General features: G+C 37.2%; 3 protein-coding genes across 10 annotated transcripts; 2 read left to right on the forward strand and 1 right to left on the reverse strand.

Annotated features, from left to right (window-relative positions):
• Positions 1–3,207: 3,207 nt before the first annotated feature.
• On the forward strand, positions 3,208–41,407 carry LOC149818026 (oligoribonuclease-like). Of its 4 annotated transcripts, none has more exons than XM_089985074.1 (9): positions 3,208–3,358; positions 3,657–3,772; positions 5,161–5,277; positions 14,567–14,643; positions 35,679–35,760; positions 35,902–35,957; positions 37,781–37,870; positions 38,694–38,784; positions 40,481–40,688. In XM_089985074.1, the coding sequence occupies exons 2-9, from the start codon at positions 3,670–3,672 to the stop codon at positions 40,594–40,596; spliced, it is 732 nt and encodes a 243-aa protein (XP_089841200.1). In that variant the 5' UTR covers positions 3,208–3,358; positions 3,657–3,669; the 3' UTR covers positions 40,597–40,688. The 4 variants fall into 4 exon arrangements, 2 of the variants coding, with proteins under 2 accessions (XP_089841200.1, XP_089841201.1); XR_016427275.1 differs by lacking the exon at positions 3,208–3,358 and adding an exon at positions 41,090–41,407 and having other exon boundaries at positions 3,511–3,772; positions 40,481–40,865; XR_016427276.1 differs by lacking the exon at positions 3,208–3,358 and adding an exon at positions 41,090–41,407 and having other exon boundaries at positions 3,511–3,772; positions 40,481–40,785.
• Positions 41,408–44,121: 2,714 nt separating this feature from the next.
• LOC149818027 (protein FMP32, mitochondrial-like) lies at positions 44,122–48,054 on the forward strand. The gene is made up of 7 exons (XM_089985314.1): positions 44,122–44,517; positions 44,680–44,811; positions 44,963–45,022; positions 46,946–47,022; positions 47,100–47,156; positions 47,510–47,576; positions 47,688–48,054. Exons 1-7 carry the CDS (start codon positions 44,356–44,358, stop codon positions 47,805–47,807), a joined length of 675 nt encoding a protein of 224 aa, XP_089841440.1. The 5' UTR covers positions 44,122–44,355; the 3' UTR covers positions 47,808–48,054.
• A 350-nt stretch (positions 48,055–48,404) lies between these two features.
• LOC149818028 (uncharacterized) lies at positions 48,405–111,865 on the reverse strand. 5 transcript variants are annotated; one of them, XR_016427279.1, is made up of 7 exons: positions 111,483–111,865; positions 108,579–108,748; positions 103,213–103,282; positions 102,762–102,834; positions 102,631–102,685; positions 102,463–102,533; positions 48,405–48,540 (listed from the first exon to the last, which is right to left on the reverse strand). XR_016427279.1 is itself a non-coding variant. In XM_089985080.1 (6 exons), the coding sequence occupies exons 1-6, from the start codon at positions 111,640–111,642 to the stop codon at positions 102,519–102,521; spliced, it is 543 nt and encodes a 180-aa protein (XP_089841206.1). In that variant the 5' UTR covers positions 111,643–111,865; the 3' UTR covers positions 102,375–102,518. The 5 variants fall into 5 exon arrangements, 3 of the variants coding, with proteins under 3 accessions (XP_089841206.1, XP_089841205.1, XP_089841204.1); XR_016427277.1 differs by having other exon boundaries at positions 102,463–102,685; XM_089985080.1 differs by lacking the exon at positions 48,405–48,540 and having other exon boundaries at positions 102,375–102,533.
• Between the last annotated feature and the right edge of the window lie 15,453 nt (positions 111,866–127,318).

Raw genomic sequence — 127,318 nt, forward strand, 5'->3', positions numbered from 1 at the left:
GCTTGGGTTAGAACGACCCCTACCAGTTATACAATTATACCATTAGATTTTGAACCTGCAACATCCCAACATAAGGTGACGTGCACTAGCTTAGGGATGGCAGTGGGGTGGGGCAGGAGACAAGGTCTCCACCCCCGCCCCGCCTCAAGATTAGAACCTCCATCCCCGGTGGGGATGGGTTTTAACATCCACCCCCGCCTTCATCCCCGTTTCATGTCCTCCATCCCCGGTTCAAACAAAGATGAGGCAGGGATCATGGCAGGGATGGGAAAAGGGTACGTCCATCCCCGAACGGGGATGGATTTTAACCTTTGCCCGCCTCCATCCCGGTTTCATACCCTTCATCCCCAGTCCAAACGGGGTGAGGCGGGGCGGGGCCCCGCTTTCCCCCGGTCCACTGCCATCCCTAACAAGCTGCTCTTATCAGACAAGCGGAGCCTTCTTGCTACCTCTTATTACAGGGTGACTGTGAAAGCGATGCTTATATACAGGTATTGTTACTGTCCCGCACGGTTGTGGGTTTGCCAAAAATTCTATGCCCGTGACTGTTACAATTACTTTTCATGTGTTATAGCTAAAAAGATAGCGGATCAGGACAAGTAATCGGTCGGGAGTGCCTTGGATGTTGTTCTTTCACGTGATGAACGTCAACCAAATACCGTGGCTTGTTAATTTGCTGCTTCGATGGGTTCCACGATCTATTTCAAGGCCATCCATTAACAACTATGGTGCGGAGAAAGAATGGCTGAAAATAAAGCAAAAAAAAAAAAAACCCAACTTTACCAATTGGGGTTTCCCGTGGTTGTTGGTAGGAGCTGTCAATTCACGTCTCCCTTTGGTGGAAAGTTGCAGGTCCAAAACTGAACGGTACCTTGAATAATAACGGGGGAGGGAGGGGGGTTAATCAGTCCTTGAGTCCACAAACATACTTGGTTGCTTTCTTGCGAACAAATTTGAGCGCTTCAAGGTCCGAAATTTGATAGTGTATTCTACCAGATTCATATTTCGTTGCGTAATGAAAAATATATACTGCTTACATCAGCATAATATATTGTTTTTTTTGTAAAACCTCTAAATGAGGCAGACTACCTAACGCCAGTCTGCCTTTCCAAACAAAACATGGTCTTTGGGACTGAAGGGCGGCAACCTGAACATTTCAAACACTTTCCAACCAACCCATGGTTAAACGGAGCAGTTCCAGTGATTTTGGCCCAAGTACTTAACAAAATACTCAGGCCACACAAAATCACATTGTTGGTAGTCTTTTTGAATAAAATTGAACACATACATGGATTTGTCGTGATTTATTCACTTTTTTAAACCAAAGAAAAAAATGATGAATTCACAATATTGAACCAATATAGTTAAAAAAAGATTTTTTTACATGAGGAGCTATTTAGACAAGAGTTTTAAATTTGCGTTTTCCAACAAATTCTCAATTGGTTTCTTTTTTTTTTTATAAAAGGTGCACAAAAACATCCCATCAACATTTCAATTTTTTTTTCTTTCAGAGGTGGGTCATGTGTAAGGCAAGGTGGTCATGGCGCCCCGCCCGGGATTTTTCTTGCTTAGGTGAGGGTTTTTCATCATAAAAAAAAAAACAATACAATTTTTTTTATCCTCTTTTTAACAAGAATATAGATAACCCCTCGTGGATTTGAACTTGAGACCTCTTGATCATGACATTGCGACCCACGATATTTGGCAGCACGAGTCGTTGCCAACTTGTCCAAGAAAATTCTGAATCTGACTAATATCGGGCTCCGAACACGTGTATCAGATTTTGAGCAAGTCAGATCCAGGTTTGGTTTTAGCTGATCTCCATCTGACTCCCAATCCAAACCCGGATCTAATTATGTTAGATCCTATTAAATCTAATTGGGCAACCTCCAGATCCAGCCCAAGTCCGACCACTTCACACCCCCATTTTTAATCCTTCTTACCAGATCCAATATGAACACATGTATCTCATTTTCAAATTCAACCTACCTTATTTGGGCATGTTAAGGACAAGCTCAATTTTACAGTTAGTATTTTGGATTTGGATTCAAATTTAAAATCACAACTAACTTGATCCAGACCATTTTCAACTCGTTTACACCCTCCGCTGCTGCGGTTGCTGGCACGGTTGCTAATATCATGTAAAAAAAATGCTAGAAATTGCCTGGCCAATAAAAACACAAACATCGGTAAATATCACAAGTTATATTTCATTTTGTCATAAAATTTAGTTTTTTTCTTAGACTTCCACTCGGGGGAAGCTTTTTTCTTTTGAAAGAATCCATTCGGATAGAAAGTGCTTCCCAATTTACGTGAGTCCCATCGTATGTTTGTTTTTCTACGTAGGAAAGAGACCCTATTTCTTATGAAAGAGTGACCGTTAGTATGGCCGACAGAACCAGCGTGGTTAGGTCTCCGATCTTATGGGCAGTTTCTCCTTTTAAATATATAAATGCTCTCTTATCGCCCAAAAAAACATGAGAATTCAATTTCTCAGGGGATGCCTCAAGTAGGGATCAGTGTTGTGAGAGGCGTACGCCTCAGTACCTGAAGCGTACGCCTCAGAGGCGAGGCGCAAGCTCAAGGTACTGAGGCGTTGCTGTGATGCGCCCCTCATCAACCTGCGACCAGTTGTGACCACCGACCACCGGAGTTGCTGTGCTGCAGATGCTGCTCAGTCTTCTCCGACCACCGGACGACCAGCATATCCCTCGCTTCCGTACCAGCTGGGCGGTGGTCCTTCTCTTACTGCCTCCCCTCCCACCGCTTCACTTCCATTCCAGTTGTGAGAGGCGTACGCCTCAGTACCTGAGGCGTAGGCCTCAGAGGCGAAGCGCAGGCTCAACGCCTCGCTTCGCCTCATCGCATTTAACAACCTTGGTAGGGATGACACTTGACTTGGAGAAAACAAGCCCCGCCCCGCCCCGCCCCGATCCTTCTTTAAGGATGATAGTGGACTGAGAGTAAACAGGATCCCGTCCCGTTTGGATCGAAGATGAAAGACATAAAACAAGGATGAAGGCAGAAATGAAGGTTAAAATCAAGACCCATGCAAGGGTGAAGGAGAGGATAGAAGGCAGGATTTTGAAGGGTGGAGACCTTGTTCCCGCCCCGATCCACTGCCATCCCTACCCTCTAGGAGGAGGGCTAGAATAGATAGAGAAAGAAGTCAAGTAACAACAAAAAAAAAAGAGAAAGGTCTGGTCTTGGGCGGGTAAGTTTTGAACATCACCACCATCGCTACGCACGTGCGGAGGAGGCCGTTTCCGGCCGGCTGTTTCCTACCGCCGCTCGTAGCGTGAGAGCTCACACGCGCGAAAGACTGCGGAAAGGGAAGCCGTGCAGATAAAGCCATCAGGTGATGCCCTCTCTCTCTCTCTCTCTTTATATATATATAGCGACTTAGGGTTTCTTTCTTCCTCAATTGTGATTCTTGATTTTCAATTTTCAATTTTCAATTTTCAAATTTCAAATTTCAAATTTCAATTTTTTTTAATATCTGCGATTGTTGTTGGGTTCGATCAGTGTGGTTCGTTTCCTCCGTTATTTTAGAATTTGTTTTTTGCTAACGATCGAAACTCATTCGGTCTTTCAGCAATTGGATTGAAGGGAGAGACAATTTCCTGTATGTTTTCTTTTTTTTTTTTCGTCCGCAGACTCGTCTATGCGATGAAGAAGCTTTCCAACATCTTTAGCATTCTCAGCTTGGACGCTGAAGACGACAAGGAGCAAACGGCTGTTAGCCCGCCTGCGAATTCACGGAAGAATTCAGGTCTGCTTTTGCTTTCCTTTCTGCTTCTAAGAGTCTTCCTCGCGCTCGCTGTTCTCTTAGAGTTTTTGATGATTAAACATGTGGTGATCGATCGATTCAGAGTTCGGTTGAAATTGAACATCTCTCAAGAATTGATGGTTCGTTTTGCTTGTGATGCCTATGAAATCCCCAAATTGTAATCGTGTTGGGAGCGGAAACTGACAAATGCGTGTTTAGATTTAGCTAGTGTGGAGTACTTAATTCAAAAATCAAGTTATCTCATGATGGGTGCATGTGTCTCTAGCTGCTCGCGCAATTTAGAGGGTTCATCAGCCGTTTATCTCTAAGTGACTGTCTTGTAATCCATGCGTGAATCGTTTCTATGGCCAAGATTCTATGGTTGCTTGTGCAGTGTAATCCTTGCACGGGGTTAGTTCCATGAGCAGCTATAGAAGCACATGTGAAGAATTGTTTCTTTTGCCAGAACTCAGCGTTTGCACGTGAGGAAACTGCCTATCAAATCCAACATTGGTCATGTTTTTTTCCGGTGGCGCATACTCCTGATTTATTTCTTACTTGAAAGACACTATGAAGTACAAGCTTTCTTTTTCGTTCTTTGCGATATTCCTTAGTTCTCACGAAATGGCATCCATCAGTATAACAGGCTCTTTATCTTCAATGTATTGGTTTCCTTGCAAAAAAAGGAAAATTTTAATGGTTAACTAGTGGGAGAAAAGCAAAATTATGAAATGTGACAACAGTGGAAAAGAACTCTAGAAATGGGGTAGTTGCCTATGCTGCACTCCAGTTTTCACTTTAAGTATAAACCACATTTTTGTGCAGGGTAATCAGTGGTAACCACCGTCTGCATGGGAAAACTTATAATTTTGTATCCATAATACAGATAATAACATCAACATTCACAATTTTTTATGTTCAATCTATGGATAAAGGTGCTTCTCATAGTTACTTTAGTAGTTTCTGAAGGCATGAATGTGGAAGAACATTGGTGGAAGGCATAAATTTTTGTTTTCCTTTTTAATGGAAATTTTGTGACATTTGCAATGCGAGATCCTTTATCTTTTTCACTTATGTCAATCTTCTGTTCCTTTGAAGAATTTGATTATGAAGTTGTGGTACCATGCCTTGGAGGATTTGTGTGCTAGTTTTTTCCCTGTTATTATGAGCAGTTGAGGATGCACAACTATATTGAAAATAAATTTCTATCATCCGTACTTGGACTTGGGTGGCACCATTTTAACTTGTCTTGTTAGTATCATATACATGGTTCATCAACTTTTTCATGGCACAGCATATACTTATACACCGTCTCGTGTTCAACAATTTTTGTTTAGAATCATTTGTTGTTAGATTGGCCTCATTTATTGATTCTGTGGATTCGGGTGTAGGAAAGAAAAATTCTGCAAAGGAGCTGATGCCTGAAGCAGATACACAGTGCCCATCAGCAGAAGCGTCGTCAAAAAAATTCAAGTCGCCTCTTGTGTGGATTGACTTGGAAATGACTGGTAAGCCCTTTCTACGTAGTTTTCAAAGCAACATGACCAGAATAATTGAAAGAAGGTAGTAGTTGGTTTGTAGCAACTGTTTGCTTTATTTCATATTAAATCCCCTCTATATGATAAAAGGTATACCACTAAATGTTGTTTTACCTTGTTGGGTCGTGCACAACTCCTAAAGAAATGGCATAGAGATCACAGTGACACGTGTAACATATTTCATCCAGGACTACATAGTGATAAATTTGAAGGTGTTATTTCTTGTGTACTAGTTCATGCCCAACCTCACATCCCTCTTTCCATGCTTCTGATTTAGTGTGTCCCTGAAAAGGAAGGGAAGGGAAGGGAAGGGTTGTGTTTGTGGTAGGTCGCAGTGGCCAGTAGGCTTTGGTTACAGATCTACTTAAAAAAAAACTGTCTTTGGCTGCATGTGAAATTCAGCTAGAATATTCACTAAGGAGCCGCTATGTGTCTGGGTGGACTGTCATTCCTTTTCTATTGATGACTCTCTGCAGATAAAGACCTCACTCTGGTTGTTGACTTTTCATCAGTTAATTGAGAAAGATAGCAACCCTATAGATTGTTGCAGAGCACAAGGCAGTAGGATCACCTCTGGAGACTGAGTAGGAGAGGCATATCATGAGTTAGTATCCCATTCTGCCTCTACACCCATACATGGGGCCTTGTTCTGGCTAGTACTGTAGGTGATGAAATGGATGCTCCTCTATCACTACTAGATTGACCTGCTGTAATAATTCCGTGAACGCATAACAAAGATATGGTGGATACATAAAGTAGACATATATTCAGATCTAAAAATACCATGCCATGTTTAAAAGTCACAATGGCCAAGAGACAAGACTTAAACCTAGCAACTGGAGTGAATCTGAAGAGGGAAAAACCAGTGTTGTAAGTATCATACTGTATCGTATCCGTATCGGGTGTATCATACAATACACCCCTATATCGTACCGCATCGTACGATATAGAGTGTATCCTATGATACACTTTAAGTGCACTTTAAATGAGCCAAATTATTATTTTTTACTTTGAGTTTTAAAGACCTTCCTAGGGATGTTTTCTTCATTTGTATAGAGGCCATTAGAGGGCCCCTCACACCCATAGGAGACTTGAGCGTTTTGGGATCTGATTCTTGCGCAAGGAAGAGGCCTTTGTGGTCTTCTCATGTAAGAGTGCATTTTCATTCAAGGAAGTGAGATAAGGTAAAAAATCATCGTTATTTGCTTCATTTGTATATGATTGAAGTTGAAGGAGGGTAAACTCCATTCTTTTTTTTTATGTTTTTAGAAGATATTACTTTACTTTTAATTTGTTACCCTCAATCCCATTTTTTGTAATCTTAAAACTCAAAATTTATCCCTAAGTATAGTATTGAGCATTGTTTTATATCTTTATAGTAATTGGATTTAATTATCCGTGCTCTAGGAGGTCGATGGGGGGTGGAGGTCTTGGAAGATGCCTTTCAAAGAATCCTGCATTGAAATCTTGGAAGATGCCTATCAAAGAATCATGCATAGAAATATTGTACAACAGTTGAGTCAAAGATATGTTTGAAAGGAATAGTAAAGTGTAACTTTTGTGGTTTTCTAATGCATGGAGGATTGTATAGATTTAAATGTCATGTTGTGGGGCATAACAACTCTACCGTGAAATTATATACATATTGCATTCCTTCTGATATTCGTGTTGAGTTTCTTACTAGTCCTATAAAAGATGATAAAAAAGGGCATGAGTACGTGCAACATTTGTGAGAGAGAAATTGCCACAGGTGGTCCCTGATTTAGAAGATGAAGATGACCCATCATTATCTCAAGCAATTGAACGATTTAATAAACAAAGAAAATCATTGAGCTAAAGTATAGAGGGCATGTGACTTAAAAATGTAAGTTTTGTCAAATATTGCTTCAAAGGGACTTGTACTGCATGCAAGAGCATATTGCAGCAGTTGGTAGAGGAACACCACGATGCCCATTGGCTACAGATGAAGCACGAGCTAAAATGTGTATTGTTATTGTAATGACCCCAACTCATACCTCTTAAAAAGTGCGTTTTTTTTTTAACTATTGCGAAAATATTCTCAGAGACCCGGGGCCTTTATAGTTTCACTCTCAATTGGATAACCAAATACATCATAAGGGATCTTACATTTATCACCTCAAACCATAGCAACTCATTATTTATTAATTATGAAAGAAAGAGTGTTTAAATAATAATTGCAAGAGACATATCAGAGTTATTTAAATGACATAAAAGTAAATAAAGAAAAACTGAGTCACGCTGTCCCTCTGTGAATTGTCTAACAAAAGTGTGACACTCGTAGCTCCCCAGAAGCTAGTCACTTCACTGATCCCTTGCGGTTGTGAAAAACCACAGAAGTAGGGTGTCAGAACTAAAATCCTGAGTACACGTACCTCTAATGAAACAAATGAGCAACAAGAATACAAATAAAAATTCATGTAATAACTTATAGGTATGCAATTATGACAAATTAATAATTCGATTAAACATTCATATAATAGAGACAATTATTAAGCATGGAGAAACATTTAATAAATAACAGAGATCACAATTTAAGCAATACAATCTTTTAACATGCATTAGAGAACAACATTATGCATTCACCAACATTTTACAGTTAAAAGAACATGTAAACATGCATGATCTAATGCATAATAGGAATATGCATGGCTTCAGTGCAATGCATGAGCAAATTATTATCTTTTATTAGTTTTTTTTATATGCATGTCTCTATTAAATGCATATAATTTAAGTTTTTTTTTTAATTACCGTTGCACGCAGATATACCAAATGGGTAAAATTTTTCCTTAGGTCAAGTAGGGTTTTTAGGGTAACTTAACACACAATTTATATTTTATTACTGGGTTCCGCACTTAGCCCTCGACCGAATCACTTTCAGAACATTAGATCTCCACATCTAATATCGGGACACTAAGGACCTCTACATTCAATAATGTCACTTTCTTGGTATACCAAAACAACAACAACTGTGTCTACACACCACCCCCAGGTAAAGTGACAGACTCTCCCTAAAAGTGTGGTCATGAGAAAGAACCACATTTCGGGTTCAGGGGTAACAATATAACGCACACGAAGTTTTTGTATCCTCGTGGTCTCCCAAAATCGAATCTCTAAGATTCTCATTCTTCTGATAGGAGATCTCAGAACGTATATTACACTGTTCTTATTCATTATATTTTTATTAAAATTCAATTATTAAGTTTTGCATTTCGGCATGAAAAAGCAAAGACAAAAGCTCGCATCTACCCCTGCGAGAGCCATCACGGGACTCCCGCCCGTGGAAACATACAGAACAGTGCAATACAATACAATAAAAATAAATATGATTTTTGCGATGCATTTAAAAGTAAATAAAGAATGAGCATCTAGTGCTCAAGGCTCTCCAGGCCTGCGATGATCCACTTGTATCATCGATGCACTATATGCAAAAACCAAAGCAATAGGCCATTTATGACACAAATCACATGTTCCAAATGCATATTCATATATACAAACCTTTATCATGCGTATGAAACAAAAATATTCATAAGCATGTGTTTACTTAATTCATATGCAAATAGGTCAAGTGTATTCTTTCATTAGCATACACGTATCCATGCCTATGTCACAGGGATTCAGCTAGCAGGGTGCCGCACCCGCGTCGATGCAACTCGACACGGGTGCGGGTGCGGCACCGGGTGCGGTCAACCCGACCCTGGGTGCGTTGACCGCACCCAGGGTCATTTGTGTCCAATTCTTTTAATAAAAAAAAATTGTGTCCAATTTTTTTTATTAAAAAAAATTTATTTCGGGGGGCGCTGCCTGCCCCCCAAAGACCCTCCGCTAGGGGCGCCCCCCCTGGACCCCCGCCCGCTGATCACGTAGCGGGACCCGCGCCGGGGGGGGAGCCCCAGGACCCCCCCATTCTGCAAGAGCAAAAACTCTGAATTAGGCTCCACAACTGATCCGCTCGACCTCTCCCCTGCACAAAGAGGGCGCAAGGAAGGGGCTCGACCCCTCCCCTGCACAAATTATATATATATTGCTGCACCCCCGCACCCAAGTTTTTTGAAAGTGCCGCACCCTCGCACCCGCACCCATGTGACATAGATCCACGCCAATGCATGTTTCCTTTGAATATACGTGCTCATGCTCATGAAAGTGCATATTCCCATCAAGTGTGCATATTCATGTCAATTGCATGTTATTAAATTCTGCATATTCTTAGCAATGCATGTTCTTATTAAATTCAGCATAAACATGACAATACATGTTCTCATTAAATTCAGCATAAAATGGCAATACATGTTCTCGTTAATTTCTGCATAAACATAGAAATGTATGTAACTATTTTTGTGCAGTTTTTTTTTCTTTTTGAAATGCACATCTACAGTTAATGCCCTTTTTCTCTTTTTGAAAAGAACATGTACCCAATGCCCATCAATGAGCATACTTGTTAATGCACCGTGAAACTCAAATCACCGATTTAAACCACATACATATACTTATAACTGTAAAATATCTATTCTTAATATATATATATATATATATATATATATATATATATATATAAATTTTTTTTTTTGAAAGGTTTACACCCAGTCGGCTGGGGTCCCAAACAGGCGTAGCTGGGCCTGGCAGGGAGCTGCCAGGCCTGTGCCAGTCCAGCCAAGAGGTTGGACCGAGCCTGGCAAGGCATTGCCAGCCCTAGGCTGGCCCAGCCAGCCCAGCTGAGACACTCGGTTGGGTCTGGCAAACCATGCACAGACCTGGTTCGGGCCTGTGTATGTTCTGCCAGGGCTTTGCAGTCAGCTGAGCCTCCCTCGGCCCAACATCACGCTTTTTTTTTTATACCTATGACCCAGCCAACCCAGTCGGCTGGGTCTGGCACGCAACCAGACTCACTTAGCCGACCAGTCGGCTGGGGCTGACAGTTTAAAACTGTTTTTTTTTAACTGTACCCAGCCAGCAGGCTGGGATGCTACCCCAGCCCAGCCGACTCAGTCGGCTGGGCCTGGCAGTCACCACAGAGGCCCAGCCGGGCCTGTGGGCAATCTGCCAAAGCCTGGCAGTCTGCCCCTACCCAAAGAAGGGCTGTTAAGAGAAACCTTAAACCCCTCTTTTAACGGCCTGCTATGATTTTCTTTTGAACACCAAGATATACCATATGGTTACCATTATACAGGAATATGCATGTTCAGTTTGCATGTAACTACACATGGTATATGTCAAATACATGCATCAACCCAAAAAATTTAACCACAAGTGTATATGCATATTCGAGATTAAGAACTCATGCATATTTGGATTGCTCATGATGACATGCATGCTTATACAAAATTTCTTTCTCATAAATTACACACACTCAATGGCAAAAATAAAAGCATAAGCATACTAATACTCCGTGTGTTTCCAGATTTACATTATTTCTGTGTGATAAATAAACACATATGAAGCGATCTATCACAAGAATACCTACATGTAACAGCCCGCAACATATATCATCCATGGAACTCGTTTTTCTTAAAAATAAACATACACAGAATTTCTTTTTGAAAGGGTGAATAAACATGAAAAACAAATTCATGGAAGAGGATCCTTACATCCTCTTTCATATATGTTAGAGTAGGCATATGAATCTACTCTTTTTTCATGGATTTCCATCTAAATCATGCATGAAAAACCCATCTACACTCGATTTCTCACTTAGATCAAAAGAAGACCCGTACCTTTATGTGAAAAACAAAGAAAACAACTGTGGAAGGAGCGGATGGGCGGGAGAAGAAGACCCTTCTTCTTCCTCCTCCTTCCTCTCTTTTCCTTTCTTCCTCTTTCTCTTCTCTCTCTTTCTTTTCCTTTCTTCCTCTTTCTCTTCTCTCTCTTTCTTTTCCTTTCTTACTTTTTTTTGTGTGTAGAGGATGCCAAGGAGGCCCCCCCCCCCCTCTTCAGCCCTCTTTAGATGGGCTGGAGAGGGTGGGTCCCCTTGGGACCCTCTCCTCTTTCCCTTTTTTTTTCTTTTCAAAATCTTTCAAATTTTCAAAGTTTGCCCTTTTTGAAAACAAGCCCTCTTAGGTAAGGTAAGCATAATGACCCATTTTAGGAAGCCCTAATCATCCCTAATTACAAACTCGGAATTAATAATAATTTAATAATTAATTATTAAGTATTTATTAATTATTAATTGTTTAAAAGTTTCCAAAAATAGTCAAATTGACTAGGAAGACTTTTTATACTTAATTAACTCTAATTTAAAGCTCCTAACTGAATTTAAAGCTTGTAAAAATTGTTGGGCATCGATATGGATCTTGATCCAGATCCAAATCTAACCCCCCAAATCCCAATAGATTTTGGATTGGACCAAATCTAGATTAATACGTATCTTGGATAGAGTCCAGATCCATATTAATTTGGGTCTAACCCATCGGATCCGATCCGATCTAAATCCAGATCCAGTTTAACAAACTACTCTATTTTTTGTAAAAATGCGATTTTCGGGTCAACCGAAACCCGAATTCAGCAAAGTAACATATCGTTGCGCTCGGTATTTCGAGACGAATCCAATGACATATTATACTACTATCAAATTCTGAACCTTACCTGAAAATAACCCAAATTTTGCTCGAATTTAAAGGTCAAAATTAAAACTCTTTCTCATGATTCAATTGACTCACCTTGACCTTGTCGATGAGACCTGGGTCAAGCCCAGACTCAAAGACATCAGTTTAAAAATCGAGACTCAAACGATTTTTCTCCCAGACAGCCAAATTTTTGACAAAATTTTAAAATGACTAAGTGGGGAAAAGCATGATATTACAGTTATAGAAGAATTCAGAAATATGAATATTAGATTTGTAAAAGTATCTCCGATAAGATACAAAGATCAAGACCTTAATATTCTTGATAATAAACCCGGCACAAATGCACAATAAGAACACTTTAGAACACTTGTGCATAAAAGCACAACTCACAAAAACTCACAAATGCACAAAGGCATAAAAATAATGGAATCACTTTATTGAGCACTTGGGCTTTGACTCAAAGCCATGAAGAAATACAAAGGGGAGAACCCCTATTTATAACAACACAAAGGGGGCCTTGGAGGGGCTCCACTAATAGACGTTGGAGCCCCTCCAACGGTCACAAATGTGACCGTTGGAGGGGCCCAACGTCTATGTTAGTGGGCCCCCCAAGGTACCTTTTGGTACTTTACATAAAAGAAATAAAAAAACAAAAAGAAAGAAAAATAAAATAAATTTACAATCACATTCATAAAGTGAATGTGCGTAAAACAGAGGAAAAGACTAAACTACCCCTACGGCTAAACAAATAGAAATATATTATATATATATATATAATAAGTAGATACATATACATATATATTAATATATGTATATGTATTACCTTATATATATAAAATATATATATTACATTATATGATTATGTACATAATTTAACAAGATTATGGGAGCGAGCAACACAAGCAATGACACATGCCCCAAGAGTAGCTGCACAACAATGTTTAATGACATATGTATGTTTAGTTAATCTTATTACATAAATATATTGTATTCTTGTATTCTATGATTTTTTTAGATTTTTAAAGAATTTTTAGTGAAATTTACGATTTTTACAATACGCTACAATACAATATGTATATTGTTTTAGGCCCGATCGATACGAGTTACGATACACTACTTACAACCTTGGGAAAAACTAGCACTAGTTATTGTACTGTAGGTTGTTCTTTTTTAATTCTTTGGCCTCTCTGTTGTTTTAAGTTCATCTTTCTTTTCTTGGAAGCTCTCTATCATCTTCTTCTTAGTATCTTCTCATGACATTTTATTTTATTTTCCTTGTCACATATACGATAACTGAGATCTTCCTTAGAGTGTATATCTGTAGGTAAATAAATTGAGGCCCTAAAGATAACTTTAGCAAATTAGCTACCAGTACTAAAAAAAAGGATATTAGCAATAATGTGACAAATGATCCTGTTTACTTTGCCTTTGTACTCTGAAAGTGCTTTTAGAATGGAGTAATTAACAGCTTCTAAGATATTCTAGTGCAATATTATCAGAACAGGTGAGATATTTATAAATATTTTAGAGAATACCGCGAAAAATGAAACGTATTGTGACCAAAGACTACAGTTCTAGAACAAGAAGTAAAGATGCATGTAGATTTTTTTATAAATACTCTTATTAATGAAGTGCAACTTCAAAGAATTATGAATTTATACTTACCAATCAACTTAAGTAATTGTTCACGACAGTATTTGTTTTGCATGTGGATTGAACATTTGCATTCCACCAATAAGAAAATTTTCTCCATGTTCCTAGCCCTTTAATGCAGATATTAGGAACCTGTTGCTAGTTTCCTGTAAGTGTTCGTTCTGTTTCTTTATTAACAGTGCTCTGTAAGAAATAGTAGCTTGACCAACATTCATCTGCTCATGGGAAATAGGATTTCTTGTGAAATGGTTGTTCTGTTTAGTACAATGAACCAAGGGTTACCAAGGGCTAGCACCTTACTATTTGAGCTGCTACAGCTATGTGTATCCTTTTTGCTGGTGCACCTCTGAGCCATGAACAGGTCTTTTTTGTCAAACCCCAAGCCCTCTGGGATCGGGCCAAGAAACATGTCTTTGCACAGTTTTATATTATGGATTCAGTTAGTTAATAAGACCACAGAAGGCATTCAATGATAAGAAAGACCAAATGTTGATGCCCATATTACTCTGCTGTCATATCAGGTGCCTATTTTTATATGATGTAGCTGTTTGAAAAATCTTCACCTTCTATTACTCTTCTCTCGCTCAAAAAAAAAAAAAAACCTTCACCTTGTATAGAAATGAAGAGGGGACAGCTGAAGGAAATGACATCATTTTAAACTTTGAAGGGAAGTGAAAAGAGGAAGTTATAGAGCTAGCAAAGAGGAGAGTTTAATGGCATCCAACGATAGTTACCACCCTTGAGTGTTTTGTTTCTATAAAAATACCACTAAGTGTTACACAAATGAACCAACCCTTAAAGGATGCAACACACTATTCCTTGATCTTTGAAGAATGACCAGATCCACAATGGTGCCTATCCTTTCAAATTTAAACTACAAGCATGCCTGCATCATTGATATTAATTAGCTGTGCTTTGTCTTAGTTGTCATATTTAATATTATTGAGTGATAGACATTTTGAAGTTGATCAAGTTTTGATTCATGCATTTTTTTTCAATGTGTATAATTTCCTTGCTACTTTTCGTAGGTCTTGATGTTGATGTTGATAGGATTTTGGAGATTGCATGTATTTTAACAGATGGAACATTAACCCATTTGGCTGAGGTAACTTTAACTTTTCTTCCATAAAAAAAGAAAAAAAGGTTCTTGTATTGTTTTGCTTTATTTTACTTGATTTTGCTTTAGGGGGCATGTATTTTAGACGTAAGAAAGAGAAACACAAATCAGACATACATGATAATAGAATCATGTGAAACAGGTTTCATGAGAAATTAGTTTGTGTTTGTTTCATGTTAAATGAGAATTTCACAAAGTTGCTGGGTCCTATGTGCAAAAAATAACCTTTTGCATTTATTACTAGAACTTTATGTGGAAAGGGATGGTGGGAAAGCCCTTATCTAAGGGAAGGGTTGTGATCCTCCTTTCCTATGAAACAACTTGACAAGTGTCACCAAAATGAAAATGTTTCACGATGAGAAAAGGTGCCATTTTCATAGGCCAGCAAACAAATGCCCTCTTATTGCATTATTATCATGTGGAAAAGGATGTATGTGTTTACTATTTGTGGCTATTTATACTTAAGACCATAATTAACTTTCCAATTTCTAGCTTTATCTAGATACTTGGCATCATAGGCGTGTATATTTTTTATCACCAAATCCATGCTTGTTATTTTGAAAATTAGAAATTTTGCATAGAGTAGGGATGCAAGTGCTTGAGAATGTAATGAAACAAAGAAAATGTGAATGCCTCTAAGGGTTACAAGAACATACTAGAGTGCACCAAGACAAAGAGTCACTTATGGGCAAGATGTAAACTCACAAGGAGTCACACAAACACAAGCCACTAAAGGACAACACAACATAAAAAAATAAATATTTTGTATATCACAAATAAGCTTGAGAAAGCAGTATAACAAACAATGGGGAAGATCCCCCTTATATAGAGCCAAAGAGGAGACTCAAGGCTAGACCAACGACTAGTTGGGCTTGTCCCAACAGCTAGAAAACATAAAAAAAATAAAAAATAAAAACTAAAAAGCTAAAAAAAAGGTTTTTACAGAACTATCCCTATTACAAAAGGTATGAAATGAAAAAAATAAAAGGAAAAGAGATGTTTCCAATTCCTAAGGCATTACCTATTACCTGTATATCCTTAATATAATATATAAATATACGATGTACATGTAGTTAAATACATGTACATTAACGCTCTTCAAACTTATGGTGCAAAAACCGAAAGTTTGTCTAGTAGAAAGTGAAACCAAGATGACGAAAGCGCTTTGGTGAAGAAGTCAGCCAACTGATATTCTAAGGTGACGTAGGCAAAGTAAGTCTTGTTAAAAAATTCTTCGCGTACATAGTGACAATCCATTTCTATATGCTTAGCTCTTTCGTGAAATGTATGGTTGTCAGCTGTATATATGACACTCTTATTGTCACAACATAGTCTTGAGGGTGTCTGCAAGTAAACCCCTCATGTATTTAAACAACCTTCTCAACCATACAATCTCTGATGTTGTAGTTATCAACGTGATACCCAGTTTCAGTAGATGACAAAAACACTTTCTGTTGCTTTTTGCACTTCCAAGACACTAGAGAATCACCTGAAAAACACATAAACCAGTAATTGAGCGTCTGTCATTAGGATCTCCTCCCCAATCTGAATCAGAATAAACAATTAACTCAAGAGAGGAGGAGGAAGATAATAAAAAACCTCTAGAAATAGAATTTTTTAAATATCTAATGATTTTGATTACAACACTCATATGAATTGAGGTAGGAGAGTGTTGGAACTGAGTTGCAGTATGAACTGCATGAACAATATCAGGTCGGGTGATAGTTAAATAGGTCAATGTACCAATCATTTGACTATACACAGTGTGATCTTCCAAAGGTGATCCATCATCTTTCTTCATCTTGGCATTGATAACTTCTGGAGTATCCACCATCTTCTCATTAGTAATCCTGGACCTTCCAATAATGTTATTAGCAAACTTGGTTTGAGTTAGCAAATATCTTGGAGGAGAATATGGTACCTCAATTCTTAGAAAAAAATCTAAGAAATCCAAGGTCAATCATTTCAAAATGTTTCTTAAAAATATTTTTAATATGATTAACTCCATGTTTGTCTCCACCTGTGATGATCATATCATTGACATAAAGAAGCTAAATGACTATACTTATATCAGATTTTTTAATAAACATAGCAATGTTAGTATGACAAGATTTAAATTCAAATGTAATCATTACAATACTAAATATATCATACCAGGATTTAGGAGCGTGTTTTAACTCATGCATGGATTTTTTTCAAATGAAGTATCTTTCCCAATGGAATCTCATATCCAGCAAGTGAGTCCATATGAACTTCTTCCATTAATTCCCCATTTGAAATCTCCATTGGTTCCACCCTTGTTATCTTGAGTGGTTCCCATGGACGCCACATTCTTTTCTTCTCTTCCTTTGAATTTTGGGCAATAGGCTTAATGTGCCTTTGTTCACCGTAATTGTGACATATGATCTTCCTCCCATCATCATTGAGAGGCTTCCCGAAATAAGGCTTGGAAAAGTGAGGTGGTATGTAAGTATAGGTGTTGGCCTCGGGTCTAGATACAATCAACACATTATCTTTTGTTTCCTTGGATTCAGACAAATTTTAATCTTGTCTCTTTCATATAAACTTTAGCCAAAACCTCATGTAAGGGAAATGATTTTTCCCTATGAATGATATTCGCCTGAACTTGTTTAAATTCAGGTCTAATGCCTCATAAATTGAAAGAGTTGCTCAAGAATTTGCTTTTTCCTTTGGAGTATCCCAAATAGGTTCAAATTTGGCCATTTGATCTCAAAGCCTCTTGAGAGTACTTTAGTACTCTCTAACGGACTTGTCACCTTGCTTACAATTATAAATCCGATCTCTCAAGTGCCATTTGTGAGCGACATCTTTTTTGGGTATAAGTTTGTTTGACAAACTTTCATGCTTCATCCGCTCTCTCAAATTCAAGTATGTTAGAGCATGGTTCTTCATGCATGCTACCCATGAAAAGGAAGAGAACCTTGGCATGACCAACATCACATTCTTTATAGGCTTTCTTATAATCCAACAAATCATTTTATCTTATTTCCTTTGAGTGTCTATTAGGTTCTCCATCTTTTCCTATTATGGTTTTTGTGAGAATAGGTTGAGGTTTCGGACATATTGCCACAAATCCTTGCTCATTAGGATCATTTTCACTATTGTGGCCCATATGGTGTAGTTACTCCCATCAAACTTGATGGGAACAACGGTGACTACTTCTTTATCGGCCATTGGAGAGAGAAGAGAAAAAAATAAGGAAGAGGAGTGGCTGCTGAAGATTCCACCAAGAGGCTTTCTCACAAGCACGATCTTGAGTCCACATGCTTCCAAGAGCCCAAAACTCTGATACCATGTAATGAAACAAAAAAAAATGTGCACAAAAGAATGCATTTAAGGGCTACAAGAATATACAAGAGTGCACCAAGACAAAGAGCCACTTATGGGCAAGATACAAACTCACAAGTAGTCACACAAATACAAGCCACTAAAGGGTAACACAACATAAAAAATAAATATTTTATATATCACAAATATGATTGAGAAAGCATAACAAACAATGGGAAAGATCTCCCCTTATATAGAGCCAAAGAGGAGCCTCAAGGCTAGACCAACTAGCCGTTGGGCTAGTCCCAACAGCTAGAAAACATAAAAAAAAGGTTTTTACAAAACTGCCCCTAATGGGCAGACCCTATTACAAAAGATATGAAATGACAAAAATGCCGCTAATGGTCACTACCTATTACATGTATATCCTGAACATAAATAAATAAATAAAAAAATATATATATATATATATATATATATATTAGTTAAATACATGTACATTAACAGAGAATAGGGGTGCACAATGAAAAGGTGCAAAAGGATCCGACCCGATCCATGTAAAGATTGTAAAGATTGTGTACAGTATACGTTATACGTCTTTTCCTTTTAATTGGGTCTGGATACACCAGACCCGGATCCATACCTGTGTAGAGTAAAGTTATAAATGAATTGTTTTAGGTCACGATTTCAATACAGAAATCGTGACAGCCACAGACCCCTTCTTGCTTTCTTCTCTTCGTCTCTCTCTCTCTCTCTCTTTCTCAATGCAGGTAGAGGTGGATTTCTAACATGGTATTAGAGCTAAGATCTGTCTAAGGGCAAAAAAAGGTTTCCGACAGGTGCGACAATTGGAGTTTTGAGGTTTTTCGTTCCTCCCCTTTTCTACTCTTCTTCATTTTCTTTCTTCTCTCGTTCTTCCCTTCTTTTCTGAATTTTTCCTGTGTACCCACATCTCACGTGGGCTTGCTTCTCTCTTGGATCTGAGATTCACGTGAATCCTGTTCACCTGAACCCAGACCGTGAAAAATGAGTGGTTGTATTTCACGTGAATCGCTGAAATCGATTCACGTGAAACATCAGACCAATCGCGTGCCCCATTTCAGTTTTTTGTTTGATATTGCCTACTTGACCCCCTTTATTGCTATCGTCTGTTCGATCTCCCTTTGTCCAATCCCCTCCACGCATCTATTTCTACATATTCAAATATATATTTGCTGTGTAGTTTTCTTCCTGTTTCTCTTTTTGCTACTTGTTTGAAAATATATTTAACGTGGGAAAGTTTTTTTTTACGTCAATATGAGTTTTCTGGAGTGCATAGAAAAAGGTTCAGTCTCTCTATTCTCTGAATCTGACAGCCGCAAAAAAAAAAGGTTGAGCATTTCGTGAAAACTCTTGCACTTCGTGAACACTCTTGCTGAATTTCACTCTCTATGGATCCTTATTCCTCTCAATCAAATATTTCTTCAAGTTTTCTCAACCAACTCGTTTCTGAAAAGTTGAATACCTCAAACTTCTTGATTTGGAAGAGACAAATCATTCCTTTCATAAGAAGCCAAGGTCTCTTAGGTCACCTGGATGGAACCACCTCAGTCTCACCAGAATTTGTTCCGAGAGAAGAGAAAGATGATCACGGGGCGAGTTCGGTCGTGTATGTCAAAAATATAGAATTTCTCAATTGGGAAAGGAAAGATCAATCAGTTGTTGCATACATCACCTCAACCCTGTCTCAAGAGGTCCTTGTTGCCATTCCCGACAATTGTACAACACTACAACTCTGGGAACGACTGGTTCAGACGTATTCGCAGGTTTCTCAAGCAAGGATGGTTTTTCTGAAAAGGGAATTTCAGTTGTTAAGAAAAGACCATGACCATCATAGAATATTTGAACAAGATAAAGATCATCACAGATAAGCTTGCAGTTATAGGATGTGCCGTAAGTGACAATGACATGGTGCAACAAACTCTAAGTGGATTGGGATCTGACTACAATACGATAGTCACTTCACTATTGTGCCTTCCTGTTCTTCCTACATTTGATGAGCTACGAGCCAAATTGATCCAGTATGAAATGACTCTGAAGGGATTCTCTGAAGAATCGCACATTCACCCAAATTCTCAAGAAGTTTTTGCCACAGGCTTGATTTATGGTAGAGGACGAGGGCGAGGACGAGGAGGACAAGGGCGAAGTGGATACGGAGGGTGTGGTCTGCATTCCACTCCAAACATGTTAGCCCATGCGCAGGGACCAAGATTCATCCCTACTTGCTTCCTTTGTAATAAAAAGGCGAACTGTTGGCATAATTCAGAGAATAAAGGAAAGGGTCCACAGACAGAAACCAAAAGAAGATTCACAAATACCAGAGACAGTGGAGAGATTAAAGATCTGTTGATATATGCCTTGTCAGAGTTGAAATTGAAGCAGAGTGATAAAGGCACTTGGTTTGTCGACTCAGGGGCAGCAACTTATGTGACAGGCGATGCAGGTAAAATTTCTAACCCTATTCCGTATTTTGGAAAAAGTAAGATTGTCACTGGAGATGGATCCCACCATCCTGTTTCTCATGTTGGAAAAACTGTCATTCCCATGTCATATTCTACTCTTATTCTTTCTGATGTTCTTCATGCTCCTGACATCAAGAAAAATATTGTCTCTGTTTCCAAACTTATTAATGATAATAATGCTTCAGTTGAATTCACCCCCTCCTCTGTGCAGGTTAAGGACCTACGTACGAGGGAAGCATTCGCTGAAGGAAAGAGACGAGGCAATATGTATGTCTTTGAAGAAGCTCCATGTCATGTTGTCCGCCCTATTCATCTGAATTCGAAGCTTTCATTAGAGTCATGTTCATCCTCTTATGCTAATGTTTTTAGTATTTCTGAATGTAATAAGCTATTCTTATGGCATAGTCGATTAGGACATTGTAGGAGTCATTTTATTGAAAAACTTGTCTATAATAATCTCATTCCAAAAGAAAGTCTCAATGGGGATGAGAGCAGTCATAAGTGTTCCAATTGTCTTTCATGCAAGAGTCATGTATTGCCTTTCCATTCCATTAATAAGAGAGTTTCAAAACCTTTTGAAATAATTTGTTCTGATGTATGGGGACCCGCCTCGATTGCCTCTAGATCTAGGAGCAGATATTATCTAATCTTTGTTGATAACTATTCTCGATACACTTGGATATATTTTATAAAAAATAAGTCGGAAGTCTTCTCTTTGTTTCAAAATTTTCTTTCCTTGGTCAAAAATCAATTTTCTGAGTTCATTCAATTTTTTCAATATGATGGAGGTGGGGAATTCTCATCCCGTGATTTTATTTCTTTTTTTTTCCGAAATAACGGAATAGGAAGAAGGTTGTCCTGCCCTTACACCCCTCAACAAAATGGGATTGTTGAACGAAAGCATAGGCATATTGTTGAAAGTGCAATGAGTATGCTTCATGACAATAATCTTCCCATCAACCTATGGACAAAAGCTTTCCATTATGTTGTACATGTGATAAATAGACTGCCTATGGTTGTTATGGAAAATAAGTCTTCTTATCACTGTTTTTTTGAAGCTCATCCTAGTTGTCATGATTTGCGTGTTTTTGGATGTGTTTGCTATGTGCATATTGATCAGTCCCTGGGAAACAAGTTTCAGGACAAGACCCAGAAATGTAGGTTTGTGGGATATGCAGATGACTACAAAGGATATAGGTGTTATGATCCCACCAACAAACGCATCAGAACCTCAAGAAATGTTGTCTTTGATGAACAAAATTTTGATCACGAAGTTGACGCAACGAACATGCCAATTGAAGTTTACTATCCTTGGCTGAGTTCAGAACTTTTTGTTGGCTCCAATGAAACATGTTCCTCAGATTGCGTGCAACAAGAAGAGATGTTTGAGAACACTGGGACGTCGGGATCACATAATGCAGAGAAAGTACCGGGCAGATACAAAGGCATTGTCTATTCTAGACAACATCAAGCCATTCAGATCATGTCTCAGTTGCCAATCCAACTCCTCATGCTCTTGAGGTCAGAAAATCAAACTGCATACGACATCCTATTGACAGGTGGGTTAGCTATAACAACTTCTCCTTGGATTTCAACTCTTTTTAATTGCTCTTAATAAGGAAGATGAGCCCATTATGTACTATCAGGCAACTATTTCTACCAAATGGGTAGCAGCCATGAATGATGAAATGCAAGCCTTGCATGAATGTGGAACTTGAGAAGTTGTTCCCTGACCACCTGACAAAAATGTTGTCGGATGTAAATGGGTCTACAAAATAAAGTCCAAGCTAGATGGAACCATTGAACGATATAAGGCAAGGTTTGTGGCAAAAGGATTCACTCAAGAAGCAGGGCAAGACTATGATGAGACCTTTAGTCCGGTTTTAAGAATGAGAACAATTTAAATTATTATTTCTTTGGCTGTTGAACATGGATGGAAGTTGAGTCAGCTTGATGTGAAAAATGCATTCTTGCATGGAGATTTGAAGGAGGAAGTATACATGGAGCAACCCCCTGGATATCAAGAACAAAATTGTAAAACCCATGTGTGTAGGTTAAATAGAGCTATCTATGGTCTGAAGCAACCATCTCGCTCTTGGTTTGATAGCTTCTCGCTAGAGATTCAGAAACATGGATTTTCACGTTCCATGCTGGACCACTCATTATTTATTTTTAAAAGTCAAACTGTGACCACTCTATTATTAATTTATGTCGATGATATTATCATCACAGGAAACTCTGCAGCCCACATTCAAGAAGGAAAAGACTTACTAGCTCAGAGGTTCAAAATGAAAGATCTTGGAGTTCTACGTTATTTTCTTGGTGTAGAAGTTGATAACCAGGCTCATGGTTTGACACTCACTCAGCATAAGTACACCGTAGACGTTCTCAGCAAGGCAGGCATGAAAGACTGCAAACCTCTAGGAGCTCCGAGTGTGCTTCATCAAAAACTTAGCCCTGATGATGGAGATATGTGTGATGACCCCATCAGGTATCGAAGCATAATAAGAATGTTACAATACCTTACATTCACTAGACCTGACATCGTTTATTCAATCAATCAAGTGTCTCAATTTATGCATGCGCCACGTACTGAACATATGGAAGCGGTCAAGAAGATCCTTAGATATCTGAAAGGGACTATTGGGGATGGATTGATATATTCACCACAGTCATATGGCAAAGATGAGCACGAACTTACTGTATATTGTGATGCAGACTGGGCAGGAGATCCTGACAAACGAAGATCTACATCAGGATATTGTGTCTTCATTGGAAGAAATTTAGTCTCTTGGAGCAGTAGAAAACAAAAGGATATCGCTAGATCAAGCACTGAGGCTGAGTATAGATCCATGGTTGCTGCTAGTGCCGAAGTCACATGGATCAGGCATCTACTAATTGAAGTAGGAGAAAAGATCTCCCACACTACCTTGCTATGTGACGACCAAAGTGCTATCAACACGTCATTCAATCCAGTACATCACAGTCATGCTAAGCACATTGAGATTGACTAACACTTTGTGAGACAGAAGGTTGAAGAAAAAGAGATTGAGCCTGAATTCATCAGTACTGAAAGATAAGTTGCAGACATATTTACCAAAGGGTTAACAAATGATCGTTTTTGGATGCTTAAAGGCAAGTTGTGTTAAAATATGGTGTATATTTATATATATATATATCTATATATATAGATTACGACACATATACATATATATGATATATATATGTCTACGTGTCTATCTATATATATATAAATATATATATATATTTATTTTGTAAAACTCGACAAGGGTATTTTTGTCATTTCACCTGTACACGCATATCATTGATATGCTTTTTCTTTTCTTTCTTTTTCCTTTATTCTTTTTCCTTTTTTTATTTTTTAGCTTTTCTTTTAATCATTTGAGAGGGGTCCACATAGAGTCGTTGGACCCCTCCAACGGTCATAAATATGACCGTTGGAGGGGCTCCAACGACTCTATGGGAGCCCCTCCTTGGGTCCCTTGCTGTGTATAAATAAGGGGCACAACCCCATGTATTTCCTAAGCTTCTTGTGAAGCATTCTATGAAGTGAAGAATATTTTTTACCTCTTTTTGTGCTTGACCACTTTTTGTGGTTTATTTTTGCCCCTTTGTGGCCTCTTGTGTATGTGCGTGCTTCCGTGCTTTCGCTTGAAGACTTTGCCCTTTTCATTGGTCACTTCATTACATGGTATCAGAGCTTGGTTAAGAAGGCTTCATCGGATTCTATCTTGACAAGTAATACCTCTCCTCTCTCTTGTCTTATTAATTTGTTTTTCTAAATGGCCAACAAAGATGCAAAAATCGATCTCTCATTCAAATTGGATGGAACCAATTACCGCATGTGGGCCGCCGCTATGGAGAATAATCTCAAAGGTAAAAATCTTTGGGGTTACGTATGTGGAACCATTCCGGAACCACAATTGAAGTTAACTAAATTTGAAGGAAATGAGGAAAAAGCTTTGAATGAAGAAGAAAAGGAAAAGGCTATTCTTAATTATTCTTCTAAAATGGAAGATTGGGAAAGTGAACATGCTAAAATCTTAGCATGGTTCATGAATAATGTCGAGTTGAAGATTTGTGCAAACCTTGCAAAATTCAAAAAGGCTAATGAAGCATGGTTTTTTATGAAAGGCATGTACACCCAAAGAGACCTTGCTAGGCATTTTTTTCTACAAGAAAAGGTAAGAGTTACCAAGCAAGGTGATATGAGCATTAGAGACTACTATAGTGCCCTATCCTCTTTATGGGATGAACTTGTCCTTCTCGAACCACAATGGGAAGGAAGTGCTATTGCTATGAGGCAAGAGCAAATGGAAAAAGAGAGGTTCTTTCAATTTATTCATGGGCTTCGTCCCGAATTTGAACAACTTAGAGGATCTCTACTTCATAGGGCCTCTACCCCTCTAAGTGATATTTTGGCCGATTTATGTCAAGAAGAAACTCGTTTGGCCTTGAAAAGAGATGTTGAAGTGCATGCCGTGTCTAGACCCGGCAACAATGTAAGAACATATAAACCACCACATTTTTGGAAGAATAATGGTGGTGGAGGAAGAAAAATTATTTGTCATAATTGTAATGAACCGGGCCATATTCGTCCCGATTGCCCTAGATTCAAGAAGAAGGTGGCTTCCGTGGGGGAAACTCCACCAATCATCAATGAAGATTCAAAGAAGGATGGTGACATAAAGGAGTCCATCGCTCATCTAACCGAAACTCTTCAACAATTTATAAAGATGAACGCCTCTACATCATCCTCCTCACCTTCCACTTCCGGTGCCGCCATCTCCTCTTTTCTAGGTATGACCTCTTGGATTCTTGACTCGGGTGCCTCTTTCCATATGACTCCAAATGCATCACTTTTATCAAAACCAAGTCTCAATAAATTTAAATCATATGTATCCACCGCCGATGGAACATCTTTAAATGTTGAAGGTATTGGAAATCTTGAGAAAACTTATGACCAAAACAAAGAATTTTTTGTTCCCAAAATCTGAATTATTCAAAAACTTAATCTAAATCTTTTTTCCGTCTCTCAAATTACCGATTTTGAATGTAATGTCTCGTTTTCACCAACCCATTGCTATGTGCAGGATCTCCGGTCCGGGAAGCGGATTGGGCAAGGCCATAGAAGAGGGGACCTTTACTATATGGATTTTTTGTCTTTGCCATCCAAATCATTTTGTAATCACGTTCAATCCAAAGATATTGAGACTTGACATAAGAGACTTGGACACCCTAGTATTTCCAAGTTGTACCTTTTTCCGTTTTTGGAAAAATTTTGTAATACAAATACATTTACATGCAATGATTGTATTCTTGGAAAAATTCACTCTCTTCCATATTCTCATAGCAATTTTGTGTCAAAAAGGCCTTTTGAACTTGTGCATTCCGATGTATGGGGACTGGCACCCGTTATGTCCAAAGGGGGCTTCTCTTACTATGTTTCTTTTATTGATGATTTTACTAGATATACATGGGTTTACATTATCAAGAATAAATCCGATGTCTTCATTAATTTTAAAGAGTTTCACGCTCTTGTTCAAAATCAATTTCAACACAATATAGACACTTTTAGGTCCGACTCAGGAGGAGAGTACACGTCTAAAGATTTTCAAAATTATTTTAAAACAAATGGAATTTTGCACCAACGATCTTGTCCTAAAACTCCGCAACAAAATGGTCTTGCGGAAAGGAAACATAGACATTTAATCGAAACCACAAGAACTCTTCTTGTGTCTAAAAATGTTCCTAAAAACTTTTGGGCCGAAGCTCTTCTTACCGCAACATATTTTGTGAATCGTATGCCCTCTTCTTCTTTAAAAAATGTTTCACCATTTGAAAAACTTTTTAAAATTACTCCTGATTTTAATAGACTAAGAATCTTTGGATGCAAATGTTTTGTACTTAATCTAGGACAAGATAAGTTGTCATCTAAAGCTATTGAATGTGTGTTCATTGGCTATGGTGAGAATAAAAAAGGCTATAGATGCTATGATATTCGAAACAATAAATTATATGTGTCGAGAAATGTAAACTTTATTGAAGATCAAAATGGTTTCGATATCCACACATCTAAGGAAGACATCGATTATTCTTTTCTATTCGACTTAGCTCCTAGGATTGAGTCTCCTGAGGCAATTACTTGTGATACTAGTTGTGATGGAATTTCACATTATAATGATATACCACAACATGAGAATAATTCCCAAAATGATATAAATGTATATACCCGGCGGATCGGAAATGAACATCAACCTGCTATTGACAGATACTCTCAAGACCTCTCTTTAGAAGAATCTATTGATAACAATCCACCTAGGAGATCTTCTCGTACCAGTAGGCTATTAGACTGGGTATACTTGTGCTTGTACTTAAGGTTTGGATCCGGACCCGGATCCAAACTCCCCTTATGTAATATGTCTAATTGATATTAGACAAACTTGTAAATGCTGTAACTTATTAGGGCTATTTGTGTCATATAGCCATGTATTAGGTCATGTATTATGCTTTACATTATAAGTATTGAAGAGGTCACGATTTTTCCATAATGGAAAAACGTGATTAGTTGCAGCCCATTCACTTTCTCCTTTGCAGCTTCTTGTTCATCAATTCTGGGCTATTCTTACATGGTATCAGAGCGACTTTGATCCAAGGGCTGAAGGTTTTTCCAGCAGGTATGTACCTAAGAGACCTAACTCTCCTTCTTATCTCTCTTCTATTCATTTGCTGTTCTCTTCTATTCTTCTCCAGTTTTCTCTGGATTACGATTTTGCTCTTCAGATCTGTAACTGAGTTGGGTTTGTGCTGAACTAATTTCACGACAACCTTAATTTCACGACAACCCTATTTCTTGCCCCAAATCAGTTTCACGTCTTCTTTGGGTTTGCGTCAAATCCATTTCACGACAACCCTATTTCCTGAAACTGATTTATTCTTGCCCCAAATCAGTTTCACGTCATTTTTTTTTTCTCTTTCTCTGTGTTGCTTTGTTTGATTCTTCTCACGTTACTCTTGCATATCAGGTTTGTTTGTTGGATCGGGTTTTGTTTTCCCAGATCTGTGCATCAGATCCGATAACTGGCTAGAATCAAATCTAAAGTTCCCTTTTAGATTTACCTTTCTCTATCTATCTTCCTTAATCCTTGATTTAGCCTGCTGCCTCTTTACATTTGTTACTGCTGTGTGCAATCTTACGTATGCAACTTTGAAATCAGATTGGATCTGTACACCAGATCTATTATTTCTCGTTCAAGTTAAGTACTCAAGTTAAAAAAACAAAAACGAGACTTACTTGTTGCATCGTGATCTGTCTGCAGATACCTTCATTCTGTTCTACTGATTGCACTTTTCAAAAAAAAAAAAGGTTTAGCCATGGATGCTTCTTCTCAGTCATTTCTCTCATCTAATTTTCTCGGTCAACTCATTTATGAAAAACTTACCAATTCCAATTTCCTGATTTGGAAAAGACAAATTTTTCCTTTTATTAAAAGTCAAGGTCTCTCTGGACATCTCACTGGATCAATCCCAGCTCCTCCAGAATTTATCATACAGGAAGCTAAGAATGTAAATGAGGCTGATCTCATACCACAAATTCCAAATCCTCAATATGAGATTTGGATGAAGAGTGATCAAGCTGCAGTTGCCTTTATCATCTCCACTATCTCTCAAGAAGTATTGGTGGGGATTCCAGATGAATGCTCAGCAAAAGAATTATGGGACAGACTAGTGAAGACGTACTCTCAGATATCAGAAGCTAGAATCTCCTTTCTTCAGCGTGAATTTCAACTCCTGACTAAGGGTTCCTTGTCCGTCATGGAGTACTTGAATAAGGTTAAGATCATCAGTGATCAACTTGCAGTTGTTGGGTATGAAGTGGCAGATAAAGACAAGGTCAGACAAACCTTGAATGGATTGGGACCGGAATTTCATGTTCTCTCGACTTCCTTGTTATGCCTGCCTGATCTACCATCATTTGAAGACTTGCAAGCCAAATTACTTCAATATGAGATGACTCTGAAAGGGATGTCTCATGAGACTGGTGGACAGGTTCTTGCTATTGGGGTTTCTTTTGGCCCGGGACGTGGTGATAATAATTTTGGTGGTGGCAGAGGACGAGGTCGAGGTACTCCAGGGGGACGTGGGCTATTACCTACCCCAAATGCTTCACCTCTCTATAATGTAAAAAACGTACCCACCTGTTATCTTTGCAACAAGCGAGGCCACATTAAAGCCAATTGTTGGCACAATCCGCAGAACAAAGGAAAGTTCCAAAAGGGTGAGAGCTCGTCAGGACGAAAGGAAAACTCTTCAAAGTACGGTGGCGATGTGAAAGAGCTTCTCTTGGCAACACTGTCTGAACTTGATCTGAAGCGTGATGATAAAGGAGTGTGGTATATTGATTCTGGAGCAGCTACTCATGTCACAGGTAATGCGGGTAAATTCTCTACTTCAACTCCCTATTTTGGAAAAAGTAACATCGTTACTGGAGACGGGTCCCACCACCCCATCACCCACATTGGAAATGTTTCTACCCCCTTGCCTAAATCCTCACTTCATCTGTCCAATGTTCTTCATGCCCCAGATATTACAAAAAACATTGTTTCTGTTTCTAAGCTTGTTGATCATACCAATTCTTCTGTTGAATTTACTCCATCTTCTGTTTATGTCAAGGATCTACAAACGAAGGAGACGTTCGCTAGAGGGGAACGCCGGGGAAATATGTATGTCTTCCAAGAGGATCCTTCTACTTGTGTTCAACCTACCTTGAAGACATCTCCTAAGTCTATGTCGTCAAAGAATATTCATGTGTTCAGTTTGCAATCTTCAAATAAATGTAATAAGCCTGATTTTTGGCATTTGCGTCTTGGTCATTGTGGTCGAGTCTTTGTTGAGCGACTAGTGTCTGATGGTCTTATTCCTGAGTCTAGCTTGATTTCTAGACCAGATAATAAAATGTGTTCAAGTTGTCAAATGTGTAAGAGTCATGTTCTTCCTTTTCATCCAATAAATGAGAGAGCTTCAAGGCCTTTTGAAATTGTTTGTTCCGATGTATGGGGATCGGCTCCTAATCCCTCTAATTCTGGTAGCAGATATTATGTTATTTTTATTAATCATTTCTCCCGCTTCACTTGGATATATTTCATGAAGAATAAATCCGAAGTCTTCTCTATTTTTCGTTGTTTTCATGCATTTGTCAAAACTCACTTTTCTTGCAATATTTTACATTTCCAAAGTGATGGTGGGGGGGAATACTCCTCCAGGGATTTTATCAATTACCTCCAAGATAATGGGATAACTCGTAGAGTATCTTGCCCGCATACGCCCCAACAGAATGGAATTGCTGAACGGAAACACCGTCACATTGTGGAAAGCGCTATGAGCATGATGCACGGCAGCCGTACTCCCATAGGACTCTGGACAGAGGCTTTTCACTCTGCTGTTCACCTTATTAATCGTCTGCCCATGAAGCTTTTAGAAAATACATCCCCTTATTTCATCCTATTTGGGAAACATCCTGATTATGATGAATTAAATTTTTTTGGCTGCATGTGTTATGTTCATATTGACTCTTCTTTGCGAAACAAGTTTCAGGTTAAGGCATCAAAGTGTAGGTTTGTCGGATATGCAGATCATCACAAAGGGTACAAGTGTTATGATCCTGACAGCAGACGAATCAAGATATCTAGGAATGTAGTTTTTGATGAAAATGATTTTGGAGAAGGAGAATATGTTTCTGCCCAAACCAATATGAATGCGCTATTTTATGATCCATGGCTCAGTGCAAAGCTATTTCCTGCAACCAACAATGAGTGTTCTTCTTCTTGTGCTCAAGGAACATCCTGTCAAGATGGAAATAGTAGCATACAAGAACTTGAAGTAGAACATCCTCCAGAGATTCACAAGTTTGCTGGGCAAGTTTATAGGAGAAGAGAAAGGGACTCACCTTTGACTCCGGATGATATTGAACAAGAAGAGCCTATGTCATCCAATGACATTACTTCTCCAATTTCTAATCCAGTAGCCATTCCGATCAGACGATCTGAAAGAGCTCGGCATCCCATTGAAAGGTGGGTCAATTATGAGAATTTCACCATGGATTTTCAATTGTTTTTGTCACAGATTGGGAAAGAGACTGAGCCTAGACACTTTCATCAAGCCATTAACTCCAAAACATGGATTCAAGCTATGAATGAAGAGATGGAAGCCTTGTACCAATGTCAAACATGGACAGTTGTCCCCCGACCTCCAGATAAGAATGTTGTTGGGTCACGATGGGTCTACAAAATCAAATACAAACCGGATGAGAGTGTTGAACGATACAAAGCTCGTCTTGTAGCAAAGGGATTCACCCAAGAGTTTGGACAAGACTATGATGAAACTTTTAGTCCAGTTGTCAAAATGGGCACAATTCGCATTGTTCTTTCATTGGCTGTAGATTATGGTTGAAGAATAAGTCAGCTAGATGTGAAGAATGCTTTTCTTCATGGAGATTTGAAGGAAGAAGTATACATGGAACAACCGCCAGGCTATACAGAAGGAGATTCAAAGGAGTATGTATGTAGACTAAATCGAGCACTCTATGGATTGAAACAAGCATCTCGATCTTGGTTTGAGAGTTTCTCCCTAGAAATTCAAAAACATGGTTTTTATCGATCACAATTGGATCACTCCCTTTTTATTCTTCGAGGCAAGGAGTTTACTACCTTCTTGTTGATATATGTTGATGATATAATTATTACAGGAAGCAGTGAGAATCATGTTCAAGAAACTAAAGATCTCCTGAGTCAAAGGTTCAAAATGAAGGACCTTGGAAACCTTCGATACTTTCTTGGAGTAGAGGTGGATAATCAAGGAAATAAACTTACTTTGACCCAACATAAATACACCCTAGATCTGCTAGAAAAGGGTGGAATGCAAGATTGCAAGCCTCTTGCTACTCCTAGTGCGCTTAACCAGAAACTAAGTGTGCAAGACGGAGACTTGTATCATGATCCCACCAAATATCAGAGTCTAGTGGGAATGCTTCAATATCTTACCTTTACCAGGCCTGATATTACATATTCAGTCAATCAAGTTTCCCAATTCATGCATGAGCCAAGGACGGGACATATGGATGCAGTAAAAAGGATACTGAGGTACTTGAAGAGTACTGTTGGAGATGGACTCTTGTACACCAAAAGCAGATCCATGAATACTGCTCATGACATCATTGCTTATTCAGATGCAGACTGGGCCGGGGATCCTGATGATCGAAAGTCAGTTTCAGGGTATTGTATTTTCATTGGTGCCAATCTTGTTTCTTGGAGTAGCAGAAAACAGAAGGCCGTTGCTAGATCTAGCACGGAAGCAGAATATAGAGCGATGGCTGCTGCTACGGCAGAAGTGACATGGACTAGACATTTGTTAACAGAGTTAAAGGAGCCGATTGCTGGTTGCTTTCTTTTGTGTGACAATCAAAGTGCTATTCAAATATCTCTTAATCCTATTCATCACAGCAAGACCAAGCACATTGAGATTGATCAACATTTTATCAGACAGAAGATTGAGGAGAAAGAGATGGAGCCTCATTATATTAGAACAGAAGACCAAGTGGTCGATTTGTTCACCAAAGGACTCACAAAGTGCCGGTTTTGGTTTCTAAAAGGCAAGTTGTCCATGATTCAAAATCATGCACAACTTGAGGGAGGCTATTAGACTGGGTATACTTGTGTTTGTACTTAAGGTTTGGATCCGGACTCAGATCCAAACTCCCCTTATGTAATATGTCTAATTGATATTAGACAAACTTGTAAATGCCCTAACTTATTAGGGCATGTATTATGCTTTACATTATAAGTATTGAAGAGGTCACGATTTTTCCATAATAGAAAAACGTGATTAGTTGCAGCCCATTCACTTTCTCCTTTGCAGCTTCTTGTTCATCAATTCTGGGCTATTCTTACATAGGCCACCACAAAAATTTGTGTCTTATGAATCTTTTTCTCCGAATTATAGGGCCTGTCTCATGTTAATACATTCGTATTATGAACCTACCTCATTCAAGGAAGCTAAAGATTACCCACATTGGATTGAAGCTATGAAAATCGAATTAGAGGCTCTTAACAAGGCCCAAACCTGGAGCATTATTCCTCAACCTTTAGGAAAAAAAGCAATTGGGTGTAGATGGGTATATAAGGTCAAAACCAAATGTGATGGGTCTCTTGAAAGATACAAAGCTCGGTTGGTTGCAAAAGGCTACGCCCAAGAGTATGGGATTGATTATGAAGAAACCTTTGCTCCTGTAGCCAGGATGACTAGTGTTCGAACCCTAATTGCTTTATCATCCATCAAACAATGGCCGATATATCAACTTGATGTTAAAAATGCGTTTTTAAATGGAACTCTGTGTGAAGAAGTTCTTATGGACCCTCCGCCGGGTCTTGAAATTGGGAAAGGTAATATTCTAAAATTAAACAAAGCTCTCTATGGTTTAAAACAAGCACCAAAAGCTTGGTATGATCTTTTTAGCAAAGTAGTTCTTGATAATGGTTTCCCCTCATGTTACACAGATACTGCTTTGTTTGTTAAATCTTCTAATGAATACATAACAATTTTGTTATTATATGTTGATGACATGATTATCACAGGTAATGATAAGAAAGGTATTGATCTTATTAAAAACATTCTTAAGAAAAATTTTGATATGTCTGATCTGGGTTTTCTAAGGTATTTCTTAGGAATTGAAGTTGCATACTCCCCCAAGGGGTATGTCCTATCTCAAATGAAGCTTGCCTCTGACATTATTGCTAAGTCTGGGTTGACAGATGACAAAAGGGTTGAGACTCCAGAAGTGATCAATGCTAAGATGAGAGCCAATGATGACACTCCTTTAGCAGATCCCACGCCTTATCGTCAATTAATTGGATCCTTAACATATTTATCTATCACCAGGCCTGACATTTCACATGCAGTTCATAGTGCAAGCCAATTTCAGACTGCTCCTACTACTATTCACATGGCAGCAGTAATGAGGATTATCAGATACTTAAAAAATTCCATAACTAAGGGAGTATTCTTCTCCTCTCACTTTACTTGCGTATACTGACTCTGATTGGGGAGGTAACCCCGATGATCGTATTTCTACCACAGGTTATTGTGTGTTTCTTGGGGAGTCACTTATCTCATGGAGGTGTAAGAAGCAGTGTAAAGTCTCTCTCTCGTCTACCGAAGCAGAATATCGTGCGATGGCCACTACCACAACTGAGATTATATGGTTAAGAAGCTTACTTAAAGATATGGGTGTCTCATTCTCAACTCCTTCAAAGCTGTGTTGTGACAACAAGAGCTCCATCTATATTGCTAGCAATCACACTTTTCATAAACGAACGAAGCATATTGAGATGGACTGTCATTATGTTTGAGATGAGTTCCTTCGTGGCACCATTCAACTCCCATATGTTCCTACCGAATATCAGTTGGCGGACTTCTTCACCAAAGCCCTGTCTTCGCCTCGCTTCTACTTCCTCCTTAGCAAACTCTCGGTGATTTCACCATGTGTTTGAGGGGGGGTGTTAAAATATGGTGTATATTTATATATATATATCTATATATATAGATTACGACACATATACATATATATGATATATATATATATATATATGTCTACGTGTCTATCTATATATAAATATATATATATATATATATATATATATTTATTTTGTAAAACCCGACAGGGGTATTTCTGTCATTTCACCTATACACGCATATCGTTGATATGTTTTTTCTTTTCTTTCTTTTTCCTTTATTCTTTTTCCTTTTTTTATTTTTTAGCTTTTCTTTTAATCATTTGAGAGGGGTCCACATAGAGTCGTTGGACCCCTCCAACGGTCATAAATATGACCGTTGGAGGGGCTCCAACGACTCTATGGGAGCCCCTCCTTGGGTCCCTTGCTGTGTATAAATAAGGGGCACAGCCCCATGTATTTCCTAAGCTTCTTGTGAAGCATTCTATGAAGTGAAGAATATTTTTTACCTCTTTTTGTGCTTGACCACTTTTTGTGGTTTATTTTTGCCCCTTTGTGGCCTCTTGTGTATATGCGTGCTTCCGTGCTTTCGCTTGAAGACTTTGCCCTTTTCATTGGGCACTTCATTACAAGTTGTTCATGGTTCAAAACCATGATCAACTTGAGGGGGGGTGAAAAAGGTGCAAAAGGATCCGACCCGATCCATGTAAAGATTGTGTATAGTATACGTTATACGTCTTTTCTTTTTAATTGGGTCTAGATACACCAGACTCGGATCCATACCTGTGTAAAGTAAAGTTATAAATGAATTGTTTTAGGTTACGATTTCAATACAGAAATCGTGACAGCCGCAGACCCCTTCTTGCTTTCTTCTCTTCGTCTCTCTCTCCCTCTCTCTCTCTCTCTCTCTCTCTCTCTCTTTCTCAATGCAGGTACATGTGGATTTCTAACACACAATGAGCTAAGCTAGCTCGAGCTCAAACTCATCTTGTTTAAGCTTGACTCGAGGTCATTCGTGAAAGTCAATGAGTCGAGCTTGACCACAAGTCCAAGCACAGTCTACATAAACGGGCCAAACTTGATTAATCTCATGTAAATAGTATCTATAAAATATGTTCAAAAAATAAAACAAAAGCTAGTGTTTCCCTAATGGTAGGGTGTTAGACTTCTCAAAAGATGGTGGGATCGAATCCCCCACCTTTAATGCTTTTCATGGTTTACAATAATTTGGGATTTTTTAGTATGTGTAATAATTTTTTGCGTCACTATAAGCAACATAGCCAGCCTGGCCTAATGGTGACACTCTTTTCTGCTTATTGGAGAGATGGGGGATCGAATCCCACCTCTTCAAAAATATAAATGATAAATTTTTTTTAGAACTACGGTCAAGCTCGTCTCGGCTCGAGCTTGGAACTGAGCTGAGTCTGGACAAGGATGTTCCAGCTTGGCTCCGAGCTCTAGCCGAGCTTGAACAGATGCATTTTTTAGCAAGCTGAGTTCGAACAGCCCAGGCTCAGCTTGAACTCGGCTCGAATGCACCCCTACTTGAGAATTCTGAACCGTACATGCCCTTATTGTCAGATAATGGGTAACCTCTTTTCCGGAAAACTAAGCCCCTAACTACACACACACACACGCATATATATGTATGTATGCATGTATGTGTGTGTGGATTTTAGTTTTTGATGTTAACGTGTTATCTTTTCAGGGACCAGACCTGATAATCCATCAACCAAAGCAATGTCTTGATAATATGGGAGAGTGGTGTCAGAGTCATCATTCTGCTAGTGGTATGCATCCACTTGATCTCAGCTAGCATTATGGGGTCTGCTCACAACCTTATTTTGCCCTTTATGTTATGGTCAGCAATCATTTCCTGTTTGATTCACTGATTATATATTAATAGAGGATTACATTTTTTTCTTTTCCAGGATTAACAGAGAAGGTTCTCCAAAGCGATGTTACTGAAGCAGATGCCGAGACACAGGTTAGCTACAGTTTCTTTTCTCTGTTTTCTTGCATGAAAAACCATTTTATTTAAACAAATTGGTGTTTCAGCTGCTAATATGATGAAAATGTATTTTCCTATGGCTAGAGCATCAATTTATACTTTTATATGTTACATTCTTGATGTCGGAGGTATTCCATCACATCTCTTTTGTACCCATATATCACTTTTTTTTTCTGTTGTTGTCTCGTGAGATTCAGATTCTCATACAAATGAGAGAATGATTCTCATTTGCACTAGCATCCTAACATCAGAAAATGAGATATGAGAAACTGACTCTCATTTGCCTTTACAAATGAGAGTTGTTTTCTCATTTACGTGAGATTCAGAATGGCATCAGGCCTCGTAATTCTGAATCATATGACTCCAAATCAAATTTAATTTGAAGTCACATGGGACCGGCAAAACCAAAAGTACCCTTAAAGGCCACTCGTCTGAGTAAAATGTATCTATTACACCCTTCAAAATGTATCAATTGGGAGCTCATGTGGAGACAAAATAGCATGAAATTGATTTTTTTTTTATATGAACTCTTAAATATCCTTTAGTTATTGTTACCATTAATACTATATGACGCATCATTCATATACGAGTCCTTGTCCCGTATAGTTTTCTAGTTAGACAAAGACACTGTAAAGGAAAGTGAACATGATTGTATCATATGCTAGGATACAGTTCAATAAATTGTAGTATTTAGAGGTTGGTATGGTACAATTCCCCTGCACACAATGTAGCAAATGAGGAATTAGTCTCATTGTTATTAATGATCAAATAATTGAATATTTTGAATAAATCCTGAAATTCAAAACTATCTGTTATTAAATAAAAAACCAGAAGTGAAGATTTTGGTGGATAGGGATCCCATCCTGTACTGGAAAAAGGTGAGTATCATACAGTTGGATGTATTGTATGATATGGTACCATATCGTGTACAGCGCCTTTTTGGCTTTTGAAATGTGAAAATTTACAAGAATGATCTATTTCTGAGATATGATTCTTTTCTTTTTCTTTGTGCTCAAATACAATGTTTGTTTAACTTAAAAAAATTAATTTGTTTTTCTGTATCTTATGATACAGTATGATATAGTATGATAATTCTAATATTCTATATCTTAGACCCTTTCAGTACTCATGATATGCTTATTAGAACCTCAATATAAAGTTCAAAGAAGCAAACAGGTGTATGAGAAATCCCAACTTGAAAACATTAATTGAATGATCATGATGTGAATGTGCACGCACCTATGTCACAGGGATTCGGCTAGCAGGGTGCCGCACCCGCGTCGACGCGACATGGGTGCGGGTGCGGCTAATGCACCCAGGGTCATTTTGGTCTAATTTTTCGGACTTAAAAAAAAATTGCCAAGATTTTTTTTTAATATATGTCACAGGGATTCTCCAACTAGGTGCCGCACCCGCACCCGATGCGGTCAACCTGACCCTGGGTGCAGTCAACGCACCCAGGGTCATTTATGTCCAACTTTTGGACTTTATATATATTTTTGCCACACCCCCACACCCGGTTTTTTTGGAAGTGCCGCATCCCCACACCCGCACCCGCACCCATGTGACATAGGCACGCACACTTCAGCCAAGAGATTATGGCCTTGAATATTAGGAAAGAGAGAATATGGCCTCACTTTAATTGATTTTCATAGTTATTTTCCATGTGAAAGTTGTGACTGACTGGCACGCATTCAGATTGATTTAAACTTTAAAGTTAGTTCTTACCTTTGTAATTGCTTTGCATATTTTTCATCTCCCTGATATTTAGTTTGCAATTTACATATGTGGTTTTGTAGGTTGTAGATTTTCTTAAGAGTCATCTTGGAGGCAGTTACCAGCCACTTCTGGCTGGCAATTCTGTTTATGTAGACTTCCAATTTCTCAAGGTAAAATTATCTGCCTTGTCAACTTTTATTGGTCCATTGTCAAAGTTTTTGACATGATCAAATTAGAGTGTTGATCTTTAGTTCACTTTATGATATATTCAATCAACTTTTTCTCTGAAAAAAATTCATATGTTTATTTCCAGTTGAGTATAGCTGTATAGGTGTGAATCTGAAACTGGCATTAAATAAGATTTTTTTTGTAAATTTTATTATTTTGGTCAGAGTTGTGACATGATGCATTGAGATTAGTCATTCTTACGTTTATGTTTTCTCTTGATTAAAGAAGATGAGCCTGTCATGCACTGCTAATTTGTTTTCTTTTTCTTTTTCTCATGCTTATCTGGATATTTTCTATTCTTGCATCTTGAAGAATCTCTCAAGCACTCAAGTAAAACTTTGGATAGAAAGGAAAATGCAAAGATGACATATGATTAACTTATTTTGGGAAATATTAAAAATATTATCCATCTCCAGCAACCACTACATTTTGAGTTATGTGCCAGCCCCTAGCTTGGAGGCCTGTCATGTGAAAATTGAGACAAGCCATTATATTGCATTTCCGACTGCCTTTTTTTTCCAAGTCAAAGAGGTTTGCTTTAGTAGAACTATTTGTATTCAATCTTTAGCATATCTAGTTTTACTTTGAGTTGCATATTCATGCTAAACAATAATTAGCACCACATCATTGTTTTTTCCATCAACATCCCCTTTTGTCTTTTACAATGTCAGTTGGATAACTACCTATTCTATATTCTTCTAACTGATGCTGAAAACTATGTTTTGAACATCTGCACAATCTAATTGTAGCTTTTCTTTTTCCCAGAAATACATGCCTGATTTGGCTAGTATGTTTTCTCATGTGCTTGTCGATGTCAGCAGTGTGAATGCATTGTGTGTTCGTTGGTATCCTAAAGGTGCAATCTCCATACCATTTTTATATTGCAGTTTATTTTTATTTATTTTGCATGACCTGTGAATAGTTCATAGACCTGCTAGCTGCATGCTTAACTGTTTTTGTATTTCATTTATTCAAGAGTTTCATGGTCAAATCCGAAGGTGTCAATTATTTACTTCATATTTGGTACTTATCTCTTGATAAACTTGACAGTGGAATAGTGGAATAATGTTCTTAGGATATGAAAAGAGTATCATCTGATGCGCCTTTCTTAAGGTGCAGTCATTGGTTCAATGACTTATAAGCTTCTATAAATAGGAGGTTATAGGCAATTTACTACATAAGGTGCCAGATCATCAGCAACTGTTAGCAATATCATTTTTTTTAGAACTTTCCTACTATTATTTTTATTACATCCAGTCATGCCATGTTCATGCCTTTTCAAAAGGATTTCATGGAACTTGATTTTTGATGATTGTTATATTATGCAAACCGTCGTACTACTAAAATTGTCATTTTTATTGCCAAGCCCCCTTAGCCTGCAATATCGTGGTTTGCATTGTGAAAACCAAGACTCCATATCAGTGTAGCCGACTTCTGCAAGGGTGGTATGAAGGATTTTTTTTTTTGTAGGAAGCATAGCCTTTCCTATGAAAGCAGCCGGGGGCCACTGTAGGGGTGTTTGTTTCACCTGTCATGAGAAAAGACCTATTTCATACGAAAATAGGTTGTTTTCTCACCAATCTGGTTGAACTAAACTGGCCATAACAAATAAGTTGGTTGTTTTAGAGTTTGCCTTCTCCTAGATAGACGATTCACCTGTAGGAAACCTGGGGTGGGTCTCTAGATCCTGTCCCAGTAGACTGGGCGATTGTCAAGAGGATTGGGCTAAAGTGTCATCTACTGCTCTAAGATCAACTTCCTTTGTTAATGATGTTATTGTGTTAAGGATGGTTAATCAATGACAGCTGTATTGGCAAATACGAGAGGTTGCTCTTGATCAATCCACTGTGTGAATCAAAGAAGTTTCTGATATTTCAGCTTAGAAAACATATCTTTTATTATCTAGGTTGGCAGGACTGTTGTCGCCTTGTGATTTAACTGATTACCTGCTGGCTGTTTGAAGAGTTGCATTGCTGATATTGTTGACTTTATCCTATATATTTGGATCTGTTTGACAGTGCTAATTGTTGGTTTTATTATGAACATGTTTTGTCACCTTCCTCCTGAAAACCGTCTTTTGAAGATGTCCTACCTATGCAAAAACTTTAAAGTCAGGTTCCTCTCATCTGCATATGACTTAATAAATGTGATGTGGCAAACTTCCATCATTGCCACCAAAAGCAAATCTCTTGAACTATTAAGCGCAGATGAGTTCCATTGTTATAATTCCTGTATTGAATGCGGTAAATTTGTCTATGATTTGCTGCTAAAATCTGGTTCCTCCTTTCCTCAATTTGCAATTTCTTTTGGGTTCTGCAATTTTAGCTGTGCATGTGGTTTCAATTTCCAATTCATCTTGTCTGCTTATGGCATTGGAAATATAATGTGATAAATGCTGCCAATATTTCAACCACTTATGGGTGCAATATACATCCTGTCATTCAAATAAACTGGGTTTTGCTTGTGATGGGACCATCAGTTATTTTTCATGATCTTTTTCTGAAATGTTTGTAGAGTTACATGACAATAGTTCATGTTTTTTGGTTTCTCAGAATATCGAAAGGCACCTAGGAAGCAAAAGAATCATAGAGCCATGGATGACATAAAGGAAAGTATAATGGAACTTAAATACTTTAAGGACAACATTTTCAAAGCATCTAGGCGATGAATGTACGGAGAATCGTAATGTGTAGCTAATGCTTATGTTCAAGCTTGCAAAATATTATTTATCAATGGAATTAGTTTGTCAAATTTTTGTAATTGACCATGTTTACGAACCCACTGGCGCAGCTCCAGCTTGAGAATAATAGGGTGGACAATTGGTCATGGATCATAAATCTATGCCATAAAGATACGGGTATGACCCACAATCGACGTCAAATTATCCATCTAGATAAATAGTTTCATTGGAACTTGGATGCTGGTTAGTGGATCCAGGTACATAAAGTTTCACTGTTTGAGCTCCTGGTGTCTTATTTCATTCTTTTACATATAAATGGTTTCCTTATGCACTTCAGTCTCCCTAGGATTATTGATTATGCACAACAACCCATGGGGCAATCATCTCCAAATTCAGTTTCCCCTTTGGAAATATCGAAGCCAAAAAGAAGGGGGTATTCACATTTCCCATAACCTTTGGCTAATTTCTTTTCCTTGTTCAGGTTTGACCATCATCAAATGCACCTTGCGGCATTCAACGTCATTCTGAATACCATTATGCCACCTTGTTAGGCTATGCAAATGGAGGATATTGGCTACCCTTGTGGGTTCCAAACCCCCTAGTTGAAACTCATTGGAGAGGTTGGATGTGTTCATCATGGTTAAAATAGTCAGGCTCGCCCTTTGAATCATATTATTTTGATGAAAATATGCAATTGTTGAGGGTTGAAAAATCAAGCAAGAACATGTTCCAAAGGTCCAGCTTCTACTAAACCAAACATGTAGATCACATAGAAGAGTCAGATGTGCTAAAAAAAGAATTTTCAGTTTGGAACCCACAAGTAGGAAACATCAACCCCTATGCAAATGGGCCCTTCGCTTATACTTTTTCCATTTTCAAATTACTTAACCTTTTGTAACACACTTCAGTAAGTATAAATGGTGCAAGAATTATTAAGGTGGGACAAGTATGTTTTAGCCTTTACACTTGATTTTTTGGCCTTAGGAATGTGACTACTACATATGTTTCACAAGCTGCTTATTGAACACAGCTTGTGACCTCTCTTTTAAAAAAAAAAACAAGGTAACCGTTGCACCATGTTTGCTCGACCCTAAATAAGAATCAATCTCTTACAATGGTGAGAACGATTCTCATTTGCCCAGTTTCTCACGTGCAAGCAAACATGAAAAAATGGGCAGTAAAAATCAAAATTGCAGTTGGGGTCATTTTACTCACTTCTCATTGGATTGCAAATCACTGTCCATGCTGTTATTCTGAATCATGTGATTTCGAATCACATGAGATGCAAGCGAACGTGCATAAGTGCTCTGCTTTTGTGTTAAAGAGCATATGCAATACATAAATATGTCATGTCTTAAACAAGCTTAAACGGGAGGACCTAATTTTAGAGTTCAGGCTTGGCTTAATTCAGCAAATGAGCGTAAGAGCAGGTTTAAGCTCTGGTCCCTTAAGTAAACGTTTGGACCTTAAGCTGATCTCGAGCTTTTCATGAAAGACTTGCCTTGTTGTACAGCCCCAGTGGACACCCATCCAAAATGAGAGATTTACACAAGCTTCAGATCTTAGAGCCTCATTGCATGAGGTAGGGAAAGGTGAAATTTCACAATATTGAAAAATAATAATAAGTTCAAAGCCATTACAAATGTAGATGGCAAAAGCCTATTGCCACAATAAAGGCTTACATTTGTCTCACTTTGAAAATTTATAAAAAATGACCGAAGTTGGATTCTAGTGGAACTACTTGTCAAATAAAAATTTAATGGGAATTGTCAACAATGAGGATTTATCCTCACCTTCCTGTCCAACAGCACCCTTGCTGCCCAAGTCACGTAACTGAGTTTTTTTCTCTTTTTTTTTTATTGTGCAAAAAAAAAAAAATACGTCATGCTTTTCCCAACAGGGCACCCAGAATAGAGCCTTCAAATGAAATACAAAAGATCGTAACTATGAACATCTAAAAATATTTGTATACGAAAGACATTGTCGAGGCAACTCATGAGTCAATATTGGCGTCAGTTTCATAAGAGAATAAAGCAAATTGCTGCATGAAGATTCAGTATCAATCCTTTTCAATTTCAATTAATTATGGGTAGATAACAGTTTGAAGTTCTCGGCCGTTTCCAAAATATTTTGCTTCCAAGATACAATACAAATCCTTCTTTTCTACTTATACAAACCAATCTATGCACAGTTAGTCGCTTCTATATTCTTTCCTATTTATATTACCATTTGCTACTTCAATTTCTTATGCCTTTGTCGATGAAACTCTGAAGATAATTAATTGCTTCCGAGATGTATCTCTCTCCCTCCTTGGCATCAACTGATAGGTATTTCCAGGATTGGATTTTATTTGATATTCAACCAAATTCAACTTTGTTTAATTGGATTCAATAAACTAAAACCATATCCGATTATAATCGAATTTGAATATGGTTTTAAATTTTTTGCTACTGAATTGGATGGATATCTGAATCCTATTATATGTGAAAAACCGAATTGAGTATTAGCTTTTCTCCATCCGAACTTGAATTCAAATCCGTTTAATCACTATCCAATTAGTTGGATCTGATGTTGATTGCATCCGACCTGAATTCAAACTGTTTACATCCCTATCAACTGATTTGATTACTAGAACTAGTGGTGTATTGAGAAAATATCAGCCATTTATATTATGGGTTGACACCCCTACCTAGGACCCTACATGTTGGAGCACGCTTGCTCCCTGGCCTTTAAGCTCTGTTTGAAAATTGTTAGTCGGGATGGCAGTTTATGCATTTGGTGAAAACTTGGTCAAATTACTTTGGTGGTGGTGGTTTGGAAACATGGCATTGATGAGGTAGTTTATGCATTCTAAAAGGAGATGAGGCCAGCTCCCCTTTGTATTTGCACTCAAATTTTAATTTGGCTGCTGCCGCTTTTCCAAAATGTATAGGCTCCTTTTGACTGCCAAAATATTCCAAGCAAAGCCTTAACTTATTCAGTTGGACCCGGTATCCAACCCAAAGCCTCTATCATGAAGACACCCAGGAGAGGGGGAAGGGCAATCTTGGTAGCATGCAAAACCAGAAAGAAAAGGACCAACCTGGTCAAAACTGTTTTTGGTAAATCTAAAAGAAGAAAAAAAGAAAAAAGTGCCTGAAGTTAACAAAGCCACAAACGAGGCGCATTGGCCGTGCCTATTTTTTGTTGGGCATTGATGACAGAACAGAACACATGCCAACCAACTCACTCTTACGTCGAAAACAATGGGGGGAGATTTGTTAATTAAAGTTGGAAGTTACAGTTTAAGGCCCCCTTCTCTATCAAAGACCCCCTTCTCTATCATTCTCTCTCCCAACAACAAGAAGAAGGTCTCTCTCTCTCTCTCAACGTGGAAAATGACCCACAAGGAAAGCTTCGTCAATTAGAGAGAGAGAGAGAGAGAGAGAGAGAGAGAGAGAGAGAGAGAGAGGAGGGGGAACAAAAGACCTAGAAAGACCTCAAGGAAAGCGTCGTCAATTAAAGAGAGAGAGAGGGGAACAAAAGACCCAGAAAGACCTTGTTGAGAGAGAGAGAGAGAGTATTGGTGATTCCTCTCTCGTTTCCTCAGCTCCCTGTTTCCAAATTGGGGCGCGAGTCGATGAAGAAATCGCCACGGTTCCTCTAATTCCCTGCTTCAGCTGATAGGAGTCTCCTCAGAATCTGTGTTGTCTTTCGGTTAGTTCGTTGTTCGATTAGTGCTTGGTGAGAAGAGAGGATTTGAGGAGGATGGCTGGGGCCATTGCGGTTCGAAGAGCGGTACAACACGCTCTCGCGGCCGCAAATGTAGTGAATTGCAATGTTGGGCATGCTGGGATCGACACTCGGGGAATATCGCAGCTCGCGAAGTCGAACGGGAAGCGGGCGTTCCTGGTCGACACCTTGGCTTTGGTACATTCTGCTCCCTTTGTTTCTTATCACTGTGAATTCTCTCGGAAATTGTATGGAATGGTTTATTTGGTGGTTCTTCAATATTAATTATGGCAGAATTGGGAGATTGATATATAGAATGTTAATGATGGTTTCATATGCATTTTTCGTCTAATTGATCAGGTTAGGACATTAGAAGGGCACGGAGTGCCATCAAAACAAGCCGATGCGATCACCGCAGCGATAACTGAGGTTTTGAATGATAGTTTGGAGAATGTGGCTCAATCCTATGTCTCTAAAGGGGACATGCAGAAGGTTGTTTTTCGGTGTTATCCATGATTAATGCTGTGCAATTTTTCTCTTTTTTTTCTTCTTAAATTGGAAAACTTTGAGCCTATTGTTTGGAGGCTTTCTGACTTTGTTAGTAAATCATGAATGTGTTAATTTGCTACTATTTTTGTGGTAGAGCGAAATGATTCAAGAAGCCAACCTGTCCAAGTTTATATCTGAAATTCAGAGCTCTCAGGTATGATCTTTCTCTCCTGTTTCATCATCTATGTCATCCTATCGGTCTCAAAAAAAATCTATGGCATCCTGTGTCCTGCTTAATGAACAGCTCAAGCAGTGTCATTTTAATTGAGACTCTCATACATGTCATCAATTTACCTTTTTAATTATCATTTTGGATACATAGTGATGCATCTCCTTTTGGAGTATAAGGCAAATGTCCAGGATATGTAGTTGTGGGACACTTGATCATGAATCACAAAATGTTATCATTTCCAGAAGTCCCGTTTGCATTTGGTCAATGCTGGTAATATTTTTAGGGAGAACCATTTTGACACTGATTCCATTTTAGGCCTCTTTCAGTCAACAGAATATGGGCCCACTGTTGGTTTAACTTTAATGCCTTTTAAGGGGTTGGGCCAAGGATCGATTTGCTTATCACTTTGTTGAGATTTTTGGCTCTCAAAAAAGACAAAAGGAACTTAATATAGTAGAGCAACAAGAGATTAGTAGTATAAGGAGCTTCATGCAGGTGTACTGTCGTTTCATGTTGCTCTTCTTCAACTCCTGTCCAGTTTAGCAGCTCCCTGGAAGAGGTGAGTTATTAAGGAGATTGCTTTGACCTTGTTCAAGCAAACTCTTCTTTAGCTGGGAACTTTCTCCCGACTAGGCCAATTTGGTAATAGTTGGGCTCTCAAATTTGGAAGTGATGATCATACGAAATAAAAGATTCATAAGGTTAAAGGGTCGAAGTATTAGAGAAAGGAAGAAAGTAGATAAACTAATGTGTCAGCTGTAGAAGAAAGTGGAGTTGATCTAGAAGCATCTGAATGCACGAAAGAGAAGGTTACCTAGTCACAATTGTTGACAAAAAAATCAAACTCACCAAGGAATGTGAACAGAACGAGGAGATTAGGAGCTGCTAGCTACAAGAAAGGCAGTGATGATAGGAAACAGAAGCAACCAGAGGGAGAAATTTGCTTCATCCTGGTTGCTGATCCATAGAGCATGCAGATCATACTGACTCCTCACACGTGTTATTTACATAGCACATGATCATATGTGGGGCGAAAACGCCAAAAACTACTGGTCTGTGTAAAACATAGTTGATGGGTATGCTCAAACAGCGATATGAAAGATTTTGGTGAACTTCTTAATGCTTGCTAAAGGTGTGGATGTTGTCAAATTACATCACTTTTTTGTTTTAAATAAGAGAATGAATCATTACTCAGAGAAGGAAATCTATTTAATTTAGTTCCACTTGCAAAAATGAAGGTTCAGATTCACCTGAAATACTAATTGAAATGAGTAAAAGGTTGTCCTTTTCGAAGTCCACAACTGCCACTCAAGCAGCAAGTGCATGTTTCAGACACTACTACATGGAAAAATCACAGAGAAAAGGAAGTGCTTGGAAACTTGTTATGCAACTATAATCTCAAGAGTCTGCACCCATCTACCTTCTGTCCATAAATGTGTCTTGCTTGGAGGCTTGTTTCCGCAATCTTGAAGCACAATGTGATAATTGTTGAGTAGTAAGCGCTCTCAATTCTGTTCAGTATGTTGAATTTCAATGTTTGGAAGCACTGGTCTTGATGTTTATGAAATCCCACTGATGATGTACAGTATGCTTCCATTATCTGTGCATTTTACAGGCATGACCCACTAAAAGTTCATCAACCTTAGGAATTTTTTATTATATGCCATTAACATATGCTTAGAGCTACTACAGTCTAATTATACACATACAGCACACACGAGGAAAAAAGGTGGTGAGGCATTGCTATCCTTAAATCCTTACTGTGTCAAATGCTCTTGGGAAACTGCTGGGAATAGTATTACTTGTTATAAATTATCTTCATGTTGTCTTGAAACATGTTTTTGAGTTAGGCTTTGTTGATATGAACTGAAGCATCATGAACCTTAAACTTATTGTTTAATTTAGGAGCATCATTTCTCATTACTTCAATGTGAAATAGAAAAGGTTCGAAGTGATATGGAAAAAAGTCGCAGAGATTTGAGGTTTGTGTGATCCCAACTTTTTTAAGCATTATTTTCTTACTCCAGCATTTGAAACACAATGTGTTTTTATAGAGCAGACATGAGATTGACAAAGTTACAGCCGGGCAGCGCCTTGATTTAAATCTTGAAAGAGGGTAAGTTCCTTTTTTTTTATACTTTGTTTTCCTTTTGCTCATCTTGGCTTGCTAATGATGAGTTTTTTTATTTTTTTTGCATGATTGAATGCATTTTTTCAGGCCTGTGAGTGCCTACTTATAAAAATGATGTACATCTCTCAAGTTTGTGTTTTGTTCACACTCAGAAAAGTTCAAATTTGTTAAAAAATAAAATCTATTGCTTACCTTTTTTTTATGGATGTGATCATTCGTGTAGTAGATGAAGCAAGGTATTAGCTAATGTTTCAACTATTTTGTTCTTGTGAAACAAAAAGTTTACTTGTTTTATTACTGGATAGTGCTAACATTCTCTGTTAATCGATATAATGCAGCCGAACTTGCGACGAACTAGCTAATCATAGTACAGAGACCAACAATTTGAACAACAAGCTTGATAGGGTAAAACCATGAACTCCTGGATTTTGTGCACAACTGAAAAGATAATAATCACAGAATTTTAACACCATCCACCTTGTTTATTTTGTAAATGGTATATTTTCTTTGAATCAGGAAATCCATGCATTAAGGGCCCAAATAGAAGCAGCCAAGTACGATTTGATCAAGTATTGCATTGGTACACTTGTCTCCATCTCTGCCGTTGGTCTTGCTGTAGCTCGCATTCTAATATGAAAGTACATTTAACTTTGTCAGCACAACGAAGATTTGAAGTCCCCCTCTTCTTTTTTTTGAATTGAAACAGAACGTTCCCCAGAAGTTACAAAGTTCTTTTTTTTTTCACATTTTCCTCTCAAATGGTTGGCGCAAGTATTTTGGAGCGTCCAGCCAGTTATTCTTATGGATTGTGTAAATCCCATTTGGTTGTGTAATTGTAAGAATACTAATGCCATTGAAAAATGAAATCTTTTGGCTACGCCAATTATTTGTGCAAATCCCTTTGTATTGTTTGCTAAACGTCATCAGTGGCATCCTAATTAACATCTGAATGTGATTAGCGTCTTTTACCCACAAATTTGGATCCAAAATGGGTATCAATGGAAAGCTAGCTGGATTCAGATCTAATAAAGATCTCGGGAGTCAGATATATCATATTAGGCCATTGTCCCGTTTTGTTTATACCAGATCTGAATCCGAACCATTTATTTCTACGAAGGGGATCACACACACACACATTTACGCCCACACAAAGACATAAGTTACAAAAAGCCATCGAATTTATCATCTATATACAAAAAAGCTACCCAATATTTCAATTATTACATTTAGCTACCTGCTTTTGCCATTCATGTCGCAAAGACGACCTTGGTCCTAAAATCATTAGGATTTTTTTCCATATCCCATCACTGTCTTATTGAATAATCTCAAATCCATCCTCACCTTTCCCTCCGAGGACAAATTCATCCTTCTGTTAAATATTGTTATTTTAACCATGGTTAGTAACATATCATGGTCATGACATCAACAAAAAACACATATATTGATTAAAAATTACTAGCATGTCACCTTGGGGTGGCAATCGGGTCGGGTCGGCGGGTCAGAATACCTCAACACGAACACGACCCGTTTATTAAATGGGTCGGATGCGGCAAACCCGACACGACCCATTTATTAAACGGGTAACCCAACACGACACGGTTAACCCATTTAATAAATGGGTCGGGTCGACACGACACGACAACCCATTTATTAAACGGGTCGACCCGATAACATAGGCATAAATAAGTTTATATATATATATATATATAAATAAATAAATAAACAGGTTGCGGGTTCGTGTAAACGGGTTGACCCGCCCGCCTAACTCATTTATTAAACGGGTCAAACGGGTTGGCATACCCCTAACACGAACACAACCGTTTAATAAATGGGTTAGGCAGGTCGACCTATTTACGACACGAACCCGTTTGAGCCAAACCCTAACCCGGCTAAGAAGCGGGTTGGTGGGTTGGGTTAGATTTTGCCACCCCTAATGTCACCCGGACACCCCTCTCTCTCTCTCTCTCTCTCTCTCTCTGTGTGTGTGTGTGCCTGAACCACTTTGTTGACCCCCGATCCTTTATCACTAGAAGATGATGCCCTTTGCCAGAAAGATGACCGTAATCTCTTGTTTTATTAGCTTTGAAACAAACAATGTGCAGAAGGCCTTCAATGGACTATGCTCCGTAAGCTTCATCAACTATGCTCTATAAGCTTCATCAAGGGATTGATTGATCTACAATGCTTCCAACCCCACCATCATTGACACTTCAAAGGCCTTTAGTTGCCTCTTAGTCTGCCTTGGTGGGTTGTACAACATCAAAATTTTTTGTTGTGTTCTAGGGCCGTTTTTTTTAATCTCATCTGATCTGGTTCATGGGAGACCAGTTTGGCGCGTCTGTATGTGAAAGCATGCACAGAGGGAAAAGGGGGGGCTGAAAGAGTTGGATGGGTGTTTTAAGCAGGGGATGTAAGTGTTACTGGCTTATTTCTTTAATAGGTTGATGCGGCGTGATGGTCATTCCTTACCGCCGCAAGCTTTTTTGTCACTCACTTGCTGCTGCAGAAGCTTTGAGTATAAAGAGTGCAAGAGAGTAAAATAGAAGAAAAAGAGAGAAATTACAACAACTTGAAAAGATAATCACAGTGAGGGTGAACAAAGAAAGCTCAATGCATTTGCATTCATTCATAATTTTGCCCACAGGCTCATTACAATTTAGATCTACAGGCTAACCCTTCAAGGTATTGATCAACCTGAACCAAACTACAAGAGTGACTCGAAGAAAGTTACAAGTGACTCAATACTTACATCATGACTCAACCAAAGCAAAATAGACTCTAGACACAACTGTAAAAAGTAGATCACAGGGGAACATGATCCCCCCTTCAAATCATGTGCCGTCCTCGGCGCTATCTGTTTTATGGTAGGCATTGACTTCATCTGGATAACGACTCTTTATCAAGAATGTTGGCTTCCACGTTGGTTCCGCTGTCTTTTTCCACTGCACAAAATACTTCTTCGCTTCGCCCAAATAGTTGACCTTGTGGTGAAAGATCTTGCTGAAATGTTTCTTGCCCCGTTGTGTTGACGAAGCCCTTTGTAGGATAAGAGCACATTATGGCACACTATGTTTTGGATCACCCTCATATGCATAGAACAATTTTAAGTTGCACACGTGAAACACTGGGTGCACCTTAAAGTCTGGAGGTAGGTCCAGCTTGTACGCTAGCTTGCCCACTCTCTTGATGATGGTGAATGATCTCTCATACTTTTTTATCAATCCACGGTTGTGAACGCCCCAAATTTTTCAAAATCTTTTAAATATCCTCTTTTTACCCCTGATTTCATTTTTTGAGCAATTGAGGCACTTTTAAATCTAAATTCCAGTACATTTCTCAAGTTTTACTGAAATTTAATTTATTTTATATGTTTAAATTGATTTCGGATCCGGATCCATTATCCAGATCCAAATCTGAGTCTCGTTGTCCAACTTTTAAATTAAAATTACAAAAAATACCAAAAGTAGTTTTTAAATAGCTCGGACAGTCCATTCGGCATCCATTTGGGTCCATCATGTTGTATTTCTCAATTCGAGTTTTAAAACTCGAACATTTTCTCAAAACCTGGACCCAAACCCTTTTTCTGAAGAAATTTCCCCAAAATAACCCTGATTTTTCAGAAAAACTCTTCTTTTGTAAAATATTTTGAAATTTTGAAATTTTTGTGCAATACCTATTACCTCTATGTGTTACTTGTATCTACATGTCAGCATCCATCTCTGCATACACCCACAGCCTATCACCCATTTGCATAAATGGGTATCATGTATATATCTCATTTCTGCGCAGCACCTTGACATCATGTGCACATTCACTACAATGTAGCATTAGCCACATCCTATATTCTGCATTCACATACATTATGCTGCACCTGCACTCAGCAACATTTACACTCCCCTGCAATTTTCATTTTCAATACTTTGCATGCCCTTGCCTCTGTACATAAGCCTCCTCCTGCTGACCATTTTGGAAGTAACAACCCTTTGATTGGTTATGCTCCTATGCTATTCAGCATATTGATGGCAATCGGTGAGATGTTTTGGACCCTGCATGCCTAACATCACACGAAAACTTCCAGACTGGGTAAGGAATTTTTGTATATTTGGTGCTTTCGACAGTGTTTATTTTTCTTTTGAGGCTTTGGAGATTCAACTGTCCACCTCTTGAACATTGTGTTGGAAAAGGTGTTTTCTGTTAGTTCCCGACTAACTCCTGAGTATCTTCTGTGGCTTAGAAATTCACAAGTAGCTTCCTCTGACAGCAAGCATAGAGATAAACAAACTAGCTCGTATAAAGATCCAAACCTCGAAAGTGTCTCAACTTCATCTCTATGGAAACATTCACAAGGTTTTCAATACTGATATCGGCAGCATGAAGTTTGTCTAGCATTTCCTTTTTCAAGTCTTGTGCGTGATATACCTGTTCACCAGATTGTAGATGGGCTTTTGAGCATGATGTTTAAGAAGCTGAACAAAGGAGGGGGTCAATCCTTGACACCTGGAATATCTACTAGCTGTAGCCTCATCAATTCTTCTGGTAATGTAAGTAATGATAACTCTCAAAGACCCATGCTACCAGCTTGAGAAATTGTGGAATCTGTCCCCTTTTGATGTTGTTCATATTGCATGTTCACATATGAGGTTGTACCCTCGTGAGCTGGCTACAGGGTAAATCCATATTGCCAGTCCCAGACAACATCTCACAGACCTCTATTTGAACTCATTCCTAAGTTACTTCCCCTACCTGTACACATATTCAGTAGATAGCTCCATCCACGTTATGTTCCATTTCCAGCCATATGGCACCCACTGTGCATCAACTCTGCATACTTCCAACAGCAACCCTTTGTAGTAGCTGTTGCTAGGGGTGGCAATTTCTGACACGACCCGCCAACCCGACCCGCAGGCGGGTTCGGGTTGGGCTTAAGCCAACCCGTTTAATAAACGGGTCGACCCGTGTAACCCGTTTATTAAACAGGTCGGGTTCGGGTTGGGGTATGCCAACCCGCCAACCTGGCTGACCCGTTTAATAAACGGGTTAGGCGGGTGGGTCAACCCGCCAACCCGACCCGCCAACCCGTCTGCCCGACCCGCCAACTTGCCTACCTGCCAACCCGATCTGTCAACCCGCCAACCCGACCCGCCAACCTGAAAACCCGTTTACCCGACCCAACCCATTTATTAAATGGGTTGGCGGGTCGTGTCGGGTTACCCGTTTATTAAACGGGTCGGGTTCGTGTTTGCCACAGCCGACCCGTTTAATAAACGGGTCGGGTTCGGGTTGAGGTATGCTGACACGCCAACCCGCCAACCCGACCCGCCAACCCGACCCGATTGCCACCCCTAGCTGCTGCCACATTAGTTTCACCCCTGCATTGACACCTTCTATCTGTGTGCACAGTTGTAACACTCATACCAACCCCAATTCTCATCTTTCTTATTTCCCAAGGCATTATATATGTACATGCTTATATATATATATATATAATATATATGTGCATATATACATAGGCATGTATATAAGTATATATATCATTTTTTTCTTTTCATCATTTATATCTTTGACATATGAGCAAATTTTCCATTGACATCCATATGATATCTGCAAATCTCTTTTATTTTTCATACTAACCAAGTGTTTTTGCAGGGAACATGTGGAAAATATCATTACTTAGAATTGTAAATTCAATTTTATATGTTGTAATAAGTTAGGACTTAATGAGAATTTACATTTCCCGCTTTTAGATAGAATGAATGAGCATTATAAATATCATGAATTACTTGTTCTCATATTTTCTCCTTTATTTTCAAAAATTCACAATGGTGAAACACGAATGGCACATGCACCATTTCGTAAGAGGTAATTAATCCTAAGTTGATGATTTACATCAATGGCCATAGTCAGGATGTAACAAAACTTAGGATTTTTATCTTTTATAAAATAACACTGGATCCACACTGGATCATTTTCAAAATTCATCATATTTTCTTTAAATATTTTCCTCTTTTATCAGGGTTTAATTTAAAATTAATTCAATAAATATACCAATGGCCATAGTCAGGGTATATTGAGAGTTAATTTCATTTTAAACTCTATAAAAGCACCAAAAATGTATTTTATTCTTCACTTGAATTTAAACATAGATTATTATATAATACATTCAATGACCATAGTCAGGGAAGTATTATATCTTCAATCTTATTTTAATTCATTTAAAGAATAGAATAATTTTTTTTAAAAAAAAAATCCAATTTCAAGATTCTTTAAATTCATTCATCATTTAAGATAGAGCAACATCATATTTTCAGAATTCTTTTCCAAAATCCAAGTGATCTCAAATATCTTTCTTCAAATCTCTATTTTAATTCATTCTTCTATCTTATTTCAAAGATTTAAATTTCAATTTCAAAGTCCAATTTGACTTTGAAATTTCAAAATTCAATCTTTATATTCAAAATTCCATTTCCAAATCCAAGTCTAATTTCAAAGTTCAATTTAAACTTTGAGAGTTCTAAATCCATCTTCTGATTCAAAAATCGAATTCGAAGTCCAATTTGACTTTGAAATTCATTTTGTATATCCCAAAAATTCAAATTCTAAATCAAACTTCAAAAGTTCAATTTAACTTTGAAGTCATCTTCTGTTTCAAAATCAAGTTTAATTTTATCGTCTTCAAAGTTCAAAATTAAAGCTTGAGATTGATTCTGAACCTCAAAACTTGATCCTTCTTAAAATTTAAATTCAGTCTCGGTTTTTAAAACCCAGATCCATCTTCTTTGGACCTTCAAAGTCCAAATCCAAACTTAGAATCCAATTCCACTTTTGGATCTCAGACTTCATATCCAATTCTATTTTAGGATCTAAAATTCAACTTCTACTTTGGATCTCAGACTTCAGATCCAAATCCTTTTTAGGATCCAGAACCCAATTCTACTTTGGATCTAAGACTCCAGATCCAATTCCATTTTAGGATCAAGAATCCAATGCCACTTTGGATCTCAAGCTTCAGATCCAAATCCATTTTAGGATCCAGAACCCAGTTCCACTTTGGATCTCAGACTTCAGATCCAAAATCCATCTTAGGGTCCAGAATCAAACTCTACTTTTAGATCCTAAATCCATTTTAAGATCCAAAATCTATTTCAGGATTCAGAATCCAATTCCATTTTGGATTCCAGATCTTGGATCCAATTCTACTCAGGATCCAGAATCGAATTCCATTCCCAATTCTAGATTTCAAAAACCAATTCCATTTTCAGATCTCATGTGAACTTCCTAAATCCACTTCTATTTTTTATACCCTTTTGATTTTCTCAAATCCATCCTGACTTCAAACTTTAAATCTAGAGTCCAATATCACTTCAATCTTCATCTCCTTCTCTTAAATCCGGGTTCAAAATTCAAATTCAAAGTCCCTTTCTGACTTTGAAACTTCATTTCTTTTCTCTTATCTTCAAATCATTCTTTTCAAATCAAGATTTATTCTCCAAACTCTGATTATTTCAAAAACTTAGAACTTCTCTAATCTATCCCAAGTTCTAAATTAGATTTTATCATTCAGAAACCATTTCTTCACTCCATTATCAAGTTCATCTCAGAACACTTGAAAATTTTCAAAACATCTTTTTAAAAGAGCATACATCTTTGCATTGCACAAGCATGATTCTTTGTGCATCTTTAGATTTAGGATACATTCTTAGATAATATTTAGGCAAAGCAAAAGGCATAAATTCAATTCTTGGTTTGATTACCCCTGGTAAAGGCGTCAGGAAGGGTCGAACCTCGTACCGACGAGCGAATCCTGTCTCTCCAATTTTCCCACAATATTTTCAAAACGGAGGCGAGTTAATTTTCTAAATATTTTGAAATCAAGGTCAAGTGAGACCCCGCAAAAGAGTTCCTCTCTCTCTTCTCTTCTTTCTTTTCTCTTCTCTCTTTCTTTTCTGTCTTTTCATTTCTCCCCTAAAAAAGGAGAAATAGAGGTCAGAAAGGAAAAAGAGAAGGAAGAGATAGAAACCACAAGAGAGGAAAAATTTTGCGATGATCACAGTTTTGGCGACCGTGATGGGATGCGTCTTCGTCCGATTGAATCTAGGGGTGGCAATTTCTGACACGACCCGCCAACCCGCCTCTTAGGCGGGTTCGGGTTGGGCTTAAGCCAACCCGTTTAATAAACGGGTCGACCCGTGTAACCCGTTTATTAAACAGGTCGGGTTCAGGTTGGGGGTATGCCAACCCGCCAACCCGACCTGCCAACCGGTCTGCCCGACCCGTCAACCCGCCAACCCGACCCGCCAACCCGTCTGCCCGACCCGTCAACCCGCCAACCCGACCCGTCAACCCGCCAACCTGACCCGCGAACCTGAAAACCCGTTTACCCGACCCAACCCATTTATTAAATGGGTTGGCGGGTCGTGTCGGGTTACCCGTTTATTAAACGGGTCGGGTTCGTGTTTGCCACAGCTGACCCGTTTAATAAACGGGTCAGGTTCGGGTTGAGGTATGCTGACCCGCCAACCCGACCCGATTGCCACCCCTAGTTGAATCTATGCCTTTGCTTTGCTTTAATCTTATCTAAGTCTTTATTCTTTTCAATGTCAGCTACATTTCCATGCAAACCTTAGGAGCCTAGACTCTGTCCTAAAGCTAACATTATTTGCATATAGGATCTAAGTATGGTTTGGTAGGACCATATTAAGGAGATTATATCCATGTTCACATTAGATTTAGGACTAAAATACAACTCTCCTCAATTCTAGGGATTGAATGCAAACAATGTATGCAAGTGTATGCTTCTATTCATTTAAATTTTATCTCTTTTAGGACTTGCATTAGAGCTTTCTGGTTTTATTGCATGTTAATCATGTTTTTGAAAACATCCCTACCTATATTGTCCCGGTCTTCACGTTGCTGGGCTGTCTCACTGAACCATAGTTCGAGAGAGAGCCTCACAACTGGACCACTTATTTGGGTTCGCGCCCCCCTACCACGTACATAAGGGCCATAGTCCGAGGTATATCGGTAGGTGCTCAAGGATGTTGGGAAGCCTTTACCTTAGAACCGAAGAGATATCTTATATGCCACATACTTCGAGCTTCAGCTTGAGTATAGCGACATACCTTGATTGGAATCAGATGATCTAAATCTTAGAGTTAGGATTAAGGTCCTATCAACCATTTCAAATATTGCATTTAGAGTTAGCTCTAGGGATGATCTAAATCTTAGAGATGCGTATGCTTAGATGGATGTGTGGAAATACAATAAAAGATAAGATTCGGAACGAGGAGATACGTAAGAAGGTAGGTGTTGCACCCATTGAAAATAAGATGAGCGAGAATCGTTTACGGTGGTTTGGACATATTCGGCGAAGGCCTAATGATGCTCCAGTTAGAAGGATGGAGAAATGGGAAAATATATTAGTTAAAAGAGGTCGGGGTAGGCCTAGGAAGACTTGGATGGAGATGATAGGAAAGGATATGAATGCTTTGAACCTCACCATGAACATGGCATTGGATAGAAATGATTGGAGGAGAAGAATTCATGTGGAAGACCCAGAATGATTTTCTTTTTTGGTTCATATCGCCGACCCCAATTGTTTTGGGACGAAGGCGTTGTTGTTGTTGTTGTAGTCAGCTCTAGGGAGTGTTGTTTGCGCATCCTTGTTTCTATATCTGTGATATTTTCTATTCCTTATATTTTCCAAAACCCTGGGTATATACTATTCAAAATTTCCTCTTTTAAAACCCAGGTGTATTGTCTTTTTCTTCTGATTTCTTCAAATTCTTGTTAATCTTGCCTGTATTTTTCAAAAAAATTTAAATCCTTGTCATCTATTTTCAAAATTCGTTTTCCTCCATCATGAGAGAAATGATATTACCTATGAGGATTTTCAAAATCATAAAATCTCAAAAATTTCTGCAAAAGTCACCAAAAGTTCGAATATTTTTTATCTAATCCTTTTTAAAATAAGCTATCATGTTGATTTTCCTTTTTCAAATTAAGTTTTAAAACCATTTTTCTTCAAAATCATCACCTCGTGTTTGTTTTTCAAAATTGTTTTCAAAATTGTTTTCAAACCACTATCTTCAAAAATCAAACCTTATGATGATCTCTCATGATGATTCCCCTTTTTAAAGGATCAGATCTCACGCTGATCATTCTTGCAGTGGATTTTCTTCCCAAAAATGATTTCTCACCTATCTTTTAAATAAACATTTTCCTTTCAAGATCCCATATGCAGGCAGGATCAGAAAAACTCCTTTTTCTCTTAAATCTTATAAATTTTCAGTTAATTTGGATATCTTTATCAGTTTCATTCATTTTATTCATATTTTTATCAAGTTTACATCAATGTTATCAAGTTTTATCAAGTTTATCAATATTTCCTCAATTCTATTAAATTTTATCAATTCTTTACCCTTTCAGGTTAAGGGATAAACCTGATGCCTCTTTCCCATGAGGTATTTCTTTTTCCTTCTATTGTTCCCCCTCAGGTTAAGGGATAAACCTGACCCTCGTTGTCCGAGGTGTTTCCCGCTCAGTTTAAGGGATAAACCTGACCCTCGTTGTCCGAGGTGTTCCCATTCAGAATAAGGGATAATCCTGAAACCCCTCGTAGGAGCAATAATGCAACCTACGAGAATTCTTTTGCAAATACAAGTTTTATCAATCTTTACTTGAATTTCTAAATTTATATCAATTTCTCTTCATTTAAATTCTATTCTTTTTCCATTCAGAATAAGGGAAAATCCTGAAACCCCTCGTAGGAGCAATAACGCTACCTATGAGGATTCTTTTGTAAATACAAATTTCATCAACCTTCATTGATTTTCTAAATTTATATAAATTTCTCTTCATTAAAATTCCTTAAATTCTTTTTCCCATTCAGGATAAGGGATAATCCTGAGACCTTTCGTAGGGGCAACAATGCTACCTATGAGAATTCTTTTTGCCAATACAAGTTTTATCGATCTTTATTGATTTCTAAATTTATATCAATTTCTCTTTAAATTCTATTCTTTTTCCCATTCAGGATAAGGGATAATCCTGATATCACTCATAAGAGCAACAATGTTACTCGTGAGAATTCTTTTTACAAAATAAATCAATTTCCTTAAATTCTCTCCATTTTATCAAATTTTCATCAAATTTTATATCCTTCTGTCTTCTCAAATTTTATTCCTTCTATTTTTTCATTCAGGATAAGGAGTTAATCCTGAAAACTGGACCGCATATCTGGTCCATCTAAATCATAGATCATAAATTCTAAATCTTGTCATATCCCTTCTAAATTCAAGTTATCTCGTCACAAAAATCTTCTATTTCCCCTTCAGGTTAAGGGATAAACCTAAATCATTTCTTTTCCTAAATTCTCATCAAATGTCTATTCCATTTCCCATTCAGGATAAGAGATAATCCTGAAACCCCGGCAATCATTCCTGTTTCAAATTTCTAAATATCTTAAAAATGTCAGTCTCATTCCCAACTCTCAGCGAAAAATCCGGTGCTCGCACTGGTTATTTTTGCTAAAGTTTTCAAATCTAAAGATCAAGTTCAGTCCTCGTGCTGTTTGTCTCCCAGAAAGTCTCAATCTTAGATCAAATCATTAAATCAAAGGTCCTTAAATGAAATGTCCCAGCTACTTCGTTGGTCGTTAAATGAAATGTCCCAGCTACTTCGCTGGTCGTTAAATGAAATGTCCCAGCTACTTCGCTGGTCGTTAAAGGAAATGTTCCAGCTCCTTCGCTGGTCATTAAATGAAAGGTCCCAGTGTTTACTGGTCGTTAAACGAAAGGTTCCAGCTATTTCGCTGGTCGTTAAATGAAATGTCCCAGTTTTTACTGGTCGTTAAATGAAAGGTTCCAGCTCCTTCGCTAGTCGTTAAATGAAAGATCCCAATTTACTAGTCAGAATGTCCAAAATCATAAATGCAACTCAAGGTCGCATCGAAATCTATATTGAGTGATTATTTCACAAAGAATTCTTGAAAACTTTGCCAAATTGCTAAAGGCATTCGTTGATTCTAAATATTTCATTCCGCAAAAGAATTACCTCAGATTATCTCTAGTATTCTTTCCAAAAAGGTGAAACTCTTTGTGAAAAAGGGATAAAATTCAAATCCTTTTCCTGTTGATCAACCAAAAGGATGAGAGAAATATCCTCGGTATGATTTGCGAAAGAAATATTCGATAATGTTGAAAAGCCAGAAGCGAATTGATATTGATCATGGCTATTAAGCATGTTTAAAAATGATTTTCTGGCAATCAGACAGTGGAAATATCCTAAACTATAAAAAGAATCCACTTAATCCATATCTTCTCATTTTAAAGCTGCAATCAAATATCTGCAAAAGGGATCTCTCAATTGTCAAGATGAAGACGAATAGGCGAGCAGACCCCCGGGGCCAAAGAAGATTTGGATCATCTACCGAGATGAAGGAGTTTGTGAAGGATCCTTCCAGGGAAAGTTCAGATCACCGTCGAGATGAAGGCGAGTGTGATGAACATACCGACAAACCCTAAATGATATTTGATTTCTACTATCATCAATAGACCTTTTGAGCCAATATCATCAATAGAATCTCTGAGATAAAAGAAGGATCAAAACATCTCCAAGATGAAGGAGTTCGTGACGTACCCTTCCCTGAAAAAGAGAGAAAAGTCAGAGCATCTCCAAAATGAAGGATGATGTAAAAAGCCCGAAAAAGTTCAATGACTCAAAAAAGAGTGCAAAAAAACATTATCATGAGAAAACACTCAGATATCAAAACTGCCTAAATTGCCAGAAGTCATCTTTTCTCAAGCAAAATTCTTTTATCAATGTCTTTTCACTACTTGCTTTTATAAAACTAAGAATATTTCTTCTCTTCTCATATCAGGGAAATGGATAACTTCCTTGAAGAAAATCATCAGCGCTAAAATTCTGAATTTGACACTTAAAAACCGAGGAGTTAACCTCGATGAAGGAAATACTCTAGGTAAAAGAGGGAATATCTTTTGCACATACGTGCACATTTTAAAGCGTTTTGAGTCGACTACAATTTCATCTTATTGGCAAAATTCTCTAGCTATTTCAAGAATGAAATAAATATTCAATATCCATTTTGATGCAACCAAAAGTTGTTTACATTACTCGTCTTTCGCTTTGTCGAAAGACTCGCCTTCTCCTTGATAAAAGGATTGCCTTCTTCATCTTTCGCTTTGATCGAAAGATTCTCCTTCTCCTTGATAAAAGGATTGCCTTCTCCGTCTTTCGCTTTGATCGAAAGATTCGCCTTCTCCTTGATAAAAGGATTGCCTTCTCTGTCTTTCGCTTTGATCGAAAGATTCGCCTTCTCTTTGATAAAAGGATTGCCTTATCCGTCTTTCGCTTTGATCGAAAGATTTGTCTTCACGTTGATAAAAGGATTGTCTTCTTCATCTTTCGCTTTGTCGAGAGACTCACCTTCTCCTTGATAAAAGGATTGCCTTCTTCGTCTTTCGCTTTGTCGAGAGACTCGCCTTCACCTCGATAAAAGGATTGCCTTCTTCGTCTTTCGCTTTGTCGAGAGACTCGCCTTCACCTCGATAAAAGGATTGTCTTCTTTGTCTTTCGCTTTGTCGAGAGACTCGCCTTCTCCTTGATAAAAGGATTGCCTTCTTCGTCTTTCGCTTTGTCGAGAGACTCGCCTTCTCCTTGATAAAAGGGTTGCCTTCTCCGCCTTTCACTTTGTCGAGAGATTCGCCTTCTCCTTAATAAAAGGATTGCCTTATTCATCTTTTGCTTTGATCAAAAGATTCGCCTTCTCCTTGCTAAAAAGATTGCCATCTTCATATTCCACTTTCGCCTTATTCACCTTTCGCTTTGATCGAAAGATTCACCTTCTCTTTGATAAAAGGATTGCCCTCCTCATCTTTCGCTTTGATCAAAAGACTTGCCTTCTCCCTACTAAAAAAATCGCCTTATTCCATCTTTCGCCTTGTCAAGAGATTCTCCTTCTCCTTGTTAAAGGGTCGCCTTATTCATCTTTCGCTTTGATCGAAAGATTCACCTTCTCCTTTCTAAAAGGATTGCCCTCCTCATCTTCCGCTTTGATCGAGAGATTCGTCTCCTTAATAAAAAGATCGTCTTATTCATCTTTCACACCATCGAAAGATTTGTCTCCCATTACCTTATTCATCATTCATTTTTTGAAAGAATTGTCTCACATCGCCTTACTTTCCATCTCTCACATTCCAAGAAGAGTTGTCTCATTCAGTTGAAGTATCTCTCCTATCCCATCACGGTTTCGAGAAATTCCGTATGGTTGTACCCACTCAGGTTAAGTGTTAAACCTATACTTTCTGCGAGAGGTCATCAAATTCAAAAGCTATTTCAGTCTCCGTCGTGAGACGCCCAAGATCATCCCTTTTTCCAAAGCTTTAGGGAACCCCATTTTTCTCCTTTCGCAAACCCCTTTCGGATTTGTTCGTCCAAACTCTGAAGTTCCCATCGTGGTTTTTTCACTCGAGGATTCCATTTGGTCGTCCCCTTCAGGTTAAGGGTAAATCCTGAACCTCGCCCCTCGAGGCTTCTTCCTTTCTCAAGTTTGGGTTAAACCTGAGTCTCGTTCCAACGAGGTTCCTCGTTTCGACTAGGCGTTTTCTTTCAGTCCCATCATGGTTCTCCCCATCGAGGAATCCATGCTTTGTATATCCATCCAGGACAGGATCCTACTTGAGCATCATCTTCTTTTCCAAAAATGTCCCATCAAGGTCATCATATTTGCCTTTCCCCATTCAAATCATCTTGATCTATCTTCGTCCCATCCAGGTTAAGGGCTAAACTTGAATCATTCCAAAAAGCTGATCTTGCCTCATTCATGAGACTTGATCAAAACTTCTTATCTTTTCTTCATTCCGGGATCTTCACCCAAAGTCCCATCATGATTTTCTCATCTCTATTATTCAGTCATATCATTTTCGAGGATTTCGTCTCCCCCAGGCCATTCAGGATGAGGTTTTAAGCCTGATAATCATGTATTTTCAAAATAATTCTTCCACACCCAGTTCAGATCTGCTGACTGGGGCATTTTCGAAATTTGGATTGTTATCTTTGCCACTAAACTCGGCTTTTTGCCGGCTTAGTAGCAAAGAGGGGCATCTGTGAACACCCCAAATTTTTTAAAATCTTTTAAATATCCCCTTTTTGCCCTTGATTTCATTTTTTGAGTAATTGAGGCACTTTTAAATCTAAATTCCAGTACATTTCTCAAGTTTTACTGAAATTAAATTCATTTTATATGTTTAAATTGATTTCGGATCTGGATCCATTATCCATATCCAAATCTGAGTCTCGTTGTCCAACTTTTAAATTAAAATTACAGAAAATACCAAAAATAGTTTTTAAATAGCTCGAACAGTCCATCCAGCATCCATTTGGGTCCATCATGCTGCATTTCTCAATTCGAGTTTTAAAACTCGAACATTTTCTCAAAACCTGGACCCAAACCCTTTTTCTGAAGAAATTTCTCCAAAATAACCCTGATTTTTCAGAAAAACTCTTCTTTTGTAAAATATTTTGAAATTTTGAAAAATTAGTTTAATTTCCTTAGTTTTAGAAATCTGTTTGCAAAAATATCAAAAAATATAGAGGATGAAGAGAAAAGAACAAAATGTATATATATATATATATATATATATATATATATATAGAAAAGAAAAAAATAATAAGTTATTAAAAACTTTCTTTTGAAAACATATTCTAAAAAACTTTTTTTTTTGAAAAAACTTTTTTAAAAAAAAGAGGGGGAGCTCTTTTGAAAATCGTTAAAACAAAAATTTATCTTTTCAGGAAAGCTTTTTTCTCTCTCGGCCCATCTCCCTTCTCTCGCACAAACCCCTTTACCACCGAAACCCTCAGTTGCAGGAGCGACCTCTCCAAACCCTCCATCGCCCTCCGGAAGCACCCATGTGCCTCCAACCGCCGAGCTCCTCCACTGCTTCCCACGCACATCCTTCCCTCCATTCTCAAAACCCTTCATCTTCAACAACCACCTTCGTTCTCCTCCATCCATCCCCCAACCGAATCTTCTTCTCTCCCTTTAAGAGAAGCCCGCAGGGGACTTCAACCGGACCGCCTCTCACCCCCGCACCTTCCTTCATCTTCAGCCCTTCCCCCCTTCCTCTTTCCTTCAGATCGTTTATCACCCCCGCATCCCTTCTTTATCTCCTTCAACGATTTCCTCCATTGTCTTCACCTCCCCTTTACATTTTCTATCGATGTTTCCCCTTTTCAAGCAAAGACCAAAGGCAATCTCAGGTAAGTAATCGCTGCCCTTTTTTTTTAGATTCTTTGCATTTTTTTTACCTCTTCCTTTTAATCTACGCTATTCTTCACTTTCTTCTCTTAATCACAAGGCAAAAATAGAGGATCGACCTGCATATAGCAGGACCGATCCCCCCCTATTGCTACAACAAAAGGAACACTTACGTTCCCACAATTTTATGTTTTATTTGTTTCATTGATCTACATTTTTATTCAGTTTCTGCTTATGTTGTCAAATTCGATCACCTTATGTGTTTTATTTTATCCCATCTTATTCCTTTGTTGATTCCTGATTGTTGCTTTCATTTCAGTTTTTCTCAAGATTTTTTTTAGTTCCTTGATTCATGTTATTATCCTTGTTATCAGAATTTGATTTCCCATTTTTTTGTTTCGTTTTCTTTCTAATGTTGAGATTTCCTATTTCATAGCATTTGGGTGTTTTTATTCCATCACATGACATTGATCACGTTTTAGATTAGTTCTGATCTATCAGAACATTGTTAAAGTTTGATCTGATTGTTTATTTGGGTATCAAGTGATTACAATTGGGTTTTGGGCGAGCCTCAGTTCGATAATCTGATCGTCGGGTCTATCTTGAACACTGGACTATCCACCCCAGGACCATTTGCATAGATCACCTTGCCATTGAATTTTTGCAGCTTCAACGAATTTTCGGTGGTTAAGAGTTATCTAAAGTTGACAGGTAGGAATACGTTTTAGTTTGTCTTTGAGATATCTTATCGCAGAAAGCTCTTATCAATGATGGATATCTTTTTCCTCAAGAGATTTCATCAAAAGAATCCAGTAACCAAAAGCCTCCAATATGTTCAATGGGCTGTCTGGGAGTGATCTATTGAAAGTCTGGATTGATTTCGATCTTATGATTCATGTTTTGCACAGATCGAACTCTGGTAAGCAACTCTTTGTTTACTGATCAGATGAATTCAGAACAATTAATTGTTTGGATTCCAAAACCATGGTCGAAATTAGACTTATATAACCATTTTGTTCTTGTTTTGCAATGTTGATTCAACGTTTCCTTCTTCTTCTTTTTTTCTTTCTCACTTTCCTGCCTTTCAGCATAGCTTCACTGTCACGATTCGCTACCACCATTGCTCATTCTACTTGTACTGCACAAATCATGAATTCCATTATGAATAGGCTCAAAATCATTTCATTTTTTTTTTCGTTACGTGCATTAGTCTTCTAATTCTTATGCTCTGTATCTACGATTCCTCTATTTGTCTGGAATATCACAATTTTTATTTGGTTTGCAAGATTTTAGATGACAATTGGGAATTTACGTTGATTGTTTTGTTTTACAGAAAAAATTGAGTACGAGTCCATTTAATGGTGAGGGCTTTAGTTACATTATCTTGATTGTAAACAAAAGAATTTTGAGCATTGACGTTAGAACTGGATTTGGATTTGATTGGGCATGAATCAGCTTAAAAATATAACTTCCTGGAGACCTGGTAATATTCAGTTCAGAAAACCGTGATCTCATATACAATTGTCCCTTATGTGGGTTTTGTTTCCTGTTTCATTACTCATTTGTATCTTTAGCTCTTAGTTTGTATCTGATATATCTGTAATGTACCTCCATCATGTGACATAAACAGTTACTACAAGTTCAAGAAACTGCAAACGTTTGGACAATTGTTAGAATAAACAATGACGAGGCAGTTGGTACCTTGTGAGGTAGTTTATGGAGCCCTGATCAAACGACCACTGAAAATCAAGTAATATATGCAATACCTATATTGAAGCATTTGTCTCTCTGTTAGACCTCCTGGGTGGTCACACTGTTGTTTTACAATTTTGGTTTGTAGCTTGCATACCATTTTCACACACACAGACATGGAGACACAAGCACATATTGTTGTTTTACAAAATGTATTTGATCTGCTTTCTTTTTGTTGTCTATGAGGAAGCCTACCAAATTTGACTGAGATCATCTGTTGTTTGTTCTTTGATGGGCCCTGTAGCCTAGCATGTCCAAATTTTGGGAATGTTCTTAAAATGATTTGTTGGATTTATACATAGTGATATGCAAGTGAGAGATAAGATTCTAGTACTGCTTAGGTCATGACAAGAAGCATTTGTTTCTTCTCAAGGAAAACATCCTCAATATTACTGGGCATATGATGAACTAAGGGTATGTACACAAAAGTTGGGCAAATGTTTGGTAATTTCAACTTTCTTTTATTTCTGACAGTTTAAGTGCATCTTGTTTGTTTTTGGAATGGACCTGTTTCATGTAAGAAATTAAGTTGTGATCTTTCCTCATTTAGATCACATGCTCAGCAGTGGGGAAAATTAAGTACATTATGTATATGAGTTGCTGAACTCTTCGTGTCTGCAATTGAGGGGCCAGAGTGCATCCGTACAAATTAATATCTTAGTCCCTTGTGTGCACATTCAGAAATCCATTTGACATATTACCTGGTCTAGTTTGGAAATGGCAATAAATCTATGGGTTTGCATTTGTGTAAATTCGTTCGCTTGGAGAAAGGTAGGGGAAGAAAAATTCTGGTTCTTAGCCGTAGGATACAGAGGATTATGTTGTATATAAGTGCATCTTGCAGGAATTAACCTATTGCCAGCAGCTCACCTGTATATCCCCTATCACTCACATCTGTCTCCCTCTTGACTCATATTTCAGGTCCTTCATACTTTATAAATTATTGACTGAGGTTGGTAGCTGAAAGAAACAAAGGTACGTGAATATGTTGCATGCTAGCAAAGAGAATGAAAAATTGGGTTTCAGAGACTGATAGACATAGGCTCGTAACACAGATTACTGGCTATCATGAGTCCTTGTAAATTTATTTCTTTTAACACTTCTCTTGTCATGGCTTATTTTCCTTAACCTTATTGCTCTTTTTACTGCAACTTTTTAACATTGTTTTGTTTATAAACTCTGATTTCAGCAATTATCACATTTCATATCACCATTGCACTGGCGCCGCCCCTTTGCATCCATACCAAGCAATATCTATGCATTTTTTTTACATATTGTGCAATACCTATTACCTCTATGTGTTACTTGTATCTACATGTCAGCATCCATCTCTGCATACACCCACAGCCTATCACCCATTTGCATAAATGGGTATCATGTATATATGTCATTTCTGCGCAGCACCTTGACATCATGTGCACATTCACTACAATGTAGCATTAGCCACATCCTATATTCTGCATTCACATACATTATGCTGCACCTGCACTCAGCAACATTTACACTCCCCTGCAATTTTCATTTTCAATACCTTGCATGCCCTTGCCTCTGTACATAAGCCTCCTCCTGCTGACCATTTTGGAAGTAACAACCCTTTGATTGGTTATGCTCCTATGCTATTCAGCATATTGATGGCAATCGGTGAGATGTTTTGGACCCTGCATGCCTAACATCACACGAAAACTTCCAGACTGGGTAAGAAATTTTTGTATATTTGGTGCTTTCGACAGTGTTTATTCTTCTTTTGAGGCTTTGGAGATTCAACTGTCCACCTCTTGAACATTGTGTTGGAAAAGGTGTTTTCTGTTAGTTCCCGACTAACTCCTGAGTATCTTCTGTGGCTTAGAAATTCACAAGTAGCTTCCTCTGACAGCAAGCATAGAGATAAACAAACTAGCTCGTATAAAGATTCAAACCTCGGAAGTGTCTCAGCTTCATCTCTATGGAAACATTCACAAGGCTTTCAATACTGATATCGGCAGCATGAAGTTTGTCTAGCATTTCCTTTTTCAAGTCTTGTGCGTGATATACTTGTTCACCAGATTGTAGATGGGCTTTTGAGCATGATGTTTAAGAAGCTGAACAAAGGAGGGGGTCAATCCTTGACACCTGAAATATCTACTAGTTGTAGCCTCAGCAATTCTTCTGGTAATGTAAGTAATGATAACTCTCAAAGACCCATGCTACCAGCTTGAGAAATTGTGGAATCTGTCCCCTTTTGATGTTGTTCATATTGCATGTTCACATATGAGGTTGTACCCTCGTGAGCTGGCTACAGGGTAAATCCATATTGTCAGTCCCAGACAACATCTCACAGACCTCTATTTGAACTCATTCCTAAGTTACTTCCCCTACCTGTACACATATTCAATAGATAGCTCCATCCACGTTATGTTCCATTTCCAGCCATATGGCACCCACTGTGCATCAACTCTGCATACTTCCAACAGCAACCCTTTGTAGTAGCTGCTGCCACATTAGTTGCACCCCTGCATTGACACCTTCTACCTGTGTGCACAGTTGTAACACTCATACCAATACCAACCCCAATTCTCATCTTTCTTATTTCCCAAGGCATTATATATGTACATGCTTATATATATATATATATATATGTGCATATATACATAGGCATGTATATAAGTATATATATCATTTTTTTCTTTCCATCATTTATATCTTTGACATATGAGCAAATTTTCCATTGACATCCATATGACATGTGCAAATCTCTTCTTTTTTTTCATACTAACCAAGTGTTTTTGCAGGGAACATGTGGAAAATATCATTACTTGGAATTGTAAATTCAATTTTATATGTTGTAATAAGTTAGGACTTAATGAGAATTTACATTTCCCGCTTTTAGATAGAATGAATGAGCATTATAAATATCATGAATTACTTGTTCTCATATTTTCTCCTTTATTTTCAAAAATTCACAATGGTGAAACACGAATGGCACATGCACCATTTCGTAAGAGGTAATTAATCCTAAGTTGATGATTTACATCAATGGCCATAGTCAGGATGTAAACAAAACTTAGGATTTTTATCTTTTATAAAATAACACCGGATCCACACTGGATCATTTTCAAAATTCATTATATTTTCTTTAAATATTTTTCTCTTTTATCAGGGTTTAATTTAAAATTAATTCAATAAATATACCAATGGCCATAGTCAGGGTATATTGAGAGTTAATTTCATTTTAAACTCTATAAAAGCACCAAAAATGTATTTTATTCTTCACTTGAATTTAAACATAGATTATTATATAATACATTCAATGGCCATAGTCAGGGAAGTATTATATCTTCAATCTTATTTTAATTCATTTAAAGAATAGAATAAATTTTTTTTAAAAAAAATCCAATTTCAAGATTCTTTAAATTCATTCATCATTTAAGATAGAGCAACATCATATTTTCAGAATTCTTTTCCAAAATCCAAGTGATCTCAAATATCTTTCTTCAAATCTCTATTTTAATTCATTCTTCTATCTTATTTCAAAGATTTAAATTTCAATTTCAAAGTCCAATTTGACTTTGAAATTTCAAAATTCAATCTTTATATTCAAAATTCCATTTCCAAATTCAAGTCTAATTTCAAAGTTCAATTTAAACTTTGAGAGTTCTAAATTCATCTTCTGATTCAAAAATCGAATTCGAAGTCCAATTTGACTTTGAAATTCATTTTGTATATCCCAAAAATTCAAATTCTAAATCAAACTTCAAAAGTTCAATTTAACTTTGAAGTCATCTTCTGTTTCAAAATCAAGTTTAATTTTATCGTCTTCAAAGTTCAAAATTAAAGTTTGAGATTGATTCTGAACCTCAAAACTTGATCCTTCTTAAAATTTAAATTCAGTCTCGGTTTTTAAAACCCAGATCCATCTTCTTTGGACCTTCAAAGTCCAAATCCAAACTTAGAATCCAATTCCACTTTTGGATCTCAGACTTCATATCCAATTCTATTTTAGGATCCAAAATTCAACTTCTGCTTTGGATCTCAGACTTCAGATCCAAATCCTTTTTAGGATCCAGAACCCAATTCTACTTTGGATCTAAGACTCCAGATCCAATTCCATTTTAGGATCAAGAATCCAATGCCACTTTGGATCTCAAGCTTCAGATCCAAATCCATTTTAGGATCCAGAACCCAGTTCCACTTTGGATCTCAGACTTCAGATCCAAAATCCATCTTAGGGTTCAGAATCCAACTCTACTTTGGATCTCAGATTTTAGATCCTAAATCCATTTTAAGATCCAAAATCCATTTCAGGATTCAGAATCCAATTTCATTTTGGATTCCAGATCTTGGATCCAATTCTACTCAGGATCCAGAATCGAATTCCATTCCCAATTCTAGATTTTAAAAACAAATTCCATTTTCAGATCTCATGTGAACTTCCTAAATCCACTTCTATTTTTTATACCCTTTTGATTTTCTCAAATCCATCCTGACTTTAAACTTTAAATCTAGAGTCCAATATCACTTCAAATTTCATCTCCTTCTCTTAAATCCGGGTTTAAAATTCAAATTCAAAGTCCCTTTCTGACTTTGAAACTTCATTTCTTTTCTCTTATCTTCAAATCATTCTTTTCAAATCAAGATTTATTCTCCAAACTCTGATTATTTCAAAAACTTAGAACTTCTCTGATCTATCCCAAGTTCTAAATTAGATTTTATCATTCAGAAACCATTTCTTCACTCCATTATCAAGTTCATCTCAGAACACTTGAAAATTTTCAAAACATCTTTTTGAAAGAGCATACATCTTTGCATTGCACAAGCATGATTCTTTATGCATCTTAAGACTTAGGATAAATTCTTAGATAATATTTAGGCAAAGCAAAAGGCATAAATTCGATCGTTGGTTCGATTACCCCTGGTTAAGGCGCCAGGAAGGGTCGAACCTCGTACCGACGAGCGAATCCTGTCTCTCCAATTTTCCCGCAATATTTTCAAAACGGAGGCGAGTTAATTTTCTAAATATTTTGAAATCAAGGTCAAGTGAGACCCCGCAAAAGAGTTCCTCTCTCTCTTCTCTTCTTTCTTTTTTCTTCTCTCTTTCTTTTCTGTCTTTTTATTTCTCCCCTCAAAAAGGAGAAATAGAGGTGAGAAAGGAAAAAGAGAAGGAAAAGATAGAAACCACAAGAGAGGAAAAATTTTGTGATGATCACAGTTTTGGCGACCGTGATGGGACGCATCTTCGTTCGGTTGAATCTATGCCTTTGCTTTGCTTTAATCTTATCTAAGTCTTTATTCTTTTCAATGTCAGCTACATTTTCATGCAAACCTTAGGAGCCTAGACTCTGTCCTAAAGCTAACATTATTTGCATATAGGATATAAGTATGGTTTGGTAGGACCATATTGAGGAGATTATATCCATGTTCACATTAGATTTAGGACTGAAATACAACTCTCCTCAATTCTAGGGATTGAATGCAAACAATGTATGCAAGTGTATGCTTCTATTCATTTAAATTTTATCTCTTTTAGGACTTGCATTAGAGCTTTCCGGTTTTATTGCATGTTGATCATGTTTTTGAAAACATCTCTACCTATATTGTCCCGGTCTTCACGTTGTTGGGTTGTCTCACTGAACCATAGTTCGGGAGAGAGCCTCACAACTGGACCACTTATTTGGGTTCGCGCCCCCTACCACGTAACTAAGGGTCATAGTCCGAGGTATATCGGTAGGTGCTCAAGGATGTTGGGAAGCCTTTACCTTAGAACCGAAGAAATATCTTATATGCCACGTACTTCGAGCTTCAGCTTGAGTATATTGACATACCTTGATTGGAATGAGATAATTTAAATCTTAGAGTTAGGATTAAGGTCCTATCAACCATTTTAAATATTGCATTTAGAGTCAGCTCTAGGGAGTGTTGTTTGCGCATCCTTGTTTGTATATCTGTGATATTTTCTATTCCTTATATTTCCCAAAACCCTGGGTATATATTATTCAAAATTTACTCTTTTAAAACCCAGGCGTATTGTCTTTTTCTTCTGATTTCTTCAAATTCTTTTTTATCCTGCCTGTATTTTTCAAAAATTTTTAAATCCTTGTCATATATTTTCAAAATTTGTTTTCCTCCATCATGAGAGAAATGATATTACCTATGAGGATTTTCAAAATTATAAAATCTCAAAAATTTCTGCAAAAGTCACCAAAAGTTCGAATATTTTTTATCTAATCCTTTTTAAAATAAACTATCATGTTGATTTTCCTTTTTCAAATTAAGTTTTAAAACCATTTTTCTTCAAAATCATCACCTCATGTTTGTTTTTCAAAATTGTTTTCAAACCACTATCTTCAAAAATCAAACCTCATGATGATCTCTCATGATGATTTCCCTTTTTAAAGGATCAGATCTCGCGCTGATCATTCTTGCAGTGGATTTTCTTCCCAAAAATGATTTCTCACCTATCTTTTGAATAAACATTTTCCTTTCAAGATCCCATATGCAGGCAGGATCAGAAAAACTCTTTTTTCTCTTAAATCTTATAAATTTTCAGTTAATTTGGATATCTTTATCAGTTTCATTCATTTTATTCATATTTTTATCAAGTTTACATCAATGTTATCAAGTTTTATCAAGTTTATCAATATTTTCTCAATTCTATTAAATTTTAGAAATTCTTTACCCTTTCAGGTTAAGGGATAAACCTGATGCCTCTTTCCCATCAGGTATTTCTTTTTCCTTCTATTGTTCCCCCTCAGGTTAAGGGATAAACCTGACCCTCATTGTTCGAGGTGTTCCCATTCAGGATAAGGGATAATCCTGAAACCCCTCGTAGGAGCAATAATGCCACCTACGAGAATTCTTTTGCAAATACAAGTTTTATCAATCTTTACTTGATTTTATAAATTTATATCAATTTCTCTTTATTTAAATTCTATTCTTTTCCCATTCATGATAAGGGAAAATCCTGAAACCCCTCGTAGGAGCAATAACGCTACCTATGAGGATTCTTTTGTAAATACAAGTTTCGTCAACCTTCATTGATTTTCTAAATTTATATCAATTTCTCTTTATTAAAATTCCTTAAATTCTTTTTCCCATTCAGGATAAGGGATAATCCTGAGACCTCTCGTAGGGGCAACAATGCTACCTTTGAGAATTCTTTTTGCCAATACAAGTTTTATCGATCTTTATTGATTTCTAAATTTATATCAATTTCTCTTTAAATTCTATTCTTTTTCCCATTCAGGATAAGGGATAATCCTGATATCACTCATAAGAGCAACAATGCTACTCGTGAGAATTCTTTTTACAAAATAAATCAATTTCCTTAAATTCTCTCCATTTTATCAAATTTTCATCAAATTTTATATCCTTCTGTCTTCTCAAATTTTATTCCTTCTATTTTTTTCATTCAGGATAAGGGGTTAATCCTGAAAATTGGACCGCATATCTGGTCCATCTAAATCATAGATCATAAATTCTAAATCTTGTCATATCCCTTCTAAATTCAAGTTATCTCGTCACAAAAATCTTCTATTTCCCCTTCAGGTTAAGGGATAAACCTAAATCATTTCTTTTCCTAAATTCTCATCAAATGTCTATTCCATTTCCCCTTCAGGATAAGGGATAATCCTGAAACCCCGACAATCATTACTGTTTCAAATTTCTAAATATCTTAAAAATGTCAGTCTCCTTCCCAACTCTCAGCGAAAAATCCGGTGCTCGCACTGGTTATTTTTTCTAAAGTTTTCAAATCTAAAGATCAAGTTCAGTCATCATGCTGTTTGTCTCCCAGAAAGTCTCAATCTTAGATTAAATCATGAAATCAAAGGTCGTTAAATGAAATGTCCCAACTACTTCGTTGGTCGTTAAATGAAATGTCCCAGCTACTTCGCTGGTCGTTAAATGAAATGTCCCAGCTACTTCGGTGGTCGTTAAATGAAATGTCCCAGCTACTTCGTTGGTCGTTAAATGAAATGTCCCAGCTCCTTCGCTGGTCATTAAATAAAAGGTCCCAGTTTTTACGGATCGTTAAATGAAAGGTTCCAGCTACTTCGTTGGTCGTTAAATGAAATGTCTCAGTTTTTACTGGTCGTTAAATAAAAGGTTCCAGCTCCTTCGCTGGTCGTTAAATGAAAGATCCCAGTTTACTAGTCAGAATGTCCAAAATCATAAATGTAACTCAAGGTCGCATCAAAATCTATATTGAGTGATTATTTCACAAAGAATTCTTGAAAACTTTGCCAAATTGCTAAAAGCTTTCGTTGATTCTAAATATTTCTCTGCGCAAAAGAATTACCTCAGATTATCTCTAGTATTCTTTCCAAAAATGTGAAACTCTTTGTGAAAAAGGGATAAAATTCAAATCCTTTTCCTGTTGATCAACCAAAAGGATGAGAGAAATATCCTCGGTATGATTTGCGAAAGAAATATTCGATGACGTTGAAAAGCCAGAAGCGAATTGATATTGATCATGGCTATGACGCATGTTTAAAAATGATTCCTAAACTACAAAAAGAATCCACTTAATCCATATCTTCTCATTTTAAAGCTGCAATCAAATATCTGCAAAAGGGATCTCTCAATTGTCGTCAAGATGAAGACGAATAGGCGAGCAGACCCCCGGGGCCAAAGAAGATTTGGATCATCTACCGAGATGAAGGAGTTTGTGAAGGATCCTTTCAGGGAAAGTTCAGATCACTGTCGAGATGAAGGCGAGTGTGATGAACCTACCGGCAAACCCTAAATGATATTTGATTTCTGCTATCATCAATAGACCTTTTGAGCCAATATCATCAATAGAATCCCTGAGATAAAAGAAGGATCGAAACATCTCCAAGATGAAGGAGTTTGTGATGTACCCTTCCCTGAAAAAGAGAGAAAAGTCTGGACATCTCCAAAATGAAGGATGATGTAAAAAGCCATAAAAAGTTCAATGACTCAAAAAAAGTGCAAAAAAAGATTATCATGAGAAAACACTCGGATATCAAAACTTCCTAAATTGCCAGAAGTCATCTTTTCTCATGCAAAATTCTTTTATCAATGTTTTTTCACTACTTGCTTTTATAAAACTAAAAATATTTCGTCTCTTCTCATATCAGGGAAATGGATAGCTTCCTTGAAGAAAATCATCAGCGCTAAAATTCTGAATTTGACACTTAAAAACCGAGGAGTTAACCTCGATGAAGGAAATACTCTAGGTAAAAGAGGGAATATCTTTCGCGCATACGTGCACATTTTAAAGCGTTTTGCGTCGACTACAATTTCATCTTATTGGCAAAATTCTTGAGCTATTCCAAGAATGAAATAAATATTCAATATCCATTTTGATGCAACCTAGAGTTGTTTACATTACTCGTCTTTCGCTTTGTCGAGAGACTTGCCTTCTCCTTGATAAAAGGATTGTCTTCTCCATCTTTCGCTTTGATCGAAAGATTCTCCTTCTCCTTGATAAAAGGATTGCCTTCTCCGTCTTTTGCTTTGATCGAAAGATTCACCTTCTCCTTGATAAAAGGATTGCCTTCTCCGTCTTTCGCTTTGATCGAAAGATTCGCCTTCTCCTTGATAAAAGGATTGCCTTCTCCTTGATAAAAGGATTGTCTTCTCCGTCTTTCGCTTTGATCGAAAGATTTGACTTCTCCTTGATAAAAGGATTGCCTTCTTCGTCTTTCACTTTGTCGAAAGACTCGCCTTCTCCTTGATAAAAGGATTGCCTTCTTCGTCTTTTGCTTTGTCGAGAGACTCGCCTTCTCCTTGATAAAAGGATTGCCTTCTTCGTCTTTCGCTTTGTCGAGAGACTCGCCTTCTCCTTGATAAAAGGATTGCCTTTTTCGTCTTTCGCTTTGTTGAGAGACTCGCCTTCTCCTCGATAAAAGGATTGCCTTCTTCGTCTTTCACTTTGTCGAGAGACTCGCCTTCTCCTTGATAAAAGGATTGCCTTCTTCGTCTTTCGCTTTGTTGAGAGAATCGACTTCTCCTTGATAAAAGGATTGCCTTCTTCGTCTTTCATTTTGTCGAGAGACTCGCCTTCTCCTTGATAAAAGGGTTGCCTTCTCCGTCTTTCACTTTGTCGAGAGATTCGCCTTCTCCTTAATAAAAGGATTGCCTTATTCATCTTTTGCTTTGATCAAAAAATTTGTCTTCTCCTTGCTAAAAAGATTGTCATCTTCATATTCTACTTTCGCTTTGATCGAAAGATTCACCTTCTCCTTGATAAAAGGATTGCCCTCCTCATCTTTCGCTTTGATCAAAAGACTTGCCTTCTCCCTACTAAAAAAATTGCCTTATTTCATCTTTCGCATTGTCAAGAGATTCTCCTTCTCCTTGTTAAAGGGTCGCCTTATTCATCTTTCGCTTTGATCGAAAGATTCACCTTCTCCTTTCTAAAAGGATTGCCCTCCTCATCTTTCGCTTTGATCGAGAGATTCGTCTCCTTGATAAAAAGATTGCCTTATTCATCTTTCACACCATCGAAAGATTTGTCTCCCGTTACCTTATTCATCGTTCATTTTTTGAAAGAATTGTCTCACATCGCCTTACTTTTCATCTCTCACATTTCAAGAAAAGTTGTCTCATTCAGTTGAAGTATCTCTCCTATCCCATCACGGTTTCAAGAAATTCCGTATGGTTGTACCCACTCAGGTTAAGTGTTAAACCTGTACTTTCTGCGAGAGGTCATCAAATTCAAAAGCTATTTTAGTCTCCGTCGTGAGACGCCCAAGATCATCCCTTTTTCCAAAGCTTTAGGGAACCCCATTTTTCTCCTTTCGCAAACCCCTTTCGGATTTGTTCGTCCAAACTCTGAAGTTCCCATCGTGATTTCTTCACTCGAGGATTCCATTTGGTCGTCCCCTTCAGGTTAAGGGTAAATCCTGAACCTCGCCCCTCGAGGTATCTTCCTTTCTCAAGTTTGGGTTAAACCCGAGTCTCGTTCCAACGAGGTTCCTCGTTTCGACTAGGCGTTTTCTTTCAGTCCCATCATGGTTCTCCCCATCGAGGAATCCATGCTTTGTATATCCATCCAGGACAGGATCCTACTTGAGCATCATCTTCTTTTTCCAAAAATATCCTATCAAGGTCATCATATATTCATTTCCCCATTCAAATCATCTTGATCTATCTTCGTCCCATCCAGGTTAAGGGCTAAACCTGAATCATTCCAAAAAGTTGATCTCGCCTCATTCATGAGACTTGATCAAAACTTCTTATCTTCTCTTCATTCTGGGATCTTCACCCAAAGTCCCATCACGATTTTCTCATCTCTATTATTCAGTCATATCATTTTCGAGGATTTCGTCTCCCTCAGGCCATTCAGGATGAGGTTTTCAGCCTGAAAATCATGTCTTTTCAAAATAATTCTTCTACACCCAGTTCAGATCTGTTGACTCGGGCATTTTCAAAATTTGGATTGTTATCTTTGCCACTAAACTCGGCTTTTTGCCGACTTAGTAGCAAAGAGGAGCATCTGTGAACACCCCAAAATTTTCAAAATCTTTTAAATATCCCCCTTTTGCCCCTGATTTCATTTTCTAAGCAATTGCGGCACTTTTAAATCTAAATTCCAGTACATTTCTCAAGTTTTACTGAAATTAAATTTATTTTATATGTTTAAATTGATTTCGAATCTGGATTCATTGTCCAGATCCAAATCTGAGTCTCATTGTCCAACTTTTAAATTAAAATTACAGAAAATACCAAAAATAGTTTTTAAATAGCTCGGACAGTCCATCCGGCATCCATTTGGGTCGATCATGCTGTATTTCTCAATTCGAGTTTTAAAACTCAAACATTTTCTCAAAACTTGGACCCAAACCCTTTTTCTGAAGAAATTTCCCCAAAATAACCCTGATTTTTCAGAAAAACTCTTCTTTTGTAAAATATTTTGAAATTTTGCAAAATTAGTTTAATTTTTTTAGTTTTAGAGATATATTTGCAAAAATATCAAAAAATATAGAGGATGAAGAGAAAAGAACAAATATATCTATATATATATAGAAAAGAAAAAAATAATAAGTTATTGAAAACTTTCTTTTGAAAACATTTTCTAAAAAACATTTTTTTTGAAAAAACTTTTTTAAAAAAAAAGAGGGGAGCGTTTTTGAAAATCGTTAAAACAAAGAGGGGGAGCCATTGTATTGATGTAAGAGAAGAACGATCTTCTCAGCTGAACTGCTCCTGTTAATGAGTACACGCCTTTAAGCAGTGGGTGAGCTGGGACCGATCTCTGTAAGCCTTCAAATTCTACACTTACACCATTGCCCATCATGTGGTATATATAGGTATCCAAGAGATACCTCTGAAAGGTCACCATACATCATACCAAAAGGTATGATGCATGGGAAGAGACACATACGAAGGGACACTTTATTTTTCAACATTCTTCCACTTGACCTGAGTATGTGAAAGTTCATGTGGATAGGTCTTAAGTCCACTTTATCAGTCCAAATTTGTTGTTATGCTAAACTCTTAAACTTTATAAGCAACTTGATACATAACCAACAAAAGATAGAAAGAGAGAATCATATCTTGATTACCAAAATGTGATCACATAAAAGTCAGTATGCATGATTACAGGGTTTCAAATAAGCCCATCCTCTTAACATGTTCGGCATATAATCTCGAGGCCAAACCCTTAGTAAGAGGATCAACTACCATTTCTTTAGTCCCTATGTTATCAATATACACCAAAAGATTATTTGTCCTTTCCTTTACAACAAAATATTGCAACTCCATATGCTTATAAGATATAGTACTTTTGATGTTATTGAAGAAGGACACGACGACTTCATTATCACAAAATACTTTCAGTGGTCTCCTAATGGATTCAACCACCTGAAGTCCTAAGATGAAGTTCTGCAACCAAATGACTTGTGAAGTTGTCTTGAATAGAGCTATGAACTCAGCCTCCATGGTGTGGGCAACAGTAATGGACTGCTTCCCACTCCTCCAAGAAATCGCACCACCAGCTAGTAGAAATATGTATCATGTGGTAGACTTTAGACTATCAAGACAACCTCCCAGATCTGCATTTGAATAGCCGATAACCTCAAGGTGGTGCGCCTTTCTGTAGGTTAACATATAGTCCTTTGTCCATTGCAGATAATGCATGACTTTCTTAGCAGCCTTCTAGTGAGTTAGACCAGGATTCGACTGAAATTTGCCAAGAACCTCGACTGCAAATGATATGGCAGGACGAGTGCAAGTCTGACTGTACTGCAAGCTACTGACCACTGATGCATATGGTATCATGGTCATCTATCCTTTTTCTTTTTTAGTCTGTGGGCAATCCTTAAAACTCAATTTATCCTCTTTTAATATGGGTGTCGTAGTAGGAGCACAATGCTCTATCCCATATCTCTTGAGAACTTTATTAATATAAGCTTTCTGAGAGAGACCTAGTACACCTTTAGACTTGTCTCAATGGATCTCAATGTCGAGAACATAGGCAACCTCTCAGAGGTCTTTCATTTCAAAATGGAAAGATAAAAATTATTTGGTTTTTGTCAACATATCCTTATCGTTGGTTGCAAGTAAGATGTCATCCACATAAAGTACCAGAATTATGAATTTACTCACACTTGTCTTGAGGTATACACATCAATCAATGATGTTCTCTGTGAATCCAAAAGTCAAAATGACTTTAGTGAACTTCGTATACCATTGACGAGAGGCCTGTTTAAGTCCATATATTGACTTTTTCAACTTGCAAACCAAACAATCTGACTTATCTTTATAGAAACCTAGAGGTTGATCCATGTATACTTATTCACTTAATTCACCATTTAAAAAAGTTATTTTTCAATTCATTTGGTGTAGCTCTAGATCAAAATGAGCTAATAGGGCAAAAATAATCCTCATTGACTCCTTAGTCAATACAAGAAAAAATGTCTTGTTATAGTCAATGCCCTCCATTTGAGTGAATCCTTTAGCATCCAACCTTACCTTATACTTTTTGATATTGCCTTTAGAGTCTCTTTTGGTCTTGAAGACCCACTTGTACCCTACAGGCTTAACTCCTCTAGGCAATTCTACAAGGTTTCATACTTGGTTTTTGACCATGGAGTCTAGCTCTTCTTTCATGGCCTCTATCCAAGATGATGATTGCTCACACTTAATAGCTTCCTTAAAAGAAGATGGATCCTCAATATCTATAAAATCATTGGGCTCCTGTAGATACACCATATAATCTGGATGGATAGCTGATCTTTTAATTCTTGTGGATCTCCTGATAGGTGAATTAACTTGATCAACCTGTGGATGCTCTTCAACATGATCCACAAATGGTTCTTCTTGAGTTGGTGTATCACTAAGTGGATCAACTTCCGTTTCATCATTCGAATGAATAATGAAAGGAAGTTTTAAATTTTCAGGTGAAATAACTTTATTCTAAATTTCCTCAAAAGAGAGATTTTGCAATGCATTTATATTAACTGAACCATCTTCTAGAAATCTAGCTTTATTCGTTTCTACTATTTGTGGTGTATGAGATGGACAATAAAACTTGAAACCTTTTTACCTTTCTAGATAACCAATGAAGAAACCACTGATTGTTCTGGGGTTAAAAGCCTTAATGTGAGGATTATATAATTTTGCTTCTACAGGACAACCTCATATGTGCATGTAACTTAGACATGGTTTCCTATATGTCCACAACTCATAAGGTGTTGTTGAGTCAACCTTAGTAGGAACCTTGTTTAAGACATGTATGGTTATTCGCAGAGCTTCACCCCACAGGGTGATGGGAAGGGTTGAGTAGTTCAACATTGCACGTACCATTTCTTTAAGCGTACGATTCCTTTTTTCAGCTACACCATTCTGGTATGCACTTCCTAGCATGGTATACTGAGGGACTATTTCTTCTTCCTTAAGAAATCGCGTTAATGGTCATTCTTGTTGTCTCATATCAGTAAAACACCCATAATACTCGCCACCTCGATCTGATCTGACTATTTTTATTACGTCCTTTGTTTGTTTCTCTACTTCTTTCTTGAAGTCTTTGAAAACATTATAGACTTCAGATTTTTTAAATAACAAGTAAAGATACATGTACCGTGAGTAATCATCAATGAAGGTGATGAAATGCCTTTCTCCTGTATGGCAAGGAGAGAAGAGTCCACATACATTCGTATAAACAATTTTCAACTTGTGGTTGCACTTTTTGGCACATTTCTTGTATGTGTTGGTTTGCTTGGCCTTTATGCAATTCAAACATGGTTCATTAACTATGAAATCAATAGATTTAAGAATCCCTTCTTTCATCTTTAGAGATATGACCCGGACAATAATGCCAGAGCATATAAGATTGTTCATCTAATAAGTCACGTTTATTGTCAATCAACACATTTTCTAAGAAAAGGGTCTTATAAATTTGTACATTAGTTTCCAGACGATACAACCCATTACATACATTCGCGGAACCAACAAAAATTGAATTCTTATAGATAGTCATTTTTTAACTTACAAATTTAAAACAATATCCAATGAAATCCAGTTTTGATACAGAAATGAGGTTCCTGCTGTATGTTGGTATATAAAATATATCAAATAAGTCCAAAATAAAACCATTTCTCAAAATCACTCTACAGGTTCCAACGGCCTTAACATGTGAGCACATTTTGTTTCCTGAGAAGATGCTTCTTTCATGATCTGTTGGATCTATTTTGTTCAGGAAGACCTGCAATGTGTTGGCAATATGGACAGTGGCACCCGAATCAATCCACCAGTTATTAGTTGAAATGTTGATCAAATTACATTCATGAGAAATGAATGACAAATTACCTTTCTTTGTCAGCCAGTTCTTGTGCCTCATGCAGTCTGTCTTTAAATGTTCATTTTTCTTACAAAAGAAGCACTTGATAGAAGATTATTCATGGGACTTGACGTCTGATCCGTTGGACACAGATGCATCTGAGTTTCTTTTTACCTTTTTCTTAATGACATTCTTCTTTGGTCCATGCCTTTTGTGACCTTTATGAGAAGATACGTGAGCACTATGTATCTTCTTGTCCTTTCAGACTCTCTTCTTCCTCAACACACTTGGACAACAAGTCATTGAATGTTCATTTGTCATTATGTGTGTTGTAAGAGATCTTGAAGGGTCTATATTCACTAGGCAGAGAAGTCATTATTAAGTGGACCAGGAAGGAATTAGATATGTTGACCTTCATATCATTCAATTGAGTTGCTATATTTCTTATTTCTAGAATGTGTTATCGGATATTCCCCCCACTGGTATATTTTATAGATATTAACCTTATCATCAAGGTACTAGCCCTTCTTTATGTGAACTGACAAATTGTGCCTCTATAACTTTCAGAAATTCTTTTACTGTTCTACATGTGGGTATGGCGCTCTTAATATTTTTAGCCATATGAGATTGCAGAAGCAGTAAGCTAAGTCTATTTGAGCACTCCCACTTATCAAAATCAATTTTTTGTTCAGTTGTGCTATTGTCAGTTAACGGTGCAGGCTCAGGCTTGCGCAGAGCTAAATCTAGATCCATATAACCTAATGTGAATTGTACAGTTTCCTTCCAATCACTAACATTCTATCCATCTATAAAAGGAATATGACTTGGACCATCAGGAACCACAAAATTGGACACTGTAATGACAAAAGGACATTCATAAATATTCATGCACATTTGAGATTTGAAAAAGTAAATGCAATAATAAGAACTCTTTATCATTTACACTTTTATAGGTAAGTGCTAGGGGTCATTATGGTCTCACTTTGGTGAGTACCCATAACACGCAAATGCACTTTGCCTCCCACTATTTGATAAAATTGAAAAGACATGTAGTCATAGACAAGTCGACATGGCACCTTTGGGTGCTGCACGTTTCATGTGTTGGGATACACTCTTTTTATTTTATCCTGCTAGACTTTGAACATGACATCACTGCCTTTGGGTAGACCATCATTTCATTAAGTATGACATAATTTCAATATTGACTCATTCTATTATTGATACAGAATAACTTAATTAAGCATACATTTGACCACTTTGGTGATTACAAATGCATTTTAACAAAAATTCAAATGTCATGCTTTATGTCAATATTGTCCATATGATGTACAAAAATATGTATATTTAAAACATAAATAAAATATCATGCATTATAACAAAATGTGTGTAAAATAAACTAAGTGTTATATATGGAATGTGCTTAAAACTCCTTAATTGATTCTAAAACTGAATAAATCAATCACAATGATACTCCAAAATGATCTAAGAAAGCCCAAAAAATATTAAACCGACATCAAAACCATTAAAACCAGTCATTTTATTCATAAAAGGTATTCAAAAACATGATGAAATGGTGAAAATGGCCTCTGAACCAATCAACAAAGCATTGAACTGGTCCAGAAAACCCTTGAATCAGACTGAAATAGATAGAATTGGTCTCAAAAAACACTAAACTGACTCTCAAATGCCTCAAAATGGTTCTGTACTGTCATGAACCGGTCTTAGAATGCAAAGAACTGGTATGAAACATATAGAATCGGTCAGAACCTGATGAACCAGTTTTGGAACCGATTTGTCCAGTTTTGAACAAAAGAACATCTTATTCTGGACAGCAGGGAACACACTATTCTGGAATGGGAACTGGATCGGGTCGGGTTCAATGAGAAACAATACCCGAGATCCAAAAGCCAAATAGATTTGGGTCTTAAATCATGAATTTCAGAGCACTCCTTTGACCCAAGATCCGTAAACTTAATGGATCTAGGTCGTTAGGTCGGGTCGGTGACATTAGAAGACCCAGATCCAGAAAAGTTAATGGATCTAGGTTGTGGGTCCATAATGGGTCGAATCGGGATCCCTGGATTGGGTCTGCAAACTCCAGACCCGATCTAGAGTGTTAAATAAAACCTGTTAGGGTTTTACTTTTCTCCTTCTAGAAGCTTCTGAGAGAGAGAGCAGAAACCCGACCAATCAAAAATGGTGGGCGGTGGGCAATGCATGGATTATTGGCGATCGACGTCTCCGGCAAGGGGGTGCAGAACAACGTCAGGAAAATGTTTTCCTGGCATCGCTCCTCGACCCTTACCTGTCAGTGAAGCCGTGGGTTGGCGATTGTCCTACTGACAGTAGCGCTGGCGTAACCACCAGCAATCGATAGCCGCCCATCTCACCCTGTGGTGATCCATGTCGCTGGTCAATGGCAACCCACATCGCAACACGATGATAGACACCGGCGGCCAACCATTTCACGATGATAATCAAGGCTTTCAGTTCTTCGATGATGGCCAACGAAACCCCCCTTTCCTTCGGCGATGACCCACGGTGACCCCGAATCCGGCGGTAAAGCCCTTCCCCTCTCTATTTTTTTTTTTACAAACGCAGTATCACGGCGATGACCGACAACAGATGTCGTCGACCGAGATAGGAGAAAGGGGAAAAGATTTGAGTTGAGTCACTGACTCGGGTCTCAAACCAAAATGATTTGATTCTCGAGACGAGTGATCCTACCTGATTCAGTAGAACCGGGTCTCTGTTCATGTCAGAACCGGTTCCAGGAATTGACCCAGTCTTAAGTGCACTTTGCTTCCGGTTTTTCTCTTTTTCTGTTTTAACATAAATACAGAGAGAGAGAAAATAGGGTCAATGAAGAACCTGGCTCTGATACCACAATATGAAGAATCAAAGGAGCATACACATTGTGTAACACATATATAAAGGGATAGGGCCACATACTTGTCCCTGCCATTGCATTGATCTGAAAGACAGATGAGCTTTTTAGCCGAACTTCTCCTGTTGATGAGTACAGGCCTTTAAGCAGTGGATGAGCAAGGACTAATCTATGTAGGCCTTCAAATTCCACACTTACACCACTGCCCATCATGTGATATATATAGGTATCCAAGGGATACCTCCGAAAGGTCACCATGCATCATACCAAAAGGTATGATGCATGAGAATAGACATACGAAGGGACACTTTATTTCCCAACAAACCAATGATGTTTTTGTTCCAAAGCTTGAGACCTTTCTTAACTGCTTCTAACTTGGCTACTAATCTACACATGGGATTTCTGCTAACATTGGTTTCTTAACAATTTTGCACCACTTCTCTACATCCCTCCTTTAGAGTTCAAAATTTGAAAAATTTAAAGGAAGAGTCCACACAAATTCTAGGAATACTGCTTAGCAGTAGACAATTATGATCTGAAATAGTGCAGGGCAGAGTTTGAACCATAGTGTTCAGAAACCTCTCAATCCATGGTTTATTCATGAGGGCTCTATCTAACCAGCTCGTCCGAAAATGGTGTCCCTATTGGCCATTGTGCCAAGTGAGAAGAGGCCCTGAGTGCTCTGGTTTTAAAAGTTCACAGTGACTGATCATATCATTGAACTGTGTAGAGTCTTGATGGCCCATAAGGGGCCCTTGCCTTTCGCCAATAGATCTGGTTGTGTTCTAGTCTCCAAGTATAACCCACGAGGCCTCATTTGGGTGTTGTTCTAACATTTCTCAGTCTCCCCCTCTGATATGTGTCATTATGGCCATATATACCCCATGTTATCACAATATCTAGTCTTTTTCTACAAAAACTATAATAATTTGGTATGTGGTTAACATCACCTCCACAACACTATGCCTGAGTTCCACATATAAATAATATAGTTGTTAACATACGCCTTAAAATTGCCAAAAAAAACTTCATACCAAAAATTCTCTCTACATGGTGGACATAGCTTCTGTTGTGATTTTTTTTTCTAACATGAATAAAATGTATGTCTTGTGTTCTTTCAGGGGGGCCCACAATAAATCTTTGAGCCAATCTCCTTCCTAAACCCCTAACGTTCCAAGACACTATTCTCATGGTTGGGGGTTTGTGGGATATTCGTGGGGCCCTGCTCAGCTAAGCCGCCCTCCTTCTCTACATTGCTAAAGAGAGGGTGTTGTGTGTTCTCCCCTGAAGATGAGGGTTTGCTATAGTGCATGTTTTGGGGTCTGAATGAGCGCCATATATATAAGCACATGGGGCTTGTATCCCCGTGTGTGTCGGCATCACTTAGCATTGGAGTCTGGTGCGATTGCAAAGACTTAAGTACCCTTTCCCGCCATAAAACGAAGGTTCAAGAAAAAGACAAAAATATCCTCCATCCAAAAAAGGGAGGATGGTCTTAACTCTTCAAAAAGTCCAAACGTTTCATTTTCGCCCTAAGCAGTAAACTCCTATGCTGTCAGCGGATCACCCTTTGATGATGCACCATTTGCTGTAACAGAAGCTCCCTTTGACGACACACCATTTACCATTGTTTGTTGTCACCGAAGCACCCTTTGTCATTGTCTGTTGTCGTCGGAGCACCCTTTGTCGTCGTCTTGAGTCCAGGTTCCTGCCTTGGTTTTTAGCTTGTGTTACAATACATTGCCACCTTCTCGTTCTTGCCTTGTGTTACAAAATATTCTCGGGTTTGTTCCTACCTCGTGGAGATAACTATAAATCAATCGACTGGTTTGATCATTGGTGGGCGTCATAGGGCCATTTGTCGGCCATCTCTTTTTACAGTCTTCTCTTCTTCGTTTTTGTTAGGCAATATGAAAAAAAAACAATGACATAAAAACATTTTAACAAGTGCCATTAAGGCATTGTGAGTACCTTTTCATGTCATCATGCTATTATTGAAGAACATATGTCATCGTGAGTGCCATTAAGGCATTGTTTTATTATTAGAGGTGGATGTTGTATTTTCGACAGTTGGAAAATTAAAGATATTTGTAGAATGTTGGGACCTGTTGACAAGAATGCTTGGTTACAGATGCAAGGAAGGGCCTCTACCCCATTCGGTATCGTCCATTCACTCAGTATATGCAATGTATCATAAATCACGGCTGTAGTAACATACTACCGATTTGTGAGATATTGTTTTGTTTGTTAATATCGATTTCTAATTTATTATGTTGAGTTATCGTATTGATTTGTAATATATTATGCGATATCTATATCGATTTATAAGATATTATGTGTTTTCTATAGCGATTTGTAAGCTATTATGCTGAATTATTGTATCGATTTGTAATATATTATGTGATATGTATATCTATTTGTAAGATATTATATGTTTTCTAGTATCGATTTGTAAGATATTTGTAGTATGATTTTAAAATGTGTGCATGCAGAAATACATTGTTGCACGCTTGTGGTGGCAATTTGTGTATTCAGATTGTTGTTCATTTAGCGATTTCTATTAAAATTGCTTCACATCGTTGTAGATATAATTAAATCATTGTCACGTGAATCACTATCGTCAACACACATATACGATAAATCATTTCTTTTATTGGCATGATAAATAACAGCTTGATTCATAGTATAAGCAAATAACAAATCATTGTTGCGTTTATACTGTGATTCATCCAATCATTTCTTTGACTTGCTTAACTAATCGGTATCCGTTATATGCATCTTGAGTAAATTGTAGTAAACGTATGCGCTGGCTAATACAAATTGATATATTTCTTATGACAGTGGTGAGATCTAGTTGTAGTGAAGATGATGTATCTTAATCATTGGAAAGTTATGGAGAAGTGAACATTTGTACTAATGACGCACCTGAAGAAGTGAACATGTGCACTAATGATGCACATGATAAGAAGGGTGCAGGCATTGGATTCACTCTTAACTTGAATGTTCCAGCAAAAAAAATGCAATTCGATAATGAGGTAGACGATCATGATAGTACACTTGATAAAGGTGTAGGCATTGGGAATGTACATGATAGTATACTTGATTATGTTCCCATAGAAGAAATGCAATTTAATAATGAGAAAGTTGCATATAAATTTTATAATGATTATGTCTTAAAACTTGGTTTCAGTGTTAGAAGGTATTCTTGGTCAAAAAATGCACATGGTGTCGTGGTGAGAAAGATATATGTTTGTTATAAGGAAGGATGGAGGAAGTCAAGTGGAAATCCAACAAGGAGCAAGCCAAATTCAAGATGTGGTTGTCCAGCGAGAATGATGTTAAGAAGACTTTTGAATGGGAAATATGTAGTTCATACTTTAATCAGTGATTATAACCATGAATTAGTAGCTTCATTTATGACTCCTATGTTAAGATCACATTGTAAAGTAACTGAAGCGCATTCTGCAATAGCTTATAGTGTCGGCATTGCACCAACGAAAACATACAATTTATGCGCACACATAGATGATGGTCGCAAGAATGTGCCATTCACACCTATGAATCTAAGAAACCACTTGAGAAGGAAGAGGACATATAACATGAAGAATGAAGGAATATGTTGTTTAGTTGATTACTTACAGAAGAAATCAAACAATGACCCTGGTTTCTTTAGTGCAATGCAACTAGATGAAGATGGATATAATGTGAATATGTTTTGGGCAGATTTAAAGTTAAGAGTAGATTATGAATACTTCAATGATGTGCTTATTTTTTATACGAAATTAAAGATTAATATTAAACAATGACCATTTGCACAGTTTATCAGAGTGAACCATCACTTACAGAGTTGCATATTAGGCAACACTTTTTTATATGACCAGACCAAGAAAAGCTTTTAGTAGTTGTTCAGAGTATTTACACAGGCAATGAATGGGAAGCACCTTGAAGTTGTATTTATAGATGGTGATCACACAATTGTGGCTGCAGTGTCTCATGTATGGCCAGATGCACATCATCGCCTATGTTTGTGGCATATCTTTCAAAATGCAGCAAAGAACATATGTCACATATTTAATCAGAAGATAGAGTTTGATAAAAAGTTTATAAGGTGTGTACTTGAGAGCGTAGACGAGGTCACCTTTATGTCTGATTGGGAGGAAATGATTCAGATGTACGACCTTGAAGACTATGTGTGGTTATAAAATTTATATGCAGACAAAGAGAAGTGGGCATTGACATATGAAAGATAATACTTTTGTATAGGTATGATAAGTACACAAAGAGCTGAATGTATACACGCCACATAAAAGAAAACCTTGTATTCATGTTTAACAATGTTTCACTTTATGGAACAATATGAATTATTTGTAAACGGTCTTAGACAAAATAAGCTTGAACAAGGTGTGAAATGCTTTAATAAATGCCCTGTAACTTTGGGCATGAAAATATTGATGCGGCCTGCAGATCTATATAGACTAATTGTATTTGAATGGATTAAGAAGGATGTTATACAAGTCATGAATTGCAATATAGAAGGACGTATGTAAACCAAGAATATGCACAAATATCATATTGTATGGGAGAGTGAAGAGCATTAAAAAAGGCAAGAAGCATATGTTACATGACAACAAAACAGTTGAATGTACGTGCAAAATGTATGAATTCAAAAGTATTTTATGTCGTCATGTATTAAAGGCACTTAATCAAGAAAAGATACAAGAAATACCTGAGTCATATTTAATTTGAAGATGGACGAGACAAGTAAAGATTGAACTGCTGGATGCAAATAATGTCAGTCTATCTGGTGTTGATGAAAAGTGCCACATAGCTTCTCATTACCAACAACTATGTAGGTCACTTATGCATGTTGCGGATTTAACATCAAAAAATGAAGAAGCCTATGTATGCATGAGAAAAGTGTCAATGGAGTTATTTAAAAACATGCATTTAATTCATCATCAGTCAATTGTAGCTCATGAAGACCAGTCCAAGAAAATAGGAGTGAACAGTAAAGGTAAACATTATGTTTTCCTTGACCCGCATGAGAAGTTGCGCCGAAGCGTAAATATCATCTTCAACAAGTCAGGAGTCAACATTGTAGATTATGATAGAAAAAATCACCTAGCGAAGGGTATAAAAAAGAAACCTGCCTCTGATCGTAGTCGTCGGAGGATAAAGGGTACACTAGAATTGGTTGGCAAAAAAATGTCTAAGAAATAACCAACCCCTAAGCAAAAGCAACTAAGTCCTTCGCATGAACATGTATGTAATATATTATATTGCTTCCTATGTAAATTACATTACGTCAGCTTATCAATATTTAACTTGTGTAAGTTTCAACATGCAACAATACCTTACAGACGTGCATTATAACGTTGGAACCTTCAATCCTCCCAACCAGTTTGAGTAGAATAATGACGTTAGTTTTACAAGTCTTTTGGTATGTAATCAATGTTGGGAGGATGTTTGTATTTCTTGTGAAACTTAATATAGTGTCTTATATTGTTCTGTTTCATGACAGGCCCAGTTCAATTCAAAAGTGAGCAATGAAATACATGAGTTGTGTGTGAATTCTTCAGCTACATAATTGTATTTGATTGTATTAATATGTTCAGTCATTGTAATATGTGTCCTTCACATATATAAATCGTTGTCTCATCTAGCCTACATGGCTATAGTTTTGATATCATTGGTAAATCGCTGTTGTTCAGTGCTTATACCATTAGTAAAAATCATTGTCTCATGTAGCCTTCACATGTACAAATCGTTGTAGGTACAGAACAATTTTTTTCTTTCAGCGCGATTTTTATTTATGAATGTTAAACATAGTCATGATGTATTGTAACTAAATACTCATATTTTTTGTAAATAAATGTGGTTATAAATCATGTCGATTTGTAGTTATGAAGTTACCATGACAATGATATGTCTTTGTGAACAAAATCGATTTGTATTTATGAAGTTACCTTGATTTGTATCATTGAAGTTATCTCGATTTGTACTTTACTAAGTCTAAAATCATGTCAATTTGTTTATTGTTTTTCCTTTTTGCCTTTTATGAATCAGTCACTGTGTAAATCGCGATAAGAGATATCGTGATAAAACACTTCCTCTATAAAAAAACAAACTGGTATCAAGTTGTATTTATAAAGTTACCGCGATAACGATATGTCTTTGTTTGTCTTTATGAACAATATCGATATATAATATCGCGATTTACTCATATTGATTTGCAACTGTTACTAAAATATTGTTTTAGTATAAAACTAAATCGGTATCAAGTTGTAAATCGATTTATATTTATGAAGTTACCATGATTTATATTTTACTAAGTCTAAACATCAGGCTTTATTTGTGTAAATCGCAATAAGAGATATCGTTCACACAGATAAAGCTCATAAAGGCAAATCATGATACATAGTTCATTTTCGCTTTATGTCTGTGGCTGTACAAATACCTCGATAGGTCAAATGGATTTGGTGGGATGGAATGTATTTGATTGAGAGGATGGGTTTAGGTGGGGGAGTGATTGGATTAGGTGGGTTGTGAGACATATTTAGCTCGTAAAACCCTAATATAGATATGTATAAAACCCTATTATATGTAAAACCCTACTTGACCCTTTTATAAATCAGCATGTGTAAATCGTGATAGGACATATTGTTCACATTGATAAAGCTCATAAAAGCAAATTGTGATAAGACAAATATTGTTATATTATGAAACTTAAAGAATTTTGGTTGTAAGTCGATTTGTATTTATCAAGTTACCTAGATTTATAATTTACCAATAAACATCGTGTCAATTTGTTTTTTCTTTTCTTTTTCATCTTTTATCAGTCATTGTGTAAATCGCGATAAGATAAATCGTTGCATATATACTGTATTTGAATCGTTATACCAGGTAGTATCCTATAGAAATTTATACAATGACGTCTATATTGGAGACAACGATTTGCCTTTGCTACAAATAACAGTCCAACTTATGGATGTGTTTAGTAAAATTGAATTTTTATTTCATCCCTGAGATATTTACATAATTTGTATACACAGTCTTACAAAATTTGGACAATGTAGGGGCTGGTCCATTCTCATTATCATTCCTCATTTCCCTAAGAACATCTGTTTGGCATGTCTTTATCCTAAGGTACGACTTAGAACCTTTGTGACTATTTTTATTTTCTTTCCTTGGGAGTTTCTTTCGACGTCTAAACTTTTGGTGTCCCTGAAGACCCAGACTGTACACGACATTCAGATCCCTCCCTGCCCCAGATGCATTATGATAGGAATTGCTAAGGGAACCAGAGGGCGCATGTCATTTTGGCCTCCTCTTTAGAACATCGTATGTCCTCATCCTGTTGGGTATAACGGTCTTTTTGACACCTTTTTTTTTAGATGCTTTATTCCCTCATTGAAAAGTAACGGGCTCTATTTTTTCATATAGAAAAGCTTCTTTTCTTTTAGCCGATCCAGGTCACATCTAAGGTAAGTTCGGGTGCCTCAACTCGACGAGATTTGGAATCAGAATGATTTCCAAATCCTAGGGCAATCCATGAGATTTGAAATCTCATGGGTTGTCGTGATTTCAAATCACAGTGGCTACCTGAAATCTCATGTTTGGTTGAACATGAGATTTTGGGCTTTTAGAATTGCAAGAAAGCGATTATGTAGGAACAAACAGAACGACCCCTAGTGTTAAAGAGAGTCCAACTGAAACTGGACCTAGATCATCAAGGAGCTAATATGAGTGATCTCTTGAGAGTTCAGATGACCCATTTGATGCTGCTCTCAGCCATGCCATGTATGAAATATAAAGAACCCTCCCACAAGTTAGAAAATTAGGTGAAACTATCTTATCCAAATTCAAGTTGATTAATACCCTAGATGTCACCCAAACAAATGTTTCATTGGATGCAAAATGTCCACTATTGGCCAAATGGTAAAAAATATGCATTTTACTAAAGATGAAAAATGTAATGGGCAAGAACACAAAGGGCAGTTATGTCATTTTATTGAAAGTACAATTCAAAAAGTTGTTCATTATGTTTTTCCCATAATCATGTATTGTTTTTTTCAAACTGATCCTTCTGGGCAAAAGGGTCATTTCATGATACCAAAACTGTTTCCATTATCTTCTCTAACATGAGTTAACCTCAAGGGTGGATTTGGCATGGTTGACTAAAAGGCAGGGATGATTTTGGTATTAAGAATAAAATGAACGGATTTGAGATTAGCCTATTAGGTAAGGACGCTTTTGAAAAAAAAACCAAATCATTAAGTAGACCTTTTTTAGTCAAACCACATAGCAAAAACACCCTTATTATCTACAAAAAATGATGGTACTATCATTGTAAAATGGCACACTTCCTAAAATACCTACCAATTTGACAAAATCTCTCATATATTCAAAATTGTTAATGCACATACGAACTTGTTGAATCAAGTTCACGTGATATATGAGTACGTTATAAGAAGTTCGCAACTTTTCAATAAAAAGAAGATTATGCAAATATCCGCAAATATAATACGATATTTGGAAATATGGTATGACCTTCACGAATATAACCTGCAAACCTCACTTAAGTAAATACTCTTTAAAGAGTTCTTCAAATGTGTGTAACATTCACACTCACATGTTTAGAATGTCCTAAACATTTGCACTCTGATGAGACTTCTTCAAATATATGATCTTCGTAAATACAATATAACTTTCACGAATATAATGTGTAGACCTCCTTCAACTAAATACTTTTTGAGGATGTTCGCAAATGTCTACTGACATTCGTAAATACTTATTGTGAATGTTCATACATTCACATGCTTGTTGATTCATATATAAATTTAGTATAATTTTTTTTCTTGTTAGAACTCTAACCCTTTTTTCTCTAGAAGTCTAACCATTTTTCTTCCTACCCTCTCTCCTTTGTGGTGATTCCTATGAAATCATCTTGTAATATTTCAGCGAGAATACCGCATCTTTTTGGTCAACTTTTTCGTCTCCCAGTAAGATCTTAAAGTGAGTTTCATATATATATATATATATATACATATATATATATATATAGAGAGAGAGAGAGAGAATGTTTTGTACACTTGAGTGTATAAGACATGGTGATGCACTCTAGCATTTTATGGCCACATTACACCATGAGATTGGCTGCAACTGCTAGGGTCACCTCAATCAACATGGATGGTGTTGATGATTTTTTATCAATTTGATGGCAGAAGGATGCAAGTCAAAGAGTGGATTGTTTTAAATCAACTTGGGTTCAAAATTGTCTCAACTATAATAGTAAATGGCATTCATGAAACTAAACATTTATGGCCAATTACTAGTTGTGATAAAACCGAATATGGGTAGAGGGCATCACTTCGCCATTTTTTTGCAACACAATGGCCAAAAAATGGTAGAATATATAGGGCTACGTATACACATGAGTATACATAATCACTTTATATATATATATATGTGTGTGTGTGTGTGTGTGTGATTTTTTAGTATTTGTGTTTAGTTATTATTGTGAAAGATTTATATATGTTTGCTTGTCTTTTATTTAATATTTGACATCAAATTTTTAGTTTAGAGTTTATTATTTTTAGATTTTTTTATACACACACATATATATGTATATATATGTATATATGTATATATATATATTTGTTGGTGTTTTAAATGATTTATATTTATTTTCTTATCTTTTATTTAATATTTGATGGTTTTATCCTAAGTAGTGGAGTTAGGGTTGATTGTACACAAACATTCAATTTGTGTAATGGGGTTGGGGTTGACTGTGCACAAGTATTCAATAGAGGTTAGAGTTTTTATATATAGTTGAATTTTAGAGTGATTGTTGTTAGGTAGTTTAGTTAATTGAATGTATGAATGATATATAGATGGTATTTTTGTCACATGTTTTTATTAGATGAATGATATGTTGTGTAGTTAATGTAGGCAGTTAATAATGACCCCCTGAAATGGTTAAAGTATACTACCATAGCGTTGATTATATTAATTGAAGATCTATAGTGATCTAAAAAAATATTAGCTTTAAAGAATTTATGACTTTGATGTCTCTTAAAACCGGATATGCAAAAGAGTTATTGAGTCTCCAATATAGTTATTTTTCAAACATAAATAACCAACACGTATGGATACATGTTTTGGACAATGATGATGTAAAATATATGTAATTTAGTGATAATGCTTACTTATTAACTCACAAAGTCAAACAATGAGCAGTTGATTCTGTATCTAAACAAGAAGTGGTGTATAAGAAGCAATTGATGATGAGAATAATGAGAATCATGTGAAGAATGTGCATTTATCTTAGGCATCATTTATTGAACTTAGTGCTTTGACGAATATCCAATTATCATAAAACGGTGAGCGATATTGATATTCTTAACATGCACGCAAAGGGCATGCAGTTGCATGAACCAATTAAGGATATATATGTTTGATGTGCAGATAATGAAGAATACGAATAATTGATGTTATACATAATTAAAAGATCATTGTAAAAGATATGAAATTACGTTAATAAATTAATGTTATTAATCTTCACTACAATAATTTTGATAACGTCTAGCCTTTCAGAGAATATGACATAATTAGGTACAAGTAGTTGAACTTTGTAATTTAAGCTTGAGACATAGGTATGATGATGAAGTTATTATTTTTATTGTTAATTATAAAATTTAAAAATACAAAAATATTACGTGAATGAAAACAAATAAAGTGATACATATGATGACTTGATTTAGTTTGTGTATTCAAACAGTCAATTAGTCATAGCAGTAATCACGTTGATCAGAGTCAATTAGTCATAGCAGTAATCACGTTGATATTTTTGAAAAGTATTTATTTAAATAAAGTTCACAAGTTATATTCATGAAGATTGTATTGTATTTTTGAATGTCATACGGTATTTGAAGATGTTTGCATAATCTTCTTTTTATTGAAAGGTTGCGAACTTTCAACACTTGAGTGCAAAAGAAAAAAATATCCTAAAAAAGTAAGACATTAATGATTTTGGATATGCAAAATATTTTATCCTATTTTAGAAAATGCATCATTTTACAAAGATAGTACAATTATTTTATGTATTATCCATGTCAAAAAGACATTGGCAAATAGAACACCATACACCATATTTTTCTGTTAAAAATAGTATTCCAAAGAACAACACACGAGGGCAAATTTAAAAACCCGTGGCATATCTTATTATTGATTTCTTTAATGAATGGGCATAGGTAGTTATTTGTCTGGGAAAAGGACAAAATTGCTGTTTTACACTTTGGGCCGTGTATTGAAAATTTGAAATGTCTTCAAATAAAGGAAGGTGGTTAATTGTAATAATCCAAGCATTGGGCTGCTTTTATAAATAGCTGATAAGTTATTCGGCATTTCATAAATTACTCATTTTAGGCACTTGAGAGTCTCTCTCATGCCTGGTCTATCGCACTTTTGTCGTGAGGTTTCTCTAAGGTCAGTGGAAGGGTTAAGTAGCCGGACCTACCAACACTTCTTTATTTTTTCCTTCTTATTCCACCCGTTGGTTTTGAGATAGCGTTAGATTTTCTAAGCAATCGCATGAATGGCATCCCCATCTCGTTAAAAAAAATAACAGCAATAAACAGACCAATGAGACCAGGTTTAGATAGTTAACACAAAAAATGACCACATTGTCCTTGTAAAAGGCATTCTTTCAAAAATACCTCACAATTTGACAAATAATCCTCATGTCCAAAATTATGATTCCCAAAAATTTTAGAACATTTTTTAGCCTTTATGAACTTCCTCCTGACATTTACAAACATATATATCTGGGAAGGAAAACCTCCCCGACAAAATTTTTTGGTATTTTTTTGTAAAGTTCTGACTGTACTGTGTTAAGCATGATTGCTTTACTATAAATAGACGATTGGATGATAAATTTTGGATAGAAAAAATGGTATTTGGACCCTCAAAAATTTATAAAATTTGTATGGTGTTGATCTTAAAACTTATAAAAACCAATCAAATGCTCCAAGAACTGATTCCTATAAAAACAAGCATATAAGTCACATTTGTATGGTCAGAATTTTGAAAAAAAAACACTAAAAATCTAATTAAACTGGTTTTGGGAGGGTTTTCCATTGGGGAGGATTTTATTTCCCCATATATATATATTGTGAACCTTCTCTGATGTTCGCACAAATATGGTGAACCTCCTAACATTTGTACAAATATACTGTGAACCTCTTGATGATTGCACAGATATATTGCAAACCTTCAAATATATTTGTGTGGACCTCTTGACAATTATACAAATATATTGTGAACCTCCAAATATAATTAAAATCATCGAAAAGATTAACAACATATTTGTATGAATGTTAAGAGATTAACAACATATTTGTACGAATGTTAAGAGATTCACCACATATTTGTAAGAACATCAGGAGGTTTGCACGTGAATATCAAAGAGGGTACCGAAATATACACTAATGTCAAGATGTTTGAAAATGTCATAAAAATTCAAGAATCAGAATTTTAGACATGAGGATTTTGGCAAATTGTGATGAATTTGTGAAAATGTGCTATTTTACAAGGACAGTATAGTCATTTTCCGTTAACAGGATCAAACCAGGCCTAAACCTGAAGATCCCACTAACCCAATGTGCACAGAAGTGGGCTGTGAGACACTGCTAAAACTCAGGTCCTGTCAAAACCAGCGCATTAACAAACATGGCAACTAAAATTTTATGCTACTAGTAATTATAAAGGTTGGACTTTGGAGTCCCACGAAGGCTACCCACAGATTTGAAAAGAAGTGTTTTCTCTGGTAACGGGTCATGGATCTGGAGATACAGACCCGTGACTTCTCATTAATGGCATTGTGTAATATAATTTATTGTAATGAGGGTATTTTAGTACCATAATTTTGTAATAGCATGTTAATATAAAGGAGTATACACAGCAGCCGACCCTAACACAACTGGGTATCGGTTTTTTTTTTTCAACTTCTCTCTCCCTTTCTCTATCTCTCTTTGTTTCTCAGCTCTCACGCGTGGAACGATCTGGAGATTGAAAATCTAACATGGTATCAGAGCCATGCTTCAGTTGAAACTGGAATCGATCTCAAAGGTATGTCTGAAAGATCTATCCCCTCTCGATTTCCTCTTCTAAGTCAAGAAAATATTTTTTTTCTGTCTCCCCATCTCGTCTGATTTTTTTTGGTTCACGACTGACCCAGTCCATTTTTTGGTTTGTCTCCCCATCTCATCTGATATTTTTTCTGGTTCACGACTGACCCAGTCCATTTTTGGGTTTGTCTCCCCATCTCATCTGATATTTTTTCTGGTTCACGACTGACCCAGACCATTTTTGGGTCTGTCTCCCCATCTCATCTGATATTTTTTCTGGTTCACGACTTGATCTGCGTTCTATGTTCTATGTCCCTTGAACTTGATCAGATCTGACGTTAATCAGATCTGATCAAATTATCTCCCTACCTAATCTGAGTCAACTCAGAGAGGACTGAGTGACTCAGCCCAGGTTTTCGACCCAAATCCTTTGTTGAAAATACATTTTCCTTCATTCTTCATTCAGCTGCATCCTTGATCAGATCTGATCAAGCCGATATATCCTCATTTCTTCTACTTTATCACCTTTAGCTTGAAAGCATTGCGTCAATACCAAGTGGGAATTCACATTCACAAATTTTTTTATTTTCATACCCAATATTCCATTTTCTATACAAATCAGAAATCTGATAGATATTCAATTTCTGTTTCAAATCAGCAATCTGATAGCCAATGATCTGAATTAGTTTCTGCAAAAAAAAAAAAAAGTTACAGAAATTGTCGGCAGATTGTGCTTAAAACACTTCTTTTCATACTGTGAAACATGGATTCACTTCCTAGCCAATCGGTTCTTTCTTCAAGTTTCCTCAGCCAACTCGTGTCTGAAAAATTAAATAATGGTAACTTCTTGACTTGGAAGAGGCAAATCATACCTTTCATTAGGAGTCAGGATCTTTCTGGACATCTGGATGGATCCATTCCAATTCCTCCTGAGTTCATATCACGAGAAGAAAGGGACAGCAAAGGGGAATCTACTACAGTATATGTTAGAAATCCTGAATTTGTGGCTTGGATGAAAAGAGACCAAGCGCTAGTTGCTTATATTACATGTACAATGTCACAAGAGGTACTTGTGGCCATTCCTGGTGACTGCACTACCATGCAACTTTGCAACAGACTTGTTCAGACATACTCACAGATTTCTCAGGCCAGGATTATGTTTCTTAAAAGAGAATTTCAAATGTTAAGAAAGGATTCCATGACCATCATGGAATATTTGAACAAAATGAAGGTTATCACAGATCAGCTAGCAGTTGTTGGAAGTACAGTTACTGATAAAGATTTGGTACAGCAAACCCTCAGTGGATTGGGACACGACTATCATATGATTGTCATTTCCCTGTTATGTTTACCTGAGCTGCCCAACTTTGAAGATCTGCGTGCAAAATTGTTACAATATGAGATGAATCTAAAGGGATTTTCTGAAGCATCATCTATGCATACTGGGACACAAGAAGTGCTTGCTACAGGGGTTACTTATGCACGAGGACGAGGAAGTTATGATATCAAGGGAAAGGAAGCACAAGGGAGAAGCGGTCAAGGAGGTCGTGGATTATTGCCTACACCCAACACATATACCAATCCACAAAGACAGGCCAATTCCTACCTGCTTTTTGTGTAATAAAAAGGGGCATATCAAAGCTAACTGCTGGTTCAATCCCCTAAATAAAGGAAAATCAACACAAACTGAAGCAAAAAGAGGCACAGACAGTACAAGGACCAACAGAGAAGTAAAGGAGTTATTGTTGTCAGCCTTAGCAGAATTGAATCTGAAACAAAATGAGCAAGGTACTTGGTATGTGGACTCTGGCGCAGCGACTCACGTTACTGGTGATGCAGGTAAGCTCCTAAAACTTGTTCCTTACATTGGTAGAAGTAGTATAGTTACTGGAGATGGATCACACCACTCTGTCTCGCATATTGGAAACTCCATTATACCCCTGCTTGAATCTTCCATCAACCTTTCAAAGGTTCATTATGCTCCTAATATCAAGAAAAACATTGTTTCACTTTCTAAACTTGTTGATGATATCAAAGCCTCAGTTGAATTTACTCTCTCTTCTGTTCTTGTCAAGAATCTCTGCACGAAGGAGACGTTCGCTAGAGGAAAACGACAAGGCAATATGTATGTTTTTCAAGAAGATCCTTCAGCACATATTCGCTCTGCAGACCCAAACTTGAAGCTCCAATCATCATTGCTTTCTGAAAATCCTACCTGCGTTTTTAGTGTCTCTGAAATCAATAAGCCAAACCTTTGGCATGGTCGTCTAGGTCACTGCAGTAGTAGTTTCATTGAAAAGCTTGTTTCAAATAACCTCATTCCCAAGTCAAGTTTAGGAATAAATGTCAATGACAACAAATGTTCTAGTTGTCTCTTATATAAGAGTCATGTTTTACCATTTCATTCTATCAATAAAAGAGCTTTAAGACCTTTTGAGACTATCTGTTCTGATGTTTGGGGGCCTGCTCCAGTTGCTTCCATATCTGGAACTAGATATTATCTTTTATTTGTTGACAGTTATTCTCGCTATTCTTGGATATTTTTCATAAAACATAAATCTGAGACTTTCAAGTTGTTCTGTAACTTTCATTCCTTTGTCAAAAACCAATTTTCTGAAAACATCCTAAGTTTCCAATGTGACGGAGGAGGTGAATTCTCTTCCATTGACTTTACTAACTTTCTTCAAAGTAACGGGATAAGGAAAAAGGTGTCTTGCCCACACACACCTCAGCATAATGGGATTGCTGAAAGGAAGCATCGCCATATTGTTGAGAGTGCGATGAGCATGATGCATGACAGTAGTCTTCCGATCACTTTATGGACAGAGGCTTTTCATTCTGCAGTTCATGTGATAAATCGATTGCCCATGACTGTTTTGGAAAACAAGTCTCCTTGTCTCTTTTTGGTGTACATCCCAACTACTATGATTTGCATGTGTTTGGTTGTTTATGCTATGTTCATGTTGACAGTTCAATGAGACATAAGTTTCAGGATAAGGCCGATAAGGCCCTGAAGTGCAGGTTTGTGGGTTATGCTGATGACTATAAAGGGTACAGGTGCTATGATCCGGTGAGCAAGCACATCAAAATATCAAGAAATGTCATCTTCGATGAATTGAATTTTGATTGTCGATGTACTAATTCTTCAAAATCAAAACCTAAAGTTGAGGCTTATTATCCTTGGTTGAATTATGAACTTCTCTCAGGAGCTAGTGATGTTTGCTCAAACTGCATTCAAAAGGATAAGAGACATGTGTCTACTGATGAAATGATTGCCCATGAAAATACAGACCCAACTTTGAATCCAGAAAGGTATAAAGGTCTCGTCTACACTCGACGAGAAAGAGAGCCGCCCACCACAGTTAATTCGGATATGGACGCATCATCTACATCCAACATCGTTGATACTAGAAGACCCACACATTCTCGCCATCCAATTGAAAGGTGGGTCAGTTATGAAAATTTCTCATTAGATTTTCAACTCTTTCTAACAGCCTTGAATAAAGAAGATGAACCCACAACGTTCTCTCAAGCGTCAAATTCCAGAAGATGGATTGAAGCAATGAATGAGGAGATGGAAGCTCTACATGAATGTGGTACGTGGGATGTCGTACCAAGACCACCTGACAGAAACGTTGTTGGTTCGAAATGGGTGTACAAAATAAAGTATAAACCAGATGGGACTATAGAGCGATACAAGGCGAGACTTGTAGCCAAAGGTTTTACACGGGAGCAATGACAGGATTATGATGAAACCTTTAGTCCAGTGGTGAGGATGTGGACAATCAGAGTCATACTTTCTTTAGCTATTGAACACCAATGGACTATTAGCCAACTTGATGTGAAGAATGCTTTTCTTCATGGAGAATTGAGAGAAGTATACATGAAACAACTCACTGGTTACGCAGAAGGTAATCCTACAAAATATGTTTGCAGACTAAAAAGGGCGATATATGGATTGAAGCAGGCATCTCGATCTTGGTTCGACAACTTTTCTCTTGAAATACAAAAATATGGTTTTAAGAAATCTCTTCTTGACCACTCCTTATTTATATTTAAGAACCAAGACACAATTACTCTGTTGTTGATATATGTGAATGATATCATCATCACTGGTAATTTCAATGAGCACATTGAAGAAGTCAAACATCTCTTGAATCAGAGGTTCAAAATGAAGGACCTTGGCAAACTACGGTACTTTCTTGGAGTTGAAGTCGACAGTACTTCTGAAGAAATGACTCTCACTCAACATAAGTGTACCATTGATGTTCTCAATAAAGCGGGTATGAAAGACTGCAAGCCCTTGAGCACTCCTAGCGTTCTTCATCAAAGGCTTAGCTCTCAAGACGGAGATTCTTTTGACAATCTCACACAGTACCATAGCATAGTGGGTATGTTACAATACCTCACTTTTACTCGCCCTGATATAGTTACTCCGTGAATCAAGTTTCTCAGTTTATGCATGCACCATGTGAAGGGCATATGGAAGCAGTTAAAAGGATACTACGATATCTGAAGGGAACGGTTGGGGATGGTCTCATATATAAGCGAAAGACAAATGGGAAAAATGCACATGAGATCACTATTTATTCTGATGCGGACTGGGCGGGAGATCCAGATGAACGCAGATCAGTATCCGACTATTGTGTATTTGTTGGGATGAATTTGGTTTCTTGGAGTAGTAAAAAACAAAAGGTTGTAGACAGATCCAGTACAGAGGTTGAATACATGTCAATGGCAGCCGCCACTGCTGAGGCTACTTGGATTAGACATCTACTGATAGAAGTCGGAGAATTGATCTCTCAATCACTTCTTTTGTGTGACAACCAGAGTGCCATTAGTATGTCCTTTAATCCAATCCATCACAGGCATGCCAAACATATTGAAATAGACCAATATTTTGTGAGACAAAAGGTAGAAGAGAAAGAGATTGAGCCTGAATTTGTTTGAACTACAAATCAAGTGACAGATATATTTACAAAAGGATTGACAAAAAACAGATTTTGGATGTTAAAAGGCAAGTTGATCATGGTTCAAGATCATACACAACTTGAGGGAGGGTGAAAAGAAGTGTTTTCTCTGGTAACGGGTCATGGATCTGGAGATCCGGACCCGTGACTTCTCATTAATGGCATTGTGTAATATAATTTATTGTAATGAGGGTATTTTAGTACCCTAATTTTGTAATAGCATGTTAATATAAAGGAGTATAAACAAGCAGCCGACCCTAACACAACTGGGTATCGGTTTTTTTCCCCAACTTCTCTCTCCCTTTCTCTATCTCTCTCTGTTTCTCAGCTCTCACGCATGGAACGACCTGGAGATTGAAAATCTAACAAGATTGCCTTAAAAGGAAAAAAATAATGTTATATTTTTACCTAATATAAGTAAATACAAATTGTGCAGCAAAATAGACTGCTGAAAATTTCTGCTTAGATAATTTCATCAACCATGGCAGCATAGTTTAAAGTTCAAACGAACATTGCATTTAGACCCCAAATATGGATGAAATGTAGCAGTACTAGTACCTAAAAACAGCTTCAAAATGATGCTGCAGCTCAGCCAGGAAGCCAACAACTGGGATTTAGGTGATTATTTGCTGTACATTCATTCAATCAAATGCTCATCAACTACTTAGGTGGCCTACGGTAAGGATAAAGAATATCATCGAGATTATCTTTGATATAGTTACCCACCCTGTACAAGTTTCTGGCCACACCAGAAGCAACCAGACCGGCATTTCTTGTGAACCTGAACATTTAAGAGCATCAGAAACTTCATGCACACGAATGACGAACATGGTTAGCACTAGAGTTTCACTATATACCTGTTCAAGAATTCCTCTCCAACGGAATGTTGCGGTTTGTAGGTTCTAGGCTGAGAAAAAATTGGGGTATCTACTGGAAAATAAAGTAAAAATAAATTATTAGGTTGAGAAACGACATTATTTCTCAAAAAGAGAGACGATAGCTAATAGCATATGGATGACACAGGCCCTTACAGTAGAGCCTACATCCATTGAGCTAAGCAACTCATGAATGCCAATGCTCATCACACAAATGCTAGAAATGATGACTATCCTGACCAATCTAATTTCAGAGACAAAATAGAGATATGCTAACCAGCAGCAGCAAGATGACAACCAAAAGTACGAAAGGAAAGAAGAGAAATGCATCATGCTGCATAATCTTCCTCAAGTGAGGTGCTAAAAAAACTAAGCAAAAGAAAAATACAAACAAAAAAATACTGCAAACATCTAAAAGTATGAGCTGCGCTACCTTCTTTGTTGTGATTGGGAGTATGAGAAGGATGTCGCTCAGTATTGGAAGCTCGTTTGTCCACCAAAAGCTGAAAACAAATGTCTTATCTTGTTACGATGAAAAGTTTAGAAATAATAAATGTCAAGACAATTTGAACAGCAAATAAGAAAAATGTCAACCATCCAACAAAGTGTTTGCAACAGTACTGTAAATGAAGAATGAATAAACTGCCAAACAAAACCAAAAAATGGGAACATATCAACAAATAATGTGAATAGGAAGAGACAATACAAAGACAAAAAAACTGATGCAATTTCATCTAATAAGAACTTAAAAACAAAAAAAGTCAACATTCCAAGTGAAACTACAATCATTGTTTACATCCATACAGGTTTTCATGCACCGGATCAATGAAGTAAAAATTCCATAACAAAATCACATTGAGGAATAGCATACTCAACTTAAGGCAACTCCAAGTCATGCCTCATGAGGTATATCAACTTTCTGAAATAATCTCCAGAAGGGTTTGAAGTTTGAACTAGTTGTACCTGTATCTATCATATAAACATAGTCTAGTGGCATGTGAGGGAAGTTGTCCAACAATTGATAAAGGGAAAGTGCTTCCTTTGTTAAAGCCTTAAAAGCAATGGCATAGTCTAATAAAGACATAATAAGAAAATATATTCCATACACCAAAATTTTTTCTTTACAAAGCTAGGATTTGGCAAACCCCTATCAGTAAATTAATAACTAAATGTGAATATACAATAGTGTAATGTTCAAGTTGACCATTAGGACTCCAATTCTCTGGTTCATCAGTCTAAAACAAGGACTCACTGTAAGCTAGCTGTTAAGATTAGTCGACCACTTAAAGTTTCATTTATTCTTAAAGTTGTTTTTTGGTATTTTATATATAACGAGGGACCCATATGTAATATTATCCTTTAGGCTAATCTCTATTTAAACTAGAGGAGATTAGCCCTAATAGATAATTGTGACGTCTTTCCCTCTCTCTCTCCCTACCTTTCTCTCTCTCTCTCTGCCTCGGTTTCTGTGTATTCCATTATTGATTCTACATGGTATCAAAGTTGTAGATCTTGGGAGTGTGATCACATGTTCTGCACCAAAGCTCGAGTGAAGGATAATAGATTGCGTGAAAAAAAAAAGGTGTGCTTGATTTTTTTAACGAGTGGTACAGATCTGATAACAGATCTGAGGTCTGACAAATGTCATGACACAGATCTGTAATCAAATCTAAAGGTCACGGTGGATCTATATATCCTTGTCAACCGGATCGAGTAGCGACAGGTATGGGTGATGTGCAAAAGTCGTGAAACTGGATCGTTGTTTTATTTTGTCAGATCTGATAACAGATCTGAGTGGGGTGAAGAATAACTAGGCTAGAATAGTAGCAAAAGGTTATACTCAGACATATGGTGTTGATTTCTTTGAGACATTTTCTCCCGTCGCACGGATGGATACCATCCGTCTTGTTCTCTCCGTAACTGTTCACCATGGATGGAGTCTGTGTTAATTAGATGTGAAAAATGCATTCCTATATGAGGATCTATCTGAGATAGTATACATGCAACAACCTCCTGCGTTCAAGGTTGAGGGAGATTGCAAGGAAGTGTGCAGATTAAGAAAGGCGATATATGGTCTAAAGCAAAGTCCTCGTGCATGGTTTCAAAAGTTGTTTGAAGTGATGTCAAAGTTTGGTTTTAATAGGTCAGCATCAGACCACACACTATTTATTAAGAAAACTAACTCAGGTCTAGTTGTTATGGTGGTATATGTGGATGACATCATCCTTACAGGAGATAACATGAAAGATATTGCAGCTACAAAGGCTAATCTTCAAAAATATTTTGTTACAAAAGACCTTGGTCCACTTAGATACTTTCTGGGCATATAAGTGGCCAAGAGCAGTGAGGGCGTGGTTTTGTCTCAATGGAAGTATATTCTTGATTTATTAAAAGAGACAGGAATGTTTGGAGCTAAACCAGTAAATATTCCCATGGATCACAAAGTTCAGTTGTTGGAAGAGGGGTCAAAACCTATTGGTAGCAGAAGCTATCGCTCACTGGTAGGGAAGTTACTATATGTGACAGTGACTAGACTTGATATTGCATTGGTTGTAAGCAAAGTTAGCCAATTCATGGACAAACCAACTGAGGTGCACTGGAATGCTGCAATAATGATACTTAGGTACTTAAAATCTTTCCCTGGAAAAGGGTTATTATTCAAGAAAGGGGGGACCCTGGAGATAGTTGCTTACTCTGATGCTAAGTCACAGGGACTCGGCAAAACAGGTGTCGCACCCACGTCGACGCGATGCGGGTGCGGCACCAGGTACGGTCAACACGACCCTGGGTGCGGTCAACGCAACCAAGGTCATTTTTGTCCACTTTTTGGCGTTAAAAAAAGAAAAAAAATCCCTGATGAAAAGGAGGATTAGGGCAAAAAAAAAATTGCCCCTAATCTCTTCTCTCCTCTCCTCTCCCCCTGAGCTCGAGCTCTCTCCTACCGACGCCTCGACGCCCCAGCTCCACCTCCCAAGCTCCTCCTCTCCTTTCGCAGGTACGTACCCTCTCTCGCTCTCTTCTTGTGTCGGCAGGGGAGGGGCTGAGCCCCCCCTGCACCCTCTCGCTCTCTTGTTGGGTCAACAGGGGAGGGGTCGAGCCCCCCTTCTCGCTCCCTCTGTTTTCAACAGGTGAGGGGTCGACCCCCCCCCCCCCTCTCACTCTCTTGTTGGGTCGGCAGGGGAGGGGTCGAGCACCCCCTTCCCTTCTCGCTCTCTTGTTGGGTCGACAGGGAAGGGGCCAAGCCCCCCCCCCCTCTCTCTCGCTCTCTTGTTGGGTCGGCAAGGGAGGGGCTGAGCCCCCCCTGCTCCCTCTGTTTTCGGCACGGGAGGGGTCGAGCCCCCCCTCTCGCGAGTCGAGCCCCTCCCCCCTCTCGCTCTCTTGTTGGGTCGATAGGGGAGGGGCTGAGCACCCCCCTACTCCCTCGATTTAGAAAGAAATGTCAAAAGCATTAGGAATTTTGTTGTTAACCACCATCGTGCTAATGCTATATTTAATAAGCATTCTGATTTGAAATTGTTGAAGGTCGCTGAAACACGTTTTGCGTCCATCATTGTGATGATGAAGATGATTAAAAGAGTGAAGAATGTTTTGATTAACATGGTGACTGATGAAAATTGGACATTCTATCGTGCTGATGATGATATCAAGGTTCAAGAAATTAAAAAATTCATTCTTGATGATGAGTTTTGGGACAGAGTGGTATACTTCCTTCAATTTACGCAATCTATTTGGGAAATGTTAACAGAAGTTGATAAGGATGAGCCCATGCTTCACAAAGTTTATGAAATGTGGGATAATATGATTGAAAAAATACAAGCTATAGTTTTCAAGCATGAAGAAAAAAATCCTGCATTGGATGATTCAGATTTTTTTTAATCATATTCATTCAATTTTAATCAGAAGATGTGATAAGAGCAACACTCCTTTGCATTGCATGACACATTCTCTTAATCCAAAATATTATGCAAATAAGTAACGGGCTGGTGGTATTGGTAGTATCCCTCCAAATTTAGACCCAGAGCTATCAAGACATAGAAATATGTGTATGACAAGACTTTTTCCAGAAGCATATCTTCTATATCAAGTCACACAAGAGTTTGAAAAATTTTCATCTTCGAGATTATATGGACCGGCATTATTCGCGAAAGAATAAGATAATATAGATCTTATCACATGGTGGTCAACATTTGGGTCAGAAACACCTCTTCTCCAACGTCTTGCATTAAGATTGCTATCGCAGTCTGCTAGTTCATCTTGTTGTAAAAGAAATTTGAGCACATATTCTTAAATCCACAACATGAAGAGAAACAAACTCACCAGCAAGCGTGCAAAGGATTTCGTATATGTTCATTCAAATCTTCGATTACTTTCGCGAAGCAATGATGAATACAGGTACTAGTTTGCTCTCTTAGTTTTCATTTAAATATACTTGTATTATATTTAACATTTTCAAATTGGGTTTGTAACGCAGACAAGGAACATCCAAATTTTGGGAAGTAAACCCAGAAGAGTGTGACTTCGAGGGAGAACATGATTTCAACATAACAAACATGGATTTAGCTGAGCCCAGTATTCCTTCTAATGATGCATTTGATGATGAAGAAGAAAATTATTAGCATCCATTACTTCATCAGGATATACTTTGGTATGTAATTTAGTTCTTTTATGTTTTACTTATTTGATTGATATTTAGGATGATTTATGTAATTGCTTTACTTATTTGATTGATAATTTGATATTTAGGTTGATATATTGCATGCATGATGAATGATATTATGATAATGTTAATTGTTATATGTTAAACTGTTAAAACTTTAAAATTATATATATATATATAAAAAAATTTACATTTTTTCCCTGTCGCAACCCCGCACCCGGGTTTTTTGGAAGTGTCGCATCCCCGCACCCGCACCCATGTGACATAGCTCTGATGCTGATTATGCTGGATCTATAAAGGATAGGAAATCTACCACAGGATTTTGTGTATTTGTGGGGGTAACTTAATTTCGTGGAGAAGCAAGAAGCAAACCGTGGTTGCTAGGTCGAGTGCCGAATCAGAATATAGGGCTATGGCCCAAACAGCGCTGAATTGATGTGGGTTCAAATTGTGCTGAGTGATCTTCAAGTGAAGGTTTCATCTCCTATGGTGATGATGTGTGATAACAAGGCGGCTACATATATAGCAAATAATCCACTATTTCATGAGAAGACAAAATATATTGAAGTTGACTGACACTACATAAGAGATATGGTTCAAGCTGGACACATATCTACCAAGCATCTAAACTCGGAAGACCAAGTTGCAGCTTGAGGGGGAGTGTTAAGATTAGTCGACCACTTAAAGTTTCATTTATTCTTAAAGTTGTTTTTTGTATTTTATATATAATGAGGGACCCATATGTAATATTATCCCTTAGGCTAATCTCTATTTAAACTAGAGGAGATTAGCCCTAATAGATAATTGTGACCTCTCTCTCTCTCTCTCTCTCTCTCTCTCTCTCTCTCTCTCTCTCTCTCTCTCTCTCTCTCTCTCTCTCTCTCTCTCTCTCTCGGTTTCTGTGTATTCCATTATTGATTCTACACTAGCTTAGATGACAAAATCGCCAAAGGATAAGGCCGGGCAAAACACAGACTGCACATAGGTTCAGTCCAGCATCTATGATGGTTTATCACCACCAAACAATTTAGCATCCGATTTAGTTTATCACTACCACTAAACAGACAAATTCAGGACGTCCCCTCTTAGAGAAAAATTCAGTGGAAAGTTATAAATGAAGATAGCATCATTTAGATAATAACCTCAATGCCAACACAAAAGGGCAGTTCTGCATGATCTCCTGGTTGTCCATCTGGATTGTCCTTTTTATCTAAGTACACAGAATAGCCAACACATGCATACTTGAAGTCTGACAAACTGCGGCCCTCTTTTGAAGCTTCCAACTCAGATTCTCTAATCACATAACCAGGCACTGTTTACATAAGTTGAAAAGCATCACATCATTAACAGAACATGAGTACAATAAGAGATGATCTTCTTAAATAGAGTAGAGGGACTCCATTCTGTCAATGTGTGTTGCCTCAGGCAGCCACACATACATAGGGTATTTAATCTCAGATTATACTCAGGAAAGAAAGTTTTCTCATACCCATGAACATTTTTATAGCAACAAAGTTCTATGAAATCAACGAAAACAACTTGACAAAGAAATTGTAAAACAGGCCTTGAGTGCGTCAATATGCAAAGGAATTTGGAAAATATTATGCAGGATGAAGGTGCATACAAGATGAAAACAAACTTAAGGGCATGAAACCAGGGTTTTCATTCTTGTTTAGCCCCTAGTAAATCTGAACTCTGAACTAGTAAAACTTGTCCTGTGAACGGGAACAGCAGAATGCACTGGAAATAAAGGCACTGCTCTGATCAAGCATAGATCTTTCTTCTAGCTTCACTCACATCTAGAAATTCACATAGAAACTACCAGAAAAGCTAAACTATGTCATCAGAGCCTGACTATAATGCCTCGATGTTATGAAGCAATCATTTGAATAGACAAAGTCGGAATGTAAAGATTTTCATAACTGTATGCTTTTAATAGCAGATAAATAAATAATGATAACTGATAAGAGATGTGTATTTCCCTAATGCTAAACCCTCAGTCACAGAGGCGGAGCGGGGGGGGGGCAGGACTGGGCTGTAGCCCAGTCCTACCTCCCGAAACAGTTAAAAAAAAATTAGTTTTTTTTAAAGCCCAGTCCTAGCCCAGCCTTGATTCCATATGAAATAGATTTTTATCCATTTTTTTAGCCCAGTCCTAGCCCAGCCCTGACTGCAGAAAATAGTTTGATTTGTCCATATGAAATAGATTTTTATTAATAATTGTGGCCATTTTTTATTTTATCTCAAAATTTTTTTTTCGGGGCGCTGCCCCCGAACCCCCGACTATCACACCAATTTTTTTTTTTGCTACACCCCTGTTTGCCCAGCCCAGCCCTGACTGCAGAAAATAGTTTGATTTGTCCATATGAAATAGATTTTTATTAATAATTGTAGCCATTTTTTATTTTATCTCAATTTTTTTTTTCGGGGCGCTGCCCCGGAACCCCCGACTATCACACCAAATTTTTTTTTTTTGCTACACCCCTGTTTGCCCCCCCCCCCACCCCACTCACATGAATCCTAGCTACGCCACTGCTCAGTCATGCTTGATCACAAACAGACCAAACATCAACAAAATACTATTGAGCAATACTGGACAAGCACATCTTCAACCAGAAATGCAAGGCCTTGTGTGTGCGCCAAAAGGAGGCTATGAATAGTATTCAAGTACTATGCACTATTTAAGAAAACAATGTTCGATTATTTGGTATTTTCTTTTTATTAAAAAATGCTGGGATATTTCCAAGATATACGATCTATCTTTAAATTAGCCAACAAAAAGGCTTGTCAATGTTATCACAAAGACAATATTGGGACTACGATTGCATGCCATCAAAGAGATGATAGGATGGGCACTACCACTATGAACCTGAGTCATTTCTTATTTATGCAACAACCCAAGTATAGGAAATCTCTCATGCACACAAAATTTTCTGATTTGGTAAGTTCTGTTTCCAACTCCTACATAAATAAAAAGCTCAACCCATGAAAAAGAATGAGGAACTCGAGAAACCATCTGATCCAACAAAGTCATCAGGAACTACGAGGTTCCTCAACAAACATTAGATCATTGACAGAGAAAAAAAATACTTCGACTTGTACCCAACTCAAACTGAAAATAGATCCATTCTCCACTATAGTAATAATTGGGGAAAATGAAACCGCATGACCACTCAAGTATTGCCTATTTAGTTAGACATATACTCAATAATTGCCTCTTTAGTTACACAGACATGCTATCCACGCAAAGCAGCTACATGAAATATGATCTACCAAAAGTTCGCAAGCAGCCATTTAAGAAAGAAACTTACTATGACAGGCAAACTCAAGATAACATCGATCAATATCAGGAACAAAAGCATGTAAATAGCAGTTGCTCATACACTAAAATCCGGGTTCCAACAGAAACGAGACAAAAAACATAGAGGGCTAGAGAAATCTAACTCTATCAACTAGCCTGAATATCCATATTCCATACAATTCAGAATTAGTACCCGAAAATCTCGGATCTTACCTAGCCTAGACCATGAATTTATGGTTATGTATCAAGAACAATCTAATCGCAGACCCCACTATTAAATTTGTTTTTTTTTTGAGAGAAAATATATTATATTGCCATGAAAAGATCCCACTATTAAAACTAACAACCCAAAGTATCCTGCATCTCACATGTAACATACCCCAACATGAACTGATACGAAGAACCATAAAAAGAGAAAAGAATCATTGACAAAACCCACGGATCCAGAATCCCCAAAACAAAACACCCAATTCCCCCTTAAGCCCGAATAGCAGCACCGGCGAAGAGAAAACGAAACATTTGCAGAATTGCCAACAAGTAGAAGAATTAATAGAAGATAAAAAAATCGAGCTCACATGACAAAAAGAGGCCAAAAAAACTCGTATATATCAACTACCCACAAGAAAACGAGACAGAACGAAGCGCATAGAGAAGGGTGCCTGTTTCTTGGTTCCAGCAAATCAGATTCAAGGAAAAAAACGAAAAACCAACTCGGAGAAATTAATGAGAAAGAGAGGACGCCAACCTTGAGGAAGAGCTCTGCTGACCCCAACACAGAGTGGGTTTCGTTCGTTGGATTTCAAGAGGGAGGAGTAGTAGAGACATCCCTTGCAAGATTTCCCTTTGTTTTGATCGGTGGGGGTGGAGCCGCAATCTCCGTCGCCAACCTTCTCTTCTTTCCCCATTGTTCTCTCTATTGGCACCCGAGAAAACCCCCAAAAAACACCAAATTCCGATAGAGAGAGAGAGAGATGGTGGTAGACGCGACGGCAGCTCTCTCTCTCTCTCTGTAATGGTTATATTTGTTGATGTTAATCGGCCATGGATCAAAATGTGCAGAACCAGTTAGAAGGGATAGAAGCAACACATCGTTTCTCTGCAGGGGAAAACAGTGCACATGCACATCCTGCTGTGTACCAACCAGTATCGTACCTTGCATACCCAGACACGGACCCTAGTAATCGGGATCGAACCCTCCAGTATCCAGTAGGGATGGCAGTGCACCGGGGTAAACGCGTCTCGCCCCGTTTGGACCGGGGATGGAGGACCTGAAACGGAGATGAAGGTTAAAATCAAAATCCGTGCGGGATGGACTTACTTCTTCTACTGCCCCGCTCCGATCCTTCTTTAGAGATGGCAGCGGATCTAAGGGAAACGGGACCCCGCCTCGCCCCGATTAAACCACAGGAGATGAAGGACATGAAAGGGGGATGGAGGGTAGGATTTTTAGATGGGGGCGGGTTGGAGTACCGGATGCTGTAACAGTGTTGGCCCGTTTCTCGCGCTCAAGTTTTGATAAGAAAACATACATCTTTTCTCTACCAACAATTTTCTCCTGTATGTGTGAATGTTTTGATTAGAATGAGGGCTGCCAAAAGGTCGGGTTTATATAGAGTACCCAACCTGACCCAAACCCAAATCCCTGATTATGTGCATGCAAAATGTTGACCTGAACCCGACCTCAGCAATATGTGGGCCGGGTTTGGGTTATGATTTTTTGTCTGGTATTCTACTCGGCTTTTTTGCCGAGTACTCAACCCGACTCAAGTATTTTATATGTATTTTTAATAAAAGAATTAAAATTATGCGTGTTTTGGGTTTGGGTTTGGGTTTGGGTTTGGGTTTTCATCTTCGTGACTTGGCAAAACTCGAACCTGAACTAACCAACCCTGTAAACAATTATATGGCAGGTTCAGGTCGACCCATACCTGACCTATTGATAACCCTAAGGCCGCCTTTAAAAAAAGTTAAGGGTGTCAACGGTTTGGGTTTAGTTCAGATCCAGGTGGAATAAAAAAGAGACCAGATTTTCAGGTATGGTATCGGGTTCGAACTTGAGTCAATTCAGGTCCACTATAAAAAAAACCATACCCAGACCCAATAAGAACAACATCAACCAAACTCAGACCATACCCGGTAAAACCATATCTTTTTATCACTCCAGACTCTATAGGGTTTGGTTTGGTTCGGGTCGGGTAAACCAGGCCCCTAGCTGGAGAATTTTTTTTATCAAAATCAGGGTTAAATAGAAGAATTTTTCTTTCAAATTTTTTTTAGTAGTTTGTTTTTACGAAACTTATATAGAAAAGTGCTGAGCTGTGAATCTTTGTCTTTTTCTTTTTCACCATGAATAAAACAAACATTGGTGGGAAAGTGTCATGCTGACATAAGTGAGCCACACTTTTTTCCAACCGCTTACCATTTTTTTATGAATAAATCCTTTGATACTTATCCCTAAGGCAGAGTTGGCAGGATTTTTTATAAATCCTATATAAATGGAAAAAAATGAACCCTTGTTTGGAATGAATGGAAAAAAAAGTTACTTTTCTTATCCAACCAACATTTTTCTAGTGTTCTCTCTTTTTCAAACGTCCCTTACAACAAATAAAATAACAAAAGACAACTTTTCAATTACAAAGCGTTTAAACTGTGGGGTTTAGGTGGGTCCCATAGTGACAAACGTTTTTATGGGCAATTTTTTGTTTTTCAAAAACCCCTGAGAAATTGAAAAAAATCCATAAATCTTTGCATTTTTTTGGTAAAATCTCAAAAATAAAAATTAAATTAAAATTATAAAAATTATTTTTTATAATAAAATATTAATAACAATTATTTTAAAATAAAAGCACATGATTTTTTTGTGATAAAATAGTTGTTTAAAACATAAATATCGTGTTTAAATCATGGTATTTATGTTTTTTTTTCATAATTCTCGTGATATTTTGAAAATCTCATGAGAAATTACCGTTTTAAACTTTCAGGCAATTTCTCGCGAAATTTTAGTAAATCTCACGATATTTATCACACTGGGTGGTCCTAATACCAAAAGAAGAAAACATAAACTGTGGGGTTTAGGTGGTTCATCTACAAGGGTCTATATCCACAAGCAATATGAGGGTATAGATATGAGAAACTTTTGGAAAGAAAGCCCCTCATTATTGATTTCTACAAGTAGAGAAAAGTCACCCTCAAGCAATAGGCTGGCCTACATTTTTATAATGACTAAATTACCCTTCAACAAATAACAAAAAGACCCGTTAACTCCAAGAGACAACAAATGGGTCATTGATATCACCTAACCCAGATACGAGCTTGAAACCTATGCACGTCTCTCATAGGTAATGAGATTCGGGTCTTCACACTAGTGAGTGAGTGAGAGGTAATTTTACCGGTTATCTAAAGAAAAATAAAAAATATTTAAGTGGGTCTCCCATGGGATAAACTATATGTTTCATTAGGAGAAATTTGAGGTAGGATTAGAATTTAATTCACTTGTCAAGCAATCCAAAACTTTGGTATCCCAGGTTCGAATCCCTCTGCCACATGGGGCTTAAGAGATATCTGGTAGGGGGTCTGTCTAACCCCAGCTTGCCTTTCAGAAAAAAAAACAAAAAACTTTAATTTGTATATGCATCCAATTATCACCATCACCATCACCATCACCATCACCATCACCATCACCATCACCATCATGACTATTCTTATAGAAGATTTGGTAAATTTTACTATTTTAATTTAGTGTTTCATATGGTTCGTCGAAACCCCCATAACGGTACTTTGCATTAGTTGTCAACACCGAGGGCATTTAGCTAACCCAATCCTCTAAGCGCTTTCAGTATGATTGATTTGCTAGAAATCAACACCCACATCATATTTTTTTAATGAAACTATATGATTTTTGAGTATTGAATATTTATAAAAAAAAATGGATCATTAAATTTCAAACTTTATAAAAATTTATCCATGCCTGAAAATCGGATTATCTAAGAGCCAGAGCTTATTCCTATAAAATCAAGCATGTAGATCATATTTATATAATTATAATAAAAAGTCCTCAAAAAATCAGTTTGCATAGTTGGTTCACATATTCTCAATTGTCTTCTACTTTTTTGGCATACCGCCAACCTACCGAGCTTTTGAAGGGGTTTTCGTTAAGATCAACCGTACATATGTGTTCTACATGCAGGTTGGTTTTTATAAGGTTTAAAAATAGATGGTCTATAATTTTTATAAATATTTCATATAAAATTCACTTTTTTTTATCAAAAAATGGTTCAATTGCCTTTTCCTAGTAAATCAAATAGATTTGCAAAAAATAACTTTAAAACACTCGTTTGCTTACGATAGGCTAAAAAAGTGGTAGGCATTTACGACTCTTCTTATCTATATATATATATATATATATATATATATATATATATATATATATATATGGGGAAAACATTAGGTAATTGTGCTATTACATAGAAACACTTATGGATCTCCATAGTCAAATTGTTGTGATTCAATCTGACTAAATGGATAGATGCAACATGTTCAAAATAGTGAAAACTGACTTTTGGGTCCACTACAAGAAACTCGTGGATTAGTGACGACCTAAATTTGTTGCTAATCTGACGTTAATCCGTCGCTAAATATCTTAGTGACGGATTAGAGATGGATAGCTTCTATCGTGAATTTTTTGACGCTAATTAGCAACATAATATATTTGTCGCACATTCTGTCGCTAAGTAGCGACGGAATGTATTTGTCATCAGTTTTGTCGCTAAGTTGTGACAGAATAACGAATATCAACATTTGTCGCAAGGCCGTCGTTACTATACGGCAATTTTGGTGTTGCGACGGATTTATACACTACAAGAAAATTGTTAATTAGCGACGGAAATTTGCGACGGATTTTTTCCGTCGCGAATTAGCGACAGATTAGCTAGAGAAACAATCTATCGCTAATTCACGACGGATTAGCGAGGAAACAACTTTTATCGCTAATCCGTTGCTACTTAGCGACGGATTAGCGACTGCAATTTTTTGTCGCTAATTCTTATTACAAGAACAACATTTTAGCGATGGATTTAGAGAGGGAACTCTGTCGTCGCTAATTAGCGACGGCGTAGCGACAGACTGTATTCCGTCGCTGTTTTGGTATTTTGATTTACGACAGCTTAGCGACAGAATAATTCCGTCGCTAAATGTTGCGTAAATCCCTAATCCCATCCCTCTTTCTCTTTTTCATGTTTCGCTGTCTTGCTCCCGCCCGCCGCCCTCTCCCTCCCGCCGCCCGTCGGCTCTCGCCACCGCCCGGCCGCCGCCGCTCGCCAGCCGTCGCTCCCCTTTCCTGGCTGCGCCCTCTCCCCACTGTTGCTCCTCCATCGCCAGACCGCCGTCATCCTTCGCAAACCCTGCTACCTGCGAACCATCTTCCTCAAAACCCTCTCACCTTCTCCTATCCACCTGATCCCTTCACCACCATCTTCCTTGAAACCCTCGAATACCCAAAAGGACGATCCCGTACATGATGCAAGATCGTCGGGGTTCAAGTTTTGCTCGATAGGGGTTTGAGCGACGGAGTTAGATCGTCAGGTTTCTATAGTTCTTGATCGACAGGGGTCTGAGCGATGGGGTTTGATCGATAGGTTTCGTCTGGGTACTACAACGAGCATCCAGTGTTGCCTTAGCGAGGTAAAGAATTCTGTCATCTCCCTTCCTTCTGTAGCTTCCTCTTTCCCAATCTCTATCGCCTTCTCTTTTTTAACCTAGTCGTTGTGCTCTTTCAATCCCTCAAACACTACTGGAGGTGGGAGATGTTTTAGGGTTTCTTTTAAAGGGATATCATCCTTTCTCTCTCTCTCTCTCTTCGTACTCTTGGCATCCTGCCAAGGAAATACGTTTCATTCATCCCGTCCATCTCTTGATGGACCTTTATGGCTATGGGCATGTTGCTGATAAAAAATTATGTGGTGCTTATAAATATTTGTTATTATTTTTTTGCTGATTCCATCCTTTGTCCTAAATTAACATCTGGTGCCAGGAGCAGCTGTCATGTTTATTTGTTTATTTGTAGAATTTGTGACACTTCCCATGCTCATTTTTATAGTGACGATCCAGTATTCTTACACTATTGCATATCATGAGATATTTCATTATCTGTCACATCTAAGTGGGTTGATGCTGATGGATTGATGTAGGATTAGTACACCATTGTTTTGTTTCTGCTGCAAATTTCCACTTATTTTGGATAAAGCTTATTCTTTACGATGTTAATTGGGAGAAACATGCTGAGAACACCATATCCTTTTTTGTGATGTAGCTTGCAGAGCCCTCTCCAACTACTCAACCTTTTCATTTCGGCCATACATTAATGATGTCAATTATGGTGTCATATTTGATGCGTTTTCTTTATCAAGGAATATTCCTGAGAAGCTATCATGTGATGATGGCAGCCTGAGAAGTTTTGTGTTTAAACCTCACACGGAATTACGTTCCAGTTCAGGCATTCTGGTAGGTTTCTATTTACCTGTTTGCTGATAACCATTTTCTGGAAGATGACTACTTGGTTGCCCCTTTCCTATTTGTTGGAAACTTCATCTTGTTGTGAACATAACATGCATCATGATCAGATGCCCTGTTAATTAATTGTTGAGATGGTATTGGAAATTTTTACTTTTCCAAGTGTTTGTTGGGTACCATATAAAATAGTAGCCATTATAATAAAAAACCTCTATGAGTTCTTAGTATGTTGCACCAGCTTGTTCTCGTGTGTTATCTGTATGCCGTGTAACTATTGGACAGAAGATTGAAACAAACCGAAATTTTAACTGTTGTGGAAATTCTTGTATTCTCCTGTATTGTAGCAATGTTTTGCAATAGCACATCAACTTATTTCTTTGATGTTATGTGTAGATTTAACCTCAGTTCCAATTAATGGATGAGATTGCAATTCCTTTGCAACACATTGACATTTCTTTGCCTGTTGTCTAATTGAGACATTTTAACCCTGATTCATTGCGGACTTGGGAGTGCTGTATGAACTTTATGATGCTTATAACTGAGACATCATAAACTTCTGATTCATTCCTGATTTAGCAGTGTTGCATGAACTTTATGTTGCTTTTCGTATTTTCAATGCCTTTCAATATGGCTAGGAAAAAAAGATTCATCATGCAGGATATTGAAATTTTGAGATTTGTTGACTGTATCTGCTCATTGTTAGGTGCCTTCTAATTGTATTTGTGCTATATTTAAGATAAGTCTGCTTCTGCTACAATTCGTGTGTTTTTCACTTTAACATCACATTGCTATATCATGCAATTGTGGCATGACTATGATTTAAGCAATTTGTTTGTATCTGTTATAAGCAATCTTACATGGGCACCCATTCCCATTGTCTTCTTCATCTTGATAGGCATCATTTCAGCCTTCACATTGTAACAGATTTGAGCACCGCATGCATATTTATTGTTTGAACTGAGGGTTTGTCCATTTTTTTCTAGCACTCTAGTTTGTATCTTTGGTATTTCAGACAAGTTATCTTGGTGGTTTTAATTTCTTCAAAAGAGTGTAAAGAAAGTAGCAGTGATCATAATCATCCCTTTAAAGTTCAAGTTTTGATATTGGGAACATAATTGTCATTTGTACAGTTTGATTGAGGTCTGAGTACCAAACAACTAGATATAGATTGAATATGGTATCTGGGAGTGTACGCAGGGGGAGCATTGTGAGCTTTGAAAAATATTCATTTTAACATAGTGTTTTTTGCAGATTTCTCAACGGAACTCGCTTGTGCCCCGCCACCCGTGGTAAGTAAGTGACAAAAACAATGCAAATTGGGTAAATACCCGTGGTGAGTAAGTGATGCAAGCGCATCACATGTTATTAATTTTATTGAATGTAACACTTTATTGTTCACACACTCACTTAGTTGTTGATATCTAGGACTGCTTTGTTGGAGTTCGGAGATCATGCTGAGCATGATTTTAATGTATGAATATGGAAGTGTTCTTATTTTTGGAGTACGGAGTCCATGCTAGGCATGGTAGTAGTTAGTGGGATATTGAAGTGTGTTTGCTGCAGGTACATGTTTGACATTTGTTTGATATGAATTATTTCGATGTATTGCAATGTTTGATGTGATTGTATCCATGCTTACATTAGTTACTTTCAATTTGATTATGTCTTCCATGTGAAATTATATACTGAAAGCATGCTTCAAATGAATATATCGTGTCATGAATAGTTTGCACATGAAAATATTAAGTTATCAATGCATGCATCATAATTCTTGTGATTGTATGACATCATATATTGCATGATAAATTTGATATTTTCTTCATCATAGCATTCTGATGGTTCTCTTTTAACTGGTTAGGATACTATTCGTAACATCATACGACAAAATGACTGCAAACCGTGAATGGATGTACCGTAGGATAGTGGACAATGAGTTATCGCATGAATATATGGATGGTGTTGACAGTTTTATTGAATTTGCAACGGCAAGTGTCAGTACAGTAGATCCCACTGGTCGGATTAGGTGTCCCTGCAAGATTTGTAAGAATAATCGATTTGTAGAACCTCATGGCGTTAGACATCACCTATACAGGAAGGGTTTTGTGAGTGATTATCAGAACTGGACGTTTCATGGAGAAGAATTTAGAAACGATTTTGATGCACGGGTGAATGTGGTGCACGATAATCCATATATGAATTATTTGAATGCATTGTAATACTTGATGTGAATGATTTGAATGCATTGCAATGCTTGATGTGAATGACTTGAATGCATTGTAATACTTGATGTGAATTATTTGAATGTATTGTATGACATATGTTATTTGTTAGAATATGGTTTATGGAGGTTATAGTGGTCGCTCATCCAGTAGTAGCCAGGCTCAGTCTTCATCTTCACGGGCTCCTGTGATAGGTATATCATATAACTAATTAGATGCTTGATTAGTTCAAATGTGCATTCTGAGAATTTCTAATATATTTTTTTACAGATAATGTTGCGCTTGTACACGACCCACCTACACCAGTTGATCACACAAGTCAAGAGCCAACACAGGAAACAAGGTCTTCTCAGGCTGGCACAAGAAGACTCATTCGAATAGTGTATATCGATAATCGACCGTAAGTATTTTGTTTTTAATTATTGCATATCTTTTAAATATTTTATATTGATATTTACTGTGTAACAATTCATGTGCAGCACGAGGTTTGAGCCACAAGAAGTAGTACGAGAGATTAGGAATTCACTTCTTCAACATCTACCAAGACCAGTTGCTCAATGGAAAGAGTACCCAAAAGAGGTGTTAGACAGATTGTGGTCCTCATTCATGGTATACAGTTGTTCCTCATAGTTAATGTGTTTCATATTTAATTTATTTAAGTAATGTCTACTAACTTTCTGAAAATATTTGTAGACTTCGAATCGCTTCACAACTACGGTGGAAGAAAATGATGCAAGGAAGGTGTGGCAGAAGGTGGCTGCCAATCGATTTGCAAACATGCTGCACACTATGAAGACTGCAGCAAAAAAAGCATCTGGCGTAGTAGATGATCCATTACTGTGGAAGGGCCATGGTCCTATTACTATCAGGAGAGATTACTGGGATGAAATGTGCGATAAGTGGGCGGAAGATGCATTTAGAAATCGCTCTGCGAAGGCTGCACAAAATCGATCGAAGATGCCCGAAGCCCATCTACACACAGGTGGATCTAGGACATTTGGGAGCCACCTGAAGAAAATGATAACTCATTAATATATAATATTAATTTTATAAGTATTGTTGCAAACTTGTGTACTAAATCTTTTGTTATTTAACTTCGCAGGAAGCAGAAAAAGGAGGCAGTGTACCATATAAGGATGCGTTTGTTGAAACACATAAACGGAAGACCACGGGAGTCTTCGTATCAGAGAAGGCGAGAACGACAATGGTATGTATTAATTCTATTAATAATCATTGCAATATATATGCAAGTTATCATAATGTTATTATTAATTATTAATAAATACTTTAAACATTATTTTGTAGGAGGCATATGAGCAACAGATGGTAGAGCGATATGGCGATGACGCTACTCAGCATCCATCATTTGATCCTACAGCATAGGTGACTGCAGCAGGTGAACCCAAAAAAGGTCGCATGTTCGAGTTTGGGAGTAATATGAACACTTCACCAGTTATTGGTTCTTTCAGTTATGGCTCACCGACTTCTTGCGCCGACATAAGCTCCAAGCAGTCGACTATTCTTTCCGGTGATGATGTACGCCAGATCGTTAATGAATCACTGAATAACTACTTCCAATACACCGTCGCCCCCTTTCTTCGAAATGAGATCAACAATCTTGTTCTGAACAGGGGATCTTCGATTTCAGGTCCCTCTCAGGTATAATCACATATTGAGTTTTTTGTCTACCTTAGAACACATATGAGTATAATCGAATCACATATATAACTTTTTGTCTGCCTTAGAGCACATATGAGCATGATAGAATCACATAGAGTTTTTTGCCTGCCTTAGAGCACATATGAGCATGCTATAATAACATATAGAGTTTTTTTATTGCCTTAGAGCACATATGAGCATGCTATAATCACATATAGAGTTTTTTTGACTGCCTTATGCCTTAGAGCACATATGAGCATGCTATAATCACATATAGAGTTTTTTTTACTGCCTTAGAGCACATATGAGCATGCTATAATCACATATTTAGTTTTTTGACTGCCTAAGAACACATATGAGCATGATAGAATCAATATAAAGTTTTTTTGACTGCCTTAGAACACATATGAGCATGATAGAATCACATATAAAGTTTTTTTGACTGCCTAAGAACACATATGAGCATGCTATAATCACATATTCAGTTTTTTGACTGCCTTAGCACACATATGAGCATGATAGAATCACATAGAGTTTTTTTATCGCCTTAGAGCACATATGAGCATGCTATAATCACATATAAAGTTTTTTTGCCTGCCTTAGAGCACATATGAGCATGTTATAATCACATATTCAGTTTTTTGACTGCCTAAGAACACATATGAGCATGTTATAATCACATATTCAGTTTTTTGACTGCCTTAAAACACAAATGAGCATGCACAAATCACATATAGAGTTTTTTTACTGCCTTAGAACATATATCATTTATGATAAAATCACATATAAATTTTTTTGTTTTGCCTGCCTTAGAGCACATATGAGCATGCTATAATCACATATTCAATTTTTTGACTGCCTTAGCACAATACGAGCATTATCGAATCACATATATAGTTTTTTGCCTGCCTTAAAGCACATTTGAGCATGGTAGAATCACATATAGAGTTTTTCTAGCTGCCTTAGAATACATATGAACATGCTATAATCACATATTCAATTTTTTTACTGCCTTAGCACACATATGAGCATGATAGAATCACATATATATAACTTTTTGTCTGCCTTAGAGCACATATGAGCATGATAGAATCACATATAGAATTTTTTTATTGCCTTAGATCACACATGAGCACATGATAGAATCACATGTAGTGTGTAATTTATTTCATTATATTTTGTTTATCAATACTGACTGTTCTTTTCTTGTGTAGGCTGCTAGCGATAATCATCGTAGTGGAGCTGAAGGGACAGATAAAGACAATGAACAAGAAGACGCACAAAATCTTGGCGATGATTAGAGAACTGTGTTGAAGAAGTTCTATTTTTTTATGTTTCCTAATTGTAATTGTTGAATTGTAAATAATTAAACTTGTTAATTTTAAGGTGGAACGATTAATTGTTGTAGATTCTTGTTATATAAAATTTTTTGTGTGGTTTGTTTTTTATTTACCGGAAATATAAATTGTACAGGAAATATAAATTATACCGTTCTCGGTATTTAATTTTCAAATAAATTTTTTTAAATTTTTTTTCGTGTTTGCGACGGATTAGCGACGGAACCATCCGTCGCTATTCATATAAATCTAGCAACGGAAGTAAATCCGTCGCCAAGCCGTGGTCGCCGTTTAGTACCGGCGGATTGACGACGGAATATAGCGCTCGTTAGTCCGTCGCAATTAGCGACGGACCTGGCGACGGAATAAATCCATCGCCAGTTAGCGTCGAAATATTCGCGACGTAAGCATACCGTCGCCTCGTTGTCGCTAATCCGTCGCTAACATGCGTAGCGACTGAATGTGGTCATCGCTAATCTACTGCTTTGTTGTAGTGATAGTCGTCGCTAATCCATCACTACATTCAACGCTAATAATAATTAGTGACGGATATATCCGTCGCTAATCTGTCGCAAACAAGGAAAAAATTTTAAAAAAAATATTTAAAAAGTAAATATCGAGAAAAAATTTCTCGTGATACAATTTATATTTTCTGTGAATAAAAAACAAAGTACACATCAAAATACATATAAAAGAAAACTAAAACAATTAATCGATCCACTGTAAATTCACAAGTTCTAATTATTTACAATTCAACATTTACATTTTTGAAACAAAAAGAAGGTAGAACAAATTCAACACATGAATCTAATCATCGCCAAGATTTTGTGCGTCCTCTTATTCATTCTCTTGATCTGTCCCTTCAGCTCCACTACGCTGATTATCGCCAGCAACCTACACGAGAAAAGAAAGGTCAATATTGATAAATAAAATATACTGAAATAAATTATACTTTATATGTGATTCTATCATGCTCATATGTGTTCTAAGGCAGTAAAAAAATTGTATATGTGATTCTATCATGCTCATATGTGCTCTAAGGCAGTAAAAAAACTGTATATGTGATTTTATCATGCTCATATGTATTCTTAAGGCAGTAAAAAAAACTTATATATGATTCAATCATGCTCATATGTGCTCTAAGGCAGTCAAAAAAATGTATATGTGATTCTACCATGCTCATATGTGTTTTAAGGCAGTAAAAAAACTTTATATGTGATTCAATCATGCTCATATGTATTCTAAAGACAGTAAAAAAACTATTTTTGTGATTTTATCATACTCATATATATGTGCTCTAAGGCAGTAAAAAAACTGTATATGTGATTCTATCATGCTCATAAGTGTTCTAAAGACAGTAAAAAAATTGTTTTTGTGATTCTATCGTACTCATATATATGTGTTCTAAGGCACTAAAAAAACTGTGTATGTGATTCTATCATGCTTATATATGTTCTAAAGCAGGCAAAAAACTGTATATGTGATTATATCATGCTCATATGTGTTCTGAGGCAGTTAAAAAACTTTATATGTGATTCAATCATGCTCATATGTGTTCTAAAGGTAGTAAAAAAACTTTATATGTGATTCTACCATGCTCATATGTGTTCTAAGGCAGTAAAAAAGCTTTATATGTGATTCTATCATGCTCATATGTGTTCTAAGGCAGACAAAAAATTGTATATGTGATTATATCATGCTCATATGTGTTCTAAGGCAGTCAAAAAATTGTATATGTGATTCTACCATGCTCATATGTGCTCTAAGGCAGCCAAAAAACTGTATATGTGATTCTGTCAAGCTCATATGTGTTCTAAGGCAGGCAAAAAACTGTATATGTGATTATATCATGCTCATATGTGTTCTAAAGCAGTCAAAAAAACTTTATATGTGATTCTATCATGCTCATATGTGCTCTAAGGCCGTCAAAAAACTTTATATGTGATTCTATCATGCACATATGTGTTCTAAGGCAGGCAAAAAAATGTATATGTGATTATATCTTGATCATATGTATTCTAAGGCAGTCAAAAAAACTTTATATGTGATTATATCATGCTCATATGTGCTCTAAGGCAGTCAAAAAACTGTATATGAGATTCTATCATGCTCATATGTGTTCTAAGGCAGTCAAAAAACTGTATATGTGATTATATCATACTCATATGTGTTCTAAGGCAGTAAAAAAAAAACTGTATATGTGATTCTATCATGCTCATATGTGCTCTAAGGTAGTCAAAAAACTGTATATGTGATTCTATCATGGCAGTCAAAAAAACTGTATATGTGATTCTACCATGCTCATATGTTCTCTAAGGCAGTAAAAAAACCGTATATGTGATTCTACCATGCTCATATGTGTTCTAAGGCAGTAAAAAAATTATATATGTGATTCTATCATGCTCATATGTGTTCAAAGGCAGTAAAAAAATTGTATATGTGATTCTATCATGCTCATATGTGTTCTAAGGCAGTAAAAATATTATACTGAAATATTATATAAAAGGTCAGTATTGATAAACAAAATATACTAAAATAAATTATATGCAATGCGCCTAAGTTAAGACAATCAAAGTTATATGAATTCTAACGACATGCAATACATCACATGAAACTTTCATACCTAAGAGACACCTGCAAACAAAGCACCCCTGTTCTGCAAAAAACTGTTGAACTCATCCCGAAGAACGTCGGCAATTGTTTCATGAAAGTAGTCACGCATTGTGTCCTTAACAATCTGGCGTACATCATCCCAAGAATCAATCGAATGCTTGAAGCTGATGTTGATGGGAGAAGTCTCTGAGTCATGACTGGAGGAAGCAACGACTGGTGAGGTATTCATATTACTCCCAAACCCGAACACACGACCCTTTTTGGGTTTACCTGCTGCAGTCACCCATGCTGCAGAATCAAAGATGGATGCTGAGTAGAGTCATCGTCATATCGCTCTACCATCTGTTGCTTATATGACTCCTACAAAATAATGTTTATAGTATGAATTAATAATTAAGAATTACAATATTTATGATAACTTGTATATTACAATGATTATTAATATAATAAATACATACTATTGTCGTTCTCGCCTTCTTTGATACGAACTCTCTTGTGGTCTTACGTTTATGTGTTTGAACAAACACATCCTTGTATGGCACAATACCTCATTTTTCTACTTCCTGCGAAGTGAAATGATAAAAGATTTAGTTAACAGGTTTGCAACAATACTTATAAAATTGATTTGTTTATATATTGATGAGTTACCATTTTCTTTAGGTGGCTCCCAAAAGTCCTAGATCCACCTGTGTGTAGATGGGATTCAGGCATTTTTGCTCGATTTTGTACAACCTTCGCTTAGCGGCTTCGAAATGCATCCCCAACCCACTTGTCACACATTGCATCCCAAACATCTGACCTGATAGTAGGAGGTTTATGGCCCTTCCACTGCAATGAATGATCTATCCCGCCAGATGCTTTTCTTGTTGCAGTCTTCATATTGTACAACATGTCTGCAAATCGATTGACAACCACCTTTTGTCACACCTTCCTTGCATCATGTTTCTCCATCGTAGTCGCGAAGAGATTCAAAACCTACAAATATTTTCAGAAAATTAGTAGACATGACTATAACAAAAAATTAAATATGAAACACATTAACTATGACAAACAACTGTATATCGTGAATGAGGACCACAATCTGTCTATCACCTCTTTTGGATACTCTTTCCATTGAACGATCGGTCCTAGTAGATGTTGAAGTAGTGAATTCCTAATATCGTGTAATACTTCTTGTAGCTCAAACCTCGTGCTACACATGAATTGGTACACAGTAAATATCAATATATAATATTTATAAGATATACAATAAGTGAAAATAAAATACTTACGGTCGATTATCGATATACACTATTCGAATGAGTCTTCTTGTGCCATACTGAGAAGACTCTATATCCTGTGTTGGCTCCTGACTTGTATGATCAACTGGTGTAGGTGGGTCATGTACAGGCGAAACATCATCTGTAAAAAAATATATTAGAAATTCTCAGAATGCACATCACAACTAATCAAGCATCCAATTAGTTAAATTATATACCTATCAAAGGAGCCCGTGAAGATGAAGGCTGAGACTGACTACTACTGAATGAACGACCACTGTAAGCTCCACGAACCATATTCTAACAAATAAAAAATGTCATGCAATACATTCAAATTGTTTCAAATCATTCACATCAAGTATTTCAATACATTCAAATAATTCAAATCAAGTATTGCAATACATTCAAATCATTCAAATCATTGGAATACCTGCAAATCATTCAAATCATTGCAATATATTTCAATACATTCAAATAATTCAAATCAAGTATTGCAATACATTCAAATTATTCAAATCATTGCAATACCTGTAAATCATTCAAATCATTGCAATATATTTCAATACATTCAAATAATTCAAATCAAGTATTGCAATACATTTAAATCATTCAAATCATTGAAATACCTGCAAATCATTCAAATCATTACAATACATTCAAATCATTCACATCATTCACATCAAGTATTGCAATACATTCAAATCATTGTCACACATTTCTATACATTCAAATCATTCACATCAAGTATTGCAATACATTCAAAACATTGGAATACATTCAAATAGTGGTTTGTATTACAAGATTTTGCTCACTAGCTCAAGAATTATTCCTCATCACTTGTTTGACTTTCATATTCTTCTTCTTCTTCTTTTTCATCTTCTTCTTCATTGTTTGCCCATTCACTTGGTATATCATTTGGATCTTATTCTTCTATGAATGTTTCATCAACCAATGGAGATATAACATGCATATCATGCACAACATCGT

This window comes from Nuphar pumila, chromosome 13, assembly GCF_984573655.1.
Source record: "Nuphar pumila chromosome 13, dmNupPumi1.hap1.1, whole genome shotgun sequence".
Taxonomy (NCBI): domain Eukaryota; kingdom Viridiplantae; phylum Streptophyta; class Magnoliopsida; order Nymphaeales; family Nymphaeaceae; genus Nuphar; species Nuphar pumila.

Excerpts from the sequence above, each read along its gene's own strand:
- LOC149818027 (XM_089985314.1), top strand. The coding sequence starts at position 44,356 with ATGGCTGGGGCCATTGCGGTTCGAAGAGCGGTACAACACGCTCTCGCG. Across the intron at positions 44,518-44,679 it reads TGGTCGACACCTTGGCTTTG|GTTAGGACATTAGAAGGGCA; the intron begins GTACATTCTGCT and ends CTAATTGATCAG. Across the intron at positions 45,023-46,945 it reads CTGAAATTCAGAGCTCTCAG|GAGCATCATTTCTCATTACT; the intron begins GTATGATCTTTC and ends TGTTTAATTTAG.
- LOC149818026 (XM_089985074.1), top strand. The coding sequence starts at position 3,670 with ATGAAGAAGCTTTCCAACATCTTTAGCATTCTCAGCTTGGACGCTGAA. Across the intron at positions 35,761-35,901 it reads GAGTCATCATTCTGCTAGTG|GATTAACAGAGAAGGTTCTC; the intron begins GTATGCATCCAC and ends TTTCTTTTCCAG. Across the intron at positions 35,958-37,780 it reads AAGCAGATGCCGAGACACAG|GTTGTAGATTTTCTTAAGAG; the intron begins GTTAGCTACAGT and ends GTGGTTTTGTAG.
- LOC149818028 (XM_089985078.1), bottom strand. The coding sequence starts at position 111,642 with ATGGGGAAAGAAGAGAAGGTTGGCGACGGAGATTGCGGCTCCACCCCC. Across the intron at positions 102,835-103,212 it reads TCCCAATCACAACAAAGAAG|TAGATACCCCAATTTTTTCT; the intron begins GTAGCGCAGCTC and ends TTTATTTTCCAG. Across the intron at positions 102,686-102,761 it reads GGAGAGGAATTCTTGAACAG|GTTCACAAGAAATGCCGGTC; the intron begins GTATATAGTGAA and ends TTAAATGTTCAG.